Raw genomic sequence first — 144,179 nt, forward strand, 5'->3', positions numbered from 1 at the left:
TTTGAGGTTGCTTTAGTTGGGAGTTTGTCTGGAGAATATCTGGACACTCCAGACCTCCTCATTTAATTCAGATCATGTGACTGTGTGTCCTTTCTACTCTGCCAGCCCCAACCTACTCCCTCTGTCTGTATAAATATAGACCAGGTGATATAAGTTCAAAAGCAGATTTAGAAAAAAATGTAAATAAAATAGCTTAATATTGGAGCAACAGAACCCAGGACCACTCAGACAGGGACGTGACATTAAAGTGAAGGGGCACTTTCAACTTGATAAGGGAAAGATGAACGCCCCCATAGTACGGTATGAAACACCAGAGAAGGCAATCATTTGGTAAATTGTTTATTACAAGTAAACATACACTTAACACTCCCAATAGAAAAGCCGATATGCATTAATATTTACAGAGACTACAAATTTACATATAGTATTTACAAACAATGCAGGTGGTGATGTTGTGAGACTGGAGCTGGGATCAATCTCATAACCTATAGCACATGCTGAAAGCTAAAACCGCATTATAGTCCAGTTCTTTACATATAGGTTATTTTTTATTATTTTATAAATACAACTATATTTATACACCTTTCTTTTCTTAAAGACCTCTAAATCATAAAAAAATAGTTTTGCATCCAAATCGAGAATCTGATTATCATTTAAAATTCATATCAAAACGCATTTAAAGAAACAGACACTGTTTTGTAATGTATCAGACTTGTTGACCTACGTAGGCTGTGCTTCACAAACAGAAACTTAAAAATAAAAGACAATTAATTATTACAACCAATTGGTAATAGTGACAGGGTCATGGGATGTATATTTGTATCATGTAACAGATGATTCTTAAAAATTTCATGAAAAATGAAGACTGTGGTGAAAGGCAGTGAAATAAGCTACATAATGTTAAAATGCTTCACTATGTCTTACTTGTAATAAAGTCCAGGTAGCGTTTGCCCTTTCTCCGACTCCTGGTACAGCAAAAAGCAAACCGAATGCAAGTCTCTTGGTACTTCCTGTACGGCTCTGGAGACATGATTAAATTCCCTTACAAGTTTGTGTTCGTCGTGAAGCTCTTTGAAACACCGGGTCTAATTCAGATTTAACTCGAGAGTTTTGTACACATTCAACTTGTCAATTGCTGTTAAGGACCCTCTTGGTATGAGTATGAGTTTTCACAGTTATGTTAACCAATGCTTTCTGTTTTTTTGTTTGTTTTTTTAGAATCACTTGGTGTATCATTTTCCTGTTTCAGTCCTGGTGTTAAAAGTTAAAAGCACTTCAAAAGAGCCGTCAGCTCTCTCAGTACGGCTGTAAACCAGAGTTTTAGTAGAGTGATGTAAAGTTACCATTTATACTGTGGCACAGCAACAGTAACAGTGCTCTGTTTAGCTTGGCTTGAGCTAAAGCTTTGTGGATAGATTTTTTTTTTTTTTTTTTAAGAGTAGTGCTCACATTTTCTTTAAAAACGTACCGGTGACATTTAATTTGGGATTAATTCAAGTGTCAAGTCTTCATTGTTCATTGTCACTTAAGAATAACCAAACTCGAAACAACATATAGACATAACTTCATATACTGTTCAAACACACCGAACTTCAAATCAATACTAAAGCTTACCAACTGAATTGCAGTGAAAAAAAAAAACAACTTACATTGTAAAGAGCAAGTACAAAAAATAATAGATTTTTATTTGTATTTTATATATGCTTTACCATACCTCTCTGGGCTTGACAATGCTTATGTATGATTTACTTTTACTATGCTTTATTACACTGCGCTACGCTTTTACGGTAATTTTTTTCTCAGGGTTGACATTTATTTGAGCGTTGTGTAAAGCTGTACATGTTCTCACGTGCTGTGTACGTTCCAGGACAAAGCTACAATGAAGGTTCAGACAAGTGCCTTTGGAGTGGAGCTTGGTTGTGAGTCCAAGCCTTAGGAAGTTTTGGTTTAGGGTAGACGTAAGTCTCATATAAGTGCTCAGGAGTGTTTCCAGAATGTAGGTAAGTTAGTACGATATGAAACATATGGAGCTAAGCTGCTACAATGAAATGTACTGTATATGGATTGAAGAACAGCAGAGGAAATAGAAAACATCACAAAGATACAAGCCCATGTCTGGCAAACACAGCTGAGCCTCTGTAGTTCTGAGCAGACAGACAGGCAGGCAGGCAGGCAGGCAGGCAGGCAGCAATGATGCCCTGTTGGTAATTAGTCCACAACGCTCAGCCCTCTTCTCAGCAGCAGTTCTCAAATCAGGCCTCCGAGGACCACCTTACAAGCCCACGCTTGTGTTTCAACCTCCAGGCCCTTTTATTTGCATTGCAGCTACACAGAATAATTGCCACGTATTACCTAATGTCCAAGATTCTGTGAGTCCTGTCTTTTGTTCACGGGAAAGCAATGTCAATTCAAAATGGGTATTAAGGACCTGGGTGTAACGGTTCATAATTTTGGCAGACCAGACCTGAGAAGCACTGGTGTAAGTTAACTGGTGTAAAAATGTTGCAAAAAGATTTGTACTTTTTTTCTAGTGGCACGGGACAGACACCACTGATTGGGAGTGGCACGCTTCAATGATCTGGGAGGCAGACGAGATAGACTTGCTCTCTGGTGCATCACCCGGGTTTTCCGAGCTTGTGAAGGTGACCAGCGCCTGGGTGGAGTCACAAGACTGCTTCTCTGCATCCTCCGAGTTCAAGGAGACCAAGCTGCTCTGCTTGGACTTCTTTAACAGCCGCGTCTGCTTTAGCAAGATGCTGAGGTCCTCCTTGAAGTGCGGGTTGAACAACATGTAAAGCAAGGGGTTCAGGCAGGCCGGAAGCGGGACAATGACCAGGAGGATGGACTTGATCACTTCGGGGCTGATGAAGGACAGATTGAGCAGGGAGGAGAAGGACAGGAAGGCGACGGGGAAGTAGAGGATGCAGTTTGCGAAGAGCAGCCAGGCGACGTGCTTGATCATGGAGCAGTCCCAGAAGTTGTCCAGCTCACCCTTCTCCAGGTTGCAGTACAGCCTGGTGTAGGTGACGGTCATCACGAAATAGCAGAGCGAGTTGAGCAGAACCAGGGCCACCATGAAGCCCAGGCTGGACGGCTCCCCGAAAGGCAAAGGCAGACACAGGGAGGAGATCCCGTATTCGCCCACGTGGAGCAGGGGCAGGACAGTGATGGCCAACGCCAGGATGAAGCAGAACACGGAAACGATCTTGACATTGGTCTTGGTGGACTTGGACTCCAGTCTTTTGGTGCACTTTATGGACAGGCCACGCTCCAGAGCAGCGGTCGTCAGTAAGAAGATGCACGTCTCAGAGCTGAAGACTGACATGAACCCTGTGATCCTGCAGCCAATTCCGCTTTCCCACCACGCCCCGTATTTGGCAAAGCTGCCGAAGGTTAAGGTATCGACGACAGCCAGGACGCCACTTGAAAACCCCATGAGGCTGTTGACAACTGCAAGCAGCCCTATGAGGTGCTTAGCTGGCGATATGTAGGTTGGTGAAACAAAGACAGTTACAGCCACCAGACCATTGCATACAAGTGACAGCACCACTATAATCCACACTCCGGTGCGAATTAGCCAGCTGCCAAACAGGTGATCACATGGCCGGAATGGACCTGGAATACAAAAAACAGCACAAGCGTTTTACAGCATCTCCTTATGGAACAAGCCATTTACACAGAACTGCTTACATTTCTAAACACGTAGATTGTTTTTGCTCGACAATGACGTATAAGTAGAGCTGCTTTGACTATTCTCATGCAAATGATATGATATAGCATATTTTCTGCTAAGATGGGAGGACACATAACTGGTGCTAGGGAGCTTACATTACCTGGTGCTGGGGTGCACTGGACAGAGTGGAGAGCTTTTGGGTCTTCTTCAAAGTCAAGAAGGAAGTCCTCAAAGTCATGATCTTCTGGAAACAAAAGCAATGTGTTTTACTAATTACATTTGCACCGGCGCCCAGGGTCAAAACCTGAAGGGACAGCTTCTTTTACCGTCTTTTTTTTCCTGCTCTTTTCTCATTTAGGCTTTTCAAAGCAATGAACTTTGAGTACGGCTCCCACATGGATTTTGTCTTCAGTCGAAGCCACACATTCCGAAATGTTTTATTACTATTATTACTATAACTGTATCTGTGATTATGGCAATTCAATACAAGTGAAGGCCTTTATTATCACTCTTGTCTGTTACAGGGAAGTATTTTAGACTATTCAAATAGTGAGCAAGAAAACACCTTGACTGAGCAGAATGCCGCTGTCCTTCTTGACAAAGTGGTCAGTGCTGCGGTTCTCGTCTTTGTCCCAAGGATTGGACAGTTTGTTGTGGTTTTCACAGGACACGAATGCACAGCACTGGAAAGCGTACGGCATCTCCATAACCCTGTGAAGTGAAAAAAAAAACACAAGAGAAATTAACAGAGGTGCGAATTCGATTGTGATCAGTGAGAAATTTACATGTTTACACAGCAGTAAAGACTATGGGGCCTCTTTATACACTTTATCTTTTAACATTTCTCTAAATTGTTCTGTCTATTATTTATTTTATGGTTTTTTTTATCTGTAAAGCATTTTGAGGCAATTTATCACGAAAGGTGATATATAAGAAATAATATATAATAATAATAACTTTAATTTTATATAGCGCCTTTCATAGTGGACCACCATCACAAAGCTCTTAACAGAGGTAGGCTGTGAACTGTGCATTATATGCAGAGTCACTTACAATAGGACATTGATTTAACATCTCATCCGCAAGATGGAGCACAAGGAGGTTAAGTGACTTGCTCAGGGTCACACAGTGAGTCAGTCAGTGGCAGAGGTGGGATTTGAACCGGTGACCTTCTGGTTACAAACCATGGACTTTAACCACTGGACCACACTGCCTCCCTATATTGATAGTTAATTGGCATCTTTTTACAACACACTGCAAAGGAAATTATCCAGGTGCTTAATCTGATTGGAAACCGATAAGCAACGTCAAAAATCTGTTACTTGTAATACTTTTTAATTTTACAAATAAATGAAAGAAAAAAATAGCGTTGTAAGCCATTACCTCAGTTTTGGAAAGTTTTCAGCAGATAATAGCTCCTGGAGGTCTGCGTTGCCTGCTAATTTAAGGTGTGTTAATCCGTGCAGTCCAGTGACAGGGAGAGAGGAGAGGAGGTTAGATGAGAGATCCCTGTAGAAGTGGAATGACAGTGATCACAGATTAGTGGTGTGTTCAGTATTCACAGAGCAACAAACTCAAGCCATCGCTAGGAAGTACTAGCGATACTTACAGCTTGATTAAAGAAGGCAGATGGGAGAATGCATTGGGATGAACCACACATAACTTGTTCCAAGCCAGGTCACTGTGAATAAATATAAAAATAGAAATGCAGACTAATCTTAGGTGTACTTTACTGTACCAATTGTTCAGTCAGAAAACTCATGTGATAGATTATTTATTAAAACATAGACTAAACAAAACAACTACATTATACATATTTTACATTACATTCTATGACCTTTACCCTGGCCCATAAATTAGTTCACAGATAAGTGGAGAGGCTGACTGTAGGAGAGCCATGGGCAGGGGGACAGGATAGCTGCCCTTCCCTGTTAGAAGAAGCCAAAAAGCAGGTGGAGGCTGACGCACAGCAGAGATGTAATGGATTGAGGTAAAATATAAATCCAATCATTAAGCATATTGTTTATTGAAGGACAAATGAGATACTAGCCATTTGATTGATGATCTGATCTGGTATTGGAAGCGCTTTATGTTTATGTGAGTTCCCTGCTTGAACCACCACTTTGCTTAATTACTGAAATATTCGGTAGTCTGTGGTAATAATAGGGATCTATTATAATGTTGTAACAACAACAAGAACAATGTAGTAATATGTCACAATGGGGTCAATTTGAATGATCCAATCAGAAAAGGATATTAATGCATACACTAAAATCCCTGATTTTGCAGTATTTTTATTAATTAATCCTACTGGTGCTTCCCACAGGAGTGCCACTGACCCACATTTTAACATTACTACATACAATGAAGGTACTGTGAAATTAGATATTTTATTGTATCTATTAATATCTGCCTCTGAGACCATTAAAATAGATCCCATGATTGCGGGACACAGTCCTTGAGTTTCTAAATATAAGATTATTTTCAGAAATAATTTTTTCAGATATGCATTAATAAAATGATCTTTATCCTGACCTAAGTAAATCTAAATGATTTCAACCAGAAAATAGCAAGCTGTTATTGTACAGTACCTCCTAATCCTGAGACTGTTGTTTCCCTAGTATTTTGGCAGTGCTATAATATACAATAACATTTGTTCATATGGGAACTCTTAACTGTCAAGGCTAGAAATGTGTGCAATTCTTTTTTGCTTCGTAAATGTGCTGTTATTTGTTTTATTGTTAGTGTGTAGTCCTGAATAAGCGTGCCCTGGCAGCGGCCAGCAGGACATTTTTTGCGAGCGAGATGTGTCTCTCAGTATGCTTTCCGGTGCAAATAAATAATACATATTAACTCTTAACCTCTGGTACGTTTTAGTTCTGGTCACAGTCATACCGCAAAAATAGAGTGAAACAACAACAGCATGACAATTGCTCCTCTAAACTTCCACATCATAGAAACAATAATATATTATGTTCAATAGAATAAAGTGTATTGCTAGTGATTACACATGCCAGAGTAAAACAAGCAGTGTATATACAGATCCATGCAGGCCACCTTTCCCTTAAATGCACAGATGGAGATCTCTACAGTATGTAGCATATAAACTGTTATCATCATGTAACTAAAAAGGATCCGATTTGATTGTTTCCTGAGATTTGAAAACGTTGCGATTCGGGTCTCAGGTTTTTAGATTTGTTTAGGTTTTGTTTTCTCTATCGTTGCTGCCAAATCATGCCCTGACGTATCTTCCACAGTAATCCTCTTCATTTCACATATGAAGCTACAATTAAACTTTGAATGGCCCTGGTTCCCTATTTGTAGCCTCTCGTATATGTACCATATTGGATTGCAAGCACATGCATGCTTCCACTTGTATTTCATAGGCTACATTTCATTTCCTTAATAAACCATGTCTTAAATCAGTCCTTAAAGTTTTGTGAACGGGGCACCACTTTTTTTATTATGATTAGAAGAAATACAGATGTTTTTAATTTATGTTAGGTTTAAAATATGAACCACACCATCCATGTCAAGAGTTTATCAAGAAGACTGACAAGTGCAGGCACAGGGCACAATTAGTTTCACTTTATTGAGCTTGCTTATGTTCATGCATTTCAGAAAGGGTTACGTACATGCAGTAAAGTGAGCGGATGTGGACTTAGATTCATTTTGATTCAATTAACACCTCATTGACCCAAATTATATTGCTACATATCTAATCTGTTTAGACAAAGACACAGATGACCTCAAGAACGAAACGGAGGTTCTGGGATGGAGAGACTGCCCTTTTACGTACATTACCAACAGGGCATTGTAGCCACTGAGAGAGTCCAGCGAAGAGTAACCAGACTAATCCCATGGCCTAAAGGAATACGCTGTAAACAGGGTGGAACTGAATTCATTTAGTCTTGAACAAACGTATAGCTGAGGATAGAAGACACTTCTTTACAGAGTAGCAAGGGTAAGGAATGGGTTAACTAGCCATGTTGTTGATGCTGAATGATTGCGATCCACAAGTGTTGAGTAGGAATTGGACGAGCACTGATGGGCCGAATGGCCTCCTCCTGTTTGTACATTTTCTTAGGCGCTTATTGTACTTGGCATCTCTGCCCTGTTATGCAGATGCATGGTTTATTCTTGGACATTATAAGGCAGTTTTACTGTCGGAAGTATTCCGGCACATCCTGCAGTTTACAGTTAGCAAGTGGTACTTACAGCGATCTCAGAGCAGTCAGGTGCTGAAACGTGCTGGCTTGGATTTCTTGGATTTCGTTGTGGTGCAGGTCACTGGAAACCAAAACAAAGTAGCAAATAAAGTCACGGTTTTGGATATGTTTTTTTTTTTTACACAATAAACAAAAAGAAGTACATTTTTCAACTTGTGAAAGTGATAAAAGCATATAGCATATATATATATATTTATATTTATTTTTCTTTCTTTTTTAACTTACATTTTCTGGAGCCTTTCACAACCATTAAAAGTGGGCAAGTCCTGTATCAGGTTGTAAGACAGATCTCTGCAGAGAAGAGAGGAGAGATTGGTTTGTTAGTTGATCTTGTCTTTCTGGTCGTCTTCAATTAAAAAGAATGATACGCAAACACAAAAAAAACACAGGACATTTTAGCATTCACTTGCAGTATAGACTGAGCCATGCATCATGGTTTGTTGTGTTTTTTTTATTTTTATGACTGGTGTGCATTGCAGGTCCAAAACCTCTGGACTGTTTCACCTATTCAGATCTATTAAAAGAAGTGGCAGTGGAAGACTTATTCCAGTATGTTGCATGTGTCTTGCTATCCCCCATACTGTTACCCCAGAAAGAATTCCGTCCTGGTGTGTATTTGAATTCAACAGCAGTGGATCCAGCACCTGCACAATCTTAAGGTGCACCATGTTTTGTTTGGCTTATTTACAATGCAAAGTTTGTGTAGCCACCTGTATGTGTTCAAAACAGAATTGACGAGGCAGTAACATGGAAGCAAGAATGAAGAGGCCCATTCAAAAGGGGTATAAGAGACATATAACCCGTCAGAGGGGAGCATTAGCCTCGCCCCAGGAATGGGTCAACTTTTGAATGGTAGTGCGTTCAGTTTAATATTTTAACTGATGTGTGTTACAGGGCAGCAGTGTGGAGTAGTGGTTAGGGCTCTGGACTCCTGACCGGAGGGTTGTGGGTTCAATCCCCAGTGGGGGACACTGCTGTTGTACCCTTGAGCAAGGTACTTTACCTAGATTGCTCCAGTAAAAACACAACTGTATAAATGAGTAATTGTATGTAAAAATAATGTGATATCTGTATAATGTGAAATAATGTATAATGTGATATCTCGTAACAATTGTAAGTCGCCCTGGATAAGGGCGTCTGCTAAGAAATAAATAATAATAATTCAATTGAATGACCTATTACTATGTCAAGTTTATTAATATCTGGCTTGGTGGATACTTTTTGTTGTTGTTTTTATTAATGAAAAAGATTAAAAACATCTATTTGGCCAAAAAAAAAATAATTAAACAATCTGAATAACTAAAACAATTTTTATTCATGGTGGTCTGCAATGTTGACGAAATGTTGTGTACCTATATTAATAAATATGGCTCCAAGGAATTGCCATGCTTAAAGTTCTTGGCACAACTAAATAACTCTTACTTTTACTTGGCTTTGAGCACATCAGCTTTTGGTAGTGTTGGGCCCAACTGGCTAAGTATTTCCTTCCTTGGTTTTGTTATGCTTGTTATGGACATTGCACAGGAGATGTTTTTGTAAGGAAACTTTAAGTGCCCAAAGCAGGATGCCCTACAATGCTGACAATTAAAAGAGCCATTAGCCTGTTACTGCAGGGTAAAGAAAAGACGTTGCAATGGTAGGAAATAGTCCCACGATATGACTTACAGAACTTGAAGGTTCGGTAACTGCTCACACATCTCTGCGGGAAGAGAGGTTATCCGCGCCCCGGTCAGGGTTCTGATGAAATTCAAATAAGAGTGTTATGTCATGAACATGGGTCCTTGATAGTTTCAAAAAGCCACATGAATCAGACTTTAGTGGCCGAGAACTTACAGGCTCTCCAGACTCTTGGTCCCTGTGAGGTCAGGAAACTCAGTGATTTCTGTGGCTCCATTTAGTGACCTGAAGTTACAAAAACAAAAGCGGGAGACGGAGGCAGTTAGCAAGCAGGATGTGCAACATGGAGCCAATAATTGAGGCTCTGATTAATATTAAAAGAAGGGTGGAAATAAACGCTGAAAGGAAGTGGACAAGGATCTTACAGTGTTCTCAGTTCAGGTAAGTGCTGGAAAGCAGATTTTCCAACAAACTGGATGGGATTGTCGTAGAAAAATCTGTCAATAAAGAAGAGTTAAATAAATTATTTACGAGTAGCTACGTTTAAAATGCAGGGTCTGGCGCATGTGCGGTTGGCTAGTTTGTGTAAAATACAGCATCTAATGAAGATTGTTCAAGTACTACGTATCTCTGTTTCAGTACAGTAGTTCATATGTAATGAAGTCCAGTATTCAGATGAGTAATATAAAGTCTGCCGGCTGTTCTGCTAATAGAACCAGGTCCTACTGGCACAGAAACCAGTTTAAGTCTCTGTACTCAGTGATCTCAGTCATTACCTCTATATAATGATTAGGAAGCTGGTGTGCTTTTCCAGAGGTTCCTTACATACAGTGGAAGAGTATAAGCAACTTGTAGCTCCTCATATGAATAAACATATGAATATAGATCGATTGTTCAAGCAGGCATTCATAAATAGCCATAAATGTAACAAGCTTTCATATTTGAAGTGTGATTGACGCAAAAACATTTACTGATACCAAAAAAAACGAAACAAACTATAAAAAAGAAAACATTTATCCATTTATGTCACAGATGAGTTGTGTTACCGATTATAAACACCCATATCTTTATATCATCTACACGTCTGGGCAACTCTTTAAGGGTCCAAATAATGTCATGTCATGGAAATGCATAAGCGTGTTTCTTATTCAATTACTTTTTTAAAATGTAAAATGCCCAATTATTTTACCCCTGTCTTTATCACAAATTCAGAATGTCCAATGACACTGCCCCACCACCCAGGAGTGCGCGGGTCAGTGGGCGTCCTCCAATCCCATGGCCTCTTTTCACCCAGGAGCTCGAGAGCAGATGTGGGAGAACAACTGACTTCTGGAGGAGCTCACCAGGCACCTGGCCAGTAGGGTTTGCTGTAGCACGGTGAGGAGAAACAGTCCATGTTGATTCTGCCTCACCAATCCACAGGAGTGCCAGTTAATGTGGTATTCCCCATGGAATCCACAGCAAAGACTATGCAACTGCCAGGACATTTATAACAGGAAATCCAATCACTTTGGAACTTACATTGTTATGAGAGAAGGGTTTTCCATAAAAGCTCTTTCTGGGATCGACTTGATGTTGTTGCTATGAAAACCACTAAAAACAAACAAACAAACAAAAAAAAACAACATTAAAACACAAAGTTATTACTTTTCATATTTAGGAATGCAATTGTTTAGGTTTTTGTTTTTAAATATGCTGGAGTAATGGTTTCATTAATATTGTAAATACGTACAGTTCTTTAAGATTTATCAAGGCTTTGATGGCAGTTGGAAATTCATCCAGATTATTGTAGTTTAAATCCCTGTGGGAAATGAAAACTGGAATTAATGATAGGGTTGGAAAAAGAATACCAGAACATTGCATTACAGAGTGTATACATGGGCAATGCTGGAGAACATTAAGCTGTGCCATAGATTATTCTGTGGTTTTGTTCACAAAAACACAATCAGTTCTACCTGTCTGCTACATCTTAACATTGTACTTCTCTATAAAAAGACATTTTTAGCTGTGGTAAACTGCATACACCTTTCTTTCCTAACAACATTGGCCATTTTCCCCTTTCGATCAGCGTCATAAATTACCCAGAATGCAATGTGGTGTTTTGGCTAGGTTAGACCAGTCTAAAGTAAGACACCTTTATGCAACAGGCTTAGCCATATGTCTTTAGCAAGACTGACTTAAAGAGTAAGTAGCGGGGTTCTGAAAACGATAGCATTACACATCCCCACATGTTACTACAACTGTTTAAATAACGTACCTGTCATTTTCTTTTCATTGTTAACATCCTGATAAGTTTGTACACTTATAACTGTAAAGACTGTTTCAAAGCTTTTTTCACAATGGCGCTATTTAAACAGTTGTATCAACACGTGGGGACATGTAACGCTATATATTTAGGAACTCCGCTCTTACTCTTTAACGTTACACATAGTCTCAAATGTTGGCTTATCTTTATGCAACATTCTTATTATGAACAGGAAAGGCGTAATGACAGACAATGGTGAGAGACCTTTCTCTGTACCGATACCATGAACGGGCAAGAGCATACAGTATTAGTCAACATGCTTGTTGGCAAGCCAACTGAAATTGATATAAATGAACGGGCTTCCTTTATACAAAATACTTTCTGAATGAAGCTGCACAGTATATAGTAAGCTTGCCTGTATTTGTACCTTTTCTTCCTTCTCTCAGAATAAACAACAAAGTGCTTCCCACAAGCGACTTCCTGTTAGTACATATCTAGCCTGCCTGCCTTTGATTAGCTAGGATATGGGTTGTCAGGATTTAGTTCCCATACTAGACCTCTGTTTCCCTGCTTAGTGCGATATCCTTGAGCTCAGGTCTTTAGAACGCTGAGGGAAGATCTGATTGCCGTGCTTCACTTCCTGCAGTAAACAGACGATGTTCTGAGAACCTCATCACACTGAGGGAACCCATATTTCTCGACAGCAGCCCAAACAGAAAACAACCTTTTCCTTTCTCATAAAGAAGCAGCAAATGGAAAAATAGGAATGTTGTAATCTGGGACCAACCTTGAATTGCAACATTAAAAAATAAATAAATAACATTAAATCAAAATTCTGTGCACAACGTATTTTATGATGGAGTTAACATGGCTTGTTTTTTCAGTGTTTTCAGTTGATTTTTCTGTACTTCTATCAATAGAAAGTCATCTTTCAGGTCCTTGCATGCTTTCAATTACAAGCAGTGATCCTTTTCTGGGGCACAGGTGGCCCTGTATTATAGCCACATTAGTGTGGCTACTCTGTTTGACCAGACGCATTAGTAAACTTCCACAGCGTCAACACAGTGGAGCAGGCTTGCAAGGATTGTGAAAATATCATGAAATGAAAATGATTTCAATGTGGTGCTCGACTGGCATGCAAATCCTAACGAAAGGGGCGCTTGCAGGTATCATCAGTCCAACACTTCAAACTATTTATATATATATATATATATATATATATATATATATATAATCTGTTTATGTTTAAATTCACCTGTAACTACGAAAAATAATATAAACTGTAGTACCAAAAAAAAAGAACAAAAAATGTCTTTCCTGTTTTACTATAAACTGTTTGCTTGAAATATTTGTTTAATTTATTACAGTATGTGCTTGGACACATTTACTCTGTGTGTAACTGAAACCCACAGAAAAAAAAAGTTGGCAAATGTGATCTCCCATGTTGGCATCTGAATACTTGGTACGGTTATGCAATATCAGAATTAGCTGTACTATTGTTGAGGTTCACTTTGTTTCAGTCATCACCCCTGTGACTTACGTAGAGCTCTCCAAATCAAGTCTGTGTATCATTAATCTGTCCCTGCGTAAGACACCGTCGCCTCCCTAGTGGACATAAGAAGTACCACATGTGTTTTTCTAAGCACGTCTTGCTGGTGGGCTTCTTCCACCAACTACCCGAGGGCCAGTGTTGAAGGAGACAGGTTAGACATGGCTGTGAGAGCACTATTGAGCCCACAGTCGGGTTTTAAACCAGCATGTGGTGACTGAAAAGGAATTTGATACAATATATATATATATATATATATATATATATATATATATATATATATATATATTTGGTGTATTATGGGTTTGGCATCTAACGATCCAGTGGTGTACTTACACAACAAACCAAAAAAAAAAAACAAGTGACATAAAAACAAATAGATATTTTCAACAGCATGTTGGCAATATGCAAACTCCTTCAGGACTAGAATCAGAGCACCTTTGCAGTTCTGCTACAACTAAGCATTTCTGTTTTTGCTGTCTTTTGGGTGCATTGGAAACAATTTTGTTTATACTTTCTGCATTTTAATGAAAACATTTAAAGTGAAAGAAGTCAGAGGTCAACTCACAAAGTCTCAAGGCTGTGGAGCCCATCAAAGCATTTCTTTCCCAGGGAGTGAATTCTATTGTTATGGAGATGTCTGCAGGGAAACATTGATGGCACGGTCAGGAAAGAACAATGCACCCAGCAGGCTTAAACAAACTTTTCTCATTGGCTGAGCCCAAAGACCTTGTGCCTTGCTCCGTGAAAGAAAAGGCACCCTCATTACATGCAAGTCATGCCAACTGTACAGTAAATGAAAGTTAAAAGCTTTCAGCTTCAAAGCATGTGTCCTTTTCTTGTCTGCGGTCTGATTCTGGGATTGCAATAGCAATACAAATCTACCATGGATTTGAAATGGAGAGGGGGGTTCTAGATCCAAGCCCAGCACAGATAAGAAAAAGCTGTTTGGCCACTTGAGCAACCCAGACCCCTGCTTTTTAATTAATATCAGGCTTAAATTAAACAGGGTATATATTTTTATATATAATCACACTGGCATTGAATATTAACAAAGGGTACAACGTGCAAAGCCACTTTATTTACCATTGAAAATGGCACAGCATTATATAGATATAGAAATATCTCTCTTAAAATCCATTTTCTAACCTCTAATGAGCTTTATTAACATTATTACTGTGCAGAGAAATATTTGGTTCTTTTAAAAGTTTTTTTCTTTTTTTTGTTTTACATTAATTCAGGCAATGCAAACATTTCAAATACAATGCTATATATGACCTGGTGCACCCTGGTTTGTGTACAATGAGATCACATGTTCTGTACAGCAGCTAGAACACTGGGGTCACTTTGAACATTAAGGTAGCAGTAGCAACTTTGCATCTTTTCAACCTTGTCTGCCTATTCCCAGTTTAAGTAAAACATACTAGAAAAGGACCAAAGAACCAAAATATTTTAAACAGACGACCACTGATAATATTGCAAATGCTAATAAGATAATATAACTAATGCTAATAAGATGTAAGGAAATGGATTGCAAAACCGTGGCGCTGCCAAAGGTCTAAACATTCGGAAGCTCCAGGTTTTAAATGCTGCCCCAAGGCAGTAGTGGTGTCAGTTAGAGGAAGGATGTTTATTCGCACACCAGACACACACATATTTAGCCTGGTGCTACAAAACAGAGAGGAACATCTCATTTCTTTGCACAGGCCAGCTGTTATTAGCTTTATCCCAGTTAAACTACAAAACAACAACAGCCTAATCAGCCATACTTACAAGACAACCAGACTGGAAAGGTTTGCAAACGCATCGTCAGGTATGCGTGTTATTTTATTCAGGGCTAACGTCATGGCCTGCAGGGAGGACAGGCTGCTGAGACCCTGCACTGGGACCTCCGTCAGGGAGTTGTCATCCAGCCAGAGGTGACGCAGGGAGCTCAAGCCAGAGAAGCTGTTGTGCGGCACGCTGTAGATGTGGTTGGCATCCAAACGCCTAGCAGACAAGAACACGCAAGAAAGAACACACCTTTACCGCTTGCAATTAAAACGTGTACTTGCTAGCATTTATTTAAAAATAAATAATAATAATAATAATAATAATAATAAAAATAATAATAATAATAACATAATTGCTTTAGGCTTTAAAATCCCAGTTCTCCCTTTCACTGCAATGACATTCTTTTGGTTGCTTGCTGTTTTTTTGTAACGTAGACTCTCCATAATCTGCAGCAGTGTGGAGTAGTGGTTAGGGCTCTTGACCGGAGGGTTGTGGGTTCAATCCCCAGTGGGGGACACTGCTGTTGTACCCTTGAGCAAGGTACTTTACCTAGATTGCTCCAGTAAGAACCCAACTGTATAAATGTATAAATAATTGTATGTAAAATAATGTGATATCTGTATAATGTGAAATAATGTATAATGTGATATCTTGTAACAATTGTAAGTCGCCCTGGATAAGGGCGTCTGCTAAGAAATAATCTGAACCAGTTGGGAAACAGACCTTGTTCAGACTAGTGGTTTCATCTGATTGTCATCTGGTTTGGCAGCTTTACTGGTTTTAGTCGAATTGCAGCTACTATAGCTGACTTATTTAGTTATGTATTTAGTCATTCTTTAACCAGGAGTAAACCCTTGAGACCGAGGCCTCATTTACAAGGGTGTCCTGGCAAGATGACCAGCAACAGCAGTGATTTCACATCCCTAAAAACAACCTCACTCTAAAAACAATATCATACCTTTATTCTGGGATTGAAACATTTGCACTTTTATAGTTCTTGGAACCTTCTCATTAAAGATCATGTAATAGTCATTATTCTACATCTAGCTGATACATTTGGGTTATTTATTTGTCCAGACTACTCCATTCCATAGGGGGCAATGTGACTAAATGCTGATCAGCCAGCACAGGACCTCCAAGGCACTTGATAAGCAAGTGTAAGACTAGATAGTAAACTGTACTTGGGTATATTAACCTGTAACATCGAGCCTAGGTAACCTGTCAACAGGCCTATTACAGTTTTACACACAAACAGTGCCCAGTGGTGGACCTGCCTTCTACAATTCAGCAACATCCACTTTAAAGAAGCCAGTCTCTGGCAGTGATGGGTTTGAGGGGGGCATTCTCATACAAATCTGGCTGCTTTGTTCATTAGGCCATCCATTTTTTTAATTGCTCAGGAGAGGCATGTAAAAATAAAGTATAATCACAATAAATGCAGCTCTTAACACAATTTCTACTTTGAATAAAGCATTAAAAACAAACAAAGAAAGAAAAGCATGTCAACATTTCTAATCTGGCTTATAATGGGTTTTCAAAATACCTTTTCAAATGTAAACTTTTTTTAAGAAAAAAATGAAAGGGCTTTTTAACTCGAGTTGCTTCTAATGGGTTCTCATTGGTATAGACTGAAAACTACTTTGTATTAGCAATACTCTAATCTCCAGGGATAACTATAGTGAATGAATATCTGAGAATACCCATGAGGGTTATGTAATACAGATGGAATAGGTTACTATAGGTTACTACTGGTGCTGCCATAAAAAGTAAACCAATAATGTTGTATTTCCTAATTGCATTGTTAGTTATTAAGAGCATATATAATGAGGCCTGTTTCACATGTTGCAGGATTGCGTCATATTATTATTTGGGCATTACGACATAACATAAATCATCTCCTACTTAACTGCAAGTCAATATAACATAGATGATCTCAGAGGTAATATATTTTTAAAATATGACCCTGTTAAGTAAATAATTGGTTGGTTATTGTTGCCACACCAGGGAGGGTATCCTGTAACCTTCATGAGCATTTACAGACCTTAATACTTTTGAAATGACTTTCAGTTTGACACCTTTACTGTCAAGTACTTCATGGAGTTTTTGCAAGCCCAGAGGACCCGCTAAAACCTTAACAATCAAAATGTTATCTTTACACGAGTAAATCAAACAACAACAGATTTGAAAGCCATTTCAATCTGCTGTGTTTTATTACTTGCACTCTGGAAGTTTGTATATCGGCAAATAAAAATAAAAATTGAAAACAGATTCAATTGGCAGTGTTGAAATCAAATGCTAATAACATATTTTAACAAACAAAAAAGTAAATTATATATATATATATATATATATATATATATATATATATATATATATATATATATATATATATATAATATATTTTTTTTTTTTTTTTTTCAGGATTTCAGGAATTCAAATTCATCTAAATAAAAAAGGCAAGCTGAAGTCCTGGCAGGTTTTCATTTTTTTTATTTGTACACAGACACCAAACTTGATGGTCAGAATTGCAGTGTTTGTACAATTGAGTTCAGACTATAAAAGAATAGCCACATTCATCAATTTAAATCAAAATGCTACAGACTTGCACGGGTGGGAGGGTGGGAGCTGGCAGAATGTAGTGCAAAATATACAAACGTATCGGAGCTCCTCTCTCAGGGTTACTTGTACGAGTTCCACAGGTGCTAAAACAAGAGCAGCCCTTGTTCAGACAGACCAGGCCCCACAAGCTGATTTCTCAGAAGGCTCAGGTCAGCTCGGTGGAGCCAACCCAAGCCAGCGTCTGCAGCTCGGTCAGAAATTGCAGGCCTATCGGTGCAGACAGACCCGAAGACCGTAAGCTAACATTCAAACATTTTTTTTCGGATGTATATCAATAGTGGAAGCCTTTGGGACTGAAGAACACCCTTGTAAGAGTTCTCATTGACAGCCTACAGTAAAGCATGGAGGGATTTTATTTGCTGATCGTTTGGGAGCAAGATTGTTATCTGCTAAAAAAAAAAAAAATCCCCCTAGCCTAGAAATGCTGCTGAAGTTGAGTCTCAAAGGAGCAGAACAGCACCTCTCAAGATGACACAGCTACTGGACGTCACAAGGAGTGGAACAGATGGAGCCACACTGTATTCATGGAAGGCATGCTATTGCTTTAGCTTCATTGTTACCAGTAAAACAATGATTTGGTATGCATGGATTTCTTTAATATAGTTTATCTTTATATATGATGCAGTTTGTAGGTACAAGGGTTCTATATTCATCATGTTTTGCTATATTTTGCTAGGCTTTTGACATGGTGTACCACAAGGAGCATGTAGGGGAAAACTCAGTACATATGCATGTTTGTTACAGGGGGTTATGAAGTTGCTAGGTTGGGAATTGCTGGGTTAATTTAGTGCTAATGTTCAGTGCAGTTATCCACTTATAGTCCTGGCAGTTTCTTTAACTGTGTCGGCGATGGTGTTAAGAGCCCTTCACCCCACACCACAGACAACACTACCTCTTACTACACGTTCCAAGATAAAGTGAGAACGATTGACCTCGTAAAGTACTGAAGGAAGGTTACAGGGATTACATTGTCGAAGCGCCCCTCAAGGTTCACATGGTCTGTGTGTTAACTGACAAGAAAGGAACTGGAGCTGCCTGGTCCATTTCAAAACCAGTCAAGGTTCTGTCAACAAACAAGCAAAGCTGGATATGGTTAGACAAACTATCTCAAGGCTGTCCGAATCCCAAAAGAATAATATTAAAAAAGGGTGTTTTATTTAAACAATATAATAATGTGTTTCGTGGAAACTGTTGTTTCAGTTGTTAAACAGGAACAGAAATGACAGCATATTACAGGAATGGCGTGAGATAAAGTGTATTTAACTTTCGCCCAGACTTGGGCTATTTTGATAGTTGTTTTAAATACAGCATATTCTAACTGGTACTCACGAATCACATTATTGTGTATTTAAATAGACTGCAATTATTGTGCCAAGCATGTACTAATTTATTTTTTTATATGCGGATATATAAAGTGTTGTCATCTTACCCAGTGCCAAAACCACTTAACTGCGCACACAAGTATTAAATAGGCTTGCTAGGGCACAAGTGATTCGTTATAAACGGCTGCATATATTGTGATTACTTAGTAGTCTGCCAAGAAAGTGTTTTTTGAAGTAATATAATTTATTTATTGTTGGAACACATACAGTATATTATTATGATGAAATGAATACTTTTAAAAATATATCATGAAGTGTTGTTAATCATCATTTATTACTGTTTCAGCATTCCTGGATATCTGGCATTTTTTTTCTAAGTAAGTTTTTTCAGGGTTATATTATGCATTTACCATAGCTCACCCTGGTTTATTAATATGCTTTGCCATACCTCGCTATTCTTTACAATGCTTACCTATACTTTACCATGCTTTCACTATGCTTAAAGTTTATTACACTTTGCTATGCTTTTACGATGGGAATCTTTTGTTCGGGATGGGTAAAAAGTGAGTGCCCTTTGCTGAGTTTCAGACCATCTGCACTGCCTCTCCACAAGCTTTTCATTGTGGTGTCTGTTATCACTGCTCACTCCTACAGAAGTCGTTCAGTGCGTTGCTATATTTAAGGAAAGTCACCAAGCCCCTCCCCCTGACAATATCGTAGTCCCAGCTAATTAGATAACAAGCAGTTGCACATTGCTTCAGTGTTCTTTGTGCAGGTGCATTTTGGTTCTAGAGTGTGCATTCTGGTTCTAGAGTGCGCTTTCGGACATTCCTAACCAGTGTCTCTTTTTGGAGGGAATTTATTTGGACTTTTTCATTCTACACCTAGGATATTACTACAAAAGCATAAAGTTTCAAAATGCACAAGTAGATGTCTCACCATCTCCCAAAAATAACTTAACAGCTTCAGAAAGTTTACTTAGTTATTTATTTGTAACTTTTCCTGTCGTAATAATATAATATATGGGTTATAGGTTATTTCCCGGGGTATTTAACTGGCTTTTATAGGCGACAAGACATTCTAGGAAAAGTATTTGTATTCATGTTTTGCAGGTTTACAGACACACAAGACCAGCAATAACCTAATGTTTACCAAAGTTACTAAAGATAAACATAGATAAATGTCTATTATAACTAAACAGAACTGAAAATGCTTTTTACTGACAGTATGTGAAATATTAAAAAACAATGCCTAATTATTATTTATATCAATAGGGATTGTGGGTACGCTTGTTATACCTTTTTTCTGTTTGTTTTTTAAGGCTATCACTTCCAGGGAGGTCTGCGCATTCTTCACCAGCATGGTAGTAATTTCTGTAATTTCTTGTGTTGACATTTGCTGTAGGGACATAGCTTTTTGACACAGGTTTCTGGCAGAAACACAGCTTCTCTGTTTGCTGGTGAGTGTCGATCTCCGACCTAACATGTGAACCGCTGTGTGGTATTTATAAACAGAGCTGCACATTGTTTATCAGGGGTTATGGTTTTGCTGTGTCTAACATTGCCAGAGATGCATTTCTAATCCGATTGTTTTTCATCAAGCACAAGACGTTTTTTCATTGGAATTCCACAGTTATATCAGAGCCAGAAAGAATCATGAAGACAAGTACGTTTTCAATAGAGCTCTACAAATATGGAAATAGTATTTCCAGTTTTGAATGGACAATTGTATTTCAAGCAGTGTTGCAGCTGTAGGAAATTTTGATACAGGTAGGCTACATATACTTTTAGGTGACTACTCTTTTAAAACATGAAAAATAATCTGTAGAAAACAGTATCCCCTTAAAGAAAATATAAATTAGTGAAGAGACCTCATACTGTACAGTGAAGTACAGCGCGTGCATAATTTACAGTCACCGTGGCCTGAATAAACCTAATTTAAATAACAGGACTTATTAAAAAAAAAAAAAAAAAAAGTTATTCCTTATTGTCAGTGGGAGATGGGAATGTGTGGATTACTGTTGCCTGCTAATTACCAAGAAGGTTTATTTAATGTAAGCAGCTGTATAATTATTTGACACTTAACCAAGCAAAAGAGCTTATCCTGCAGTAATCTACTTACTCTCCCAGTTGAACCGCTCTGACTCTCACGCTGCAGTCGCCGCTTTACCCACAAAATAAGGTACCTGCCGGTCTGAGTCACACCTGGTCAGAAAGCTGGATAAAACAGCAGGGCAATTCCCAGCTATTGTGTCCCCCTGAATAATTGTGTTCATTTAGTTCAGATGTGAGAAAGCCTTTAAACCCCTTAGACTATCTGTGCTCTCCCCATTTGTCATAATGGTTTGGAAACACAACAGGAAGCTACAGAGCAGTATTATTAAAGATCATTTGGAAAGAACAAAAGGCATCCTCGACACCCTCAATCCAATAACCCTGCTTTCAGCAGATAGTACCTCTAGTGTACTCCCCCAGGGATCTTTCATCTGCTCTGTCTATTTTACAGCTGTTTCGCTCTCCCCATTCACCACTGCCACTCTTGTGTTTTAATGGTCACTGGATACCACTTGCTTACTTGGACAACAGAACCCCGAGTCTTTCTCTTCCTGCGCTTTGTACAGAGGGAAGCATTTAGGTAACAAAGGCACCATAAGAGAAGCTGTCATGTTATTTAGGAAGCCCTGTACAACATGCATCAGAACCTGGAACTGCAACAATGGGCTGTCTGTTCACTTGGCCTATCTTTGGGCAGAATGCTTATGGAATAATGTGATCTTAGTCAGATATTCTGCATGCTTTTGAAAAAAAAAGGAGACAGAAAACAAAGGATAGTTTGCAGCTTAGCTTTCCTGAAAGGTAGGCTGTATAGAATTCCCTTATCTCCTTTTTTTAGTTATCAAAGGTAAGCTTTCTTTCTATCCAAGTCGATTTAGACTCACTCTGCTACCTCCCCCCAGCTTTACCCCTCACTTCATATGATAATTAAAAGACAGAGCTGCTTTCAGCCGATCCAGACTGATAAATTACAAAGAGCGAGTGCGGAAATGAGACTGATGGCCTCTCGGTTCTCAGTGATGGCTTTTAGAGAGAGATACTGCCTGTCAGATTGCTCGTTTCTTTGTGGAGCGAGCTGAAAAGGTCTGGTTCTCTGATTTAGCAGGAGCATCTTACTGTAGGGTACTCACAGAGACTGGAGATTACGGAGGTTCTGGAGTGCTTCGCTAGGGACCTGTCTTAACTGATTGTTCTGTAGCATTCTGTATAGAAAACAAAAACATTGAAGACAAAGGGTCAATTAGGAATCAGCAGAAAAGAAGTGCCAAAGCAAACAGTCGTCATTATGTGAACTGAAACTGCCTTACACAGGATAGAAACCATTAGTACACAGTGTAAGGTATGAACCTTTTCAAAACTGGGGAACAACGGGTCAATATTGGTATGGCACTTGAAAGGGGTGTGTGTACAATTGTATATACGGTTTATCTCTTTTGAAAAGTTAATTAATAATACTAACTTGCCAGGTGCCACACAGCTACATGATAAGAAGAAAGAAAAGTTAAACAATAACACCCTTAATGAGAAGTTTTCATTATGTCAACCCCAAAGTGCATAACTCTATAAAGGTTGCATTGTAAAAGTAACCCGTTTTCCCTCAACAGCCACAACTTGTACATGTTTCACGTCCCTTACTTATGGTGGAGCCCTTCAGTGTGTGCAGTTTCAAAGGTTACAATAAAACTTTTAATTGAAAACAAAAAGTTACACATTCTGGTAGTAAAGCGTATTCATCCATTTTTTTATTTTTTTGGTAAAATATGTCATAATTCTTTTGCCGTTATTTCTTTTAAACTGTGAACAGCAGAACTGTGGCTTCATAATCATGCCTATATTCCAAGAACACCAGAGTGTAACCATTAACATGTCCCCCAGCGCACTCTGCCCTTAGATGACATCGGCACCGATTTATGTAAATACCACAATGTTTAATTTTTAATAAATCAGCAGGATGTGAAGACTGAAACAGAAAATTATACTCTCTCTCTCTCTCTCTCTCTCTCTCTCTCGCTCGCTCTCTCTCTCGCTCGCTCTCTCATTTTTGCTCAAGATAACTAACTTCCCAGCATTTCGGTATGTTTAACATACTTTTGTCAAGGGAAAGTGTGTTTGAAAACAAACAGTGGAGGTACATGTAGGCTTTTGAAGTCATGGTAACTACACTATTTCTATTTAAATCTTTTAATGTGTTTGTGATGTAATTTACTGCATAGTTAATGACATAATTATCTACTGTTCCTTTCTATTTAAACCTTCAGGCATCATGGTATGGGGTCTATTTATCCATTTATTTTCCTTTATTCTTCTGTATTGTACATTATCTAATAGCATTTCTTCTAAAACTACAAATTGTAGGTCATTCGTGTTATGTTTAATTTTCTGTAAAGTGTTGAAGCTATGTGTAATATTTTGTTTTCAATGGAAGTACTGCAGATGTTATCAGTTTTTTTAGTTTGTTTTATTCATTGCCAGTAAAAAAAAAAAAAAAGATACTTTTTACTCAAAACAGATCGTTGTTAAGCCATGCTGAGATGACTGACAAATGTGGTGGACCCATAATCCCTTCATCATAAAAATAAAAGATATACGGCAGCCTTCGGATTTCACATTAAATTATTTTTGGTAAAGCTATGAGAGGTCAACGCAGACACAAGGTTTGGCATGATGTATTACTATATATTTTATATATATATTTTGGTCTAGTACAGTGTTGAATTGATCTTATAGTACATTGACCCAGGTTCAACTAAAAACAAAGTCGTCGTAAAAAAAGAACACTTTCACAGGAAATTTCGGTTTATAAAACCTGCTTTTTCTTTAACATTTTTTTTTACGTCACCAACAGATTTATTTATTTTTATGAGGGTCCCACTGAAAAGCCAGATGTCGCAGCGCAAGTGGTAATAAATTCAAACATACCTCTAGTCTTAGCATGTGTATTAACTATTAAAGTTTATTGGTAGAGAGGACTGTAAAGGATTACAAGCTGCTCTTGATATCAAAGGCTTTTCTTATTATTAAAAGAGGTAGGAACCGTAACAGAGCCATTCCTGAAGGCTTTTCATATAAATCGCACTTCTACCCGATGTTAGCAGGCCATTTAATCTGATTCTGAAGTGCCTCCCTAATGCTTCACACTGCACCACAGACGACCTTGTGCTAGAGCTCACTGTGCACATGCAAGTTGCAAGGCTGCTGCAGCTGAGGGAATGCATTGACACCGTAATTACTGACTGCTGTTATTCTGTCACTTGATAAGTAGGAAGAGAAACGCCTACACCACAGATGCAATAATGGGTTGATGTTGTGATGTCTAATAATGCCAGCTCTGACTCACCTGCTTGCTTGAGCATCGGATCAGTTAACCTCAGTGGAGAAACAGAACCCGATTTCAGTGTCCTACCCTGCCTCCTTTCTGCTTGTTACACTGCTGTCTATCTCCTCCCATACCCCTGGAGGCACTTGAGCTACCTAAGGGAAACTTGTGCCGGTCTCAAACATGCTTTCCAACACAGCTCGGATATAAGAAGTTGATCACTTCCATGTTGATTGTAAATTTGCTGTTTTACATAAAAACTGCTTATTTTTGTCAATCGTATCGTAACCTTAGTGCTGTTTAATAGTAAACAAAACCTGAAACGAATGAATTTTAAAGAAACCACCCTGTGGATACACTTACAGTATATGCAAGGGCCACAGTGACTGATCCGGCCCCATACATAATCTCCCAATGCAATACAATAAGTCTGTGCTGTCCACTTTGCAATTTGGTTGCTATGTCACGTTAAAAAAAAAAAAAAAAAACACCCTACCCACTAAATATGTTTGATCCTGAAAGTTAAATGTTGTAAATATTGAAAATGTACTCTAGAATTCTGGGATTTATCAGTGTTCCTCAGGCAACACAATCTATACAGAAGCTCTCACGAGCCAGTCTTTGGCATGGAGTACTCAGTGCCTAACTTTAACAGAAGTGCTTCAACTGTGAATGTCTTAATTCTGACTGCATAAAGAGCCTGTGCTAGGCTTAACACCTCCCTAAATGCCAAGATGATGGCATTTCTGGCCAAGCAGCAGTCTGTTATTATTAATAAAGATGTGATTTCACTCTCTGGGGAGACTGGCAGGGATGGGATATGTTTTGATGCCACGGATTTACTCAAAATAACAAATAAATATGAAACAGACCAGCCTAAGAATTTCCCAGTCCGATTCCTTTTGAATTTTATTTTGACCTTTTATGAATTTTCACTTTCTTTCTTGATCTGCAAGGAAATCCCTTACTTTTATCAAGCAGTATTCGCCCCAAGTCAAGACTTCCTCCCTAATATGATACAGCCCAGGACGTGATAGCCTCGGCGTTGCCTTTTCTAATGGAACCCCATCGACCCAGCCCTCCCACACCCCCAGTGTGTTGCTGAATGGAAATGGGAGATCTATTAAAAAACTCAGGCTTTACTTACAGCACTTTAAGATTGAAAAGGCCAGACAAGGCTCCCTTGGGGATGTGTGTCAAGTCATTTCCTGCAAGACGCCTGTAGGGGAGGAGAAAAAAACAAAGGGAATACATTTCTCGTCATGTGGTTTTAATTTTGCAGGGAAGATAGGCAATAGAGATATAGCCTAACAATAGGTGCCAGAATATGAATTTAAAAAATATATATATTTCCTCTCTCTTCTTCTCTTCTACAGAAAATACATCACCAAGGAAGTAAATCATGTTTAGACAGAGAGTTTTGATATTTTCTATTGTATTGAAGTAAAACATGTATGCACAGAGAGTTTTGATATTTTCTATTCTTGTATTTAATATTCTACAAGGTAACTCATCTTTGTTTTTCCTTTGCAGAAAATATGATTATTTGTTGACAAAATAATTTACGATTGGATTAATACAATCGCTCTTATACTGACTTCCGTGTTTACAAAAAGTAAACAGCATTCTGAAGAATTAAATACAGCCATGAAAAATGCAAACAGGAAATCTGAGTTTCCCATATGGATATTTACATTTGTTTGTGTTTTCTATAAGCTAAATAGATTACATTAAAACACAAGTGGGTGTCCTTTGGTTAAAAAATGTCAAAGAAAGAAAAATTTAAAAAATATATTATTTATTTCTCAGCAGCTGCCCTTATCCAGGGTGATTTACAATTGTTACAAGATATCACATAATACAGATATCACATTTTTTACATACAATTACCCATTTATACAGTTGGGTTTTTACTGGAGCAATCTAGGTAAAGTACCTTGCTCAAGGGTACAACTACAGTGTCCCCCACCGGGGATTGAACCCACAACCCTCCGGTCAAAAGTCCAGAGTCCTAACCACTCCACACTGCTGCCATGGTTTTATTTTCCATTATTTTTAGCTTGGTTAAAAGTGGATCTGCATTTAGCAGACACGTACAGTACTGCATATAGTAGATGCACAGAATGCTTTACTCAGCTCACCAGCAAAAAAACACTCTTCCAATGGTTTCTTTTTTACCGGGTCAGAATGCCTTTAAACTAAAAGCATTCACAGGTTTATTTTGGTATCATGATACATGTCGACACCTAATCCTAGGACAACAAATATTGGAGTTTTGTTATTTATGTATTTTTACAGAAAATAAACTGCCAGACGTGCTTACAGATAATTTGACAGAGTAGAAGACAGGGGGCTGCCAGCAATATATTTTTTTAAAGGAAAATAGAAACTAAAACAAATGCCTTTCTCAAATGAAACACCTTGTTTTTCTAAGATTACAAAAAAAATGTGTCCCAGTGTGAGCTGCAGTAGCTGTTGAAGATGAGGCCTGTATGCAGCCAGGGGACCCTGGATTTGAATCCCAGCCGAGTCACACATTCCATGGCAAAACATCACACCTATAAAACTGGGCATTAGCAGGACCGGTCAAATGCAGAAAAACAAACAAATATTTTGATAGGAACCTGTTAAATATTAGGAGGCTGTGTGGTCCAGCGCTTAAAGAAGCAGCCTTGTAACCACAAGGTCCCTTGTTCAAATCCCAGCTCAAACACTGACTCACTGTGTGACCCTGAGCAAGTCACTTAACCTCCTTGTGCTCCGTCTTTCGGGTGAGATGTTGTGTGACTCTGCAGCTGATGCATAATTCACACAACCTAGTCTCATAGCCTGTAAAATGCTTTGTGAAGGTGGTCCACTATGCAAGGCACTATATAAAAATTATTAAGTATTAAAACTCATCAGTGTTGATTCAAGACTACGAGCAGGAATGGATTTGTTTTGTCACAGGCTCATTATAAACTCCTGTGTATAAAAAACATGTACGCCACAAAACTGCTTAAGTGGTAACGCTGATGTTTGTGTTTGCTGCAATGCCTTTCTCATGGGGTGTATCAGTACAGGCTGTGGCCAGGGTGCACAATATAGACCATGACTAACAGATGGCTTCCTTTTTTAAGTTGGCTAGCTATATTTTCTGCATTTAGTTTAATATTGATTAGCTTTGTAAGGGTTTTGTTTTGAAAATAGTCTTTTTTTATATAAGAGTATTTAACCATGTGTAAATACAGTGTAATAACAGAAGACGACCAACTGCCACCTTTTTCATTTTGTAATTCAGCATGTTGTTACATTGTAACTATGTTCATATTTGTAATTACTGTCTTATGACAGAGAACGTTTTGTCATCACAATCAAACCAAGTAGCCGGAGCTATGGCCCTGATTTAATATTACAATTTAAACCAAACTCCTGTTACTAACATTGTACATCATTGTAAATCTGTATTACTGGACAATTAAGAGGGAATACAACCGAGGATTAAACAATAGTCCTTTAGAAATAGATAATACAACAGTAGAAACTGAGATATCAAAACTATGAAAGCCATGTGGCAGAATTAGGTTACTACAAGGTAAATGTTGTTCTATCGGTTTTACATAAGAACCTAAGAACATATTCAGTGTCTTCAGACTGTGGAGAACAGCCCTTAGGTTTGTGGCACAGTAATGCAGAATAACGTCTCAAAAAAGCTATCCCTAAGACTGAGATCCAGGAAAATGCCATTTTCACATTACACGTTTATGTCTTCTGGCAAAAAGTTACATGTGGCACTGCAGTGTGTAATAGCACCTCTCACGGTCTAGTAAACGTTTGAAAGATCGAATAACAAACAAAAAAAACACATTTGGTAAACACCAAGCGCTGAAATGTAAAAATAAAGGTGTTAAATCTAACTCTGCCTGAGGGAACGTTTCTTTGCTCTGCTGCCACTAGTTTGACAAGTTTACTCTTGAATTACATCTCTTTCTTTATTTGCTTTCATTGAAGTGGTTACAACCACATAGCGTAACATAAAAAAGATCAAATAGATTACCGTAAGCTTTGCAAAACTGACGCTTCTGTTCCAATATTTTTTGTGTTAAGTTGCACTGTGCTTTAAAAAAATGAGAAAAAACCAACCCTCTCAAACATGTCATTAACTTTATTTAATTTAACAAACAAAGCATTCCTTTAAACAGTCCTTTACGTTTTCTTATGAGGGCCAATAGTGTCTATTGCTCTGCACTGTATCAGAAAGCATGGATAAAGCATCGTGCCACACAAGCTCATTTATTGTTGGTCTCAGAAGCAGAATAAACGTTAGTGGTAATTGGGATCTGATCAGGATCCAGTCAACGTGTAAAATGTCAGGAAACAAAAAGCCAAAGGCTGCAGTACATTTAAAACAGTATAAAACCAGCAGCTGGCAGAACATAAGAACATAAGAACATAAGAAAGTTTACAAACGAGAGGAGGTCATTCAGCCCATCAAGCAGCTTCTTGAAGGATCCCAGGGTGTCAGCTTCAACAACATTACTGGGGAGTTTGTTCCAGACCCTCACAACACTAGATAGGCTATTAGTTCTTATAAGGCAGTGCTTCTGCCACAGGAAACTTAAAGGCGACTCTGCCTTCTGTTTCTCCGAGCTGAGGAAATGCACAGTGCCATTAAATCATGTAATTAGTCGTGTTACTATAGAGACAACTGCTGCCCACTTTGACAAGAACTGCTTGAAAACTGTTCCATATGGTCCCATGTGTTCCTTTAAATGTAACACCTGAAATGTTTAATATTGTAGGCTGTAAAAGTCAGTGTTCGGACTCCATGCTAAGAACCCTGTAAAATAACTTTAAAAATAATACATTACCACGCTGACCTCCTGCTGAAGTTTTTATCCTTTAAAAAAAAATAATAACAGCACCGACTATTTTAACAAGCCAAACATCACGCATGAGTTAAAGTAAAAGAGCAATCAGGTAGATGTCAATATCAGTAAGAAAGACTTCCCTGTCCTATTGCTGTTTTGAAAACTGCCCTGCTAGAGCTGACCTAGACAGGTATATTATTAGTAGTAGGCTTGGAAAGCAGAAGGCTCTCAATGACTTCAAGGGGCATGATAGTGCAAAGGGCTCGTTAGTACCACTCGTGACAAATGGAATATGATACTCCTCTGTTAGCTGGGCAGTGATGCCAACACATACTGTATAACCCATATTTTAGATTGAAAGGCTGGATGTTTTGTCTGTCTGTAACCTCTGATATGCCAGACTGTCTGCAAGCCTGCATTGCAATTCTGAGCTGTTTGTGTCACATTTGTGTATTCCATTAAACAAAAAAGTGAGAGGCAAACTTGGGAGCAAAAGCATAGCACTCCTGTTCCAATTACTGTACTCTTGACTGCAGAGTAAGTTGTCTGTCTGTCAGTAGATACAGATGGAAATGCATTCACTGCAAAGCTGTTCGGATGTTAATAAGCTGGAACGAGCTACAGATGGGACATGTTGGAAATGACTAATTTCCCTATAAAACACTTTCTAGAGATTAGGATTGAAGGAGTTGCTTGTTCCTACACTTCCTTGCATTATCAAAGGGACCTGTCTTTTCTCTGCTCTGGAACAATTAACAATGTGCCACAGGCCCGGTGGTGTCTGCTCCACAACAAAGTCTCATAAGCAGAACCTACAAATTAAAGATAACAATGCACCCCTTGAGGACAGTCTGGGACGATCCCAGGCTGCATACGCTGCTCCTGAACGTGTCACTTGTTGGACAAGAAGTCCATGTGAAGTTAAAATAGAAACCCCTTTTACAGTCGCACACATTTTTGTGTAAATGAGCTGTCTATTACATTATTTATAAATTTTTAATCTCTGACATTTATTCATTAATATATAAAAACTACATCTTCCTGTTGCACGTCATGACGGAAATACATGACTTGAAAAAAAACAGTGCCATCCTGGTGGTCCATGGTGGCCCTACCACCTATTGACAGTGTTGTGGCAGGCGTAGGCACCACACGCTTATAGCTTTGTCACGGTGCATACAATTGAACTGCACTTTTTTAAAGCTGAAATCTAATTTTCAAGGACAGGGTGTTATTTGAAACTGTGCGAGGCCAAAATGATTCTTACAACCTCCTAATCAGTGTAGAACAAAGCTTCTGGGTCCCCTGCTGTACTTCATTCCAGTTTGGGACAAAATCACCTGCCTTTGGTTCATGAACAATGGGGCCTGAAGTTAAAAAGAAAGAGCCTGAATGCAATGTTTCTTTGTCTGTTACAACACATTTTAAAAGGAAACCGGATATGTCAAGAAAAACTGCCAGCTTTTGTATCTTTGGCTGTGTGGCTGGGTGCTCCGCCCCGTGCTTATTTTGTGCTTTATGTTTTATATGGTGTGTTACTGTTGGTGTGTATGTATTGGTGCACAGAGTATAATGTGGGCGATGTAGGACGAGTGATTTAAAATGTATATGTGTATTTAGGCACAGGGATTGCACAATCACTTCACGTGCAGATACGATGTGTAATAGTATGTGGGCACGGGGATTGCACAAATTAAATCACATGCCGGGGTTCAAGTGAATGATTAATTAGCAATTGAATCCCGGCACAGATGTATATATAGAGGCACGACTCACTCACTCAGGTTTGAGTGTTCAGCGTGGAGAGAACGGGAGAGAAAGTTGGGAGTAAGCTTTAAAAACAAATAATTACAATTGCTATTCGTGCTGGTCTTACACCAGCACGATACTTGTTTTATTTAGTATTTCTCCAGTGTTCGTTTTGTGTGCAGTATTGTGTTTTGTTTGTTAACCCTTCTGATATACAATAAATCAGCGCAACAGCGCATTCACTCAACATTCTGTGTCCATTTCTTCCTGGCCTGACGTCACCACACGAGCCACCATGTCACATAGATGTCACATAGATGTTCTGTTAGTAAACCAGGGCCAAACCCTCATGTAATTGGTGCCTTCCTGAACTGATCTTGGCTTATGCAAAAATGCATCAGATTGTTAACCAAATGATAATCAGTGCAATGCAATGCACCACCGTGGTAATTCTTTATTTCAGATTTGATGGTAGCACGATGGTAATGATAGGCAATTTTGATTGCTTTATACCATTGTTTTTCAGCAGCTACAGAAGTAGCACTTTCGTATTTTGACAACAGTAACCAAAACAATACACATTGGAAACCAACTGCAGTGCAATTTTATCATATCATTCTGTCAAATCAAATTTACTCAATAAGAGTCCAACCCACTGCTCACACATATACTATGCTCATAATCTCAAACTACATTCAGCTATGTAAAAACAAATGTGTATAAAGGCCACAGTATACTGGATTATACAAACAATTCAATCAGTAAAGTCAGTAGGAGACTGAGAGTCAGTGATAAAGGTTTGGAGAAGATGGTTAACAATGGTTCAAATTCAAGGCAGCTACAGCTTGCTAAATAGAATCTCAAAGCAAATGTTAGAAAAAAAACAGAGGGAGCAGTTTCCAATGTATGTCATCCTAAAGCCAGAGTCTAAGAATGTGCTGCACATGCTGTACAGTATGTACCAAGTGTCATCCCAAGTTAGTGCAGGGGCATCTCCAATGCATACAGTGCTTGTTGTCAATCAAGGGAAAACAAAACAAAAACAGAAATCAGTTGATCATTTGATTTGACATTTTGAATACACAAGCCAGAAATCATTTATATGGCCCTACTCCAGGCTCAAAGCCGATACTTCCCTTACATTTTGAATCATGTATAGGGACTTCAGGTCAATTCAGAAGTATTTAGAAGTAGGGAGGCCCACAGTTACAGTAAAGCTGTCAAATATCATCTTATGTAGATATTCAGCGGTGTGCCAAATCTTGATAACTTCTAAGTGCCAATGGAACTGTGACTAAGCATCGAGTTTATTTTTTATTTTTGTTCCTGAGGCTGGTTCGTTAGCTTTGGAATGTGTGTCTGAAACATTTCCCCTGCTTTGTGAAGTGTGCCTGTGTGCTGCGCATAGCCTCAACAATAGCCGACGTTGAAAAGCAAATGTGCAGCGCTTGAGATTACAAAGTAGTTGTGCTTTTGAAAATGTGGATTCAATTGATGCTGCTTCTGCTGCTAGCGTTTTTTTGTTGCTTTCAATTATAGAATGCACAGCGTATTTAAATAAAATAAGATCCAGCATTCCAAAATGTAATATCCTGCGTTTTGTTAAAAAAATTCCCACAAAGCACTACAGCCCTTAAAAAAAAAAAAAAGGAGTCTAATTTATAATGTTTAAAATATGTTTGGCACAGCCCCTGTCTTGTTAACCCTTGCCCTGTAGTAGCTCAGTAATTATTTTCTCCTGTGCCAAGTGCCAGCCTGACAGCCTTCCGGCTCTGTTATATCTGGTTCCCACACAACTATGCGGTATAAAAATAGGAATGTGATGGGTCTTGTTTTGTTTTTCCCCATGCCCACCATTCTCCCCCTGTCCCATCAGGCACAGCAGCAATACTTACAGCTCTTCTAGGAAGTGGAGGTTAAAAAGGGCACTCGTGGGCAGTTGGGTGATGTTGTTCATGCTGAGATCACTACGGGAGAACAGAGAGAGTGTTAATATGACATGCCACAACTGCTCTATCCAGCTGTTCATTCCACAAATTGTGAAGTAATACTTCCTGGTAAAAAAAGAAGACACAGCCTTCACCCTCCAACACTGAACACTGGCTGAATGACTCTCTCTGAAATGATATTCCTCCCCTTCACCCTTCAACACTAAACACTGGCTGAATGACTCTCTCTGAAATGATATTCCTCCCCTTCACCCTTCAACACTAAACACTGGCTGAATGACTCTCTCTCTGAAATGATATTCCACCCCTTCACCCTCCAACACTGAACACTGGCTGAATGACTCTCTCTCTGAAATGATATTCCACCCCTTCACCCTCCAACACTGAACACTGGCTGAATGACTCTCTCTCTGAAATGATATTCCACCCCTTCACCCTCCAACACTGAACACTGGCTGAATGACTCTCTCTGAAATGATATTCCACCCCTTCACCCTCCAACACTGAACATTGGCTGAATGACTCTCTCTCTGAAATGATATTCCCCCCCTTCACCCTCCAACACTGAACACTGGCTGAATGACTCTCTCTGAAATGATATTCCCCCCCCCTTCGTCCTCCAACACTGAACACTGGCTGAATGACTCTCTCTGAAATGATATTCCACCCCTTCACCCTCCAACACTGAACACTGGCTGAATGATTCTGTCTCTGAAATGATATTCCACCCCTTCACACTCCAACACTGAACACTGGCTGAATGACTCTCTCTCTGAAATGATATTCCACCCCTTTAACAATGTTTTTCTGAAGTCGGGCTGGTGTGTGGTGAAGGTGGGCTGGTGTTAAGCTCAGAGACTGCACTAGATGTTCAAACACACAGCGTGCACTGAAGCACCTGGCCCTCACTTGAAGGGTTTCTGCTGAGCAGCCGCAGGGCAGGAGACAGCGTTATTCTGCAGCAACACGACAAAGGATTGGCAGCCCTACTCACGCTCCCTGAGCCCTCCACTTAACAAATGGACTGAATGACTGACTGACTGACTGATTTCTTATATTTATTTTATATTTATATTTATTTTATTTATATTTATTTTTGTTGAGAAGTCTCCCTGCAATTGTCAAGGCTCACTGTGTACACACATGCGGTATTCCTGTGCAATTAAAAGTATACAGCTATGGCCAAACATTTAGCATCACGTAGAATAAATATATATATATATATATATATATATATATATATATATATATATATATATATATATATATATATATATATAATATATACTGTATATATACATAACTCAGATATTTTATTTTACATCATGTAATCAAATTAACTACAGAAATGATATCGCAAAAGTCTACTGGAAGCCATAATAGTAGTACAGTATTTCATGTTAGATTTCAAAATGTCAATTTATTTTACTTTTTGGCTGTTTTTCATTAAGTATATGGAAAACTACAATTTGGTATGTAATTCAATATATGTATATGCACACATAACAAAGCAGTTTTTGTACAGCAGGATAATATAACAGATGTATTCAACAATAAACATTTAAGGGCCATGCTTCATCCATAACTATAAAACCACAATGTGGCAAACTGAAATGCAGCATCTCATTTCCAAAACAGTATTGTCCTGCTTCTGTCTGATTAACTAGATGGGTTGGTGAATGCATGTGGTGGTCAACTGTTCAACCAAGTCTGGAGCTAGCATGTGACTGGAGCTCAGCATTTCCTGAGGTTTTGTTTTAATTATTTGAACGGCGTCAGATTCAAATACCGCTGTCCTTAAACTCGTAAGCTTGTTTTGATTGTACTTATTGATGCCAATAAGGGGGTCAACAAACCGCCCTTTAAAGAAAACCACCAGCAGAATTGACATTGAGATGTAGGGTGGCAGGATCAGGATCTGTGCAGATATTCAAATAGCCCCCCACCCCACACTCGAATCAGTCTGGAATGCTATGCTTACAGCCCCAGCACTGGTAGACTGGTGCAGTCCGTCTGTACCAAAGCCGCCCCATTCCAGAAAGCACATTTTTTAAAAGGTAGTAATCATATTGCGTGTAAAATCTATTTTTAACCAAAACATTTAATAGAAAAACCAGAGTGAAATTACAACTTTTACAACTGCAAACTGAAGGCTTTACGGTTTAACAAGACAAAAAAGAGCATGTTATTTTCCCTGAACAGCATTAAATAGGAGAAATGAGCCACAAAACAAGCACGTAACTGAATACGAGGACGGACAGAGCGGACTTCCTGGTGGGGTTCCACTTGTAATTCCTGGCTCAGGAAACCACCAAGTAGCCCAGTGCAAAGAGGAATCTAATCAAATACTGTGTGAGGCTACATTTAAGGTGATTAGATTTAATGGGAGTTTGCAGCAATTTCACAGTTCCTGTGCCTTTCCCATGGGCCCAATGCATCATTGTAATTTCTCCTGGAAAATGGATTAGCAAAAGCCATGAAAACTGACACATCACACCCAAAGCTATCCTCAAAAAGACTACACCCTTGTATTCGCTGCAGTCACCAAGTTTACAGTTCCCGTACACCAGAGAAAGGAGGAGATAAAGAAGGAAAAAAAGATACGATCCCACATCTTAAACAACGAACAAAACAAAGAGCTTGTTATATACTAGCTAATTTTTTGGCCTAAAGTTGAACTGATAAATATCAATATTGCCTACTTGCTTGGGGGTTGAGGGAATAGTTTACATGTGCATGGAGACTTAATGTCTGGACAATATAGAATGGGTATTGTAAAAAAATAAAAACAAAACAGGAAGAGAATAAAAGTAGATGTCTGCTGTGTCCTAGATCCACAATCCTAAATTTAAAGAGTTTGGAGAAGATCTGTTTGATTCCAAGAATGTGCACCTAAGGTCCATTCAAGGGTGTGCTGAAAGATACTCTCTGTGAAATGATATTTTGGTAGGGACTAGTTATGGTTTACTGGGCTGCGTTCACAGTGCATTAGTGTAAAGGTAATTACATTGCAGGCCTATGCTTCTACTATACTTGGTTTGTTAATGCTTAACGAAAGCAACCAGCCCCAGCATCTGGAGGAGAAGTACTGTATACAGTCGTCTCTGCGTATGGGAAGACCTCCTAAGAGAACACTTCACCAAAGGGAACACCCTTGTGGTGAAACAGATTTTTCCCCCATTGTAAATGCTCCGGCTAAAGGAACAGGAACTTTTCTTAAAAGAACACCTTCTTGGCATCACTAGCGATTCATTCACAATGGATACAGTACTGATTTGTAACCCGATAACTCATCATCATCAAATTTAAATTAAAATGCTTTAGAAAACAGGTTGAAAACCCCGTCTAGGACAGGTTTTATTACTGGGGAACTCAGACTCACACACACAGTGTGTCTCAATAACCCATTTTATTCTAGATTGGGGCTGATTGTGATCTCCAGTGGCAACAGTGCTGTGCCATGATTTCACTACGCTTTACTTTCCATTACTATCCATTCCACAGTACAGTTTTACAGGGTTGCATAGAAGTGTGAAAACAAAATTTTCAGGTGCCTGCTCAAACACCAGCCTTGTCACTCCTATACAAAATGTGGTGGCACTTTTACTGTGGTAGCAAGTGTCTGTAATTCCAATGTAACTAACACATGATTTCCTACTGATTTCAAATGAAATTCCTGAGGAATTCAAAAGTCACAAGCATGCGTTCATGACATACTTTTCATGACTTTCCTGAATATTTCCCTTAATCATGAACAGACACTTATTTTAAAGTGTTACCCAAAATTCATACTTGCTGTATGAGATCACAGTCAGCCACAACAAAAGAGAAAGTGTTATAATAGCCTGTTATTGGGTCACTGTGCAGTCTAATGTGTAAAAGTGCCTCCTATTTTCTGTTCTGAACACCCTTTATCTAATCTCCATGTGTGACCCCTGGTCCTTGTTTCTTTTTTCAGGTCGAAAAAGTCCCTTGGGTCGACATTGTTGGTCAGTCCTGCATTGTTCTGAGACACAACAAGAAGTGGCTTTACTTTAATTCCAGTAAAACCAGTTCAGATCCATTAGATAATAACAGGGTTGCAAGGTGTTACTGGGTTTAAAAAACAGGCCACGTCAAAATCGAAATTGTTTTCCTACATCCTCACATTATTATTTTGCGGAAAATTTCTCTGTCACACCAACTTCCCGTCTTGTGATTCTGTACAGTACATTCTGTGAAATAACTGCCTCGTAAAACCTTGAGAAAACCTCAATCTCAGTTTTAACATGCAATAGAGACTGTGTCGTTTTTTACTTTATGGGCAACAGAATATTTACCCAAATTAAAAGGTTGTGCTAATGACAGTTCTCATGAGAACAAGTACAAAACAAACAGCCCCAGGACAAAGAGTGAACATAAACAGAGTCAGAAGCAGTCATTAGACCCTCTGTTCACTTCAAACATAGCCGTCAAGACAAAAAGGCAAAACAAGATCTTAACAGCAGTCCCCAGGTGTACTGATCCTAAAGCTGTGTGCCACTTTCTAAACATTATTAACAGAGATATTTATACCAGTGAGTGAGAATACACTGAAGAGAAACTCCAAAACAGGAACTAGACCATTTCACTGATCAGCCGCAGAACAAAAGCTATGATAATGTATATCTATCTATCTAACTATCTGTCTATCTATCTGTATTTTCCACGTGTAGGTGTGAGTGTGTGTAGGTGTGTGGGTGTGTGTGTGTGTGTGTGTGTGTGTGTGTATGGGCAGGTATTACTATCAATGTGCGGACAAAATTTGAGAAAATTGTCCCCACAAAGATAGCAACTCCTGAAAAAATGATGTTGTGTCGACGTCCCCACTTTGTAAAACACCTTTAAGAACTAAATATGTCTTAAAAAAAAAAAAATTAAAAGTGTCAAAATATTTAGTTTGTTGTCGACTTTCACCTTGTGTGGAGTTTTGTCTGATTGGAGTTAGAAATAGTAAATAGAAAATATAGTGAAAGTCAATGAGAAGTCCCCATAAATATAGGAATGCAAACATGTGTGTGTGCGTGCGTGCGCATGTGTGCGTGTGTGTGTGGGGTGGGGGGGGGTGCGCATGTGTGTGTGTCTGGGGGGTGTGTGCACGCGTGTATGTGTGTGGGGGGGGTGCGCACGTGTGTGTGGGGTGGGGGGATGCGTGTGTGCACACGTGTGTGTGTGTGTGTGTAAATCCAGCTACAGTAAGAGGAAGGCATTTCATTTTCCCTGCACCCAGTCTTGTTTTTTGTTGAAACGTGTAGCAGGCAGTGTTCTGTGCTGCACTGCTGTTAGAGTGCAGTTTAAAGCGCTGTAACCAGGAATGCAGAGGAGCCCAGCGCTTAGTGGTTAAGATGCTCACTTGAGGTCTCTGGTCCTCATCCGGCAACAAGGCCCATGGATCTTTTCCTGCATCTGTTCAGTAAACCATATGAGGACTACAGGTTAGACTACTGTAATAGCTTGGTTCAGAGCAAAACAAATAGTCAGTTCAGAATAGATTACACATACTGTCTTATTGCTTCTATTATAAGAGACAATTGGGAACTGAAGTAGTCTAAACTGGGAGCATTGCTGACAAATTTCTCCCGGAGAGTGTGGCTCTCTGGTGCCAGGGAGCTTGAACACCTTCTGTTTTCAAATATGTGCATCGGGCTGAGGTTCAGGTGCAAGTGATCAAATGAGGAAGGCATGATCGACACGGAATATAAACACTTCTTTGTCTCTATACATAGTGCCGTGTTTATGAGCAGCGCAATAAATGTTTGAATATGCAGCTGTAAGCAATGTTCAAGGGCACTGAGAAAGAGAAAGTAGCCTAAATTCACCCTAGGCTTTCAAGTCTACATGGTTTGTGCCCATTATCCCTAATCTATACAGCTCAATGTAATGGTGTGCCTGTTCGTATCCAGGTGTTTTAGGTGTTAAGGGCTCCAATACATTTAAAGTGATGGCATTTGAATAACAGCTGTGATAGAAGAGGTTAGCTCTAAAGCATGTGGAGTAAATGCAGTATTTCACTCAAATTATATAAATAATATAAAATAAAATAAAAACCCAACAAAACAGAACAAAATATATTCTGTACAGTACTTTGTATACCAGAAAAAAACATGTATAGGGTGTAAGTAAGTTTGCACCATGTCTAAAAGAAAAAAGATTAAGAAAAAAAAAAATTGTTGCAGTAAACAATGACTGAAGCTTAGCAATTATTGCAATTAACAGAAATAGCCAACCGTAGGCATAAACAAGAAACATGATTTTGCTTGGGGGTTGTTTGTTGGTGAATAGAGCCTAAACATTGCAGCGCGCACACACACACACACACACACACACACACACACACACACACACAAAACAAAAGGTGTATTCCAAGCTGTATTGCCAACCACGAGAAGCTCTGGCAAGTTAGTCAAGAAAGCCGTGCATGGCTGGTTGGTCGCTTCAGAAACAATCTTGGCATTCAGTTTAGTCAATGCTCCGGCAGAGGGAGTAGGACAAACAATTAGGGGTGAGAAATAAAAAGATCAAAAGATCAGATGAAACACATAGAGCAGGCATACTGCCAAACCAGGCGAGCGAGCGAGCAAGCAAGCAAGCGATCTGCATTCTCTCCTAGTCTGGAGGTTATGGTTAACCACTGAGCTTCTGAGAGGTGTTAGTTTAGCAAAACAATTGCTGTTGATTTCTGATTTATAAAAAAAAAAAATTCTACTGCTGCTGTACCAACGAAGAGAGATTATTTTTTGAGAACTGCACTGGCGGTTTCAAACATGACAAAACAAAACAAGGTGTCAGTCATTGATCATATATTAACATGTAACAGGCACCTCATACAGTACTAGTGCAATACTGCACAAGTGTCAAATGGCAGTAGTGAACCGAACAAAAGTTAGCAGAGATTGCTTGCACAGGTAGTATGAAATGCCAAAAGCAATCATCTCTCAATAGATAACATTTCGTTAAGCAGGGTTAATGGACCAACCTTTATGTCTACACATGAGAACGCTTATTTTTTACATCCAAAAGGCAACTTTTTACACATTGTTCTTTCTAATTTTCCAAACCACTATAGAAGCCGCAAACAACAAATGCAGGCCTGAGGTGCATGTGTATTTTAATCAGAAAGCTCCCGCTGGTTTAAGAAAAAAAAGAAAAAAAGGCAAAGCATTATAATAAAAATGATGCTGGGCTGTTAGCAGCCTCTGAGAAATCTGAGCATCTTCAGCTCTTTCAAAACAAAAAAAGATATCCGTTTAATTAAAGTACTGCTGCAGCTAAAAACGGTATCAACATAAAAAAAAAAAAACCCTGTATTTATTACAGACTATAACTTTGTTTTTCTATGGTCTGCATTAAAAAAATGTATATATACTCCACACTTTGCAGATTGTGAGGCATTGTTTGTTTTTTCAATGCATTTCATATTAATTATAGATCAAAACAGAGAGATTAGGCTTGAGCCCTCTTGCCTTATTTCCTAAGATCATCTGTCTTTACTTTGAAAGGAACACCAACCAAATCTTCAGCATCTGCACACCCCAGAGGCAACTCAATCTTTCATTACAAGCATTAAAGCATTCACATAAAGAGGTTTTTTTTCTCCTGTGCAATGTCTATTTTTATCAAGACACATTCTTTTGGATAAGCAATCACCAGTGGGTTTTTTTTGTTGATTTTTGAAGAAATTCACAAAAAAAGATCAAGTAAGTTTGGTAGGCACAGATCACTCAGTATATAGGTGAAGAAAAGTCTGTGATATAACTAGTGGTTGCATTTACTGTACAGTATGGATGCCACCACTCCTCATCAGTGAAACTACATTTACGTTTCCTTGATTTAAAAAATGGGTTTAAGTTTTAAGGATTGGGTTAATTGAATCTTTTTAATGCATTTACATCTTTGCACAACGACTGAAGCCCCTACAGTCATTAAAAAATACAATCTTTTCATAAAGCAAAACAAATATTTTGAAGCAGACAAAGTACTGCACTCAGCTGCTCTCTGCACAGTATTTCACGTGTTCATAACAAATACAGCTATGGGGTTGAGCATGTGGGCATTGATAGTCTGCATAACAATAAGTTCCATAGGTTGAAAGTAAGGGAAGAGTCTTTTGTGTCATGAAATGTACTTCTTGTCGAAAATATTTGTTTGGGGGCGGGGAACCCCTTTTTGAAAATGTTTTTTAACTAGGGGATCCCAACTGAAAACTATGGACAAGACAAATCACAATAGTATGAAAGAAAAATGAAAAGCAGTTTGTGAACTATTAGTCTGCTTGTACTCCTGAAAGGTCAAATGAGTGATAGTTTTGTTGCAGTTCTCCACAGTGAAATGTCCGCCGTACAGTAAATCCCACAGTATGGTTCAAAACTTAATTTGGAGAAACACAATACACTGCCAGATCTGAGCACTCAATTCTGAGAACAGAAAAAAAATAACAGACATAAAAAGCATGATCAGCAGAGCCAAAAAAATAATACAGTGCATGCTGTCTCAAGGTTAGATGAAACCCCTTCCCCCTCCAAAGACTAAAACAACTGTGTTCCACTGTCTACATTTCTGTAATGGACAGTATAGATGAACAGAGCACTTGATGCTGTATGCATGAGGGTATAGACCCTAACTGTCTCCCACATTCCACAATAAGTGATAATCACTGATTGGCTTCCAAAACAATGGTTGGCTGGCAAAGGGCAATGGAATGTGGACGCCTATGTTAATTCTGAGTGTCTCTTTACTGACCATCTATATGTGGGTGTAGTAAAACATTATTTAAACATATCTCTGTATCCTTCACTAGATTGTCCCCTCTTCTTATATGGGTTTTGATAAGAGAATCGCCCCACTGGTGCAGTGTTATCCGCACACTGCTCCTTATTTGAAACACATAAACACAAATCAAAACTGGAGTTTTATAATGTTAAGAGAATGTTTTTTTGTTTTTTTTAACGCACTTAGAAACTTGCAATCGTAATGCTTTTCAATAGGGTTCTGGACCTGGGTTGTGTCTGACTCTAAGTCAAGTTTCAGGTTATTATGATGAATGTCAGTGGTAAAGGATTTGACCCACATAGGAACTTGCGATCCAACTGCTTTTCAAACACTTTGGACCTTCGTTGTATCTGAAGCAATTTTCTCCACATTTCTCAAAAGCTCTGCTACAGAAACTTTCTGATAAAAACTTCTTTCTACAAAAAAAGACAGCTGCTCATAATTTTAAAACAGCTGTAAAAACACCATTTAATTAACTACTACCTAGGAATTTAGAAATTAAACTTTAGTTTGATGTATAAAAAAAATAGTCCCCTTGGCTAAAAATACAGTAGAACAATTTTACCAAAAAAACAAATGAATTAATTTAAAATCAAAGCAAAACAAAACACAACTGCCCTGTTTCCAGTTCCCATATTTAATGTCTATTAGCAGAGAGCCTAATGATGGACTACCTGCAAGTACAGAGAGTTTTTTTCTTTTTTCTTGAAACAGTTGTATTCAGTTCTCAGGGCTTCTGAACAAAAGCAGATTGGCACATTCTGTTGCATTCAAGCTCTTTAGAAAAGGGGGCCTTACCCTGCCTTTTTCTATAGCCACGCGCTTCACAGTCCCAGCTTCTGAAGAGACCAGAAAAAAAGAAAAACAGGGGCTACCGCGGAGACCTTTCAAACTACTCCCCCTGCCATTGTCGGAGGATTTCCCTTGAAATCTCTTTCAATGGCATATTGAAGGCTTTTGAAAGATTAAATGACATTTGTCAGCCGCCAGTAAATCTTTAAAACTGTTTCAGGCAAACAGCCTCGACTCCAAGGCAGCAGCGGCATTTCCCATTAATCTGTAAGGAAGGCTGCGCTGAGGTTTTTTTTTTCAGATTCTTGATAATGCCTGGATTAAAAGGACCATTCAGTGGAGAAAGCTTTAGCATTCACCTTGTGTACACAGTCATTTCACCAGCGGTATTCATGGGCTGTTATTTCAGCTCCGACATTTGTGCTCTAAACAAGACAAGTTGCCACAAAAGCTTGGCTAAGACATTCTCCAGTGAATTACTTGAAACCCGGGTCCTCTCTTTGTCGTGCCTTGTTGTTTGCTTCCAATGCAATCCACTTTAAATCAGGTGTTTGCTTTGACGTCTTTACAATTTCTGCTACCAACTTAAAAGGGAGAGCGAGAGAGAGAGAGAAAAAAAGGTACATTTTGCTTCTGTCAATTAAAATGCCTGGCGAAAGAACAAACAAAAAAATCGCTGGTAGCGCTGGGCATCAGTGTGCCGACAAATTAGCACGTCTCCTGATGTCCTCACATGACGGATTTTTTAAGACTGAATTTTTTTTTTCTTTATTTGCGATTTCACTTTTATCTTTACCAATATATTTGCACACTTTACATGTGCTTTTACAGGTTTCAATGTCCCTTAATGTATCTATGAACCCTTTATGTTTACTGTGGACTAAAATGTCAGCCAAATTTGCATCTTGTAAAAGCTACAATTGGTGCTATCGGAAATATTTTTTTCATTTTTTCTTAATTATGAAGTACATATATAAATGCTTGAAATATTGGGTAATAATTTAGAATATGTAATTATTAATAGTACTCTATTAACCCTCTCTTCCCTTTTCTTATAATCAAGTAGTTCATTCCTATCGAGTTTGTCAACTTTTCTCAATTCTCTCTCAATAATTTGTTCTTTATATCCTCTTTTCTTAAGATTTATTTTTAATTCCTTTCTCTGGTTTTTTGTAGTGATTTTCATCAGAACAGATTCTTTTTATCCTTATACCCAGCACTTTAGGAATAGCTCTTTTAGTATAGATAGGATGTGCAGATGACACATGTAGGTACTGATGCATATCAGTGGGTTTCGAGTAAAGATCTGTTTTAATAGATCCTTCATCAAGTTTAACCAAGGCGTCTAAGAATTCAATTTCAGATTTTGTCCAGATTAAATCCACTGAAATATTAGGGTGGATATAATTTGCTAATTTATTAAACTGTACAAGAGATTCTTCTCCATGTGTCCATATTCCAAATATGCCATCCACATATCTTCTGTATTCTAATGGTTTCTTGTCTAGTTTACTCAATAACATTTCCTCCCATTTGCCCATATACGTGGTTGCAAAATGCATACCTAATATTGAGCCTATTGCTGTGCAATCATTCTGTTTGTAACTTCTATTTCCAAATGTAAAATAACTATAAAATAACATGAATATTTTTTTCCGTTTTTGTTCTTATCTACTCTATTTTCCAATATGCTTCTAAAATGTCATGTCTGGGAACACTGGGGTACAGGGATTTTACATCCATGCAAAATAAAATGGTATTCTGTGGAAGTTTAACTTCTATATTATTAATCCTTTTCAGAAAATGTGCTGTGTCTTTAATATAGCTAGGTAAGCTTTCAACATGTGCCTGCAGCTGCCTTTCAGCTATTTCCTCAATAACATATGTTGGGTTATCAATTGTGCTAACAATCATTCGCATTGAGTGTTTTTCTTTGTGCATTTTTGGTTTACCTCTAACCAGACCTGTTCTTGGATTTTTGGAAGCATGTAATTTTTGTATTCTTTCGATACAAACCCATTTTTATATAATCTATTTGCCAAAATTCTCACTTCTTTTATTATGCTGTTATTATTGTTCATGTTCACTTCTTTATATGTATTTATATTTTGCAATTCATTCATTCCTTACTGCTTTTATATAATCATCTTTGTTCATCACTACAACCCCAGAGCCTTTATCTGCTGGTCTTCCTTTAGCGCTGCTTCTTCATTCGTCTTTCCCATTCTTTTAATTCTGTTACTAACTTATCCTTATTTATGTATCTTCTTGCCAGAACAAACTTGAGCCCCTGGCATAGTAATGATTTCTGTGAGGCTGTTAATGTTTTATCAGATAAATTAAATACTGTGTTCATGACCCTTAGTCATCTTCTCTTTGTTTGTTTTAACTTTGATATTCTTACTTGTGTACACCTGATTGTTAGTTACTTCATTACTAATATTATTTGATCCTTTTCCAAAATCCCTATTCCACATTCTTTTCTTTTTGTGTGTATGTATTTGTTTTTTGCATGATTCTGATTCCTTGCAGTTATCATATTTGATATGTACAGTGGCTGTCAAAGATATTCACCCCCCTTGGACTTTTCCACATTTTATTGTGTTACAACATGGAATCAAAATGGATTTAATTAGGAGTTTTTGCCACTGATCAACACAAAAAAAGTCCATAATGTCAAAGTGAAAAATAAAATCTACAAATTGTTCTAAATTAATTACAAATATAAAACAGAAAATATTTGATTGCATAAGTATTCACCCCCTTTGCTATGACACACCTAAATAAGCTCTGGTGCAACCAATTGTCTTTAGAAGTCACATAATTAGTTGAATGGAGTCCACCTGTGTGCAATTAAGGTGTTTCACATGATTTCAGGTTAAATACACCTGTCTCTGGGAGGTCCCACAGTTGGTTAGTACATTTCCTAACAAAAACTACATCATGAAGATGAAGGAACATTCAAAGCAAATCCGGAATAAGGGTCTTCAAAAGCACCAATCAGGGGTAGGATATAAAAACATTTCCAAAGCACTGAATATCCCCCGGAGCACAGTAAAGTCTATTATTAAGAAATGGAGAGAATATGGCACAACTGTGAATCTGTCTAGAACAGGCCGTCCTCAAAAACGGAGTATCCGGGCGAGAAGGGCACTAGTCAGGGAGGCCAACAAGAGGCCTATGGCAACTCTAAAGGAGTTACAGTCTTCCACGGCAACAATAGCCCGGGTGCTTCACAAAACTGGCCTTTATGGGAGAGTGGCAAAAAGAAAGCCATTGTTGAAAAAACCTCACATCAAATATCGGCCAGAGTTTGCCAAAAGGCATTTTGATCTCTGATGAGACCAAAATAGAGCTTGCGCTATGTTTGGTGCAAGCCTAACACCGCACATCATCCTGAGAACACCATCCCTACCGTGAAGCATGGTGGTGGCAGCATGATGCGATGGGGGTGCTTCTCTGTGTCAGGGCCTGGAAAGCTTGTGAAGATAGAGGGCAAAATGGATGCAGCAAAGTACAGAGAAATCCTGGAGGAAAACCTGCTGAAGTCTGCAAGAGACCTGGGACCATGAAGACCAAGGAGCTTTCAAAACAACTCCAGGGTAAAGTTGTGGAAAGGCACAGATCAGGTGAGGGGTATAAAAAGATTTCAAAGGCACTGAACATCCCTTGGAGCACAGTCAAGTCGATCGTTAAGAAGTGGAAGGTATACGGCACCACCCAGAATCTGCTTAGAGCAGGCCGTCCTCCCAAACTGAGCAGCCTGGTAAGAAGGGCATTAGTCAGAGAAGCCAGCAAAAGGCCAATGACAACTCTGAAAGACCTACAGCGTTCCATGGCTGAGATGGGAGAAACTGTCCATGTGTCAACAATAGCTCAGGTACCACAAATCTGGCCTGTATGGAAGAGTGGCAAGAAGGAAGCCATTTCTGAAAAAAGCCCATGTAAAATCCTTCTTGGAATTTGCAAAAAGGCATGTGTGAGACTCTGAAAAGATGTGGCAAAAGATTCTGTGGTCTGATGAAACAAAAATTGAACTATTTGGTAAATGCAAAGCGTTATGTCTGGCGCAAACCCAACACAGCACATCACCCAGGTAACACCATCCCTACTGTGAAGCATGGTGGTGGCAGCATCATGCAATGGGGATGCTTTTAATCGGCAGGGACTGAGAAGCTTGTCAGGGTAGAGGGCAAAATGGATGGAGCTAAATACAGGCAAATCCTTGAGGAAAACCTGCTTCAGTCTGCAAAAGACCTAAGACTGGGATGGAGAATCATCTTCCAGCAGGACAATGACCCCAAACATACAGCCAAAGCCACACTGGAGTGGCTTAAAAACAAAAAGGTCAATGTCCTGGAGTGGTCCAGTCAAAGCCCAGACCTCAATCCAATTGAGAATATGTGGAAAGAGTTGAAAATTGCTGTTCACCAAAGGTCCCCATCCAACTTGATGGAGCTTGAGCAATTTTGCAAAGAAGAATGGGCAAAAATTGCAGTGTCTAGATGTGCAAAGCTGGTAGAGACTTATCCAAATAGACTCATGGCTGTAATTGCTGCCAAAGGTGCCTCTACCAAATATTGACTCAAGGGGGTGAATACTTATGCAATCAATTATTTTCTGTTTTGTATTTGTAATTAATTCAGAACAATTTGTAGATTTTATTTTTCATTTTGACATTATGGACTTTTTTTGTATTGATCAGTGGCAAAAACTCCTAAATAAATCCATTTTGATTCCATGTTGTAACACAATAAAATGTGGAAAAGTCCAAGAGGGGTGAATACTTTTGAGAGCCACTGTATTTATTGCTATTAGATTTAAGTATAATTAATTTAAAATGATTTTTTTTATATAACAGATTACTTGGCTCTCCATTACATGAAACTGAAGTTTCTGTTCCTTCATATTTAAAGCATTCCTGGCCTACAACATTTAAGTAAACATGTATAGGTCTATTTATAATATCTACAGCAGCAACAGCTTCTGCCTCTGTAGCCCAGGTCTGTATGCCACCACTGCTTCATTTCATTTTCTCCATGTGTTCTTTATAATCCTCATCAAGGTAACATTTGTATCTATGTTAATTTCTGCTCAAGTATTGGAGGGGACAGGGTAAATACACATTCTTTTGATCTGTCGATCCTGCCATTGTAAAGGGCTAGTGTAAGTGCCCTAGGTGAAGGAATGTTTGTGCAGGTGTCTAAGTGTGAGAGCAGACCCCCGATATGTAAACAAAGCTTCACAGTCTAAACAAGCCCTGTTCACTTTAATTAGCTCGTCCACTCCAGCGTAAGTGCACTGGAGGAGGTGAAGTTCCAGTGGACTCGCTCAAGCTCATTTGGGATAAATGCCAATCATTACAAGCAACAGATTTAAGCACACTAGACCAGAGTAATGTACTGTTAGGTAAAGGTATGTTAGTGTGCAGGTGATGCTAATAAAGTTACTGTGTGACAGCTTGTAACACTTTGAGCATCTGGTGGCCTGCTGTGCAACATGGTTCTGTCTATACAAAGTGCCCCGACTACAGCTTTTTGTATCCAGCTTTGCCACCCATGAATGGGAACATTGCATTGATCATGCAGTAACTATATATATATATATAGTTTTTCCTGCTAATCAATTTATTCTGATATCAAATAACTGTTTATTTTATATACCTGTATAATAAAAAGGAAATAATCCCTCAGAAGATCTGTAATACAATATATTTTATAATATATACAATTTAAGAATAATTTACTGGGGACATGCAGACATGGATGGATAATCTGCTATCCAATGTGGTACTGCTTCTAGCCACGTTCTATTGCGTACACAAACAAGCAAGTAAAGAGGTCAGGCAATGGCCAAGCTGGGAATGAAGCTGGAGATATCCTGGCTCTTGGGCTGTTGCTCTAAGCTCCATACCAAACTGCCTGTATATGTGTATATATGGATGTCATCATCCTGTCATCATTCTGGTGATTTATGAGCACGGCTGTGTGAGCTGTTGTCCGAAAATGTCCTCTAGCTGTGAACTTAATGACAGTGTGGCACTTACGCGTGTATTTATTGAATTCTAAACCAGGGGCTGGGATGTTGCACAGCAGATTCCAGTTCGCATTCTCCCTGTGGCAGCAGGCAGGCAACTTCTGCTAGGAACAAAATCTACTGTTTGAGCAGTCAGTCAACTAACTCGACTTACAGCCCATCAGAGTTACACTCTACGAGGAGGATCTACATCAGGTCATCAGATCTTTACAGAAAACCCTTTTTTCAGTTATTTCTGAAGGTAGACATTAGGCCAAGATGCTACAGCATTGTTTGTTTTCCTGAGCTCTTCCACAACCTTGCCAGTTAATTCCAGTCCATGCAATTGCTCAACAATGTGTCAGGGAATTGTACCCTACTGGCACTGGTTTAGAAAGATTTCAATCGACTGCTTCCTGAGTGGGAGCAACATATTATTTTCATATGACTCATACCTCATTTTCATCAGGCTGCTTCCTGGACGTAAGCGTACTGAGTGAACTGTGGGGGTCAAAAACCATAACAAGCTTCTTTTAACGCCTCTCGGTACATCTCTAACGCACAAGGGTTCTGTTTTGGTGTTCTGAGGTGCTAAGTCACCCCAAGGAATGTTCACAGAAAAATAACAGAATAGATAACCAGATGTTTTGCTATATCTAATGCACACTTTTCCTCAAATCATCCTGTTTCTTGCAATGGAAGCTGTTCCCAAAACTGAGACGAAATTAGGAAGTGCAGCTACTTTAGCATAAAATCGTGCGGTCGAGACCTGCGTACACTGAGTGGCAAAAAAATGTGGGTAGAGCATTGATCAAGTGGAAATGGTGGAGTCTTGTCCAGTGTTTCTAGGATTTGGGACTCTGTTACTACTTGTTGCACAAACCTGCTGGCTCGACCGCAGTTGAAGACCTGCTTGCGACCGCAGTTGTGCTTTTCTTTTTCAAGCGTTGCCATTCCAGGAACACCCGAGAGACTGTCTCCATGGACACGTTAGTCAATGTAACCACTGTGCTGAGGGACGAGGCTTTGCACTGGCACTCACTGTCATGTCCCTTGTGAAGTCATTGAGCCATCTCCTTTGCTCTAATTGTTGCTGAACAGCAGTACACACTTGTTTAGCCCGGCAGTGCATTATCATCAGAATAAGCATTGGTTTGCTCCACCATTGAAGTTTGCTCCGATTTTCTAGCTGCAACACAAGTCTACTCGCTGCCCTTACTGGTTTGGGTGCTAATTAATTACACCACTTGGTTTACCGTCGCTGTCCTGGCTGCTCTATGAAGATGACTAAAAAAACAAATCTACATCAAACAGAGCAGTGGAAAGTTCCATTTCTGTGTGATACAACTGCTATTTATCTGTCTCCACTGTGGAGGATGCTGGTTATGAGTACTGTTTTGTTTCACACTAGTTTCATGTCAGCCAGCTATAAATGGTTGTCATTGAATGAAGGGCACAGGGGCGCTGGAGTTTCATAATCTGGCCCCCGTCTCATTTAATCTGAACCCACGCTATAGTTCAATGTGCTCTGGATTCTCTGAGAAAGGATCCGCCTGACCCTCATGAAGACCCAACCCCCCTCCCCCCCAAACCGGGACGGGACCTCATTCCCATTTAACCATTTGCCTTGCATGAATTTCAGGAATCCCTACTATTTCCTATGGATATCCTAAGGATTTCTTAAGGCGGTCCGAGGTGGAAAAAAAGTTAAGGCTTCTTTGCCTCGTTTTTCAGATACAGCTTAGTTTAGTTTATTGAGATATCTATACAGGGCTGCCAGACTTAACAAAGCACTGTTAATTTATTTTGAATATATTTTAATCACAGATGTGCCAATTTTAATGACCTAGAGAGCAAGTTGTAACCAGTTAGGACAGTGCCTCTTTACAATGCATATTTGATTGTATTTGTATGATGTTAAATTCCTCGCTGTACTGTACGCAGGGCAATGTGTCAACGTTTCACAACATTATGAAACCCAATAGAACTACAGCATCCCAACATATTTTCTGATACTTTCTTTAGTATCACTTCAGTATGTATTAAATATCAATATTTCTAGCCAACATTTAAAAGAATTGATCTCATCTGTTAGGTGTCAGCATACAAGAGCTGAATCTCCCTGTCAGCATACAAGAGCTGACTCTCCCTTTTTTTTGTCTTAGTGCATAGTACATTTTGTATCAGCTCTCTAACCCATTTGAAAGCAACAATACAAGTTTTTAACTGAGCTCCAAGCCATTCTTACGCATTGCTTCCCCATCCTATACCCCATTTAAGCAACATGAAAGCATTACTTTGCAAACTACTTTTGTCCAGCCTATAAGAACATGAGTTTATCTTCCACATCAAAGCAAATTAGGCAGACCAGAATGCAACAGTAAAATCACCATACTTTCTATTCAGCTCCCCTTTCAGTAAGAAACAGGGCCTGTGTCAAATATGTAGGTATTTCCCACGGCCGGGCTAGACTTTGTTTCCAACAGACGCTGCAGCTAGGACAATGGTTCTTATACAGACACCAGAGTTCTTTAGTTCAGCCATTGTGCAGGAACAGGACTGGTAACATTTGATGAAACATCTTGATTTACATATTTTCCCTAATTGCATTTTTTTTTTTTTTTTTATGTGAGTAAGTTTTATCGGAGCAAAGTTAAATGCCTTCTTTATTCTGTTACCAAGGGCAGAGCAGGCCAGGCTAACTACAGCAACTACCCAGATGAATGGCGCTGTAAAGAGGGGTAAAGGGAGGCACAGAGGCACAGATTTATTCTGATCTCAGTCCCATTCGAACACTCAGTGAGGTGATGGGGGTGACAGGGGACTAGCACAACGATAAATCCCTCACTTCTGTCATCCATGCTTTAAAGTGCAAATGCTGTTTTCCAATTAATATGTTGTTTAGTCATTACCGAGCACAAAGGGTCATGGCGGTTTCAATGCGGCACAGAGGTCTGTGCAGCTTAACAATATTATCAATAACATGAGCAGTCAAAGGGCATGGTATCTTGGGAGAAATGTGTTGTCACTTGACCCAACATTTTTCTTTCAAACTTCTTCATAGAGGTAAACTCTTGCTGTGTCAACAACACAAAGACTGACGTAATTCTCTTGTTCTTGGTCTGAATCCACACACTCTTTTTTCACATAGTTGCGTTGTTTTCTTATATGTACTCTGGCATGTTTGTTTTTTAATCAGATTTCATGCTCTGTGTTCATTATGTCCTTGTTTAAAAACAAACATTATAAATAAACAAATATAGTACATATTATTATTAACCAAAAAAGATTAATTTCCAATGAAAAGAAAGAAATGTTCACTTGGGTTTTAAGGAATGTTGTTTTTTAAGCCCATTTAAATTTTGCTAAATAAAATTTTCAGTTTAAAAAAAAAAGATTATTCTTAATTTTCAAAGAAATGTATAACCTGAGAGAATGTTTAAAAAAAAAGCATTCCTTTAAACAAACCTTAAAGATTTGTGAATAAGTCCCAATATCCTATCCCACATAGCCTATATATTTTAATAATATATAAAATTAAAAAAATTAAAAAACTTTCACCAAATTCCACTTACATTTAAAAATGTTATCGGATTTGTGTTGCTTGCCTATTTAGACTCAATTATGACAAATTACCAGTAAATCTTACACTCAGGTAAAGCTCCACTGTGAAGCTGCCCATTTGAAAATAAAATGGTTGCCTTCTTTCACTTTAGCGGGGAATACAAAACATCTATTGAGCGCTCCTTTTATTATCACTGGCAATGCCCAGCTGACTTTCAACAACCCAATAGAGTGGAACAACAACAAAGCTGCAACATTGCAGGCCACTTCTGTTCGTTCCCCCCATCAGACCAATGCAGTTATTCAGGAGAGAATGCAGCCTTGCCAGCTTTCTTTTCATTAATTATACATTGCCCACTGCAGCTCCAACAAGAAAATAAATCCACTAGAAAGACAGAAATGTGGTTTGTCACACCAGTGTTCAGCAGCTCCACGTTATGGGTTTTAAATCTCTCTGATCCGAGGTCTATACAGGAATGATGGGGGACAAGCCCGTAGAGAAAGCCCCTTTTTCTCCCTTTCGAAAGGCTTGTCTAATATTGGTTTTTCAGACTAGCTGTAAAAGATATCCAATAAGGACATAAATAAGTCATACTGACAAAAAAAAACAGAAGAGTTTAGTACTATTTGTGATTTTCTTCTAAACTTTCTTTCAAAGGAATAGTAATCTTTTGCAGCCATTAGCAAAATATCTAAAACCGCACCTTTAGATGATTACAATCTGGCAAGTGCTCGTGTTCACCATGCAGACAGACAGACGGAAGGACACAGTCAGCGCATGTTTTGAATGAGGGCCCGAAATAAGAGCTGTGTTTTTGATTTAAAGCAGTAATACTAAAACAAACAGAGTAAATCCAATGACAAACATTTCTACATCTTTCTCAATGACTGCAATCAATACCATGTGTCGTTGCATTCCTTTCTAGTTATTCCACTATTTGTTTTTTTAATTCTGGATGGTTTTAAGGTTTAAGTAACGATGGAGGAAGCAAAGCAAAGATATTCTCCTTGCTGGATTAATTCATTAAAAAAACCTTTTAAAATACATTCTTTTTTTTCCTCTTATCTAATAATGTGACAGTGAGGACCCAGTCGCTGGTTCAGCTGCACTGTTGCTTTGGCAAACAGGAAGTCCTGATTGGCTGTGGGGGGGGGGGGGGAGCTTATGCCTATTTAAGAAGCAGTGCCAATGTTTGAGGCGACTGCAGCACTATGGCTACACAGATGGGTGCTGAGAGAAAGCTATGGAAGGCCATCCATGTCAAAAAACGCGTTATTTAGCACGCGTTTCAAATATTTAGTACATTACAACCAATCAGAATACATAAAATACTATGCATTCTAAATAATAGCGAGAGATTTTCTTCTACGGTGCAAATATATATTTGCTGAGTGCTGCCGACTTCTTGAGACAGACAGTGTTGACAGTGACACGGTTTAGTTTGTATTAACAATGTACACATTGTTTTTTGGTTTTTTTTCTAATTATAGTTATGTCAGTTTTATACAAAAAATATTGAGTTACCATAGCTAATATTAGATTCAATGTTAGATCTTTCAACACTTGTTTAAAATTACATGTTAGTAACAGTGGGGTTACCACTGGATTAAAGTGCTATAGTTTTAAAGTATTACCGATATTTTTAAGCAAAATACTAAGTTATATGATACACAACCATTAGTGTTTACCTCACTGTTGCTAAACATTGTAACAATAGCACGCATCAGGATCTGTGGATATGACACACATTCCATTATGGGTAGCATATGACTTTGGGCTACAAACTTATTTTAATTTCTGGCAAGCTTGCCCAGAATGCACTTTCTTAAAGGCATAGTCAAGGCATTATTGCAAATGATCATTTGCTCTCAAGGGTTTGACTTGATTAAACAAAAGGAATGATTGATTGTATTTCAGGTGAATGTTTAGTAATTAAGCACATAAAACACAATTTTAAAAAGTTACAATTGCAAAGAGTGTAGCTGCTGTTTGTTACAATGGAGAACAACATCAGAGGTGATTGTGATGTCACAACTTATTGGGCGGGTTTTGGGCAGGTTTTCAGGAAGAAGTCGGCAGGTTTTTGTAAAAGTAGTTGGCAACCCAATATTTAAAACATGTACTAAATAATGCATTTCTGACCCGGATGGCCTTCCATAGAAAGCCTCTGTGTTCATGTACACTGAGGAGGAGAGCGTCTGTACCAGAGGAGAGAACTACTGCACAAAACCCTTCCACTCGAAGACGGTGCTCATGAAGGCATTGCCCAGCCAAGGCCTTCAGGAAAAGGCCGGAGTCACCGGGACTCGGTTAGTTTAGGGGATTTGATCCTAACAGCAGTACAGTGAGGGTTCTCCAGTCAAACTTAAAAGCTCAAAATAAAGTGTAGATTGGAATGCTGGGAATCAGTCAAGCTTGCTGGCTTTCCCAGCGAGAGGCTTTGCTGGTGGATGTACAAATCGTGCCAGAAATCCACTAATCCTGCCAAAGGAAGGCAGAAGGAAGCTTGGATTGTTGATTTAGGGTTAATGAATTGACTTGACTTCGAAGACAACCTGCAGAGAAAACAAATGAAGACGCTTCTGGTAGATCTCAGTGCCTCAAATGAAACATAATTAATGGATCTGCTCGGGCACAAAGGGGACTGAACACAGTCACCTGAACATTTGAAGTTCAGTTTTTCAGCCCGTTTCTAGAAGGCATGAAAGAGCCATGTGGCTTGCTCAAGATTTTAAGAGCAAGCTATTTCTATATAAATAATTTATGTTTTATGATACAATCAAATATTTCGTAGTGTAATGGAGGACTGCAGACAAAACAACACTTAACAGTTGAACGTCTATCCTCTACAGTATACAGAGATATGTTTGCTGTGTTAACAGTAACACTAGATTTGAATAGTTACTGTAGATTAACTATGATGTACTGTACAAACACTAGCTTCTAAGACCCCAAAACTCTCTTCTTCAGGACGAAGTGGAAACTACAGAAGCTTATTAGTGACGTCTATATATATATATATATATATATATATATATATATATATATATATATATATATTGCATTATTACGAGATAATATTGCATTATTTCACAATAATTATTGCATTATTAGGAAACAGTTTTCCTCGGCGATAAAGATGTCACAGTGATTCAGAAGTGAAGCGCAGCTGGACAGTGAGAAGCTGTGAAGTATCTCTATTACAGCTTCCTAAATGTTTTTGCAATGGTGCCAGTCTTCCTGGTTGCAACATGCTGCAACATGCAGGTTCCCTACAGCACAGCAGTCATAACATGTATTTTAAACCTTCACAGCTTTTCATATGCAGGCCAGGTGTCCAAGTAGAAACCAGTAAAAGGAGCAGTTTCTTTTAGATTTTAAAGTTATTGTATAAGGATGATTTTTTTTTTTTTTTTAAGATTTAAAAGAAACGATGTAATGCTGCAGTTCTTACTGTGGCACAGCAGGGGGGAGTAGTGCTCTGCTTCTTTTACAATGCGTTACCCAACGTGACGGGTGGGCAAGGCGTTTAAACTGTACAAGAGGGATACGCGACCAGAGTCCACTGAATTGGGGGTGGAAATCGCCAGCGAGGTCTGTGCTCCAGAATGGCCATTGTATGAGTTTGAAATCAGCTGTCGATATGGAAGCAATATACTGCGTGTGTGTGTAATATATATATATATATATATATATACAGACGTGCTCAAATTTGTTGGTACCCTTACAGCTCATTGAAATAATGCTTCATTCCTCCTGAAAAGTGATGAAATTAAAAGCTATTTTATCATGTATACTTGCATGCCTTTGGTATGTGTGGCGGAGTGTCCCGCCCCTATTTATTATTATTTGTATTTTTGTTTGCGGCGCGGGTAAAAGCGCCGCGTCTTTTATTATTATTTAAAAACCCCGTGAGGATGCATGGCTGATCAGCTACTGATTATTTAAATAGCTGACAGTCATGCATCCTTACCAAACGCGTGCAGACTCTGGCCGGGGGATAATAAGATAATTACCAACTAGTTAAATCCCTCGGCCAGAGTATATAAACCAGCAGCTCTCTGCACTCGGGGTTGGGGTGTTGGAGTAGAGAGTACGGGGAGCAGAGAGAAGGAATAACATTTAAAAAACAATTGCTAATACGTGCTGGATTATCCAGCACGGCACTTACTTGTTTGTTTATTTATTCGTTTGGCCCTCGTGCCCTTTTGTTTGTATTTTGTTTAAATATTTTGTTTGTTTGTTATTAAATACGCTGAGTGCTTTTGCACTCGGTTTCACCCGCCCATCCACTGTTTTGGAGTCAGTTACTTCCTGGTCCGTGACGTCATCCACCACACCACTGCGAGCCAGACTGCCACATATGGTGTCCTGCGTGGGACAAAACAAACGCCTCCAATAGCCGGACCAGGAAAGAAAAGCTCGTTTTTTTTGTTCGTTTTTTTTTCAAAGTGTTTTTTGTGTGTTTTTTGGGGGAAAAAAAAAAAAAAAAAAAAATATGGGAAGAAGCGGACGGAGGAAGCAGCAGCTACAGCAGCGTGGGGCTGGTCGCAGGTCCCACTGTAGCTCAACCATGCTGGACGTCTGCCCCACCTGCTTGAAAGGTGAGGAGTGGTGCTTCGCTGTTGGGGAGGTGGGTCACATAGCACCCGACCAACCCCCTCCATGGCAGGAGAAAGAGGAGCCAGAGCGTCCAGTGAGGGAGGACCTGCATCCTCCAAAGAGGACGAATGCACTCTCCTCTGAGGGAGTCTGGGACTGGCTGGTGGAGCCGGGGAGGGATTATGAGGAAGCCCTCCCTGCAGTGATCAACCTCCTGGGGGCAAGAGATGGGGAGCGCTGGGAGGCCTGGGAACAGCAACACCACCCAGCATCCCTCCCAGACATCGCAGCCATGGTGCTCAACTACCTGGCTGCGGATATGGGAGAGACCCTGCTGCTGCCATCTCCAGCACCAAAGGGAGAGGAGCCATCGCTACCGTCTCCACCAGCAGAGGGAGAGGAGCCATCGCTACCGTCTCCACCAGCAGAGGGAGAGGAGCCATCGCTGCCGTCTCCAGCGCCAGAGGGAGAGGAGCCATCGCTGCCGTCTCCAGCGCCAGAGGGAGAGGAGCCATCGCTGCCGTCTCCAGCGCCAGAGGGAGAGGAGCCATCGCTGCCGTCTCCAGCGCCAGAGGGAGAGGAGCCATCGCTGTCGTCTCCAGCGCCAGAGGGAGAGGAGCCATGGCTGCCGTCTCTAGCATTAGAGGGTGAGGAGCCCTCGCCACTGTCTCCACCACCAGGAGCAGAGCAGCAGGAGCTGCCTCTGTCTCCACCACCGTCAGGAGCAGAGCAGCAGGAGCTGCCTCTGTCTCCACCACCACCAGGAGCAGAGCAGCAGGAGCTGCTTCTGTCTCCACCATCACCAGGAGCAGTGCAGCAAGAGCTGCCTCTGCCTCCGCCACCTCCACCAGCAGAGGGAGAATGCCTGCTGGTTTCGCCTCCACAGCCTGAGGAGGAGGAGCCCGAACGTCCTACGCCCGAGTGGGAGGAGCCCGAACGTCCTACGCCCGAGTGGGAGGAGCCCGAACGTCCTACGCCCGAGTGGGAGGAGCCCGAACATCCTACGCCCGAGTGGGAGGAGCCCGAACGTCCTACGCCCGAGTGGGAGGAGCCCGAACGTCCTACGCCCGAGTGGGAGGAGCCCGAACGTCCTACGCCCGAGTGGGGGGAGCCCGAACGTCCTACGCCCGAGTGGGGGGAGCCCGAACGTCCTACGCCCAAGAGGGGGGAGTCGGTGCGTCCACAGCCCAAGAGGGAGGAGTCGGTGCGTCCACAGCCCAAGAGGGAGGAGTCGGTGCGTCCACAGCCCAAAGAGGGGGGAGTCGGTGCGTCCATAGCCCAAGAGGGGGAAGTCTGCGCTTCCACAGCCTTAGGACCCAAGCTGCCAGCAGAGGGAGAATGCCTGCTGTCCCCATCTCCGCCAGTAGAGGGTGAGTTCCTGCTGGTTCTGCCTCCACCGCCGTGGGAGGACGACGTGTTGCTCCCGCCTCCGCCAGCAGAGGGTGAGTTCCTGCTGGTGCCACTTCCACCCCCGTGGGAGGACTATGTGTTGCTCCCGCCTCCGCCAGCAGAGGGAATATGCCTGCTGGTTCCGCCTCCCTCGCCACCACCAGCAGAGGGAGCATGCCTGCTGGTTTCCCCACTGCAGCCTGAAGGGGAGGAAGCCCTGCGGCCTTGGCAGCCTGAAGGGGAGGAAGCCCTGCGGCCTTGGCAGCCTGAAGGGGAGGAAGCCCTGCGGCCTTGGCAGCCTGAAGGGGAGGAAGCCCTGCGGCCTTGGCAGCCTGAAGGGGAGGAAGCCCTGCCGCCTTGGCCGCCAGAAGCGGAGGAGCCCCTGCCGCCTTGGCTGCCAGAAGAGGAGGAGCCCCTGCCGCCTTTACCAGCAAGAGGAGAGGAGCAGGAGCTGCCTCCACCACCACCACCACCATTGGGAGAAGTGGAGCTCCTGCTGTTGCCTTCATGGCTAGGGGCTCCCCTCCCACCATCGCCATTGCCTGGGGATGGCTGTTCTGCATCGCCTGGGGCTGCCTTTTGTTCTCCACAGGACACAGGGTACGAGGGAGAAGTGGAGCTCCCGCTGCCGCCTCCATGGCCAGGGGCTCCCCTCCCGAGTTCGCCTCCCGAGGGTCCACTGCGGCTGCCGTCGCCTTCCGAGGGTCCGCTGCGGCTGATGTCGCCTTCCGAGGGTCCGCTGCTGCTGCCGTCGCCTTCCGAGGGTCCGCTGCTGCTGCCGTCGCCTTCCGAGGGTCCGCTGCTGCTGCCGTCGCCTTCCGAGGGTCCGCTGCTGCTGCCGTCGCCTGGGGTCGCCAGGGATCCTGCTTCGCCTGGGGTCGTCGAGGGTCCGGCTTCGCCTAGGGTCGCCGGGGATCCTGCTTTGCCTGGGGTCGCCAGGGATCCTGCTTCGCCTGGGGTCGTTCGAGGGTCCGGCTTCACCTGGGGTCGCCAGGGATCCTGCTTCGCCTGGGGTCGCTACACGATGGCCGGAGCTCCATGAAAGGGAGCTGCCAGAAATGAAGAAAGGGGGGGAGGTCAGGAGACCAGCTCCCCCAGCCGCACTTTCGCGGCTGGAGATCATGTGGTCGGAGCCCCACGGAGGGGAACTGCCGGCCATGAAGAAGGGGGGAGAGGTCAGGAGACCAGCTCCCCCAGCCGCACTTTCGCGGCAGGATAGAGTGTGGCGGGAGCCCCGGAAGAGGGAGCTGCCGGCCACGAAGAATGGGGGGGTGCCAGAGATTCCACCATGGCCACCCCCCAGAAGTAACTTGCTTCCCCCTCTTCCGGGACTTTAAGACTGAGGGGGGAGGTGGCCGTTGGGGCCATGTGTGCTGCGCACAAGGGGGGGCATGTGTGGCGGAGTGTCCCGCCCCTATTTATTATTATTTGTATTTTTGTTTGCGGCGCGGGTAAAAGCGCCGCGTCTTTTATTATTATTTAAAAACCCCGTGAGGATGCATGGCTGATCAGCTACTGATTATTTAAATAGCTGACAGTCATGCATCCTTACCAAACGCGTGCAGACTCTGGCCGGGGGATAATAAGATAATTACCAACTAGTTAAATCCCTCGGCCAGAGTATATAAACCAGCAGCTCTCTGCACTCGGGGTTGGGGTGTTGGAGTAGAGAGTACGGGGAGCGGAGAGAAGGAATAACATTTAAAAAACAATTGCTAATACGTGTTGGATTATCCAGCACGGCACTTACTTGTTTGTTTATTTATTCGTTTGGCCCTCGTGCCCTTTTGTTTGTATTTTGTTTAAATCTTTTGTTTGTTTATTATTAAATACGCTGAGTGCTTTTGCACTCGGTTTCACCCGCCCATCCACTGTTTTGGAGTCAGTTACTTCCTGGTCCGTGACGTCATCCACCACACCACTGCGAGCCAGACTGCCACAGTATGTCATAGAATAAAGCAAAGAAGCTGTGAAAAGAGATGAATTATTGCTTATTCTACAAAGATATTCTAAAATGGCCTGGACACATTTGTTGGTACCCCTTAGAAAAGATAATAAATAATTGGATTATAGTGATATTTCAAATTAATTAGTTTCTTTAATTAGTATCACACATGTCTCCAATCTTGTAATCAGTCATTCAGCCTATTTAAATGGAGAAAAGTAGTCACTGTGCTGTTTGGTATCATTGTGTGCACCACAATGAACATGGACCAGAGAAAGCAAAGGAGAGAGGAGATCAGAAAGAAAATAATAGACAAGCATGGTAAAGGTAAAGGCTACAAGACCATCTCCAAGCAGCTTGATGTTCCTGTGACAACAGTTGCAAATATTATTAAGAAGTTTAAGGTCCATGGAACGGTAGCCAACCTCACGGGGCGTGGCCGCAAGAGGAAAATCGACCCCAGATTGAACAGAAAGATAGTTCGAATGGTAGAAAATGAACCAAGGATAACTGCCAAAGAGATACAAGCTGAACTCCAAGGTGAAGGTACGTCAGTTTCTGATCACACCATCCGTCGCTTTTTGAGTGAAAGTGGGCTCCATGGAAGAAGACCCAGGAGGACTCCACTTTTGAAAGAAAAACATAAAAAAGCCAGACTGGAATTTGCTAAAATGCATATTGACAAGCCACAATCCTTCTGGGAGAATGTCCTTTGGACAGATGAGTCAAAACTGGAGCTTTTTGGCAAGTCACATCAGCTCTATGTTCACAGACGAAAAAATGAAGCTTTCAAAGAAAAGAACACCATACCTACAGTGAAACATGGAGGAGGCTCGGTTATGTTTTGGGGCTGCTTTGCTGCGCCTGGCACAGGGTGCCTTAAATCTGTGCAGGGCACAATGGAATCTCAAGACTATCAAGGCATTCTGGAGCGAAACGTACTGCCCAGTGTCAGAAAGCTCTGTCTCAGTCGCAGGTCATGGGTCCTCCAACAGGATAATGACCCAAAACACACAGCTTAAAGCACCCAAGAATGGATAAGAACAAAACATTGGACTATTCTGAAGTGGCCTTCTATGAGTCCTGATCTGAATCCTATCGAACATCTATGGAAAGAGCTGAAACTTGCAGTCTGGAGAAGGCACCCATCAAACCTGAGACAGCTGGAGCAGTTTGCTCAGGAAGAGTGGGCCAAACTACCTGTTAACAGGTGCAGAAGTCTCATTGAGAGCTACAGAAAACGTTTGATTGCAGTGATTGCCTCTAAAGGTTGTGCAACAAAATATTAGGTTAGCGGTCCCATCATTTTTGTCCATGCCATTTTCATTTGTTTTCTTATTTACAATATTATTTTGAATAAAAAATCAAAAGCAAAGTCTGATTTCTATTAAATATGGAATAAACAATGGTGGATGCCAATTACTTTTGTCAGTTTCAAGTTATTTCAGAGAAAATTGTGCATTCTTCGTTTTTTGTGGAGGGGTACCAACAAATTTGAGCACGTCTGTGTATATATATATATATATATATATATATATATATATATATATATATATATATATATATATATATAACTGCAGTGTACAAAAATTAAAACACTGAGAAGAATGAAAAATATTTATTTTGATGTACACAAAAGGTTTAAATGATTAAATAATTAAATAAATTATAAATTATAATAAATACTTGATGAATACATTATTTTGTAATCATTTAAACATTTTGTGTACAACCAAAAATAACACTTTTAAAGTGTGTATGTGTATATATATACCGTGTGTCAGTCTGTTAACCTTAAAATGCATGTTACTCATTCATTTTGTAAAAGCTGATGAGCCTTAACCTTCTGAATTTTAGTTCTCTCCTGGTCAGTGCTGAAATCTGCCATGATAATGTGATCTGATCTTCCAGACAGCCAATAGTCCAACAGCTAGGTGTCAGTCAGTAGAGAATATTTACTTTGAATTGTGCTCATCCGCTTTTAGATTGATTTCACATAAATTAAAACCTGTATGTTCATTTAAATTTTAGGAGGTACAGCACTACAGCACACCCCAAGAGTTAAAGCTGCTGTCACACCCAGCCAACACTTCCAGGTTTGTTTTCCTTTTAAATCTGTACTCTGCATTTTTACAGTTTAGGATTCCTTCACACACACAGTTTAAAAAAAAGAAATGCTGGAGGGAGCAGATTAGTTTAAAAAAGATCTGAGCTCGCCTAAACTATGCAGCTTGAGAACACGGCATTGGTGAAATAAATCCATCAGCAAGCTGTTTAATACTCCTTCATTAACTGATTAAAAAGACTCCACCGGCGGTTCAGATCAATTGATCTACCTGCCTGAGCTCCCACCACATTAAAGCATTTCCGTGCACCTCTTTTAGAAACCTGCTTTGCCATAACATAGGTTCTCCTGCCTGCTTTAAGGAAGATTCACCAGGGCAGGCTTTAAATGCGAGGAGTACTAGACAGGTTTCAGACTTCAAAGTGTTAGCTTGCCTTGCTGCTGCTATTATGCTGGGCTGTACTGGCTTTAGCATACGACTCACAATACAATGCAAAGGGAATCTTTTCTGTTACCACTTGCACTGTCTGCTTGCTTGAACCACTCCCTACGTAGTAACATTGAAGTGAACATAATCTTAAAGTATTATTTTTTTTTTTTTTTTAAAGAGAGGTTCAATTCCTATACTTACCCAAATCGATCATAATGCTGTATATATGTACAGGTGTGTATACATATCTATATATAGGAACATAAGATCATTGTTGGAGGAGGCAGCCCTTCCACGCTTGTCCAGCTCCTCTTAGCTGACTGATCTCAAAACTGTCAAGTCGGGTCTTAAAGGGTCCCAATAGAGAAGTGTCACCTAGCCTCTGTCCTGAGTATATCTCAATATCCTAACTTATTCCTGTGTCCTCTGGTCCTGGTTTCTGTGCTGTGTCTAAAGTAATAGCAGGATGTGATGCACTGAATAAGGACAGTATACATTATTTCACCAGTTTATTTGGTATTAATATTATAACTTTTTTTATGTTTTATGTTTAGTCCATGAGTGAATGTGTGATTTTCTGAGCTCTGCAGTCCCCCAGAATCCCCTTGAAACAAGATATCCTCCAGGGTACATAAAAGGGGAAGTAATTTGAAACATTATATATTGTGTTTTAGGACAAGGCAATTCAGAAACATGAACAAAGGTAACCCTAATTTAACCACATGCCCCTGGCCATCACACCTTATACACTGTAAACAAAATTCCCTGAGCTTTGTCTCGTAATTCTTCATCTCTGTAATGACAGCGTGCTCTGTTTACAGGCAAACGGTAAGCTCTTATCATTTTCTCATCTCTGGTTTTAAAACACTGTTGATTCTTCTAATGTCTGTTCAGAGACTCCAGCAAAGTATCATATGTTGTTCCCAGTGTGGCAACCAGAACAGAGTGTGACCTCTGAAAGAATTATCTAAAAGAATGAAGATGAAGCTAAGATAATAGGTCTTTCTGTGGCATAGTACCAAGGTAAACTGCTTCGGTCAAGCTGCCTCATTGCAGTACTGAACTGTTTAATGAAGTACGCCTCTTGTAGGAGACATTTCTAGAAAGCTTGAGAGATTTACAGATAAATCAGCACCAAAAAAAAGAACTAGAGTAAGCGAGAACTTTAAAATGCAAGGCTTAATGGATTGTTAGTGGTGTGGACCTTGAATGACATGCAATTGAGCAAAGTGAATGCAAAAAACAAAAAAACCTTTGCAGCAGATGCAGGGAAATAAGTGAAAACTTTGCTCACGATAAAGGCTCTGAATCCAGCTAAAGTCTCCATTCACACAGGAGACTGCTAAAGCACTCGGCTAAACTGTACAGATCTTTGTAGACCAGGTAAAACTATGCTGTAGCCATGAATAGGATTAAACATGAAGCAGACAAAGTTTAAAAGCAGTGGTCGCAGCTGGCATCCAAAGTGCTCTGTTCAATTCATGCACGCGTTCTCTGCTGGAAGCAGACTGAACTGGGGAGGCCAATTGTCCCAAGTTCTGCAGATAATGAACCAGATTGTACATGTCTTGGACCTATGCTCTCTCTCTATATTGTCCCTGCACATGGCCTTATGGTTTCCCTGTCAATCTGCCTGTCAAACAGACAGAAGAAACAGCACACAAAGCATCAATTACCATATTCATTTTTATTATTTCCCTTTCTTATTCAAAATCCCCCTTCATGAAAGTGTTCTCTATCGTTTCAGACTTACGTTTGTAAGCGCTGTGATTAACAATGTCACGGTTATTTAAAAAAAAAATAATAATAATTGGTCAGAACATTTTAGGTTAGATTCTTAACTACTGTATGTATTTTTTTTTACTCTACAATTGTCATAAGCTATTTTATTCTGAAAGGAAAAACACAAATTGCAATTCTTAAATGAACATGAAACAACTTAGGGTTACTTACACACCCCAGTCATTAAATGTGCAAGTTGTTTATTTACATTTTGCTAACTTCACTTGATTCCTTTCTGAAAACAAAAACATGCTAATGATGATATTGAGTAAGGAGTTTTGAGAACCCAGCCCTTTATCTTAAATTTATCCAACTATAATCAGAAATGTTTTGAACAGTTTATCACAGCAAAATAATGTTAAACTAATCAAATACCATTTGTAATGTAACCGTAGCTTTCAGAACAAAATGCGTGAAAGGTTAACTTCAAATCACACTGAAGACAATGCAAATACTGTAGACACATTCACTCCCTGCAAACCCATACTAGATTAAAAGAAACTGGACCGCATACTGTATCAGATCAGGAGCCAATTATTTTAATACAGAAAATAGTATATCACCAAATGGTGTCTGGAATCACAGAGTCTGTGGGTATTTCCAGGGCAGGAGGGCTGTGAATCCTGACTGTGAAACATTTGCACTGGGGAATGGAATCTGAAAAATCCCATTTGTGGCACAAACTTCACCACTCTGAAATGATACAGTACATTAAACAACTTGGTTGAAAAACAGGCCTTTGTTCAAGTGAGGTCATTTCACAGACATTTAATTTATCTAAAACATTTCACAGATTGATTGCTGTGAAATCCTTCCAGCAGCTGATGACAGGCCTCTCAGCACTGCAGAGCACAGTACTTCATTACTAGTGTGTCTGTAAAGCAGGTGACTCCAGCCATACCTCCTTTTCCACCACATGTTGGGGAGGGGGAGGGGCTTTCATCTTCAACTGTTTCATTAACACAAAACAAAATAGATTTCAATGGAAACACTCCCAGAGCCCGGGCTATTTAACAGAGGCTAGCATACTGTCACTCTCAATCGAGCGCCAATCAGTTGCCAAGTTCATCTCAGACATTGGTAGATATTTCGATTTTTAGTCTGACGCTACATTTTTAGGCATTCTGTTACATTTTCATGGCAGAACAGAAACATAATTACAGGTTGTTTACAAGTACTAGTGTACAGTCAGCCTTAACCTTTTTACTCTCTCTGAACGCATTCCTTATTGTGTTAACAGCTGAAACGATATTTAGCCAATACTGCAATGTGCAAAATTTCTACATACGTTGATTACTAGATTCAAATGTTGTAGAATACAAACGTAAGCACACAGAAAGCGCGCGTTTACATTGTTAAAAGTAGCGAAACTGTTTAAAACTTAGGCATGCTGAATACAACGGTCTTATTTCCTTTAGCTACGTGTAATCTGTACAGTTCCTCTGTGATTGAAAAATCTAACTTTTGCTCCTCCTTGCAACTCTTGCGTCTAAATTATTGTTTTTATGTAACATTAACATCAGGTATATTCTCAGAAATAATTAATCAAACCGCATTAGAGTAAATATCGCTGTTTTGCAATGTAGCTGTTACAATACAAATATTGTAAAACAAATACATACACACACACATACACACACACACACATACATACATATAGAAGAGCAGTGTACTATTATCTGTTCTACGAATTCTGCAAAAGTTGGTCGGGTGACAGCGATACTGTACTTGTATTCAATTATATGGTGCTTGATAGCTTCATCATTCCATAACGGGTACTGACTGTCCCTCGTGGCGATCTTATCATGTGAGCGTAGCCAATGATTACATAAAACACATGTATATTTTACCACCGTTTAATTACACAACAGCTCGCTCTGCAAAACACGGATTTTGTTTTGTTCTCTTTTTTTCCCCTCACAATTACACAGCAAACAGGTTATATGTTCTGTTGCTAGAGAAGTTTGGTCCCGTGTGCGTGTGCGTGCGTGTGAGTGTGTGTGCGTGTGCGTGTTAGTACTATTGCATTGGCTTTAGCAGCGGCGCCCTCAATTATACTCAATGTACTGAAATGAAGGTTAAAAAAAAATAATTAAAAAGTTTTCACAAATGCAAAAACTTTGCCATCCAGGTGAAACAACAGAGATGAATGTATGCATTAGACGGCATACTTTACTGTAGTGTATAGAGGGAGACTAAATCGTGACATGGGGGTTCTGGTAATGTTGCTGCAATATCAAAGCACATCAGTCTGCTGTAATTATTTTGTTTGTTTGTTTTTTGTTTTTTGTTTTTGTTCTAAAATAAAATACCTGTACTGCATTAGCATTGCTAAAGAACACATGGCATGCAGCCATTCTGCACGTGGAGGCAGGTAAAACTTCACACATAAGCTTTGAAAAAATAAATAAACTTCTACATCTCAGCAGTATAAAGTTAAGTCTCTATTAGTTGCATCTCCTTTACACACACGCTGTGCACAAAACAAGATACGGTAAGAGAATACAGCAACCCGCTACGGACAGGGTACACTTACAGGTACGATGTGAAGACGCTCAGGTTTGCGGGCAGAGCCGTGAGCCCAAGGTCCGAGCAGTCAACTCGGAGGAGCATGCCATCCTCCTCGCAGTGACAAATGGACGGGCAGTCTCTCTGCGGCTTCCCGGCTTCGGTCCCCCCTCCAGCAGCTACTAGCAGCAGCAACAGTGTCACCAAAATGCAGTCGGGGAGAGGAGGATGCAACATCTCTGCAGTTTCAGGGAGAAACGACTGTAGCGAGCCTCTTGTGTAACGGAGCGGCGGCAGCTCTCACTAGCAGTGGGACGCTCTCATTCCTGGGCAGCTCGAAGCAGTGTCTCTTGTGACTGTCTGTGCAGCATTCCCTTCTCTCACAGCTTTAAACAGTCCTCCTGAACACCGCGCTCTGTGACGTCACTCGCTGCCATTCAAAGACTCGGGTTATGTGGGGCGAAAGAGCGCGCGGATCGGTCCCACAGTTGTCTAATAGTAGTAACCGCAGAGGCTGCTGGAGCGTCGCGTATACCAGAGCAGTTATTACATGTGTCGGACCAGGACCGCAGAACCCACACACAAAAGTCATGTTGTCATCAAAACTACATTGCTTGAACTTGAAATAGTACGAGACAGCAGGAGATTGAGACTGACAAAAACAAAACTACCAACATGGTGTGAATTTTTTAACCTTTTATATATATATATATATATATATATATATATATATATATATATATATATATATATATATATATATAAAGAAGTGTCAAATGTACTGGGGGCTGCCTTTTTTGGTACTGTCCCATTTGAATACTGACACAGACACCCAAGAGATACAGTAGCAATTGACAGGCACAGTATACGGAATATTTTCTTTTCTCATCCATTTCAACCCACAAAATAATGAATCCGAATTATACCTGCTTGCTTACACAGTTCAGGAGACGCGTTTAAATAGTTAGCTGGTTTGATGTGCGAACACGCTGGGTGTATATATATATATATATATATATATATATATATATATATATATATATATATATATATATATATATATATCTCCTTGTAAAAGCTAAATTGAGCATACCCTTATAAAAGGATATCAAAGTGCACTAAACCAGAACATCTAACGCACAGTGAAATCATAGCAAAGCACAGATACAGTACATAACACCGAAAAGCATAGTCTAGATTCATGGTATAAACATGCAAAAAAACTAATTTTTTATAGGGGAAGGTTTGTTTTTTTTAAGTCCATTTAATCTCTTAAAAAACACACACATTTAAACTTTGTAGCCCTGCGTGTGCTTCTCTATTATATGTGATTTACTTGATGGTACTCAGTCTCTGTAAAGACAAATCCCAATGAATTAACGACCCCCCCTTCCCACCCCCCCACACACACACTGTATTCACTAAGGGTGGGCCACTGTTATATTCTGTACCTTGTCAAATGATTATACAATAGAACTGAACTCGACATTAAAACTGATTGATAAGACCGACACCCTCATTAAAGATCAATATAGGTACGATACAGAACCGAGTAAACATCAGAGCTGACAAAGGGTTCTATTCATGGACTAAAGCTTTGTGGACAGGGTGCGCACTACATGCAATACATAACGTGTCACCTGAAACCGTTTAGACTTCTTTTTTAAATGAGATGCAGGTGTGTTTGCAGGGCTGGCAATAGATCTTGCAGTGCATATATTGAGCACTTTTTAATAGATATTTATAAAGCACTCAAATGAGTGCGAGGAATCTTAGCGCAGTCTGTCGCTACTCACGGGATCTAATTTAATAAGACAGAATCGTATTGTTTGTTTATTTATAAAGATACATTTATTTGTTTAAGTTGTAGTGTTTTGTAGACAATTTACTGTAGGGATGTTAATAGTTTACACGTTTAAAAGTTATCCAAACATTAAATATTTAGAATTGTGTCTAAATGTTTCAACATTAGAAGAAATATACAGATGAAATATAGATGGTGGCTGGTTATAGTAAGAAGGACACACTGTGAGGTCATTTTTCTAATATCTAGTATTCATAATATATTCTAGATACTCTAGTGGTATTCGTGCATGTAAACATTTCTTTCTTTCTTTAGTCCGTTCTTTATTCATTTTTTTCAGTCAAGGGTGTCTGAAACATTCCTTCATTCGTTCAATAAACATACACCCTGAGCTGAACCGAGCGAGAAACAATTGCAGGTTTGTTTTAACTGTAGGAATAACAGAGCCTTAAAAACAGGCAGAGAAACACTTGCCCTTATTTCAGCAGGGAGGTTGTCCTTATTAAAGTTGACACTATTTGTTATGTTTTTCTTTTGCATTTTTGCCATGCTCTTCCCATGCATTTTCCATCGTTTACCCTGGTTTACCATGTTTTACCATCGTTTACCCTGATTTGCCATGTTTTACCATCGTTTACACTGGTTTGTCATGTTTTACCATCGTTTACCCTGATTTGCCATGTTTTACCATCGTTTACACTGGTTTGTCATGTTTTACCATCGTTTACACTGGTTTGTCATGTTTTACCATCGTTTACCCTGGTTTACCATGTTTTACCATCGTTTACCCTGGTTTGTCATGTTTTACCATCGTTTACCCTTGTTTGTCATGTTTTACCATCGTTTACCCTGATTTGCCATGTTTTACCATCGTTTACACTGGTTTGTCATGTTTTACCATCGTTTACACTGGTTTGTCATGTTTTACCATCGTTTACCCTGGTTTACCATGTTTTACCATCGTTTACCCTGGTTTGTCATGTTTTACCATCGTTTACCCTTGTTTGTCATGTTTTACCATCGTTTACCCTGGTTTGTCATGTTTTACCATCGTTTACCCTGGTTTGTCATGTTTTACCATCGTTTACACTGGTTTGTCATGTTTTACCATCGTTTACCCTGATTTGCCATGTTTTACCATCGTTTACACTGGTTTGTCATGTTTTACCATCGTTTACCCTGGTTTGTCATGTTTTACCATCGTTTACCCTGATTTGCCATGTTTTACCATCGTTTACCCTGATTTGCCATGTTTTACCATCGTTTACCCTGGTTTGTCATGTTTTACCATCGTTTACCCTGGTTTACCATGTTTTACCATCGTTTACCCTGAGTTGCCATGTTTTACCATCGTTTACCCTGGTTTGTCATGTTTTACCATTGTTTACCCTGGTTTGTCATGTTTTACCATCGTTTACCCTGGTTTACCATGTTTTACCATCGTTTACCCTGATTTGCCATGTTTTACCATCGTTTACACTGGTTTGTCATGTTTTACCATCGTTTACACTGGTTTGTCATGTTTTACCATCGTTTACCCTGGTTTGTCATGTTTTACCATCGTTTACCCTGGTTTACCATGTTTTACCATCGTTTACCCTGATTTGCCATGTTTTACCATCGTTTACACTGGTTTGTCATGTTTTACCATCGTTTACACTGGTTTGTCATGTTTTACCATCGTTTACACTGGTTTGTCATGTTTTACCATCGTTTACCCTGATTTGCCATGTTTTACCATCGTTTACCCTGGTTTGTCATGTTTTACCATCGTTTACACTGGTTTGTCATGTTTTACCATCGTTTACCCTGATTTGCCATGTTTTACCATTGTTGCTTTACAATGCTTACCTATTGTATGCTTTACGATGCTTTCACTGTGCTTATTACATTTTGCTATACTTTTACGACTGGGTTACGTTTCTAAGGGTTATTACAACACATGTAGTTGTTTATTTTAAGCTCTTGTGGAGTGCTTTTTGTTATGGGTCACCTGTGGTTACCAACATTCCAATTATGTTAAATTTGGATGGCACGTTCAAATGTAGACTTGATCAGTTTAAGCTTACATTTTAAACACTTCGGATATTAAATGGTATCTGACACCACTGCATGTAACTTTGCTCCACGGCCCCTGCAGTTGCATGGTATGTTACTTAAATGAGCCGTCACGGTATTGAGGTCTGGAGCAAATTCTGAAGGCAGATTGCATGCAGGCATTACTTGACTATAGAGAATTGGTTTGTTTGATGCGTGTTGGATTAGAATAGAGAACATCTTCTAAAGCAATGCGGATGAATGGGACCCGTCCAGAAGTATGAGAATGCCTGTGTGAAGCCTCTTGCCTTGTTAACTCAAATAACCAGACAGCTTGTATTGTGCATCTTTCAAGAAAAAAGAGATTTTCCAGCTCGATGACTTGTTCCCCCACCCCCTATTTTATAGTTCCTGAGAGCATGTTATTTCATTTGTTCCAAGTGTTTTGTCTCTTCCGTGTTAAATAGCTGCTTGATTGCTGCGGATTGACGAGTGACTGAATGACGGGTAGCAGGTGCTACAATAGCCTGCACTGAAGAGACACAAAGCAATGTGTTTCCACTCAGGTGTGCGTCTCCTCTCCGTGTCCTCAATGGCTGTGGTTTGTTTATTTTGCGGGTGATGAGTTGAATGATACTGATGGATATTTGAGTTGGGAAAGAACTGGGCAAGGGAACTCCAACTCACTAAACACAATTCATCCATAGCTTCAAACACTCCATCATAAATTCTAAGGTAAATCTTATTTTTTAAAAACAAACGTTTTTGTGCCAGTGCCTTCATCTCCTTGAATCGCTTTGAAACGTGCATGGCTTTATGACTTGACAACGTGAAATGTGAGGTTGCTCCCAGAATGAAATACCCTCCCAGGCAAATCTAATAAACTACTCGTAAAAGAGCCATTGTCTTCAAATGCCATGTTTCTCTTTCTGTTTCCATTAGTGGTTCTGAGTTTGAGTTGCTCCCATATTCCTCTGACCTTACCTGGGCTTCTAGAGCTATTCTCATTCCATTTAAATCACGTGACTGTTACCTTTCAGCTCTGGAGTCAAAGCATTTAGGATTCTCCAGACAGACAAGCTTAAGCCAGATGAAGTAAGATTTAGAGACACATAATAATAGGCTTGGAGCAACACACCCCAGAACCAATATAGCATTAACTTGGTGTCAGAGTGGGATTAATGGGCAATGCATGCCCCACCCCCGAGTCTTTTTTGTCGTTTGTCATTCATACGAAATAGATAATGGTCTGTGCTACCAGTCATCTCAAGAGATGGCTTGTTCATAAAAAGCATTGGCATATATCCAAATAGTGGACAATTTCTATTTTTTATTATAGGTATAACAAGATAACAGTTCTGTTTATGAAGTTAGTATTAAGGCTTACCCCAAAACAATTAGAAAAAACACTCACATTGATCATAAAGAACACTTCAGCATTCAAGCGTCATTCACTTTTCTGCTATTTTATCACATGTCTGCAAAGGGAAAAATAACAACATTATTTATAAACATTATTAAGTGAACTGTAGACTTCAGCTCAAGTGAAAGGTTCTGGTGAATTAGCATTGCAGCAATATATTACTCACATCTATTTTAAGGCACTCAGCATTACCTTAAAGACAAAAGATTAAAACTAACAGACCATGGTTTATTTCGATGACGATTTACTTAGACACCATAAAATTCAAATGAATAGTTTCTGAGAAAAGTATGCTAAATTATGTATGCTATTCTAAATTATTGTTATTATTATTATTATTATTATTATTATTATTATTATTATTATTATAACAGTTTAGGGGGATATTATAAACCATATGGCTCTTACTGGAGTATTTTTTTATATATATATTTTTTTAATTTAACACAATAGCGCTATATACAACATCAATATGAAATGTAATTTGTTTCGTTTGTTAAAATGAAATTTCAATTATAGTTTCACACATCCATAGCTGTGGGCTACCAGTTGTCCGGCTGCTCTCTAAATTTCCCACCCAAATCTGTCCGTTTCTTCCCTGGTGCTGACTTTCTGGCTCCCCACATGTTTCCATAAAGAAAGTAAACACCAAGCGAATTCCATGTTATCGTTTTCAGTATTATAGTATTTTTAAGGTAAAGTAAACACCAAGCGAATTCCATGTTATCGTTTTCAGTATTATAGTATTTTTAAGGTAAAGTAAACACCAAGCGAATTCCATGTTATCGTCTTCAGTATTATAGTATTTTTAAGGTAAAGTGATAGCGGTCAAAGAATGCTGGGTTTGTTTTATAATAGTAATATTGCAAACCAAGGTGGTAATTTTCCAGCAAGTTAATGATTATGTAGATTAATGTTTAAAAGCTCTTTAAATGTCTCCTTGGCCTCTATTACCATCCTCTGGGTGGTTATTAACTGGCAAGTGAAGGAATAAATGTTGTATTGAAACTCTGGGACAGCCCTCTGACTCCCACCATGGCACATTCCAAATTCACCAGTAACCCGTCAAATATACACCTCAGAACTTTCACTAATGCTTTACTTTGAGTGGCATTTAATTGATAAGAAACTACCTATTTATTGAAGCTCAGTTAATAAATAGCCAATGGACATGTGCTAGAGAAATGTAATCATATGAAAATAACGGTATTATTCAAAAACTTGCTATGTTTACATAGCAATTTGTTATGTCTAAATATGTTATGCACTAGAAAACTAACAATATAAGAACATAAGAACATTTACAAAAGTGAGGTAGCCATACGGCTCATGGTTGTTTGTCCGGTTCCTAGTAGTCCTATTTAATCTCAAAGCTTTGTTAAGTCGGATGCCAATGATTCAGCATCCACAGCATGGCAAGTGAGCCCATTCTGTCTAAAAGAAGTGTCTCCTAGCCTCTGTCCTTCAGTAAGACTGTCTCACCGTAATTCCCAAGTGTGTCCCCGGGTCCTGGTTTCTGTGCTGTGTTTACAGGGCTGGTTAGGGTTAACTTTGTCAGCTCCTTTTAAGATTCTAACGACTTCAGCAGAGTCAAATTCAATTCAAATTCTTCACAGCTCATTCTTTTAAGCCCTGAGATTAGTTTGGTTGCTCATTGTTGGACTCTCCCAGAAGCCACTAATCACGGGACACTCCCAAAATATATGCAGGTAGGTACCAGTTGCTACAGAAGTGATGCTCTCATCTGGAAATGCCTATATAGGGTAGCGTATGCTGAAGCCTCAAATGGATCAATTGATTAGCTAGATTTTTGGTATTGTCCCTCACCACTACCCAATCAGGACTTCCACCCATCTTATCTAATTCTCAGTGCCAAGGAGTGGTAATGAAGGGGCCAATATCAAGACAAAGAAAGCGACTGTAAAGATATGTCTTTATTTTCAATGTACTGCCTACAAAAAGGGTTGGGTGCGTCAAACAGATACACATGTGCTGTTACCTAACTCCTGTTGATTTAATCAGCCTCGTGGGTAGAGAATGATGCTGGTAGATGTGGGTAACTGAGTGCTACTGCAGCCTTTATTCTGATGTAGATTAAGCTCCTGAACAAAGTTAATATACAATTAGAAACAAAATTGATGTGCACAAGGCCAATGCCTGAATCTTCAAAGATACCGAAATCCGAGCTAAAGCATAAACCCTGAACAGCAGGATCTTTCTTGGCTGATGTCTTCATATCTGCACTGTGAAACGAGTCAGCTTATCTGATCAACAGTTCATACCAGTCTTGAAATTTGTTTGAAATGATCTTGCAATTAAAAACATGCTCAAATAGTTAATAGGTTACGGTTAACTCTCAACTGTTGCATGGGCTCCTTCCAGTAATTATTTCATTTATTTAAAAGTAAAGTCTCACTGAGTTGTTCAAACATATATCTCAAAAAGCTTTTTTTCACAAACAAACTTTGAGAATCCCAACAGGAAGAAACAGCTAAAAAGAAACTCTATTCTGGGAAAGTCTATTTTGGGATCAGTCAAACCACATTATTGAGAGTTTTAAACTAATAAAAACAATATTATCAAACTATTTGTAGTGATGTATTTTTTCCCTTTTTAGCTGATAAGCAGATGGGAAATGGATTAACTGGTGACTCATAACACCGTGTAACAATTTTTTTTTTTTTTTTTTTGGTTCCTGGGTAGTAAGTGTTATTTCCTAATTGCTTATGCCTCAAAAGTATAGAAAATGGCTATTATTCCCCACAAACTTTGCTTTTGTGACCAGGACAGTGATATTTTGAAATTTACCTATTTTCCAGAACATTCCAGATAGATTCAGTGCTGAGTAAACTTGGAGTAACTTCTAGAACTTTCTAGAACTTTCCAGTAATATATATAGTAGTATAAATACAGGGGCCTTAAGCACACCAGTTCAGTTTAGTTTCAGCTGCCTAAGTGGATACATATCATTTTTCTGAGATGGCATCAAGGTCATAGGAGACTTCAAAATGGTGGCATTCCTGATGGGTCTCCAAGGCGGTTTTACCAAGTTTCCCTGCTATTTTTGCCTTTGGGACAGCAGGGACACCAAGGCACCCTACCACAGGCGGGACTGGCCACAGCGGACCGAGTTCTCTGTGGGGAGGAACAACGTCAAGTGGGAGCCACTGGTGGACCCCCGGAAGGTGCTGATGCCACCACTGCACATCAAATTGGGCCTTGTGAAACAATTTGTCAGAGCTCTAGATAAGGAGTCGGCAGCCTTCAAGTACCTTCAAGACTTCTTCCCTAAGCTGTCTGAGGCAAAGGTCAAAACCGGTGTCTTCGTCGGACCACAGATAAAGAAGATCCTGGAGTGCAATGAATTCCCCAAGAAGCTCACTAGTAAGGAGAACGCGGCTTGGAACAGCTTTGTTGCAGTGGTTCGGGGCTTCCTGGGCAATCACAAGGCCGAAAACTATGTGGAGCTGGTTGAGACTTTGGTGAAGAACTACGGCACAATGGGCTATAGGATGTCCCTCAAAGTCCATATCCTTGATGCTCATCTTGATAAATTCAAGGAGAACATGGGAGCGTACTCGGAGGAGCAAGGCGAGCGCTTCCACCAGGATATACTGGACTTTGAACTCTGACTTTATGTGAACGAAAAGACACAAATTCGCCCATTTTCTCAGTGGAAATAGGTAAATTTCAAAATATCACTGTCCTGGTCACAAAAGCAAAGTTTGTGGGGAATAATAGCCATTTTCTATACTTTTTAGGCATAAGCAATTAGGAAATAACACTTACTACCCAGGAACAAAAATTGTGTTACATAGTGTAATTTGTGGAATAATTGTTTGTGGAAGACTGTAGGAAGTACAATGTTGTCATTATTGCAGTTTCCCCTGTGTAAGTAATTGGTTGTCGTTATCTCCAAGTAATACATGTAGCATTAATGGGTGAAATACAGGGAAGCATTTTTATTACAAGTGTATGAGTAGCAAAGCTATGTTTTGAAATGCTCATGTCAAGAGATTTTATAAAATATGTAGAGTCAATGGATTTTATTGTGCCTTATTAACTGACAATGATGAGAGCGGAAATCTTCCATCGCAGAACGTATTCCAATTAAACGCTGTTTAAACTATTATCTCTGTGGCTCTGAAGACACGTTTCAGAGTCAAGCCACGCAGCTTAGTATTTATTTGCTTTACATTGTAATGCTTATTGCTGCAAACCTTTGGGTTTACAGTGTGAATAGTCATTAGTGGGGAGGTTAAAAAAGAACGTAATAAACAGATTTCACCCAGTCGGGTTCATTTAAGTTCACATCACTCAGGTTTTATTACATCCAGACAACAATTTATAAACCATGTTTGGCTTCAATATGCCAATCCCAGCCAACAACTTTGAAGAGGACACACTGACAGACACTGTTCTGTAAATAAATCACTTTTTTATTACATTTTACTGTGGAAATGGATATATGGGTGTGATATCATCCATAACTTTAAACGCTCACTCATAAAATCCAAGCATTATTGAGATAAAGTTATTACTGCCAGTGTCTGACGGGAAGAAGTTCAGAGAGAGAAATGTATATTAGTCTTCTTGGCCTGTATTAATAGCATTTTTCTTGATTCCATGTGCCTTGTCTTTTTTAGATTTGCCCCACAATTCTTCTACTGCCTTAGTTAATCAGAAACCCAGGGATGGAAATAAGACGCATAGTAGTTACACCCATTTCAGGCTTTACTACAAGCTTAATTAGCACCAAGTGTGGCAAGGTCAAAACCTGTGGCTATTTGTTAATTAAGACTGTGCATTAGCACAATTTAACTTGCAGCTTTCTGTGTCTGAGTCTCTGTCTCTGCTATTACCATCTGGGCTGGGAGGCTACCACGCCACAATAGGTAACAAGCTCAGGTGTGTCTTAAGCCCCTTTCACACTGGCACTCCTACCCGGGTCCTGGCTAATCCCAGTAGTGTGAAACCACGTACCTAGGTCAGACCCGGGTTAACCCGGGTCCAAGTGACCCACCTCAGGATGTGGGTTGACACGCTTTGACCCGGGTTGAGCGAGACAAAATGCTTGACGGCCGTTCATGAGCCGATGCAATAACAAACAGCCACGCCTGCGTGAAAGTTTCACTTCTGCAAGGAACATTTCTGTTTGTTCTGTTTAGCCATATTTTGGTTGTTTGAGACACACCATGAGCCAGATTGCAGCAGGGATGAAGAAACATTTGCTCTAATCAACATCAGAGAAATCCAGAGAAGCTTGGATGGAAGCGTCTGTAACAAGCTGCATTCAGGGCATTGATACTCGTATTGTTTACTTGTGTCTGTCACCCAGGTCATGATGTAGATCGTGCCAGTGTGAAAGGGGCTTTATTAAATTCCAGGAGTGGATCAAACTGCTATGCAATGGCAGTCTTATTTCCATTCCAGGAATCAATAAATAAAGCATACAAACCCATATACTGTACATTCCTAAGAAATAAAAGTTATTGAAGTATAAAGTTACCATTGTAATGGAAAAATATAACATGGTTGGCTGGAATAAGAAACAGTGGTTGTGTTTTAAATGAAGCACTTGTTAGCAGTTAAATACAATGTTATGTTTTAATTTACTAAAAATCAATGTTTGTGTTTGATTCTTAAACATTTAGCTTTAGAGGTGTAGGGGCACTTTGATCTTGAGGTTGAATTGACTAATCATGCAAGCTAGATTCAATTGTTTAAAACCTTAGCTAATCCATTAATCAAACTGTAAAATGTAATTCATTGTATACATTTAAAAAAACTACAGGATAGCGACACCATAACTGCTGTTAAGACTCAGGACTGTGCTTGTAGAGCAGCTCCTTTCAGCTCCTTCCTATGAACTATAGTGTTACTCTGTTATCATTGACTCCTTCAGCTGGCACTGAAATATTTGAAAGATAGGCTGAATCGCTATGTAGAAGAAAACAATGTGTGGGGCAAGTTTATATAAACAAATGTGTAGCTGTTAGAGGTTCAAATAAAAAGATGACAAAGACTTGAAACATTAAGAGCAGATCAGAGAGAGGGCACTCAGTCCTGTCTAGCTGTAACCAGTCATGCCAAGGAATCCTCAATCGACTTTGAACTGATAACGACCCGCTCAACAGTCAGCTGTGATTGAATTTGTTTTAATAGTTTTCAAAAAAAAAAGCAGTAAATATCTTTAAAAGTGCCTTTAAACAAAGTTACTGTCATTTGAATGAAATAGCTGACTTAAAAATAGGTATCTAATATTTGCTGAAACATTTTACCTGATCTAGTTTATAAACAATTTACTTAAAGATAAACTAACCATTAACAAAAAATGTTTAATCAACACAAAGTGTAAAGTGTGACCCTTCTAAATATACATAAATAAAAGTCCTTGACAAATGCACTAGACCAAACCTCTGCTCCATGTACAGTATTAGGTTATCTGTCCACAGTTCTTTGGTTCAATGCCTCATCTTTTGTCAGTGTCCGTTGTCTGTCTCTAATGAAGGGGTACCCCGAAGGCATCTGTCTTTGATCCGGTTTTGCTCTATTTATACACCTGTGACCTTTCCTTCTCTCTTGAGTCAGTGGCTGGACTCTTTGTGGGTTGATGCGACACTGACATTTATGGATCCAACACTCCTATTAATAATGCCATTAGCCATGCGCTGATCAAAGAGACAGTGCCTGCATGTAAAGGTCTGACTCTTGACACCACTCAGGCTGTGCCAGTGGGGACATGTTCTAATCTGAATCAGATCAGCATCCAGCCTGACAGGACAAACTTCCTTCCTTGGCAAACTTAAAATAGTTTTAGGGAATTCAAATCCTGGGCCGATTTTCTTAAGGGATACTTGACTTGATAATCTCATATTTGTAACCACAGCTGAGTGTGACGAGGCAGGTTCATCATTTTACGATGCTTCACATCCTTGTGAGGCGGAGTAGAACCCAGCTCTTTATTAGACAGCCTCATTACTCTTGAACTGCCGTCTTGTCAATCCAGGCACATGAGGAAATGAGAGATCCCTGTTTTAATCAATGAGAGATCCCTCTGTTTTATTATTATTTATTTCTTAGCAGACACCCTTATCCAGGGTGACTTACAATTGCTAGAAGATATCACATTATTTTTACATACAATTACATTATTTTTTATATATTTTTTACACATTATTTTTACATACAATTACATTATTTTTTATATATTTTTTACACATTATTTTTACATACAATTACCCATTTATACAGTTGGGTTTTTACTGGCTTGCTCAAGGGTACAGCAGCAGTATCCACCATCTGGGATTGAACCAACGACCCTCCAGGCAAGAGTCCAGAGCCCTAACCACTTTTAATCAATGAGCGAGCCCTCTGTTTTAATCAATGAGATCCCTGTTTTAATCAATGAGATCCCTGTTTTAATTCATTTCTTGGTGGTCACATGCTGCTAAAACCTTTGTTGAATCAAAAACTACTTCAGACATACAATTACACAATTTGTTTAATAAGAACACAGAATAAATAAGGGTTATGATTACCAAGGAATTACCAAGACCTGGTCATTTAAAGTGTATAAGATACTTACTGATGTACAGTTTCATCTGAATTGTTCATAAATTTGTGGCATTAGTAAAAAGTGGAGCGAGAGTATACACTTTCTACAAGGGAGAGTGTTATAAGCACAGGAATGATCACATGAATAACCCAACAATTCCAGATTCTATTAACAGAATCAAAATGGGTTTACATTATTATTATTATTATTATTATTATTATTATTATTATTATTATTATTATTATTATTAATAATAATAATAATAATAATAATAATAATAATAATAATAATAATAATAATAATAAAGTAAAAAGGGGAAAGGTTGGTTTTATTATTATTATTATTATTATAAATACAAGTAAATGGTGATACTTTGTGTGTATCTTTTATTGTTATAAGAGATGTCATCTCATGCAGTTATAATATTGAGCACCTTACGCACAATGTATTATAAATCATAAAAAACTTTTCAGTTAATATGAAACATGCACAAAGTTATTGTATGATCTTTGCTTGAGATGACATCTATAAGGAGCATAAGATGGAATTCTGACACAAACTTAACAGTCCGTGATTTATAATTTTAAAAACAAGAAACAGCACAACACAGTAAACAACTGCTCTTACTGTGCCTGAAACTCGGGTGTTTCAAACTAGTCATATGAAAGTGTCTTGATCTATTTTTGATCTGTTCTTAGACTAGTATCATTTTATATCTTTAATCTCGCAGACTGGTTGACACACAGCACAGATGAATGAAAGGTAGTTGAAACCAATCATTTCTGTGGCTTTGTGTCTTTACTATCCAGAACGCTGTGTTCATTCCGCATCCTTTAAATTTCAACCTTTTTATGTTTTGAAAAAACCGCAATCTCAAAGGAGTTTCAGTTCGTCAGTGTTTACAGGACCCGCTAATCTTTACACATTGTGTGGGATCTTTAATCAGACTAAGAGATGAGTCACACGCTTCTTGTGAACATGCTGATTAAACGATGTGTGTCCTGAAGACTAAACAGAATCTATCCCGTATCACTTGTTTGTGGTTACTCTGCGCACGCTGTACTGTCACTGAGACGCTGTGAATTACTGCCCTCTACAGGTAAGATGTGCCACCTACAAGGCTGAGTCGTACTGATTTTCCTGTAAAGAAATGAAAGGGCTCAATTCACATTTCTTTTGATACATTTTGATACATTTTACATAAATAGAGCAAATTATGATGAACCCTTTCAGTCCTGGCCTTATTTTAGGATCGTATGTTAACATATGCCGTCGGAAATCACGTTTAAACCTCACAGGATTGTAGGTCCCAGTCTGAGGTAGTTAAAAAAAAATCCTGTTCTCATGTAACAGAGTTTATTCTTCAGCGCGGCCCTGCCACACCTGGGGCTAATTAAGCTTGTGGGACTGAAAGGGTTAGACAGTCGTTAGCACATTATTTGAGTATTAGAATGTATATAATATAATATAATATATATAAAGAACTGCTTTTCTATTGATGAAACTTGCTAAGAACGTACATTTTTATATGTGTATACAGTGGATATAGTTCGTGGGGGTCTAATGTGTTACCTATAGCTCCAATTTTGAATTTCTAGCGTGGTGGGGCTATTTCTAGCTTCCTACCGTGCCAACACACCCAGCCATACTTCGAAATTGCATGTGTGGAGCAAATCTGCTTGGAGAAGCTGTGGTTTGACAAGAAGCTTATGCCGTTTTTTTCTGGTAAGAAGAGTTCCCACAAAGTTTTAATGACTGAGGCTAGACATGCTATAGAGTGTAAGTGCCAGTGTCCACTGACACTCAAGTCGCCACAGTCTCTAAAATAATTAAAACCCGCAAAATAATGAGCCGACAGCGTGATACAATAAGCAGCACTTGTACTAAGCCTTTCAGGACATTCTGGGGTGTGGCCGAGAATTTTCATTTTCCGTTCATGATTTAAGCCTTGATTTGTCTGTGAAGTACAGCTGTGTTGTCATCTTGGACTTTCTGGAAAAGAAAGGTAATTGGGACAATGGCACAGGCTACACTCATGAGGGCATATTGCAGGCAGTTTCCATGAGAGTTTCCCCTCACTACTCTGCTAGTGGACCTCCAATCTGACCTGAGCATCTTACCTGAGCTGCTGTCCACACAGTACAGCACTGTGTTAACCACCTGGTTTATCTGAGAACTGTTTTAAAAACCATACATGTAAAAGGATCTTAATAGGCAATCTCTGTAAATAAACCTAATACATGTAGACTGGCAGTGGTAAGCAGCACGGTTTTACACCGGATTGGCCAGGAATGTATATACTGAATATATAGAGGAGACTAAATGATTGTTCGTGGTATACATTTTTTTATTTGCCAGAGGAGGAAGTCCCAGTAAATCTTTTATGTTTATGTAAGGACACCCTCCTAAAGTGAATAAAACTTGTATACCATCAACAATCATTCAGTATCTTAAGTAGAACAAGAAAATGTACCCCGCACTAGATGTTCAATGTGACGCTGTGGGATCACATTATTTTCATTTTGAAACATTTTTAATGTACATTATATAGAATCGACATCCTGGCTAAAAGGAAATGGAGGCTGTGTGGTCCAGTGGTTAAAGAAAAGAGTTTGTAACCAGGAGGTCCCCAGTTCAAATCCTACCTCAGCCACTGACTCATTGTGTGACCCTGAGCAAGTCACTTAACCTCCTTGTGCTCCGTCTTTCGGGTGAGACGTAATTGTAAGTGACTCTGCAGCTGATGCATAGTTCACACACCCTAGTCTCTGTAACTCGCCTTGGATAAAGGTGTCTGCTAAATAAACAAATAATAATAAATGATAGTTTGTGGATATATATATATATATATATATATATATATATATATATATATATATATATATATTATTGTAAGTCTTCACATTTCCTTCAGACAGATGAGGAGGATTTTAACAGAAGCAGAACAAATTCAGGACAGGATATTGCCCTTTATCACATTTCCCCAAATACCGACAGCTTACCTCATCACAGTGCAGAAATTCATAACCTTTACTTTATTTTATCAGCATCAGCTCTCAATCACAAACATCTGACAGCTGACAAAACCCATGCAGGAAAATGCCAGCAAGTGCTATTTTTTTGGTTCCCAGTAAAAAACACTGGTAGTTGGTTTACTGGTTTACAGAAAGCCATTACAGATTGATATTTTACCATTGCTTGTAAAACCAAACAATACCAGCAATGGCAAGACAATGGATTTGGAACTAATCATACATGCTACAGTCACACACTGGTCATGCTACTGGTAGGTAAACATGTGAACCTGTAATTGTGGTACTATTCTACCAACGGCAGCCTCATCCCATGGTAGCTGCCCTTGTGCTACCATTACAGGGTTGGAAATTCGTCCTGGCTGTGTGAAGTCGCTGTTTTCACTGGGGACTCCACAAGGAGCACTGCAATGGCTCTGCCTCTCCCACGATTTAAGGAAGTCAAAGTCAATAGGGACTGTTTCTCCTCGCCATGCCACAGCAGACCCCTACTGGTCAGGCATCCGGTGAGCTTGAATTGGACAACTCCAATTGGCTTGGCGGTGGGATCGGAGGACAAGCCACGGACCTTCAGTTCTCCTGAGCTGTTGTGGGAATTGCTTTACTGATTATCCGAGGAGGGTGCTTGCATTTTTTGGAGCTGGCATGTCGTGATCAGTTTATGGGTAGAAGTGCTCTCGATGCTCCTTGGAAGCAGGTGGTTAAAACGTTGCACCTGAAGCTGCTGATGTGCCCGGAGCATCACTCATCAGACCAAGCAACAGCCTGTGCTATCATTACCTCTTAGGACAGCACCATTGCATTGCCATTGATGTGTCAATGTCTGCATTGCCATTGAAGATTATTGGGTAAGGACTAGATTTATTTTACAATGAAGTAACCAGTGCTGGCCATTATCTAAAACATTTGTAAACATCTACAATTTCACAGAAGATGCCTCTTTTTGGTTTGTGTTAAACAATATATTACTGAGTCTTCTTGGATTTGCATTATTTGCGAGTTAGGCAAGAATGTGATTGATGATAATTGAGTTTGGTTTCTTTTTTTAAAATTTACTTATTCAAACATAAACAGTACATCAAGACCATTGACCTTAAATACTTGATTGCAGTGCGTTTGATCTCTGGGTTTAAAACATGTAGAATCGTACATATCTTTGTTATTCAGGCAGAGCCTTTCAAAATATTATCTTACATAAGGGAAATATTCTTGTAACATAAAATAAATGAATTCCAGATGCCAAGCAATAATTGAACGATTTATATGGTGTTGAATTACTGAATTGCTTTGGGAGCAGCTCCAGCATATAGGATGTCATTATGAGCCTTGCTTAACTGATGGCTTAGTCTCTTAGACATCATGGAGGAAATGAAAGGCTGTCTTTTTTAATATAGTTTTAATGACGCTCATGTTATTCCACTCTTCTGACCTTGCAATATCCTACATTGTTTAAATCAATCCGCGGAATGACAGTTGCCAATGTTTTATTTATATATGGGTACCAGAGCGGTCCAAGTATATTCTTGACGAGTTGTCTCCCCGCCCCAAAACAGTGGACAGATCAACAGCTGCTCAGAAAGCTACAGTTTTACACAATGCAATTCCCTTGAGTGTGTTTGTTGCATAGTACCTTGTGCACACATTAGTTCTGATACCAGAAGGTACGTGCATTTAAATTAGGGCTGTCACTCAATTCAAATTTTTGATTGCTTAATTTATGGGCATTAGTTGATTAACTGGTAGATTAATTGGTAGATTAATCCATTCATGTTTTTAATAAAGGTAACAATCTTATGGCGGCTGTCCTGCATAGCAATGCTGATTGATTAACATGCCGTCGTAGTCAGAAATCAGAAAAGTAATTCCTCATAATTACCTCTATCTGAGGAATTGGTGCCTCCATCATGCCCCCTGAAAGCCAGTTCTTGCTTGCCAAGATAAACAACACAATCAATCAAGCGTTTAAGAACCTCACAATGATTTTTTTCTTACTTGCTAATTGTAATGTATTGTATCCAACACTTCTGCTCATCCAGTTGAACATCAATCCGGGATTGTCCAAAAGGTTTCAGTGTTACAGTGGCTCACAAGTGGCTTTGGGAATGCTCATGTTTATGTGCTCACTTCATTAGACATCCTAGATTGCTGTAGACAGTACTGTTCCACATCGCCTTTTCTGTACTGAACAAAAGACAGTTCCAGTAGTATTATTTTTTTAATTGACAGCTATCGGTAAGCCACTGATACCTTTAATAATTTTAATTTTGGAAGTGGGGAGTATATCCCTTCTCTTCATGTGTCTGTAACTCCCTTTTTTTTAACAAACCTTTCTGATAAAGTTCTTCTTGAAAATTGATTCATAACCAAATTGATTACGATGTCTCCATTGTCTGATGACATTTTTCAATTTGTAAAAAGTCATTTTAAATATTACTTTGAATATAATATTTCTTGATATAATTTTCAATAACGGCCTCTATAATAAGAAATATCCCGAAATTCAGCTAGTCTTACATCGCTTACCCTGGAATATTTATGTCTCGCCTCTGCTCACTAATGATTGGACAGCTGCAAAACCAGGTCAGATCTTTGACATTCCCATTGGCTAATACCCAAACTTTCAACTGAAATGGAGAATCTTCAGGTTTATGTCCTGCCTTTGCTCACTCATGATTGGAAACGTGCATGACAAGGGGCAGATCTTTGACTCTCCCATTGGTTAAACTTACTCAAGACCTTCAGCCGAGGCACAGAATACCTTCAACTGTTTATGTCCCGCCTACGCTCAATTAATCTGACTAAATTGGCATTTGAGCTGCAGAGTATTTAAGAGTATCTAAAGGACTGTTACTGTACATCACGGTCGGCTAATATATTGTAAATTGTTTAGGGGGGGGGGGGGTGTAACTTGCTGTGTTGCGTTTAGCTTTGAAATTAAACCATGTGGTTAAAAGCTCATGTTGCCATTTAAAATCAAAAGGTTCAGTTGTGAACAGCCTATATATAACCTGGTACTGTATAAAGACATGCACCACCACTCTGCTGAGTCTGCCTGGCTCTTCCACAGCAGTTGTTCTGTGTCAGAGTGCTAAATAGTTTTCAGCTTCGAGACAGAATTGTACCCATGGACTCCCTGGGCATTTTAACACCCTGCAACATGGCATGCATTTGCTCTAAATATCCCTGTTGTTAAACGTACAACCCTGCTCAGATTAAATATACCATTGGCGCCTTTTATAGAAGAGCTGTAGTATTAACCCTTCTGTGGATACATTATAACGCAGGTCAATAACATAATGGCTATTTTAAAAAAAAGGCTTTATATCCTCAATCTCTGTAAACAGTAATAGTATAATAATATTAACAAGCACATGGTTACCATAATGACTCCATGTACACTAGGATCATTTGGGACCAGGCCTTTCAACTTGCACCACAATGCATTCTGGTAAGTGTAGTCCTGCTGTGAAAGGTACCTGAGACAGGTTAAACGTACCAGAATGCATTGCGATGTGAGTTGAAAAGCCTGAGCTGTCCCACTGTCCTAGTGTACATGGAGTCAGCAACATGTTAGGCTTACTCTTTTGAAGTTTATTCTGATAAAAGCACAATTTAGCAAAGCATAGTGAAAGCATGGCAAAACACCTTAAAGCATGACAAATCAACCCTGGGGATAGGAGATGCCAGATAAATATAGATTTAAAGGGTGATGCTATTTAGACCTGCTGGTTTTAAGATCATTAAAATAGGCACCTGAAAGACAGCACACTGTTTATTTGTGGAGTGAGATACTAGCAAAACTAAAAACAAAATCTCAATCTGGATTTACTGTACCAAGCCTTACCAAGTTTTTGCTCCAGTTCAGAGTTTACACTTTTCTATATAAGAGATGTTTGTGTTTGAAAAGCTTGAACATCTGTCCCTGTTGCTGTATTATTTCAATCTGCCAGTATTGCATGAGAATTCACCGCTATCACTATTTTACTTTTATACCAGACTTATAATTATCTTGCAAAACAGTTCCATGTGCTGTTTAAGTATTTAAATATTTACAACATCTCAATATGCTTTATTAAATCCAGAAACAGTGCTAACCGCTGTCTGAAACCTTGATCCTAACTCTAACCCTAACCTCGTCCAAACCCTAACCATAACCCTAACCTTAAACCCTAACCTTAAACTAGATGCATACAACCCCCAGCACACTGTGGCTGAGGCAATCAGTTCATGTAGTGTGTTTACCTTTCTATTCAGAACATCACCTCTAGGGGTCAGGATTGTCATATAAAGAAAATTGCTCTTTCCTCCTCACCACCAATCACATAATAATTTTGTTTAAGACTGAAATTCCCCCCAGAGTTGCTAGCAAGATCCATAATAAAATGTCATTGTGGATTTATTTGTTTTATGAAGCCTTACCCAGCGTTCGCTTATATATATATATATATATATATATATATATATATATATATATATATATATATATATATATATAAAGGAAAATGCTGATGCCCTGTTACTGTATTAATTCAATCTGCCAGTATTGCATGATAATTCCCTTCCTGGGTAAGGGCGTCTGCTAAGAAATAAATAATAATAATAATAATAATAATAATAATAATAATAATAATAATAATAATAATAATAATAATAATAATAATAATATGGAGGCTTTCCAGGGAAGCTGAGCTTTGGACAGGAAACCCCACTGACCTGATTATTTGATTGACAGGAGAGTCCTGCAACCATCACCAAAAGCCAAGCAGACATCAGACTACCTTCAATCAGTAGCAGCTACCAATAATGTTGAAGCCAGGTCATTTAAACCCACCTACCTTTGTAGTCAGGGCTTGATTTGTCTCCTCCCCCCAAACCCTGCCTGTGCCTCTGTGCCACTGTACAACCGAGTCCTCACGGTGCGGTTAAGAGCCCGGGTTGTTTTTCCACATCAGAGCAAAGCCATGCTACTGACGTCACACGCAACAAAAGACAGTTGTTATTAATTATTTGTTATTAATTAATCCAGCTAAAGCTAAAAGTTGCGCAAACAAATGGTGTTAAAAACTTAATTTACCAAAGGTACAGCTGTCTCTTGTATTGCTATATTTTGTAAATATATTTAGGACTGTCTTTATAATAACACATTTAATTGATTATATCAACTTACTAAAGTTCAATTAGTTCTGTTGAAGGGGGAAAATGAAAGTTCTAAAGTTCTAAAAATATGATTTGCCAAAGACATCCCATTTAACCCTATGCTGCCTACAGGGAATGACCATATTCGGTCATAAATATGAACACTTTCTGTTTAAACGCTTGTAGTTTTGGAACCTTAAATCAGAAATTAAAACCCAATACACCTACAGAAAGGCATTAAGTAGATCTTTCCATTGATGTAACTTATGGTATATTGTAGCTGCAGTTTTCCAAGAAATCAGAATTGAAATATCTTGAACAATTGCAGAGCTAGATAAGCTTTTACAATGCATAGTATTTAACAAAAATCAACCTCCGAAATGGCAAAGGCAGACTAGGGTTAAAACTTGGCAAAAAGTGAGACTGGAAACACTATTGCCCTGTTTGAGATACAATTATACTTCAGTATAAAAATAAAGAAACAACACACAAGTTACCAAGTAAAATTTTATTTTTTATTTGAAAAAAAAAAAAAAGTAGATTACAAATAAAACTCCAAATGGCAAATGTAAAATAATAAATAACGTTTTTAAAAATTGCCAATTTCAACCTCTTTCCAAGTTTCATATAAAAAAACTTGCAGTATATTGTATCTTCACAATTTGTCAAGGATTTCAAATCTGAAATCAGAATTTTAATATCTTGTACAGTTGCAGAGCTAGATAAGGTTTTGCAATGCATAGTATTTTACAAAAATCAACCTCCGAAATGGCAAAGGCAGACTAGGGTTAAAACTTGGCAAAAAGTGAGACTGGAAACACTGTTGCCCTGTTTGAGATACAATTATACTTCAGTAAAAAAATAAAGAAACACCACACAAGTTATCAAGTAAAATGTTTATTTTTTTATTTGAAAAAAAAAAAAAAAGTATATTACAAATAAAACTTTGAAATTAAGAATTTTATTTGGGAGGGAGGGAGACAAAAAAAAACCTTCCATATTGTGCTGTATTTATTTATTTTCAAAACTACCCTGCAGTTGAAGTGCTGGGCTGGGGCTCCTCCAGATCACTCTCCTCCTCATCCTCCTGCAGCAGCTCTTCATCAAGGAGGTCCTCCTCCATGGTGTACATGCCCTCAATCTCTTCCTCAGTCAGGGCCCTCCTCCTCTTCAGTGACTGAACCAGATGCTAGAGCCGATTGTCTCCATCCATTTTCTGGCTTACACACACCCACATAAAACATCAAAATAAATAACACATAATAATAATAATAATAATAATAATAATAATAATAATAATAATAATAATAATAATAATAATAATGAAGAAGAAGAAGAAGAAGAAGAAGAAGAAGAAGAAGAAGAAGATTCTCCTCCATCCTTTTTCACACACATAAAGTAAACTAATAATAATGGCTCTTCATACACACACACAAAGTAAAAGTAAACTAGTAATAAAATACATGGCTAAATAATAACAATAACTACAGGTAAATGTCTTTCTTCTTTACATAGGCTACATACACAACGTAAAAATAAAAACGAAACCAATAATAAAAAAAACGAGATATATTCCTCATTCTTTTACACATCGAATAAAAAAATAAGTTAAGAAAATAATAGATGCATAGCTAAATAATAATAATGAATCAACTAGAAAAAGTAAAACACAGACGTACACAAACACCTAACAGTGATATGCCGTTTAGATGATATGTAGATTAGCACTCTTGGGATTGTAAATCTGTACACGCAGTCACAATGGCGCCGGCAGAGACTCGTCCTTGTCATCAAAATATTATATGTCCCGCCCACCCTAGCCCTAAACCAATGGTATCATGACAAGCCCCGTAGTCATGGCTATGACCCCACACTTAAAAAAAACAAAATTGCTGGTTGGACGGCTGAGATATGACGTGTTTGTCATCGTAACAAAAGTTACGAAATTACAGCGCGTCGGCAGCTAAGGGTTAAGGATAGTTGTTGTTTTTTCTAGTTGTTTTTGGTTTGGTTGCTTAAAAAAAGAAGCCACCCAAACGCAACGAGAGCCATAGTTGTATGTACGGTACAGCTGTACCAGGTCCGGCGTTATGGGCGGGTCTTAGGGGGCCTGGCCCGTCCAGTTTCAGGTTTTAAATGAACTCAGTACCGTCAGCTTCCAGTTCTAGCGGTAGATTCCCGCTGGAATGACTCAGCACCTACTGTCAATCAAATCCAAAATCAATCCGCGCAAGTGCTGGCTTTTTCTTTTTGACTGCTGTATTTTTAAGCGTAGTTCACATCTATTGGACAGTAAATACTAAACAAACACAATTGGTCCAAATTAATTTTATTATCCACCAAAACCAGCCAATCAATACTTTGCATCGACGAAAGCAACCAATCCTGTATCTGCAACTGCCGAGAGCCAATCACAGACTGCCAGCTTGACTGGCGCACAGGCACGGCATCTTTCAACAACAAAGCGAGACGCGGACAGTTCAGTAATATTGATCCATTCATATTATTATTATTATTATTATTATTTATTTCTTAGCAGACGCCCTTATCCAGGGCGACTTACAATCGTAAGCAAATACATTTCAAGTGTTACAATACAAGTAATACGATAAGAGCAAGAAATACAATAACTTTTATTACATAACTTATATGTAGATTCAGGAGAGAGAGGTTATGGCTGAAACTTGGTGAGTTAGGAGGCATTTTATTATTATTATTATTATTATTTATTCCTTAGCAGACGCCCTTATCCAGGGCGACTTACAATTGTTACAAGATATCACATTATTTTTACATACAATCACATTATTTTTTACACATTATTTTTACATACAATTACCCATTTATACAGTTGGGTTTTTACTGGAGCAATCTAGGTAAAGTACCTTGCTCAAGGGTACAGCAGCAGTGTCCCCCACCTGGGATTGAACCCACGACCCTCCGGTCAAGAGTCCAGAGCCCTAACCACTACGCCACACTGCTGCCCTATATATTTTAGAGTGGTATGTAATAAAGTTCAGACTCCATCGTACACGGACTGTCCAGTAATTGCTCCGTTCATTCCTTAGGCAATGTCCAGATTATAAATAGGGGTTTAAAACCCTAAAAAGTTAATAAAACATTTAAATCGATGTCCTAATTAAAAATGGTATAATAATGTTCTAATAGAGATAGTGCCCTCTCGATGATGGCTCTACCGTGTGATAGTTGACCTTGACTTCTGTTAGTGCCCTCGCTTTCGACGGGACACCTAACTCCCGTCGCGGTCAACTTGACACGTAGAGCCATTGTCGACGGGCAATATCGCTTAAATAAAAAAATCTATGAGAAATCATTAAACAAATCAAATCAAAGTAAAGCAAAGCACAGTAATAATACTAATTTTAAAATGTCTTGCTGCTTCTGTTGTTTGGAACTCTCTCCCAGCTTTGGTGCGTGACGCTCCCACCGTCGCTCGCTTTAAATCAGCTCTCAAGACCCACCTGTTCTCTCCTGCTTTCCATGCTCTTTAAGCCTAATAGCTGCTATTAGCTGCCGTGTTGCTGCTACTATTTCATGTAGTATGTTTCTTCATGTATTATGCTCTTTCCACTGTATTGAATGTATTATGCTTTTTTTCCCTGTATATCATGTATTATGCATTTCTCTGTATTTAAAGTATTATGGATTTATTGTTGTTACTGCATCTTGTAAAGCGCTTTGTGATGGTGGTCCGCTATGAAAGGCGCTATATAAAATAAAGTTTGATTGATTGATTGATTGAATGATTGATTGATTGATTGGAAACCCCTTCGTAGGGCCTACATGTCGGATTGTTTACAAGAGTGTCTGCTTTTTATGTTTAGTATTGAATAGTCAGTTGAAAGTAAGCATTGTATGTACATTCATTACTTTACAGTATTCATTTGCAAGCTGTCACTGCGCGGTGTATTCTGCATGCAGAATCCTGCAATAGTTTTTTTACACACAGTTTATTATAGTAGCGTAAGTGCAGTCTTTTTAGTGCATGATGTACATGGGAAAAACAAATACCCTACGGAATGCGGTACAAGTTAGTAAAGTTTTTTTTTTGTTTTTTTGTTTTTTTTTTAAAAAAAGAACTGGTTCTTTTTTCGTTTTTTAGCTTTTGAATATAGGCTAGGGAAAACAAACAAGGAGCCAGTTTGTTTTTCCTTGTTCGTTTTTGAGCTTTTGAGTAACCAAAAACGAAAAATGAACCAGTAGACTTTTCAATAATAATAATAAAAAAATACTGTTAACATGAAGTAATGCTTTTTTTGTGGTTATTTGCAAATCCAAATTGAATTTAAAACAACAGTATTATGACACGTATCCCTAAATTGTGTTTCAAAGCGTCAATTGTCTGCTTTTGTCAGGCGATATATATATATATATATATATATATATATATATATATATATATATATATATATATATATATATATATATATTTAATTAACGTTACATGCAAAATAATTAAATAACTAATCCAGTCGTCTTTAGAGCATGGTTAAACTTGTTCTGTAGTATTCTTAGTTCTGTAGTTCTTTAATATCAACTTTCCAGAACTTGTACTTATATTAGGGGAGCTCTAAAATAAGTCTGGATGGATTGGTAGGTAGGATGTTTCTATGGTCCCTGCTTCTGCGATACAGTATCACCAATGGTCTGCCCTGTTTACTGAATGTTGTGAAAGTATACATCGCCTGGTTTTCAAACAGGGTATTTGTAACACGTGTTGAGGACCTAAAAATGCTAGCACTCTTTAGTGAATAAAGGCTTGCATATCAAATACCTGCCTCGCGGTATTTTTTATTTAATGTGCATACATTCCATTATTAATTATATTTAAATGACTAGTACTTTTTCCACGCATTGTTTACCACACGTTGGGTTACTTTTCGCTGCTTGGTGAATACAGCAGGTGTACAAAGCACGCATAGAGGCTTGCTGCGTGGTAAACACGTTACCGCTGTTTAGTGCATGAGGCCCTAAGCGTGTTATGGTTTTGTGTATGCGTAACAATGGCGGAGGAATAGTCGGTGTAGCCGGGGCAACTGCACAGCGGCCCACGCACTCAGAGAGCCCAAGAAGAGTCCGCAAGTTTGGAAAAGAAACTTAAATTATAATATCCTTCACATTTATATTTGCAGATGTTACCTTTATATTCATATCATTGTAGCTACCAGTGCCAGTAATTACATTTGTATTCTTCCTTGTTTCATCAGGTACTGCTATATTCTTAATGAATTATGTTTTCCAAAAAATGATTGACTTAAAATGAGCTTCCTAAATTTGTTTTTCGTCCCTCGTAACTGTCTTTGCATGGAGGCTGGTGTGAGGCACTGTTTTATGTTTCAGTGGCGTCTCTGTTTCGAACGCCGCGGCCACTTGTACTTTAGCCTAGTGGTCTCTCAATATTGCAAAACAGTTTCCGACCGTCTTCATTGAAGGTTTTGGGGTACTGTTTAGCAGTCTTGCAGTTATATTCTGTGTGCACAATTCATCCTGTAGTTTAGGCGGAAGCTGTTAACGGGTGCTGCAGGGTACCAAAATAAACTAAAGCAAATTAAAATGCCTGTATTTCTGATTGAAAAAAATATGATTTTTTGTGAGATAAAATTTCTGTGAATTTCTGCGGAATCCTTGAAGGGACTGGTGATTAAACTTGCTAGCTTTTGATTAAAAAGAGTGTATTATAAGTAAAAATGCACACAAAATGCAATTGAAGTAGGTGAGTAGAAAAGCTTTTTATTACATGTTGTATACTGGTCCATGCATGCTAACAGTCTGAGAATAAAATAGTGTTAAATATTGAAAACTTGATTTGGCATGTTTTATGTTTATAAAAGTATTACACAAAGGTCAGACCCACAATAAGCTCTTGCACCGGGGCCCATCTTTCTCTTCCTCTGCCACTGATGCAGTAATGCTATATTTTTTGCAGCTTGTCCTGACTACATGTGTGATGATTTTCTGTGGATGCATAATGGAATTTTTTCTGCAGCATAGAAGCAGCTCACCCATTTTGTCCAGCAAGAGAAGCTAAATGGTTTCACGGGAGGAATAATATTGTAAGACAAGCCTAATGTGCTGCAGAGTGCTTGTTAATAATGCAGGAAATTCATCACGGCATTCATGTTTTGTTAAGCTGACCATACCGTTAAAAGCAAATAAATTCAATTGTGCAGGATGCCATAAAACAAGATCATGCTGTCCTAGATGAATATGCTGGACTCTTGTCTTGAACAGTGCAGTGTAACAGAGAAACTAAAATGTGTGTGTGTGTGTGTGTGTGTGCGCCAAATGCTATGCAGATCATTTGTGCATTATGGTTCTAATGTTATAAATATTACCTGCAACCTAAACTTCCTCATTTTTATGTTAATAATTAATGTGCATGTCCTTAGCATTAGGGTATCTTGGATATTTTATATTAAAACGGTTATATACAGTGTATACAGGATAGATAGATAGATAGATAGATAGATAGATAGATAGATAGATAGATAGATAGATAGATAGATAGATATACATACATACACTTTTTATTTATTGAGTCTCAAATACGGCTGAATAGTACAGCCCTACACTTTGGCAGTGCTAATCTCACTAGAATTAACATTTGAATCTCAACAAATAATAGTGGTACCTTCAAGTGCTTCATTTGCACCAGCACCAGCAAACAGAGTTTATTCATGTATGAGAAAGCCTAAGAGAGGAAGCTTCATTTCATTTGCACCAGCACCAGCAAACAGAGTTTATTCATAATTCACAAATAAATACATGAATAAAAAAATAACGGTATCCCTATAATATCTCTAAAAATGTTATTGAGACATAATATATCACAAAAGTTACAGAAGTCAGTCTCTAAATAATAAAGCAAATAAGTAAACATTTTAATTGTTTCTATAACAACACACACACATATATATACAGTATATATATATATATATATATATATATATATATATATATATATATATATATATATATATATATATATGCAATTAAAATAACAGAATATATTCAACAAAGTGGTAAAAACACAGCCTTCAGTCCTCTGGGTATTTCATTTTAAATGGTGACACCTAAAATTCTCTGAAATTCTCATATTTTTGTACAGTACAAAATACATTTCAAACTAGAGACCCCGTGTGATGTGTTTGCTTGTTTCAGCAATAGGCAGGTTATAGTGTGGAATTTGAGAATGGTTTCTCTTTGTGGTGTAGTTGTTTTATACCCCCAACCCACTGGATTTAGTAAACTGAACTAGAAGTCACGGGTGTTACTCAGCCGTAGCGACACACCTAGTTTTGTGGAAATTCAAGACGCAGGCAGCACACTGGAACATTTCCTGAGAAGCAAGCGGACGAACAGTGTTGAGCTCTTGTCTTGTACGGGGAAACTGTGAACATGGCTGGAGTTAGCGGCTGCATGAAGTACTCGATGTTTTTCTTCAACTTCTTGTTCTGGGTAAGAAAATTGAATAATTTATTAGGCTAATAATATCACTACTGCAACAGGTTCAATCTTCAATGTGCTACCTATACCAAATGCAAGCCATTTATTTACGAATGTATTTATTCTTAACTACACACGCATTTTACAGTAATTACAACCGAGACCTATTCACAATGATTTTTTTAAAAGAACCTGTGTAGAGAAGGACGTATTCACTAAATAATAATAGCAATCAATGCCTGTTTAAAATACAGTACAGAACCATTTTTTTACAGTGTTCACACACCCTAGTATCTGTAAGTCGCCTTGGATAAAGGCGTCTGCTAAATAAACAAATAATAATAATAACTCAGTAACTAATTCAAAATATGTTTTTTTTTTTAAATTAAGCAGAAAATTGAGGTAAGTGCTGGTTAGCTGATGGTCAGATATGAGTTGGAAATTAGAACAAATATTGACTGTCCTCTACGGAGTAGCCAGCAGGTGTGTAACTCCCAGAGAGTTGCAAGCACGGTACAGGAGTGTGCACGATAAACAACTCGCTTCAGCACTTCACTGTAAAGAGATTTTTAATAACGTTCACGCTACAGGAGTGTGCACGATAAACAGCTCCCTTCAGAACTTCACTGTAAAGAGATTTTTAATAACGTTCACGCTACAGGAGTGTGCACGATAAACAGCTCCCTTCAGAACTTCACTGTAAAGAGATTTTTAATAACGTTCACGCTACAGGAGTGTGCACGATAAACAGCTCCCTTCAGAACTTCACTGTAAAGAGATTTTTAATAACGTTCACGCTACAGGAGTGTGCACGATAAAGAGCTCCCTTCAGAACTTCACAAGAGATTTTTAATAACGTTCACGCTACAGGAGTGTGCACGATAAAGAGCTCCCTTCAGAACTTCACAAGAGATTTTTAATAACGTTCTTTTTGAGGAGGGCTATCATGTGTAACTTAAAACATCCTTATCATTATGGCAGTGGTGTAGGTGTAGGCACCCCACGCATACAGCTCATGTGCAATACATGTATTAACTGATCTCCACAGGTAGATTTAACAAGCAACAATGCCACGGCACCATATGGCTATGACAAGAATGACACCGAAGGATTGTGCGTTCACCATAGCATCTCTATAGAACTGTTATAAATCACACGCATGTCTTTGAAGTCAAGCGAAGGATTGTATTAGAGTATGCACAGGGTTGAGCCATGCATGTCGATGTCAGCTAAGGGTACAACTGAAGGATTGTATTGCCTTGTGTACAGGATTGAGAGAGAAAACAAAGTGCTGTAAAAAATACACTGAGATACCCACAATACTCAGAGAGCATGATTGGAATGGACTGCTTTATTTTATAAACCTATATTCACAAACTCCTGACACCTGGATGACTAAGCTATGACAGGCTAACCCTGGGAGACCAGTGGTCTGGTTCTGGTGTACAATCCTTAATCTGCATTTGCTAGAAGTACTACACGCTGTTGTTGTAGGTCTTTGTACCGTATTCGTCACTGTAGCAGCCCCTGTAATAATCTCGATTGGAGGCAAGGCAAGTGTGTGTCACTAACAGAGCATGCCTTGTTTGCTCTTAATGGATAACTTCACAGATAAAAAGCCTGCACTCCTAACCTCCCCTATTGAAAAACAATGAAGCCTTCAAACATCATGTTGCTCTCTTAGCAAACAAAGGGTTTCTGGGTATTCTTCAGCACAGATTGACATTGATATGGGTTGTTAATGGGATCTGTCCTTTTGTCCTGTTCGTCCCCTTCCTGTCTCTTGCTCCACTAAACACCCAGCAGTCAGAGGATGCTGCCTGACCCATCGGGAGCGAGAGTCAGATTTGTTGTATGTTATGTGTCTAAACTTTGCTCTCTCTCTCTCACTTTTACGTCACCCAGCAGTCGGAGGATGCTGCCTGAGCCAACAAGAAGGGAAAACTCTTCGTCTGTATGCTACCCTATCTCATCCTGCTATCAGTATCTAACCTCAGTGTTACGAAGCACCATTCCCAAACTCCATTCCTCAGTCTCGCCATCCCTCTCAAACTTGTCTCACTCTTAAACTCTCAAATCTCACCCCCTATCAAGCCTCGTAAGCAACCGGAGAAATCCTCTCAACTTGTCTCACTCTCAATATCTCACTCACAATTTCACCTCCTCTCAAGCCCTCGTAGGCAACCAGTGAATATAAAATTATGATTGCAACATGTGTGTTTTTCCTCAGGGGATGTCATATTCATAGTGTTGTTTTTTTCCGCATGGGATGTCATATTCACAGTGGTGTTGTTTTTTACTCCTTCAGCTATGTGGATGTTTCATACTTGGAGTTTCGATTTGGCTCCGTGTGAGCAAAGATGTCCAGCATGTAAGTTAATAATACATTTTCCACTGGTGTTATGGGAATGCAATAGCATGTGACCACACCACATTAGTTGTTACACCTCTCTCATTTGAGGTGATTCTCATGGCATAGCCATGAATCTTAGTGATAGGTATACTCTTCTAAAAGTTTACCATAGTTAACCGTGGTTTTCCATGTTTATTAATATGGTTTACCACACCATACCTTTTCTTTACTGTGCTTACCTATGCTTTACTATGTGTTCACTGTGCTTTATTACACTTTGCTATGCTTTGACTATGGTAGACTTTTTTTAAGGGTACACCAGGTATCTTTCACTTTTGTAAACAAACAAGTACTGCTTTAAAAAGCAACAACCTCTAACCCTCTCTAAAAAAAAGCTATCATGACCTGCAAACTTGACTTAATTAATCAAAAGGATATTTTTAAAAATGCAGTCCTTTACAGAACATTCTAGTCCTCAGAGTTCTGTGAATAGGGCCCAATGGTACAAAACTATTAAGAAATGACTTGGGTGTATGAAAGAGAAATGAAAACTCGGGGCCCAGTTCTGAACAAGCGGTTGCAAGTGTGGGTTGCAGATGTTTTCTGATTTTGTTAACGGAACAAAAGTAAATCTAGATCCTGATGTTCAAAGATTTTATATGCCCTATGTTAATTCGTCTTTCTTGGTTGGTTCTCAGACCGTACAAGCAGACATCCCTGCCGTCAACCTTATGATTGCCATTGGGGCCATCATAATGGGGCTTGGGTTTTTCGGCTGCTGTGGTGCAATCCGAGAGAGCAGGTGTCTGCTTCTTCTGGTACGTGTGGCGCTGTTTACGTCAGCTTTAATGCCTTTTGTGAATCTCCCTCAACCGAAGGGAGGGTTGGGAATGCAGATGTGCTTTCAATATGCCTGCCATGCCATTTATCAGTTTTAGAAACCCATTTAAAACATGCAAAAATAATACCAAAAAATGTACAAAGAAAAATGAACCCCCTGACAGCCTTTCTGTGTTCTTGTTGCTGGCTGCAGTTTTTCATCGGATTGCTCCTCATCTTTATCCTCCTGGTCACTGCAGGAATCCTGGGAGTTGTGTACAGATCGAAGGTACAGTATGGATCATTTCTTTAAAATGAGGATTTCTTTTTTTAACATGCTTGGAAAGCTGTGAGTCTCCTCAGAGCTGGTAAACTAGCACTTGTAGGGGTTTCCTGTAAAACAGAATATGTGATTCAAAAATTATTATTAATAATTAGTCATTTAGCAAACGCTTTTATCCAAAGCGACTTACCGAGACTAGGGGGGTGAACTATGCATCAACAACTGCTGCTGCAGTCTCTTACAATAGGACCTTGGTTTTACGTCTGATCCGAAGGACGGAGCACAAGGAGGTTAAGTGACTTGCTCTGGGTCACACACATTGAGTCAGTGGCTGAACTGGGATTTGAACCAGGAACCTCCTGATATCAAGCCTTTTTCTTTAACCACAGGACCACCAAGCCTAAATATAATATGGATGAAAAGAATGTGTTTCCATTCGGGCGTACAGTATGGGCAGCACTGCTCTAGACTTCGTTGCCAGGCTCGGGTGACATAGGAATATAACAACACCTACTGTTATATTAATTGGGAGGGTTCCCCTGCTAGTCCCTGTTTGTGTTCTCTGTTCGTGTTCGTGCTGAGCATGGGGATTGTGTGATTGGGTTGGGATCACATACGTCAAGAGAGTTGGAGAGCTAGATGGGTTACATAAATAAATAAATACATAAATAAATAAATAGGAAGGAGTGGTTTACTCAAATGTTGTGCCCATTTGCCAATCATTAGGGACAGTTAGCTGCCCTCCATCTGTTTAGGATTTCTGTTTTACCTCACCAGGGGAATGGAGGACAACAAACAGTGTGTGCGTGTTCTTGCATGCAGACAAACAGTGTGTGCGTGTTCTTGCATGCAGACAAACAGTGTGTGCGTGTTCTTGCATGCAGACAAACAGTGTGTGCGTGTTCTTACATGCAGAACCCCATGACAAGCAGTGCCCCTGCTCACTTCATTATCTTTTATTATTGCACTGTCGTCATACGCTTGCCTGGTAGTGGCAAGCATGTAGGTTACCGATGGTTGCTGTGCTTGTGATGGCGGTGAGTATTATTGTGGGGCCAGTCTGGGTTGTGCTGAAGAAAATATAAAAATCTGTAACAAAAAGAAAATCACTCACAAACTTTGGCTTCCTTTCCTGCGCAGGCTGAAGGGGTGCTTACAGACACTCTTCAAAAGTACATTCCCATTGAATCACAGCCAGCTGAGTTCAAGACGGACATTGAAAACCTGCAAACTCAGGTAAACTATTTATTTTTTGTTGCATAATGTTTGTATCAGGTTCTATAAGGTATAATAAGCATACTGTATTCTACTGTATTCTTAACTGTGCAACAAATTCTTGGAGTACAATACTGTATATAGTCTTAATATCTCACCAATAGCCAAACAAAAATAGATTATTATTATTATTATTATTATTATTATTATTATTATTATTATTATTATAATACACTTATAAAATTCAATGACAAACGTTTCGACTACTATTCTGAAGACTTTTTCTCAAAATGTTTGTTCCTGAATTGCTAACTTTGTCTTAGCTGCCAGATCAAACTTTTCAGATGCTCCTGTATCGAGTTCTTGTATAGATCCAACAAGATGGGCAAACAGACGGACATTTGTCAAATATATTCACTGGGACAAATAATGTGTCTGCAAGTGCAATGGTATTATGGAATAAGGTCATTTTAAAAGGTGTTTAAAAAAACTTGCTTTCTCTCTTTAGGGCAAGTGTTGTGGACTGATCAAAGGTGCCCAGGACTGGGGAGGTGTGCCTCCAGCCTCCTGCAATTGCAGTGATGATCCTGCTTCAGACTGTACGATCTATAATGGCAGAAAAGTGTACAAACAGGTCAGAACACAAATAACACCAGCAGTACCAGCAATAACAGGGCATTGCTTAGCAGTTTCACTCATTCCAGGTTTTACTACACGCTTGATTAGACCCAACTTAACAAGCTCAGGTGTGTCTTATTAAACTCATAGCAAAACCAAGAATGGGTCAAACTGCTGTACAATGGGAGTCTTATTTCCATCCCTGAATATATATTGCCAGGGTTACAAAGCATTCCGTTTTTGTAAAAGCAGTAAAGGTCCCTCCAGTGTTTGACACGTGAGTCGTTCCATACAGCATGATCTGGTGCGCTGCTGTAACCCGTCCTGTGTCTTGCAGTTTGTCCTGCATATTGAAATACGAGCAAAATATGAGTCATTACAACATGCTGCTATTGCAATATTTTTTCTTTCTGTTGAAGAATTAGGAGTTAAAGACTGGAGGAAACTCTTTCCAAATTAGGCCCATTGTGTCTTGATGTAGCCTCAACTTAAAATAATGTGTCTGTAACCCCTCTTCCTTTATTACATCATTAATACTGCATCCTGGTTAAATCTAACTGATATAACAAGGACCATACTGTGTGTTTAGCTAATACACATCCAGGACACGGCATGAAATAACTGTGTTTGTCCTTTACAGCCTTGCCTGCAGTTCCTGACTGATATGATGGCTAAACACGCTGGGATTATTCTCGGAGTGGCCTTCGGGCTGGCAGTTGTCATGGTATGAATTTCTTTCAGTTCATTTGTTAAGTTCACTGCAGGCTGACCGGTCCTCCTGCTGAGACTGTTGAGAGATCTAGCATCGAATACCTTTTTCAGATTTTATGCTGCTCAGTGATTTCTTTTGTATTTTTATTTTTGTGGTTCTCATTTTGGAATCTCGCCCGTGTTCGTTCATTCGCTCGACAGAATCACCAGGGTGAATTGCGCTGTTCCAGATGATGCTTAGTACATGCAAAGCTTGATCTAGTAATTCTCTGAAGTGTGTAATTTAAGTTTAAACATACTTTTGTTCCCATGCATTGTACTTGTTATGTAAACAGAATACTCTGTTGTTAATGCGCTCCCTAGGCTGGCCGTGTACACCCTGTTGTAATCGTTCCACCCTCTTTCATGGAATAACCACAGCACACTATGAACGTTGGGGGTGTATCTGACATGATATTCTGAGGACAGCCCAGCCACTGTGCTCATTGTGTTCAGCTTTCTGTCCAGGGCAGAATGTGCATTGCATTTGTTGCTTCACTCCTCCTTTTGTCTCTTTTTCAGCTCTTTGGTTTGGGCTTCTCGATGTCACTCTACTGCCAGATTGGCAGAAAATGAGAAGATGCCAGACCGCATTCTAATTTTTTTCTCAGCAATGGCTCTTGGCTTCTCGCTCACGCAGAAAATGAACAAGAATGATTACAGAGCATTATTTTTTTAATGTAAGCATTTAAATCTAAAAACGTATTTAACAATGTAATGACTTATGCTGTGCCATTAACCCAAATGGCGTAAATGCTGTATTTGTTGGCTGTGTATTACTAGTGGAGGTCAATATTTGATTAAATACTTTTTTTAACTTCTGGTATAAAGGGAATTGTGTTGCTTTTACCAAACACTGTTTTAATAGCTTATATTTACATTTGTATTGCCAAATATGTTCTGAACGCCTGCATATTAAAGGTAGCTGATGTTTTAGTGTATGCTGGTTGGGGGTGTGTGTGTTTTTACCATGTGAACATGTCATATCTGAGTAGCTGATTATTACAGGATCATACTGTATGTATGGGTGTGTACTGCTTTTATAGAGTGGAGGCAATGTGGGTAATGATTAGTTAACACTGATCCAAGCTATTGAAAATATCAGGATTTGAGGATTATATAAAGCATGGTTGTGTCATTGCATACATACATACATACCTCACACTTACTGTATATTGTTCATCACATTTAGGGAACCTCTTATCCAGCTGTAATGTAATCTGGTAGAACATTCATCCCCACAAGTCATTTACAGTATAAGTATCTGAGGATATAAGGAGGTGCTGTACCTGCCTATCTGTTCCTACGTACTGTGTGTTACTCTTACAGAGGATACATGTCATTGTGATCTACTGTTTTCCTGATGCTGTTAGCTCTAATTTTGTAATTACAGCTGTGCCAGGTATGTATGGTGCTATTATAATGCCAGCTACGGACGGTATCTGTGGTTATGACTCAAGCGTGTAAAGGCTATCTTAAAAAGAGCCAGGTACTGACAGCACAGCAAACATTGGCAAGCACTTATATCGTATCTTATCAAAGTAATCTTCATTGTATTTCTTGGGAATAAGAGTGTGCCTGTCTCACACAGGAAGTCTCTCCCACTATTTCAATATAAACTGGAATATGGACTTTACTGCTTAGCAACTATCTGTTCTATCATTTTTTGTCATTAATATGGTTCTTTGTTTCTGCCATTTGTTTTTGAGGAGTGGCACTGTACTAAAGCAATCACCTATGAAATGTTTGCATTTGGTTTGTACAATTATTTTGAGCCGTTGCAATGAATAACTTGATGATTCATTGAAACATTGTTAACTCTGTGCCAATAGTGCAAAGCATTTGTTGCGTTAGGTGGATTTTTAATTTTTTTTTTGTCTATGTAACTCTAAATAAATACTGAAAAACAAAGCGCACTGCTCATAACGGGTAAAGCTAGTATAAAAGGTGCATTTACCATCAGTTATCATGGTTTGCTATGGTTTTTTAATAAGCTTTACCTTACCTCTATGGGCTTTACAGTTTTTGTTTTAGCTGTACCATGCTTACATTGTGATATGCTTTTACTGTGGTAAACTTTTAGAACGGCCTCACATTGCTTCCCAAAGTACAGCATCTACTGCTGTCTGATTGGCTCCCTCTTGTTTTCTGACATTCTATGCATCCAGTTACATTGACTCAGCAGAGGTGAAAGGTGACTGATCATGTGGTCTGTTTCTGTGAACTGATACCATTTTGTCACATCAGTGCAGGGCCCAGCTGAGATGCGCGCCGTCACTTCTATACAGGTTAATGAAGGAGAATCTGAAATGCGCAAAGTAAAGCTGTTATAAATAGGGTGATCTGGTGACCCTAGCATATTGAGAGTGTAAGCATGTACATCTTATGCACTAGTGTATGTTACAATAAGGAAATAAGACTTGCAGACAACAAGCAACTATAGGCTGTGTTTACATTGCTTTCTGTCCTTTATGCAGCGTTATTGATTGTGTAAGAGTTCATAGAATTAGATGACAAAAAATAGAATTATCCATTTATCTGGTGCCTGTGTTTCTGAGCTGAGCGACAGTGTACTTTTGGTTGAACAGACAGATGAGTGATTCTCTGTAAATGAATGAAGTGATAATGTAAAAGGCAACATGCGGATCACACATTGATTTTTAGAAGGGATATTCTTTTTCATTGAATTGTCCTAACCAGCAGTACGATGAGCAGGATTCTTCACAAATCTATGTCATGATAATTATTATTATTAGTAGTAGCAGTAGCAGCAGTAGCAGTAGCAGTAGCAACAGCAGTAGCAGTAGCAGTAGCAGCAGCAGTAACAGTAGTAATAGTAGTAGTAGCAGTAGCAGTCATAGTAGTAGCCACAGTAGTAGTAGCCGCAGTACTAGTAGCAGTACCAGTCGTAGTAGCAGTAGCAGTAGTAGTAGCAGTAGTAGTAGTAGCAGCAGTAGCGGTAGTAGGAGCAGCAGCAGCAGTAGTAGTAGAAGCAGTAGTAGTAGTAGCAGCAGTAGCAGTAGCAGCTGCAGTAGCGGTAGTAGCAGTAGTAGTAGCAACAGCAGTAGCAGTGGCAGTAGCAGTAGCAGTAGTAGCAGCAGTAAAAGTAGCTACTAAAATGACAGTTTGGCCATGCTAGTAAAACATTATTTAAAGATATCTGTAAATCAATTTGAGATAATTCTATTTCATTTTTAGATATCTTTTTTTTTTATAATGCTTTTATTGATTTTTCAGGAAGTACAAAAGATGAATTTATGAAAGCATTAAATTGTTTTACAATAAGCAGAAAACAATATATCAGGGTGGGGAGAAAGTAAAACAACCTTTAAAATATATATATATATATATATATATATATATATATATATATATATATATATATATATATATATATATATCACAGAAATAATAATAATAATAACCTGTTATAGGGAGAATGCTGCATGTCCTAAATCATTAGACCTCTATATCACCCTTATTTTTAAAGTGAGTTATAAAAGTTTGCCAGGCAGTGAAAAATTTATCAATTGAACCTTGCAAGGTGTATCTCACTTTCTCAAGTTTTAGAAAATGCAGAACATCCCAGGTCCAATGGGTAAAAGAGGGTGGGGCAGCTTGCTTCTAGTTTAGTAACGTGAGACGTCTGGCATGTAAGGTAACAAATGCCAAGGAGTCTGCTTCAACCTTTTTGAGCAAGATACCATTGGGAATCACACCAAATCATGCAGTAAGGGGAGTAGGTTCAATAGACATCTGGTTAATTTGCAAGAAGCTCTTAAAAATTGAGACCCAGAAAGGAGCCAACTTAGGACAAGACCAGAACATGTGAATGAGAGTGGCTGGAGCCTGTTTGCATCTTTCACAGGTAAGACCAGAGCATGTGAATGAGAGTGGCAGGAGCCTGTTTGCATCTTTCACAGGTAAGACCAGAACATGTGAATGAGAGTGGCTGGAGCCTGTTTGCATCTTTCACAGGTAAGACCAAAACATGTGAATGAGAGTGGCTGGAGCCTGTTTGCATCTTTCACAGGTAAGACCAGAACATGTGAATGAGAGTGGCTGGAGCCTGTTTGCATCTTTCACAGGTAAGACCAAAACATGTGAATGAGAGTGGCTGGAGCCTGTTTGCATCTTTCACAGGTAAGACCAGAACATGTGAATGAGAGTGGCTGGAGCCTGTTTGCATCTTTCACAGGTAAGACCAGAACATGTGAATGAGAGTGGCTGGAGCCTGTTTGCATCTTTCACAGGTAAGACCAGAACATGTGAATGAGAGTGGCTGGAGCCTGTTTGCATCTTTCACAGGTAAGACCAGAACATGTGAATGAGAGTGGCTGGAGCCTGTTTGCATCTTTCACGGGTAAGACCAGAACATGTGAATGACAGTGGCTGGAGCCTGTTTGCATCTTTCACAGGTAAGACCAGAACATGTGAATGAGAGTGGCTGGAGCCTGTTTGCATCTTTCACAGGTAAGACCAGAACATGTGAATGAGAGTGGCTGGAGCCTGTTTGCATCTTTCACAGGTAAGACCAAAACATGTGAATGAGAGTGGCTGGAGCCTGTTTGCATCTTTCACAGGTAAGACCAGAACATGTGAATGACAGTGGCTGGAGCCTGTTTGCATCTTTCACAGGTAAGACCAGAACATGTGAATGAGAGTGGCTGGAGCCTGTTTGCATCTTTCACAGGTAAGACCAGAACATGTGAATGAGAGTGGCTGGAGCCTGTTTGCATCTTTCACAGGTAAGACCAGAACATGTGAATGAGAGTGGCTGGAGCCTGTTTGCATCTTTCACAGGTAAGACCAGAACATGTGAATGAGAGTGGCTGGAGCCTGTTTGCATCTTTCACGGGTAAGACCAGAACATGTGAATGACAGTGGCTGGAGCCTGTTTGCATCTTTCACAGGTAAGACCAGAACATGTGAATGAGAGTGGCTGGAGCCTGTTTGCATCTTTCACAGGTAAGACCAGAACATGTGAATGAGAGTGGCTGGAGCCTGTTTGCATCTTTCACAGGTAAGACCAAAACATGTGAATGAGAGTGGCTGGAGCCTGTTTGCATCTTTCACAGGTAAGACCAGAACATGTGAATGACAGTGGCTGGAGCCTGTTTGCATCTTTCACAGGTAAGACCAGAACATGTGAATGAGAGTGGCTGGAGCCTGTTTGCATCTTTCACAGGTAAGACCAGAACATGTGAATGAGAGTGGCTGGAGCCTGTTTGCATCTTTCACAGGTAAGACCAGAACATGTGAATGAGAGTGGCTGGAGCCTGTTTGCATCTTTCACAGGTAAGACCATAACATGTGAATGACAGTGGCTGGAGCCTGTTTGCATCTTTCACAGGTTGGGTTAATGTCTGGGAAGATCTTGGCTAGTCTGGCTTTGCACATATGTATGAGGTGAAGCATTTTAAATTGTAAGAGTCTGTGTCTGGCACAGATAGAGGAAGAGTGTACCCATAACAGAATGCTATTCCATTCATCTGGGAATGTAACATCAAGATCTTGCTCCCACTTTTCAGTGTATCTAATGAGGGACTATGTAGAGTGGAGATAATGTTGTATATTAAGGATATTGCTCCTTTGCAGATGGGATTTAATTTCAGTATACTATCAATAGGGGATGCAGGTGGTAGCTGTCATTTTTAGATACCTTAAATTGAAATTAAGATATCTTCAATTTCAGTGAAACCCTTCTCAAAATACGTTTTAAATGTCTTTCACTTATCACATAATTGACAGACGTGAAGTACAAATAATATCTTTATATTTTAGCCCGAGATCAATGTAAAACCAGTGTCTTACTGATTGTTCTATATTGTTAAAGGATCATTTTAACCAAGCACACTATACAGTATGCTGAAAATATTGAAAAAGATGTATTCTTTATATACACTGTAAGTAAAAAGTTTGCTGCACTGTGCTTTACTTTTCTTTCTACATACTTGCTTTTGTCTGAAACATCCTGAAATAAATGATTTTTAAAACCTAATTTAACCCTTTTTAACACCTATTTATTTATTGTATTTATTTTATTGACCTCAGTTGGCTGTGATGGAAACATTCGGATTGCTTCAGTTTGTTTTTGATTCTGGAAATACCCAACAACCCTGCATTGTGCAACCAACAAAAAAAAAACATCACACGCTTACAGAGAAAACCAGATTAACCAAAGCTGCATCATTAGATTTTAGCGCAGTGGTCCCACGGGTGGGGGTTGGGAAAACACTTGTGTGTCACAGAAATATTTAAACCCACAGAATGTATCTGATAATAACACAATACAATATATTTTGCTCATTCATAATCAAACAATCAAGTCAAATGTTATTTATATAGTACCTTTCATGCAAAGCATTGTACAAAAGGAAGTCAAAGTAGAATTTCTATGGAGAAACAGAGTAAAAAAAAACAAGATAAAAAATAAAAAGAACAGTTTGATATAATGCAGTGTTAAAAATAAAACTGTGAAGAAAGTAAACAGAAAGAAGTGTTCACATTCTTGATTTAGATGCTTCTGTTAGTTTCTTAGTAGATGTTCTATATTTTTCAATAGAGGGGGGACATCAAACAAGAGTCACTTTTTAAAGTAGAAAAAAATGCGAACCACTGATAAAGGTCATGCCACATGTAGCAGACAGTACCAGTAACTGGGTGGGGATGTGATTTACCTCAATGCACGTACATGCTGGACGGTATTCACAAAGCATTTACTACAGTGCTAAATTTGCACAATCCAAATGAAACTGCAAACAGGACAGGGCTAGCCAGAAATTACAGAAGGAGTTATTTATTAAAGGCTTTTTAAACATTAACGTTATGTTTTCTTTTTTGAATAAAAATAAATAAATCAATTAAAAAAACAGACATTACCTTTGCTTGGTGATTAAATGCTCTGCGAATGCGGTCCTTTGTTTTTATCAAATGATTAGCTCAGTATCAGAAATACACAGAATTAGCGTTAATTAATTAAAAACAAAGAACCAAAAGATTCTCAGCCCAGAAAAAAGAGAAGTGTGACAGTAGCAATCCAATCTGAAGCCTAGTGCTGTTCACCTAATACTGCTCAATTGAATAGACTACTGTGGACATATATTGTTCAAGCCTGAATAGATTCAATTCTTTTAGCCTGTCTGCATACGACATTCCTTTTAAACCTGGGATAATTCTGGTTGCTCTTCTTTGCACTCTTTCTACAGCAGCAATATCCTTTTTGTAACGAGGTGACCAGAACTGAACACAATATTCTAGATGAGGTCTTACTAATGCATTGTAAAGTTTTAACATTACTTCCCTTGATTTAAATTAAAAACTTTTCACTGTATATCTGAGCACTTTGTTGGTCTTTTTTATAGCTTCCCCACATTGTCTAGATGAAGACATTTGTGAGTCAACATAAACTCCTAGGTCTTTTTCATAGTTTCCTTCTTTAATTTCAGTACCTCCCATATGATATTTATAATGCACATTTTTATTGCCTGCGTGCAGTACCTTACACATTTCTCTATTAAATGTCATTTATGTTGTTTGACACTTTACGTCATGTTATGTTGGCTTCTCCACCCGTTTCCCTTTATCTGCCTTATTGGGCACTGACTAATTGGATTACTGATCAATGTACGCACCTGCATATAAATAGGTCGTGTTTTAAAAGCCGGGACAGCCATCCTGGGGTTTGTGTTTGTCTGTGCAGGAATAGGAGCGTGAAACGGGCATGTAAATAGAGCATCCCGACTGGCTGATAAGGCAGTGTTGAATAATGCACGAGAGCGGCTTGAGTTTTTTTAGCCGGTCGGTAGCCGACAGGAATTTAGGAAGTGAAACAGAATAGTCTCTCTCTCTCTCTCGCTCTCGCTCTCGCTCTCGCTCTCGTTTTTGTTTTTTTTGCGATATTGTTTCTGCTGTTTTCAGTAAAGGTATAATATAACTTGTTCGCTGCCTTATCGCACTGAACTGGCGCAGTCGCTCTACAGTCTGTAATATTTGCGAATTAAAGGCTGGTGTTTCCTGTTTGTGTACGCTACCGTGACCGGGTGGTGGGTCAAGAACCTCGTATGTATTTTAATATACCCTCCTGTTTTCAATCTTGTATTTTTATAGTCCTAAGGATAATACCGTTCCCACGTTTTCCATATACATGTATAGACTACTATAATTATATTAAACTTTTAGATAGGACGCATATTTTATTTAAATACCCCCTGTACCCAAAATTACTATGAATTGAATAACCTGCGTCAGTACCGCCGACTTTTTTTCCTCAATCAGAACTGTCATGACTTTTTCCATGTAAACGACGTCAGTAATAAATATCTCAGGCTTCAACACAGGAAACTTGTACAATATATACTGTACAGGGGAGTGTATTAAACACGAGCGATTTCCTTCATTGCAAAGCTTGGCTCAGCAGGCGTCTTAGGAATTTTGAATCTATGCTGTAGAACCAGAACATTGCCTGAGTAGAGATTTAAAAAGACCATGTTTGCAGGTCATTTTGAAAAGACTGAATTGACTGGTTCCTTCTTGTATTGGTGCTACATCTGTTGTGTAGTTTTGATAAGTTGACATATTGAGAACTGATCCAACCACAGACTGTCCCTCATAAAGTTATAGTAAAAGCACAGCTAAGTGTAATACAGCAACAGCATGACACCAAGTCCATTACACATTAAACTCAGCAATGCAAATAATCATCTGAGAGGACTATTCAATTACCAGTCAAAAAAAAAAAAAAAAACATAAGCTGTTGTTAATCACACATTGCTCTGAACCTCTTAACAGTAAACCTAATAACAGTAAGCATTACTACAGAACGGCAGCTTCACCAGATCACAGTTCACAGTTCAACTCAGTATTGAGACTTACATTTCTTGTACTAGCCTACAGATGCCTTGACCAGACTGCACCCAGCTACCTCCAGACCCTCATCTCTCCCTACACCCCCACTCGACCTCTCCGCTCCGCCTGCACTAGAAGACTAGCTCTACCTCCGCTACTCTCCCCTGTCTCCAGAGCCTGCTCCTTCTCCACCCTTGCTCCGCAGTGGTGGAATGACCTTCCTACAGATGTCAGGACTGCCCAGTCCCTGACCACATTCCGGTGCCTCCTTAAGACTCACCTCTTCAAACAGTACCTGTAGAACTCCTCTGTTTGTATCCTGGGACACTATCACCCTTCATGTAAATGTGCTTTATTCTGCTCTTATCTGCCCCCTATTTTACTGCATTTAATTCTGTACTTCAGAATACTGTAATCTGCCAAGTGTTTAACCTGTAGTACTTTGTATTTTATCACATCCTGATGTAACTATCACTATTTAATCATATCCTGATGTAACTATCACTATTATCTGCTGTATTATTGAATTGTGGTTTGTCACACTGAAAAAAAGTTATTGTATTTCTTGCTCTTATTGTATTACTTGTATTGTAACACTTGAAATGTTTTTGCTTATGATTGTAAGTCGCCCTGGATAAGGGCGTCTGCTAAGAAATAAATAATAATAATAATAATAATAATAATACATTATAATACAAGTCAGAACTAGGGCAAAGGTACAGGCCCTTATTAGAACAGTATCATCAGTCACACTACATTTAACAGTAGTAACGACAACAGTAGCATATGTTACAAAAGCATAGCAAAGTGTAATAAAGCACAGTAAAAGCATGGTAAAAGCATGGTAAAGTGTAATAAAGCATGGTAAAAGCATGGTAAAGTGTAATAAAGTACGGTAAAAGCATGGTAAAGTGTAATAAAGTACGGTAAAAGCATGGTAAAGTGTAATAAAGCACGGTAAAAGCATGGTAAAGTGTAATAAAGTACGGTAAAAGCATGGTAAAGTGTAATAAAGCACGGTAAAAGCATGGTAAAGTGTAATAAAGCACGGTAAAAGCATGGTAAAGTGTAATAAAGCACGGTAAAAGCATGGTAAAGTGTAATAAAGCACGGGAAAAGCATAGTAAAGCGTGAGCAAGCGTGTAAAGCAGAGAGATGCATGGTGGAGCATATTAAAAAAGCAATTAATAATAATAATAATGCATAGTTACAATGTACTTAATATGTACATCTGTTTTGCAAAGTGTTTTAAAAATATGCAAAATATTTTAAGTAGCTTCACAAATTTTGGGGTAACACTTTATATTAAGTGCTGCTTATTAATGTTTTATAAATGTAGAATAGATGATTAATAGCATTATAGATGGTTTATAACCATGCAATAACCAAAAATGGAATTACATTTAAACATCCCAGAGTACAATAAGTGGCTAAAACTGCTCCTTTATAAAAATGTAATTCCATCTATGGCTGTTGCATGGTTATAAACCATATACAATACTTTATTAACACGTTATAACACCGTTATTATGCATCTGATATACAGTTATAAAACATTTGTACAACATTAATAAGCAGCACCTTAATATAAAATGTTACCAATTTTTGTATGCATTACATTACAGTCTGAAAAACACTGAAAAAGTCAGGAAAGGAAAGACACTGATGTGGGGGTGTAACAGGGCGAGGTGCCCTGTACATTGTTTTGTTTATTTATTTTTAGAACAGGGTCCCCCTCCGCCCCTGTGTTATTTTGTATTATTATTATTATTATTATTATTATTATTATTATTATTATTGTCGTTATGAGTTAGTTGTATTTATATGACAGCGAAGCGCCGGTTGTTTTGTTGTATTTATTTAAAAATGTATTTACGGCGTGGCAGTGTTTTGTTTTAAAAAAACCTTGTGGAAATGCGTGACTGTCAGCTGGCGATTATTGAATTAGCTGGCAGTTACGCATAGTAATGCTACCTGTGCAGACTGTGGCCGAGGGGTAATGAGAGAATTGCCAACTAGTTAAACCCCTCGGCCACGGCATAAAAAGCCTGCAGCTCTCCATGTTCCGTGTGGGGGGTGTACGAGAGGAGCATAGAGAGCGAGGAGAGAGAGAAAGAGAAAAACGAAACTTAAAAAATAACATAGGAACAGTGAAGGCAATCTACCCAGCCTGACCTGTGTTTTATTTATTTTGTGTTCGAAATGTGTTTTTTGTTTACCCTTTTATTTTGCTCTGTGAGCACAGTTTCTTTTTGTTAAAAATATTGTATTTATTTTTTTGTATTTAAATAAAAACGGCAAACGCCACCTTAAACTGCAGTACTTCCCTGGTGTCAGTTTTCCTTCCTGCTTCTGGCCTGACGTCAGACCACTCGTCCAGTCTGTCACGGGGGATTTCAGCTTCAGGGACTTTCCTTTTTTCATTTGGATAACTTATGCTGTTTACTTCAGTAGAGGCGTGTTACAACCTGTTTTTTTTTTAATAAAGTCATAAACATGACTGTTTGCTTGTGATTTGTGTGTGAATGTGTATTTCTGTTGGTTTGTTATTTACTAGAAAGATTGCTCACATTTTTAGTTTATTAACTGATTACTATTAGCTTGATTACACAATAAGAAATATTATTTTTAAAGGGTTACTTAATATATTGTAGCGGTGGGGCGGATATCAAAGACTGATGTGGACTGGAGGGGGGGAGAGGGAGCGAGGGATAAACACATAGTTAGATGTCTTGTATTGTGTAGTGTATTAGTGAGGTATGATTGGTGTGTGGGTGCCGACTGTGTACAGCTGGGATTGGGTGGGAGTAGGCCATAGTTAGTTGGGGATTGGGGTGCAAGCATGCTAGTTAGGGGAAACTTTAGTTGGCCAATGACTGAGTCCGGTTGGGCTATATTAGGACGAACACTGCAGCTGCTCAGGTTGAGTTTTTTAGGGGTTCATAAAAGAGCAATAAACAGCACTTTTAAGTGTCTTTCATCCGCAAGCTTTGTCTGCCTTATTATTTTACCGACGCCACTGAACCAATCTCCCGCTTGGAACGCACAGCACACTCAGCGCTACAGTATAGTAACCTACCTGTATCTATTACAAACACATTTCAGACTAAAACTGATCAGCAAACATCAGATCCCTGTTTGTCAGCTCCTAGTAAATCATTCAGTATGAGTGAAAAAATTAGGTTTTAAATTTAAATTAAAATGTATTATTTTCTAAACCAGGGCCCAGGCTCATTTCTGTATCTGTTGCCTTATTACCACCCCCAGGTGAATGTTACAACTTAGTCCTGGTAGGTGTAACAAAGCACATTTTTACTAGACCTATTTTATTAAAAGTCTGGTATACACCATCGTGACAACTGACACATTCAAGTGGTTAGTCTCTGCCAACAAACTCAAAGATGAGATGTATTGCACAATTCACTGAGAGAGGGGGTTTCCAGTAATACAGGATATGCGTGATGCAAAGCATATTCTTGGCCTCGGTACAGACATCTGTTTTTATTATTATGATTTACTGCAAGTACTGCCCACTAAATGGATTTGGTTAAATCCACTTTGTCTTATTGAGAAGAAAACGTATCACAGTCCTAGAAGCTTCACACAGTCAACTGCTGCTCTTCTTGTTTTGCATTATCACCAAGAAAATGGCAAAAGTCAGCACCTTTTTGAAATATTTACTGATCATTTTCAACTTTGTGTTTGGGGTAAGTTATTGTTAACCTTACACTGTGGGTATTCTGCTAGTCTATATATATATTACTTGTTAGGTCTTCTGCGGAATCTAGTTTTTCATTTCAGACTGGTTTATTAAAGGGGAATGTGTTGTTGTGGTTGTGGTTGTTGTCGTTAATGGTTGGTACAGTATTGTTAGCAATTAGCAACTAATAATTTAAAAGTGTTTCAATTTGTTTTTAACTTTACAAACCTTGTGTGTGGTCACATTTAGAAAGTTAATTCATATAGCAACAATTCTGCACTTTTACAAAGACCGTCCAAAACTGTAGTCCAAACACAGGTGCGTTAAGCTAAAAATATAAAAGTCTAAAGCAAAGCAGAACTATATTTAATATTATTCACACTCACATGTGCAAAAAAAATGAATAAAGTGCTCAAAAGTGCTAAAATGCAAACGTTTCAACAGCCCCCACTGCTGTCATCAGTGCATAATGTCTACCATTTATATAGTCTCAAATCCTTCATATTAACAATCCACATATGAATCCAATTGGTAATGAAACTGGCAACGGCAATCAGATCATTATGACAAACACATTATGTATTAGAACTCAATATATTGATTTCATTCGACTTTTTTAACATTTTTTTTTAAAATTAGCATTTAAAAAAAAACATTTTTATAAAGCCATATTATCAGTTTTAGATCTTAGTATCCAAAAAATATTTATCAATTGATGGACAATGGACCCAATTGTTAATTGGGCAAACAGCAGCAATCAGATCATTAAGGCAAGTCAGTTACATTTCAAAGCATAATACAGATTAGTATTTTTTTTTTTTTTTTTTTAAAGTCAAGACATTTATCAGCAGCAGTCAATCTTTTACATAGACCCAAGTCCATAGCAGTATATGTGAAATGCTAAAAAAATATATGTATGGCAAAGACATAAATAAATAAGCCTTGAATTACAAATACAAAATAAGTTAAGTTATTGCATAGTAAATTCATTTAATTAATTACAAACACTTTAATGAAGACATTGGTTTCATGCAAATCCCCAGTTAATAAATGAAATTTTTGCACATGTATAAATGCAGTGTGTATACCTCACAACTCCATATATTATCTGTCGCTAGACAAGAATACATTTAAAGAAAGCATGACAGACCCAAATCCTCATTCATCCCCTTAGGAAATAATGTATCTAATGTAAATATCCAAAAGACTTCTCTCTGTAATATTTTAGTTTCCCAATCTCCACCTCGATGGAGTAAAATTCTTTCTAAACCCAAAAACTTTTAATCAGAAAGAGAATGTTGTGCCTCTTTAAAATGCCGAAAAACAGAAGACAGTATCTTGTCATCGGACAGAGCTTTTTGATAATCAAAAGCTTCATTGGTAGAGCAAATACATCTTAAACGCACAAACTGGCTATAAGGTAGACCTTTTTCAGCACGACAGGATGGAAACTGTTAGCATGTAATAGGCTGTTCTCTTTGTGTCCTTTCTATATAAAATGGAACCTGAAATACCAGCCTTAATAAAAATCATTGTGTCTAAAAAACTAACTTGTAGGGCATCCATGATGTTTAAATGAAATACTACCTCTCCAGCCATTAATGTACATAATAAAATTGTTCAATTCATTTTCTGTACCATTCCATATAACAAAAAGGTCATCAATATAACGCTGCCAAAATATTAAATTCTGTGTAAAAGCATTATTGTTCCAAATATGGAGGTCCTCTAAATAGCCCAGGTAAAGATTTGCATAGTCTTGTGCCATCGTTGCACCCATAGCAGTACCTTGAATTTGCCAATAGAATTGATCTTCAAAGAGAAAATATTTTTTTAGTTAATACTAGTTCTGCAAAGTTAAGAAGTAATTCAGTTGGAGAATCTGAAACATTCTGACGCCGGATTATCGTTTGTCAGATATTTTAGTTCACTATCAGACATAATACATCCTTTATCTGCATCCTTCAAAACAATATCAATTTCTCTTTTGAATTTGGAAGTAGGGTCACTAGCCAGTAGTTTATAAAAGGTTGTATCAGATAACCGGCTTCTTTATTGTACTTTATTTAGGGCATAACTACCAAGCCACCTCCCTTATCCGATGGCTTGATAACTATGTCTCTGTCCATAAAGAGCTTCTTAAGAGCCTGATGTTTCACATTGCTTAGATTTGATTTGAAACGCCATGTTTCTATGTACAAATAAGAGTGTAAGCTTTTGCCATGCTCTACTACACTTTGATATGCTTTTAACATGTGTGCCTTGGTGGGATCTACGTGAGTCCGTTATTATGTGTTTTTTACCTCTTGTCCATCCTATATTATTAGATAAAACCTTTATACACATAACACATATTTATTTAACTTTAATGTTTAACTTTAAACAATATGCTGCTGTCTGTGTGCTCTTCGTATCTTACTGATAACAAAACTGGATTGTCGTTCAACTCCTGAAATTAAATTCTGGTAAGACAGGTATTGCTGACAGTCTGCTGGCAATGATCCATGTGTTATTTTGACAGGTATTCATGCCCGTGTTAATACAGTCAGATCATCTTTATTTTCAGCTGCAGTAGGCTTGGTTCTGTTCTGTATGGTTTAATGATGTGACGTTCAAATCCTGACCGACGCCTTGGTCCTCAATAGCTCAGTTTACTTATGCGTGCCCTGTCTTCAATAGAAAAGTCTGCTTCTACTATCCATCAGTTCTTGTTATGAAGGAATCGCTTTCTGGTTAAGTGGTGTAGTCGGCTAATTCACTCGTCTTTCATTCCTTTCAGTTCTGGGTTCCTAGAATTAAGTCTGGCTTAGGTCACCATTCAATTGACATTAGTTTGAGAGTCTGACTCTTAACTAAAGCCCCCCTCACACCAGATGAGCAGTGAACAAAACTAAGAAGACAAGCACATTTCCTTGGCACACCAAAAGCGATAAAAATAAACTCCTTGCCCACGTCCGTTCACCCACTGTGAAGAGGGCTCAAGCAGATAGTCCTGACAGAACCACCACCAGTTATTTCACAGTAGGAAGCTTTGCTTGAGAGAGTCCCAGGACTGAATGGAAGTTTGGGGGTCAGGTCAGGATTAAGGGACACTTGCTTAGAGAGGTGAAGCTAGCTGGGTACATGACTGCATCCATTGCTACTGCACTATACAGTGTAACCCGGTTAATGTCCCCTCGGTTAATATCCCAACCCGCTTATTATCACATTTCTTTTAAACCACTTGCCACTCACCATAGGTTTCTATGTTAAACTATTTTAATATCACTAGGAACCCCGCTTATTATCCCCTCAACACCCACCAGGCAACATTGCATGACTTTTTAAAATAAGGACAATTCGTTTTTCAACCGATGTTCTCTTTTCACGATCAAAAAATTTAAGGTGGATCTGTTGTACTGTTTTATATGGTAAAGTACACTATGTTGCAGCATTACCAAGCCAACCACACACATTGGTTTTAAATGTGTTTAACGTAAGTATAGGCTAATCATTTTCAATAGCAACAGCTAGCTAAGAAATTGAAAGAAACAGTAACTAACATTAACGTTAAATACAGTAACTGTAGCTGGCTATGTTGTTCCTGATTTTATTAGATTGTACACATAGCGTTGTTTGAGTTGTTAGCCACAGTTATTACAGTGGCTCTCAAAAGTATTCACCCCCCTTGGACTTTTCCACATTTTATTGTGTTACAACATGGAATCAAAATGGATTTAATTAGGAGTTTTTGCCACTGATCAACACAAAAAAAGTCCATAATGTCAAATTGAAAAATAAAATCTACAAATTGTTCTAAATTAATTACAAATACAAAACAGAAAATAATTGATTGCATAAGTATTCACCCCCTTGAGTCAATATTTGGTAGAGGTACCTTTGACAGCAATTATAGCCATGAGTCTATTTGGATAAGTCTCTACCAGCTTTGCACAATTTTTGTCCATTCTTCTTTGCAAAATTGCTCAAGCTCCATCAAGTTGGATGGGGACTTTTGGTGAACAGCAATTTTCAAATCTTTCCACATATTCTCAATTGGATTGAGGTCCGGGCTTTGACTGGGCCACTCCAGGACATTGACCTTTTTGTAGCGCTTAGCATTGAGGCCAAAAAGCTCTATTTTGGTCTCATCAGACCATAGAATCTTTTTCCACTTAGAGTCTCCCACATGCCTTCTGGCAAACTCTAGCCAAGATTTAATGTGAGTTTTTTTCAACAATGGCTTTCTTTTTGCCACTCTCCCATAAAGGTCAGTTTTGTGAAGCACCCGGGCTATTGTTGCCGTGGAAGATTGTAACTCCTTTAGAGTTGCCATAGGCCTCTTGGTGGCCTCCCTGACTAGTGCCCTTCTTGCCCGGATACTCAGTTTTTGAGGATGGCCTGTTCTAGACAGATTCACAGTTGTGCCATATTCTCTCCATTTCTTAATAATGGACTTTACTGTGCTCTGGGGGATATTCAATGCCTTGGAAATGTTCTTATATCCTACCCCTGATTTGTGCTTTTGAAGAACCTTATTCAAGATTTGCTTTGAATGTTCCTTCGTCTTCATGATGTAGTTTTTGTTAGGAAATGTACTAACCAACTGTGGGACCTCCCAGAGACAGGTGTATTTAACCTGAAATCATGTGAAACACCTTAATTGCATACAGGTGGACTCCATTCAACTAATTATGTGACTTCTAAAGACAATTGGTTGCACCAGAGCTTATTTAGGTGTGTCATTGCAAAGGGGGTGAATACTTATGCAATCAATTATTTTCTGTTTTATATCTGTAATTAATTTAGAACAATTTGTAGATTTTATTTTTCACTTTGACATTATGGACTTTGTTGTGTTGATCAGTGGCAAAAACTCCTAATTAAATCCATTTTGATTCCATGTTGTAACACAATAAAATGTGGAAAAGTCCAAGGGGGGTGAATACTTTTGAGAGCCACTGTATGTTACGTTACAGCAATAAACTTAAGCTTATGGTGCGGTAAGTGTAATTTCTGCTATTGTTTAATTAAAGTAAACATTCTTTAGAAAAACCTATTTGATGTTACAGTACTGTAATATTAGTACAATATTGCAATACAAGACATACAGATATGGATTATATTCAGTTTTCTTTGTTTATATGTAAAACGGTTGAATATGGAGTGCTTAAATGTCCCTTACTTTCTACTGCGCGGTGGCGCCATAGGATAACATGAGACCCTGTTTATATCCCAACCCGCATAATATCCGCAAATAACTCTGCACGGTAATGGGGATATTAAGCGGGTTACACTGTATTCACAAACTGTTTCCATTCCCATTACAATGTGTGTGGCTGTGTTTGGAACTATTCATCTTTAATGGATGTTGATATTGTGTGTTTCAGGTTGCTGGAGGTGTCATATTTATCTTAGGGATACTTGCCAAGAGATACTACGTAGGTGAGGTAAGAAATCAAGACGATCAGCTCAACTGGCCATGACTTCCCGATAACTATGCAAAATGTACAGAGAAGGGTGTGTCGTGTTTAAATTAGGGATGGTACTTCCTACTTTCTGTTAGGCCATCAAACAAATTAACCAAACTTCACCTAACTTACCATTGAGGACAATTCTTGTAATAAAATGATGTACTGTCGGAAGAAAAAACAGTGCTTAAACCCAGCGTGACAGAGTGACACAGTGCTAACTGTGCAGCCCACAGAATCTGGGGACCTTGGTTCAAATCCAGGTGTTCTGTAACACAGACCTTACTGCAGAGCTATCATAGCAAGTCCTGCATGACCAGGCTTCACGTCAGAATTATATTTTACCAGATTATTCGGCCAACACATGGAAGCAGGGACAGATGCCGGCCATGCTTTGTTTCTGTAAATTGCCCATCTTGTGATTTTAGATGTTCGATATCTGTCAATGCGTGTGTAATTTACATAATATAGATGTCTTAGGTAAAATTTGTCAATGGCAAGATTTATGATTCTCTTGTAAAGAAGAACAAGTCTTGTACCTCAGGGAGCAGAGATAAGTTACTTATCCATTGCGCTACTGACATTAGTCAGAAATCACCATATTGTGTTACTATACAGCACATCAGCACAGTTCACTCATTGAGGCAATTGGGCATCGGGTGTCTAACCATGGTTCTGATTTGTTTTTGCAGCCAGGGGGGGACACACTGAATTATGCCAAGGATGTTGCCATTGCCATTGGGGGAGTCACCATGGCAATTACATTTTGTGGAGTGTATGGTGCCAAGAAGGAGAACAAGTGTATGCTGGGTCTGGTACGTAGGGTATTTTAGCTGTGATTTTGTTTTTCTTTCATTAATATTACCCTTGATTGTCAATAGATTGATTTTAAGGTTCCACCTGATCTAAGAAGGATTTTTGTGTCTTAACAAAAGTTAAAGGTCAAATTTAAACTGTAAATAGTTACAGTACCTAAATCAAGGTCAAGCGTTTGGTTAACCCTAACTATAGCCTACTCACTTGTGTGAACATCTACTAAAATGTAGTATATGTGCTGTATATAGTGTAATATATTCTAGGCATGGTCCTAGAGTGCCTTTCTTCACCAGGTTTAACAGGTATGATGATATAGTTCACTGCTTTTGGGCCAGGATGGAGGTTTAATTAAGAACACAATAGGAACAATGACCTGGTCAGGAAGGGCTAGTGTTGCTATTTATATATAGTGTTTGCTCAAAACAGCCAACTTCCCAACGTTTATACCTTTGTCAAGGGAAAGTATGTTGGATAACAAGTACTGGAGGTACAGTACTTATAGGCTTTTGATGCCATGGTAACTACACTCACTTATTTCTATTTAAATCTATTTAATATCAGAAGCCTATATAAGTACCTCCACTGTTGGGAATTGACTCTGGTTAGTAAATGGACTTTACTAATACAAAGGAAAGCGCCCCTCATCAAGTGTGTCAGTAGGATCCCATGTATAGTATACTGTGAAATCAATTGCTTTATTGATCACTGATTAGATGGAAAATACAGTTTAAAAAAGCAATTTGCGTGATTTATTTTTATTTATTTTAGGTATACACTAGGAAGTAACCCTTGATAGCTTGCTATATATATATATATATAATATGTGTGTGTGTGTGTGTGTGTTTCTGCAGTTTTTCACTGGACTATTAATCTGCTTAATTGTCCTGCTCATCGTTGCTGTACCTGTGGCCATGTTCAAATCAGAGGTATGGAACCATCTTCTTCATGTTTTTCACTCATTTGAAAATGTAAGTATGACATGCAGATAGTCGAATGGACATACAGACAGTCTGCATATACACACTGAATATAGGTAAGGTTGCAATTTGCAAATTGAAGAATAACATAAACTGCATAAAATAAAGTGTTCCCTGTTATTGCTTTTTAGTTTTATAATGCATTTTTTAAGTGTTTTTCTTGTTTTGATCTGTTTAAGGGATTTGAGACGATTGAAACAGTCTTTAGAAATCACATTCCTCTGGATGAAAAGGGCGGCGCGTTGCTAGACTCTTTGTCTTGGGATAGCTTGCAGAAGGTAATCACTCTTTTTATAAGCATTGTCTGCCTCCTGTTGTTGTGTTGAAGATGTGTTCGTTATTTTTGTTTTTGTTTTATTCACCCTTTAATTCAGGATATATTCTGTAGATATTTCAATGCAATGCTGTAAAAGTTGTTTGATCCTGGATTCTAATCACTGCCTCTGCTGTACTGTAGGTCACATGCACAGTGAAACTGAGCTGCTGTACAGCACAAGGAGTGCCAGGAAACAGCAGCAATGGGTCCTATCCGCATATTTGAAATTGTATAAAATACAAACCATGAAACACAAGATCTTGGATAAAAGTACAGCTATTGTTCACCACGCTATAAAACGAACTAATTCTGCTTCATAAAGTCGAAAGAAACCTGCTGTATAATGTTACGTTAACATATTTAATTGCATACCACCTTGTAGTTTTCCATATATTTCACAAAAAACTGACAGAAATAGAAAAATGTGACCTTTCGAAATGTAACATGAAATACTGCATTACTATTATGGCTTCCGGTAGACTTTTGCAATATCGTTCTGTAGCTTCTTTGATTACATGATGTTAAATAAAAGATCTAAATGTGGGTCGACACGCTTTTGACCCGGGTCGAGCAAAACAAAATGCATGATGGGTGTTCTTAAGCAGACGAATAACAAACAGCCACACCTGCATGAAGGTTTCACTTCTGCAAGGAACATTTCTGTTTAGCCACATTTTTGTTGATTGAGACACACCATGAGCCAGATTGCAACAGGGATGAAGAAACATTTGGGCCGATGATTCAATCCAAAGAGGCTTGGAGGGAAGTGTCAATAACAAGCTGCTTCTGGTGTTGTGCCAGATAGTGTCATCGGAAGAATAGTGTCTCAAATTTTGTAGTCAGAATACATGCGCAGTCATGCGAATTCATCTGCACATGCCTAGAATATTTTATCTTCCATCTTTGACAAAAACTTTCAGTTTGAATTAGTACATGAACTGGTTTTAGAAAACACTACAAAAAATGTTTAACCGAGAGTAAATGTAATAATTGTTGCATAAATTAACAAAGAAGTTTAAGAAGATATGCTGACAAATCCTCTTTGGAAGGTAGCAAAGTACAGTATTGAAAACTTTGTTACAGAACCCATTAGTCTGCAGTCTTTGTTTTTCTTTACCCACCAGATCTAGTCTTAATGAAAGGTTATGCTTATCATGTTTCATAAATAGAGAATTGGTAATACTTATTAGAATAATCATATTCTGTATATGATCTGCTCGTAAACGTACTGCTAATGAGTGTCTGCTGGGCTATTGGTTGTCACAGGTAACAATACTGTAGTAAAGTTCATAATCCAGTTATAATACAAACAAACTAAAAGTAGTTATTTAAAATTATCCCAGTGTACGAAAATTAAAAAATCTTAAACAAAAAAAAAAACCAGGGTTTAAAAAACCCAACGTTTGATCAAAAGCAATACTGAATAGACATCGTGGATTGGGAACCCTTTTAATTAATTAATTAATTAATTAATTAATTAATTAATTAATTAATTAATTAATTGATTAACCATCGAATGCAGTTCTGCAAATTATTAATTAATATCATTGAAATAACACAAACATTAAGTTATTAGATCTTATTAGATTAATTGAATGCAAGTTGTCACTTATAAAGCAGCCTAGTTTTGTCTTTTACAGCAGAGTCCCTGACGATGATCGGAGCTTCCGACCAAACATTGGAAGAGGTTTTAAATGTTGTTTTTAGGATTTTTATATATATATATATATGAGGGCTGCTCTGATTAATAGATTAATCGAACCGATTCATCAACGTAAGAGTTGATCGCAGATTGATTTTGTTAACATTTAATTGTGCAGTTCTATTTTTGCATAGAAATTAAAATCAACCAATATACGATCTTCATTTTCTCCTCGGCAGTCTAATCATAAGTGAGCGGAGCTGGGACATAAACAGTTCAAGGTCTTTAGTAAGTTTAATCAATGGGAGAGTCAAATATCTGCCCTTTGCTATACAGGTGTCCAATCATGAGTGAGCAGAGGCGGGACATAATTGGGAGTTTAACCAACGGGAAAGTCGAAGATCTGCCCTGATTTTACAGCTGTCCAATCATTAGTGAGCAGAGGTGGGACATAAATATGTTAGGGTAGGGTGTAAGCATAGCTAAATGTCACGCGATATTGCTTATTATAGAGACAGTTATTGAGAATTATATTAAGAACTTGGAAGTAATATTTCAAATTGCTTTTTGCAAAATAAAAAAGTCATAAGGCAAAGGAAACATTGTAGTCGATTTGGTTATGAATCAATTTTCAAGAACTTTCTCAGAAAAGATTGAGGTACAGTATACCAGAAATACCTGAACAGATGAAAGCACTTTTCAATAGAGGAATTCTGTGGCATGACTTTCTCTGATCTCTGACTCGACAGCATGTTAAGCAGTCACTTGTTAAAAGAGGAATTCTGTGGCATGACTTTCTCTGATCTCTGACTCGACAGCATGTTAAGCAGTCACTTGTTAAAAGAGGAATTCTGTGGCATGACTTTCTCTGATCTCTGACTCGACAGCATGTTAAGCAGTCACTTGTTAAAAGAGGAATTCTGTGGCATGACTTTCTCTGATCTCTGACTCGACAGCATGTTAAGCAGTCACTTGTTAAAAGAGGAATTCTGTGGCATGACTTTCTCTGATCTCTGACTCGACAGCATGTTAAGCAGTCACTTGTTAAAAGAGGAATTCTGTGGCATGACTTTCTCTGATCTCTGACTCGACAGCATGTTAAGCATCACTTGTTAAAAGAGGAATTCTGTGGCATGACTTTCTCTGATCTCTGACTCAACAGCATGTTAAGCAGTCACTTGTTAAAAGAGGAATTCTGTGGCATGACTTTCTCTGATCTCTGACTCGACAGCATGTTAAGCAGTCACTTGTTAAAAGAGGAATTCTGTGGCATGACTTTCTCTGATCTCTGACTCGACAGCATGTTAAGCAGTCACTTGTTAAAAGAGGAATTCTGTGGCATGACTTTCTCTGATCTCTGACTCGACAGCATGTTAAGCAGTCACTTGTTAATTGAGGAATTCTGTGGCATGACTTTCTCTGATCTCTGACTCGACAGCATGTTAAGCATCACTTGTTAAAAGAGGAATTCTGTGGCATGACTTTCTCTGATCTCTGACTCGACAGCATGTTAAGCATCACTTGTTAAAAGAGGAATTCTGTGGCACGACTTTCTCTGATCTCTGACTCGACAGCATGTTAAGCAGTCACTTGTTAAAAGAGGAATTCTGTGGCATGACTTTCTCTGATCTCTGACTCGACAGCATGTTAAGCAGTCACTTGTTAAAAGAGGAATTCTGTGGCATGACTTTCTCTGATCTCTGACTCGACAGCATGTTAAGCAGTCACTTGTTAAAAGAGGAATTCTGTGGCATGACTTTCTCTGATCTCTGACTCGACAGCATGTTAAGCAGTCACTTGTTAAAAGAGGAATTCTGTGGCATGACTTTCTCTGATCTCTGACTCGACAGCATGTTAAGCAGTCACTTGTTAAAAGAGGAATTCTGTGGCATGACTTTCTCTGATCTCTGACTCGACAGCATGTTAAGCAGTCACTTGTTAATAGAGGAATTCTGTGGCATGACTTTCTCTGATCTCTGACTCGACAGCATGTTAAGCATCACTTGTCAATAGCCACAGTATTAGCGGGTACCTGTAACACGATTCTGAACGGCTTAATCTCTTCTGTGCCTCAGGTTCTGCTAGATGCAGAAGTACAAGGAACCCAAGTACAACCGATGTTATGTGAAAATGAGTTCCATTTACTAAAATAAAAATAATAATATTACTATTACTATACAGGACAGCCGCTATAATATCGTTACATACATACATACATACATACATACATACATACATACATACATACATACATACAGTGTAACCCGGTTAATGACCCCTCGGTTAATATCCCAGCCCGCTTATTGTCACGTTTTTTTTTTTAAACCAATTGCCACTCACCATACGTTTCTATGTTAAATGAACTATTTTAATATCACCATGAACCCCGCTTATTATCCCCTCAACACCCATCAGGCAACATTGCATGACTTTTTAAAACAATACGTTTTTCAACCGATGTTCTTTTTTCACAATCAAAACATTTCAGGTAGGATCTGTTGTACAGATCTGTTGTATATGGTAAAGTACACTATGTTGCAGCGTTACCAAGCCAACCACACACATTGGTTTTAAATGTGTTTAACGTTAGTATAGGCTAATCATTTTCACTAGCAACAGCTAGCTAAGAAATTGAAAGAATCAGTAACTAACGTTAACGTTAAATACAGTAACTGTAGCTGGCTTTGTTGTTTCTGGTTTTATTAGATTGTACACATAGCGTTGTTTGAGTTGTTAGCCACAGTAATTATGTTACATTACAGCAATAAGCTTATGGTGCGGTAAGTGTTTTAGTGGACTGGTTTCCCCCTGCACTGATATAATGTCAGCTAGCTAATTAAAGTATGCAGCAATTGTTCGCGTTTGTTTGAGCTATCTAGACAAATAATTAATTTCTGCTATTGTTTAATTAAAGTAAACATTCTTTAGAAAAACCTGTTTGATGTTACAGTACTGTAATATTAGTACAATATTGCAATAAAAGACGTACAGACATGGATTATATTCAGTTTTCAAGTGTATTTATATGGCACTGAAATACATGTTTTAAATGTTAGTGAACATGAGAAACACGAAATACCCAAACATAGAACTGTTCACTTCATGCTTGTGTAAAACAAACAAAAAAGGTAGGCTTAAATAGTACTACACAACGATGTGCTAGGATTGTCCTTACAATGAGTAAAGCAAACATGAAAAATGTGTTGTACTTACAATCAATTCTAAAGAACACACTTTTAAAATAAGAAATTGTCCAACGTTGTTTGCTTTTACAATGTGCCAGCTCCAGCTGTAAATCCATCTCAATTTTTCATAGCCAGTTTCAAAGCCACGATTGTGCCTCAGTGCACCAAAAATACGCAGTTGCGACGTCAGTGTGTTATAAAAGCTGCATGAAGTATGCACATAAATCATGGAAGTGTGCTCTGTATCACTGGCAACTAGTAACAAAGTTGTCAATAAACGGCGTGCAGTTGCTAATATCAGAATTCTGTTAACATTAAAGTCTATGGGACGGGATTGGTTCCTGGGAAAATGTTGTTAATAACCGAACGTTGTCTTTATCAGGGTTTCTAGTAACCGGTATCTATATAGATTCTCCTTCTGGTTCTAATCTCAACTTCTAAGGCATTCTGTAGGATGTAGTCCCGTTACTCACTTGGACTACATTTTTGTCCCCATGCTATATATATTGACATAGCTGTTATCGATTGCTGTTAAAATCAGTTTCCTTTAGTTTTACTATAGAACATAAGAACATAAGAGCAGCAGTATCCTTTTTGTAGCGAGGTGACCAGAACTGAAGACAATATTCTAGATTAGGTCTTACTAATGCATTGTAAAGTTTTAACATTACTTCCCTTGATTTAAATTCAACACTTTTCACAATATACAACACTTTTTTAAGTTTTAATATTTCTATTATTTCTAAAATGAGCACTATTCGCCACATTAAGCATTGGCCACATTGCTTGGTGAACAGACTCCTACTGAGATAAACCCACACACGATATTAATAAATGTCTTTATTCAACAGGGTGGTGAGTGCTGTGGACTAGTCAATGGTTATGCAGACTGGGGAAGGGAAATCCCAGACTCATGCAACTGTGTGGCCTTCAGCTCTTCAGACTGTGTTGAGGTGCAGGTGTGTACAGCAGTAATACAAACACATTTTCTTTAGACATATATTTGTGTAAAATCATTTTAGTTCCCAACTTTAAAGTCGTTGGGGGAATTCTGACACATTTTACTCCTGCTTGAAAAGGAGTAAATGTTCTTGTTAAAAAAAAAGACAAACTTAAATCACGAGAGTGCACCACTCTGTTCCACTTGCCCAAAATCCAGCACTCTACGTCAGCTAGATAAGCCACTGCATGCTGTATGTGTATCTGCACATGCTCCAAGCGACCCCTTGCCAGCCCTGTGTTACTTGATGTTCTGTTCTCGATTTGTACAATGATCTGGTGTGTTAATTACAGCACACCCAGGAGAAGCCTTACTGGAGTGGTTCCCCGTTGTAGCCTTGTCGGTGATGTGCCACTGGAGATCATGTGCTAAAGGGGCTTTCTTCAGTTCACTCTTGCCATGTGTGTAATGTTGATGTGAAGGCCAGGGTGGTTGACTTGGAGTTGTCAGTTCTTATGTGTGTGCTCACCACGAGTGTCTTAACACAAGCCGGGCTCGTCTGCATTCATAGCTTTAGAGCTTTTAACTTCATCTCAGAATCCGTAACGGCAGTGTACCATACAATACTGCCCGTTACATCTGCATCTGTTTTCTTTGATTTGAAAGCTTCTTTGCTTTCTTCCAGGAAAAGAGGTCCCAGTTGACAAATTATGACCTTCCCAGAAAGGTGTACAAACAGGTAAGTCTGGTAATTAGTCCTTTTCCATCTGCTACGTTCATTCACACCATTTCACACGGACAGCAAATGCGACCCTGCACAGTCAGCTACTGTAATGATGAACATTTTTGATAACATGACCCTGCTGTGATACCGTATGTACAGATGTATTTATTTATTTTTCTGGTGCTCTCTGTCTTCTGGCTGCTGATCCTGTCTCACTTAAGCAAAAAGACTGCCCCTCATAATCTGAAATATATACGCACCTAGACCAGGGCCTAGAGTACACAACGCTGCCATCTTGTGGCAAGAAAGTGTACCTAACAAATAGTTTAGGATAATACCATCACAATTATTTTATACCCTTATTTGTGTAACAGCAAACTCGCAGTTAATATTGATTTTGCTAGATTTTAGTAAAATAAATAATATGACACTTCATTCTTTTTATTTTTTATTTTTTTTGCAGCCTTGTATGTACGTGGTGTTTGAAATATTGGAGAGTGCTTTAAAAATCGTATTTGGATTCACCTTGGGATTTGCAGTCATTGCGGTAAGAATGAATACTGGTTCAGAACTGTAATATACCATGTTTTATATAACGCCCTTCACGCCACGGCATCCCAGGGTCAAAAGCAAAACAGAAGAGCTCATGTGTACAATACACTCCAGCTACAACCACTTATATAAAACCACATTCACCACAGTATGTTTCCAATGTAGCTGAGCTAACCTTACCAAACGTGTGACTATATGATTGTGAATTACGACATCCGCTTCCTTTACAATAGACACATCTAGCGCTGTGAATAAGAATGAAACAGACAGACTTTACATCGTGCTGTGTGCTGTCAACTGTATGGCTGAATTTCACAGGAGAACTGTACAGTCTGATTGGGCCATTTGCAATTTTGTTTTATATTCAATATTGCCACATCAAGAAGTTAGACTTCATTTTCGAGTTTTGGACAAATCATTTGAAAATACGCGTGGGTGTGCTGACAGGTACACAACACCGACAGCAAATGCAATATGGGAGAGCCATGCACATTTAAGAGATTACTCTGTAAAAAGCGATTTTGTGTAAATGCAAATATTGATCTGCTGTTGAATTCTGTTTGGAATGGAAGGAGGAATCTGAAGACAAATGGACGAGCGGGGTTGAAGGCTTCTGGTGTGTGAAACACCACATTCGTCGTTCACGTTTAAAACCCCACATTTGACAGCCAAATTCAGATAATTAAGCTCTCAGAATCGTGAGATTCTGTCGTTGGATTTGAAGATCTAGTAAAAAAAAAAAAAAAAAAAAAAAAAGTTGCTCAACGCTAGAATTTAACACATGTTTTAAATATTGTACTTGAAGGTATGCTTACTGCTAATATGGGGAATGACTTGGGAAGTCAAAGCTGTAGGACGGATCTCCCTGGTCTTTCTTCAAAAAGCATACATTGTCAATACCTTAAAAGGTATAGACAATGTCGACCCAGGGGACTTTTTCGATCTGAAAAAAGAAACAAGGACCAGGAGTCACAAATGGAGATTAGATAAAGGGGCATTCAGAACAGAAAATAGGAGGCACTTTTTTACACAGAGAATTGTGAGGGTCTGGAACCAACTCCCCAGTAATGTTGTTGAAGCTGACACCCTGGGATCCTTCAAGAAGCTGCTTGATGAGATTCTGGGATGAATAAGCTTCTAACAACCAAACGAGCAAGATGAGCCGAATGGCCTCCTCTCGTTTGTAAATGTTCTTATGTTCTTATGTTTTGACTTGAATAGGAAGGGTCATACTGAAATACATGGCCATTTTCACAACTGTCTTCTACGTTGCTGTGTTTTCATTAACTATTGCTTTGTCTCTTTTTCAGTTGATTGGTATGATCCTGTCAATGACACTGTGCTGCCAGGTCAGAAAGAAAAGCATCCAAAGTAATGGAAGTCTACCACCACAATACTCTGAGATTAGTAAAAACGCAGCATACTACTAGCGTTGCCTATTGCTGTATTCATGGATCATCAGAATACGTGGAATTGAAATAATGTACTGTTTCATGCTTTAATAATGTTGCTTCATGCTTTCTCGTTAGCTTGTTGGGTAATGGTTTAAAAGTCACATTGCTATAGGACACATAGAAACAATTACAAAAGCAATACAGATGACTTTTCAATGCAACCATTTATAAGAGACAGTTTGAATGTTTAAGTGCCTGCTTGTGAGTTTGCTGTGCTTGTTGCTGTGCTTGATTTCCAGTGTCTGAGAGGTCCTGTCTCTATATCAGGACCACCTGAACTGTCACTTTGTGAAATACTATCATGTGCAAGTATAGTGTGACCTATAAATACCTTTATTATTAGTATTATTTGTATTATTAGAATTATTTCTTTCTTAGCAGATACCCTTATCCAGGGCGACTTACAATTGTTACAAGTTATCACAGTACAAAGTATTGCATTATAAAATATCCCATTACAGGTTATCACATAATAAAATATGAGAAAACAGAATATCATACAGATAAGAGCAAAAATAAATTCAAGTACGAGCAAAATAAAGCATACAGTAACTTATAAGCAAGAGTGAATTTGACTAAGAGCACTTAGTGCCATATAGTCCAGCATGGTCGTGAGTCGTGAGGTTTATAGATGCTGTCTGAACAGGTGTGTCTTGAGGAGGTGCCGGACAGGGTATGGATGGGGAAGGAGGCGAGGTACTGAAGAGTTTACCTTTATACACATAGGGAAAACAAAAAGCACATGTGCCCTGTTTTCCCATTCCAATAACATCTCCCTGCGTTAGCCTATGAAGTGTGTTCCCTTAGACTAGAGTTTAAGATACTTTATAGCTTATCTGCCATCTGGTCTGCAGAAGCCGTGCATGTACAGGTCAAGACTCCATGCTATCGCACAGTATAAAAAAACAAGTTTAACAACTGAACGCTGGATAAAAGATGAAAGAAAGGTACACAATGCAGACTGTTGCGTTTGGCTTGGTTTTGAAGACAGAAATAAACCTGTAGGTGAAGCAATGTACACTGAAGCTTGAGCACTGATATTCTTCAAATCCACATTGAGGAGTGCAACAGCAAAAACGAAGTCCCTCTGGAGCGCGAGCGCGCTGTGCCGAGACCTCAAGACCAGACTGTTACATTATTAAAAGCGCCTAAAAGTGTTTTCAAATGGGAGCGGTGGTGTAATAGCTAGCAGGATTGCAGGTCACCTGACCCAGGAGAGATCTTGGGGTGGATGTAAATGATTTCAGCACTGTATTGGTACAATATCTAAATCTTATTCAAGCTCTTAACTTATTACTGTATTATTATTATTATTATTATTATTATTATTATTATTATTATTATTATTATTATTATTATTATTATTAATAATAATAATAATAATAATAATTCAAACACTTTGTACCAGTGTCAAATTCTTTCACAGATGTTAAAGACTAAAGAGACAGCAAACTCCTGCCAGGTATATATTTAACAAATAAAGACCACAAGCTGCATGACATCATTTCATATGAAAGCAGATTCTATTTAAACAGCACCATTTGGATGCACAGCGCTCAGTGGTCAAACGTGCTGTAATCAGCCCATTAAACTCACATACTATAGAGCACTGATTGATCAGAATTTGATAAATGGGTTTGAGTCTGTCCTAGGGGGCCTGTAAAATAAATCTTATCTGAATCCTTTTTAGAAGCAAACAGCACCGACATAAACCCAGGTGGCATTTGGGACACACTTTACAGTATCAAGGTAGTACATTACAGTATATCAAGGTATTTTTTTCCCAGTATTGATTCTATTGACCCAAGGAAATGTAGTGCATTAAGGGAAGAGATGCAGTGTAATCACGGTCGTGAGGTTTAAGTGGATCGTTCATTTTTAATCTAATGGAGAGTAATTTAATGTGAGCTGTAACTTACTGCACTCTTAAACTATTAGGCTCAGAAAAGACAAGCTTGGAAAAAAAACAAGGGGTTATTTTAAATGAGGATCTGGTGTTAAATATTTCAAATAGAAGCTAATTCATGTGCCTGTATTATTCCTTATACAAGTTTCCCATAGCAAAAAGCATAGCAAAGTGTAACAAAGTATAGTGAAAGCATGGTAAAGCATTGTAGAACCCAGAGAGGTATGGTAAAGCAGGGACTGGCATGTAATAATACAGCAGGTTTGTCTTTCAGGGTGGCAACACTTCATGCTGGGTGGGAGCTGCAGCTGAAAGTAGGTCAGAAACATCTTGCCTACCAGCCAGGAAAGAGTGGAATGGCTGTGAAATCCATTAGTTATTGTTCTATCAGTTCTATTTATGCTTCCAAACCTTTACAAATCCATTCATTGTGTTTTAATGGTTCCATTAAATTCTGAGTGCAGCTGTTCCTGGGACTACCTGAAAGCTGGGCTGATCCACTCGTTAAGTGTGTTGTGTCTTACTCATTAGTCTGTTTATTTAAAGCTGTACTGCCCCACAGTTACAGCAGGTTCACATTATACATTCACATTCACATTGGAGTGCATTATATTCCTTATCTTTTTTAAATCTGCTTGTCAGCCAGAGTACAGTGCCATCTGCAATTTAGTCCTCCAACTTTATTAAACAATCAAATATGTGGTTTTCATACTTACTTGATAAATAACTCCATATATTCATGTATATCAATGCAAATAGGCCAAGCAATAAAGTGGTTTCTGATGCTTTGCAGTGCTGTAAGGTTTATGAATTACGGTAAACATGGAATTAATTACTTTGTTACACTATAAGGATGAAGCAGACCATGTTTCAAATCTCAACAATGTTTACCACTTATTAGTTCCAAATACCAAACATTACATTCCACATTGAATGTTGTTGTTTAGATACAATACGTGCCACTTGTATTAACAGAAATAGGTAATTGATCAGATTACCACAACCTCTGGAGAGAGCCTTCAGATTATACACCGGTGGTCCACGATGATCCTGGAGGTATTGGGAGCTTCTCTGTCTGTGTCGCCTCTATGCCTGATATCTATAGGCTCAGAGACTATGTGACTACAGTTTGTTTCTGTTATCTTACTAATTATAATAGACATTAGTTATTCAGCTGTTATGCATTCAGGTGCAACCAACCCCTAACTACTCTCTTATACAAGGCTACTGTGGTTAATGTTAGACTGTAGCTCTCCTTTCCCATACATTCCTGTGCATGCCTTATCAGTCAATCATTCTAAGCCTAAGCCACGTGGAGTTGCCTTAGCAACTCTACTCATATCAATGTCACCTTCAGCAAACTGGTTTAATATTACCAACACATTTTCCTTCATATGATTACCAACACATATTCACTCCGCAGTGGTGTGTTCAGGCAGGGGGTATCCTCACAAGTATGAAAGTTTGATTGAGACGTGCAATAAAACAGGGAAATAGAGCATAATAAATGGTGCCGCTGTATTTAATGATTGAATCTGCCCTCTAAGTCTCTCTGTGAATTGAAATAAGGTTTGCACCTGTTGCAGTAGAAGCTTGCATCGGGAACAAAACAGAAATATGGTATTTTAACAAAAAATGAACTGTTCAATAAAGAGGTCAGTATTTTTACATTAATGTTTAGCTGCATAAAGTAACCGGTATAAGGTATTTATTTGTGGCTATTGTGTCTATTGGCATCATAGGAAGATGAGTGAACCAATGCTAATAGCTACTCTGAGCTGCAACCTTTCAGACACTCCTTTTAGAGGCAGCACCATAAATCACAGCAGGAATTGAATCTGATGATAACACAGGGGAATGCATATACAACAACTGATTCCAATGAAATCCAATCGTTTCTTTAATGGCAGGTAATCATTGCGCAGAAGCTCAAAGTAATATATTCAATGAAAGTGTGATGTGACTAATGGGGTCAGAGTTAGGTGGTACTTTGCAAATACAGATTGTGTGTGCATATGTTGAAGCTGTGGATACAGGAGGAACTCCCTGTTAAAAATATCTACTTGCTCCTTTCAGATAGGCATGCTACTGTACATGGTGCCCTATTGGAAATAGAACATTATTATTATTATTATTATTATTATTATTATTATTATTATTATTATTATACAGGGATGGAAATGCGATTCCTGTTGCATAGCAGTTTGATCCTGTCCAGGTTTTATTACGAGACAGCACTACCAGTTTGTTCATAGGGGGCGCTGTGGCCTGTGCATATTGACTGCCCATAGATCTCAGAACTTCCAGACAGTGCAGGACTTTGTTCCAACCGCATTAATTATTAGATTGAACCAATTAAACCACAGTTTATTTCTTACATCTCTTAATCAATTAATTGTACCCTATTAAACCTGCGAAGGAACCACTCCCCAGTTCACGCAGTTTGAGCCGCGCTGTGGAGAGGTTTCACTGCTGTACGTGCGCAGTTTGAGCCGCGCTGTGGAGAGGTTTCACTGCTGCTAAGTGAGCAGTTTTCCCACAGCAGCAACAGTGCAGAGAGGCCAATGGGACCCTCGCTCTGTTAACGCACTATATTTAGGTAATGGGACCATCGCTCTGTTAACGCACTATATTTAGGCTATAGGTATTTAATCAATCTCCTGTAATTGCTGTGTTCTGCATCAGCATCCGATAGTTCCAGAGTTTTCATGAAAACGCAACGGTTTCATTCAAATCAAACAATTCTATTAAGCCCAATTTGTGAGCTGTAAATTATGCATGGGTCGACACTTTATTCAGTCAGCCGTGACCTATCGGGGCAATTAGTGGAATACATGGATTTTTGTAATCAAGTAACTTAATGAAAAGCATTAACATAACCATATAGTACACAAAGCCTTAAGCCAACCGTTATGATATACAATGAATTAAGGGTGTGTATATCTATCTATCTATCTATCTATCTATCTATCTATCTATCTATCTATCTATATATATATATATATATATATATATATATATATATATATATATATATATATATAAACAGTGCCATGTTACCAGTGCAGGACGGGGAGCAATGTGAGCAGTTTTATTTATTGATAAGATATTCTACATGCGATTTGAGTTGTGTGTGTATCTTTCAACAGGAGCGCTACCCCATATTAATTATGCAACAGCACTGCCTATCCTCGGTGACTCTCAGTCATATACGAGCTGCGCCAGCATCACCCAGACACAGTAAATTGTTATGATTGATGCAAGACAGAATCGCCATTGCACAACTAAAATCGCTGGATTCTCTATAGGGTGTCTGGAATTATAATCGCATTGGCAGCTGCACAAATAAAAGAACAAGAAGAAAACGCGACCCATTCTGAAATTCGCTCTTATTGCAAATGTTTAAGGACGCATCATCCACACACTGACCACGGGCATCATGCAAGGGAGACGCGGCTTCATGGTGGTTGTGTGTGTGCTGTTACGGCTGAAGATTGCAGGTAAGGGATACATTCATTTGGGGAAGGTGAAAACGGCTCTGCATTTTGTGACTGATGGCGACCTTAAAACGATTTCCGGGTGTTTTGGTTTTGATCTCAGGGAATGGTTTGCTCTCTATAAAAAACAAGTGCTCGTCCGATATTATTAATATTATAAAATGGCAGATGGTGAATGTATATATTCGTCTAGGCGTTTATGTTTAGGTAAGGATCATTCGTGCATCAAGTGTTTTATGTACGTTCTTGTTTTTATTTATCTATTCGTTGAATTAAGTAATAAAGCATTGTTTTAAAAAACGAAAGTAGCAATAATTAATCCACCCCAACAGCCACTAGATAATCACTTACCACAATATTGTAGCAATCTTGTAACCAGTTCTAGGCTCCAGGGTACATTCCAGTAGATTTGTAGTTGAAAATCCTGGCTTCTATGGAATTTCTCATCTCCAGGATTACCGCAATTACAAGAAACAAATCATATGTATTCTTCATTTCTATGATTGCCCATCATCCATGGGAGATAAATACAATCTTTAACATCCACTTATGTTGAGGTTACATGCAAACAAAAGCCAGTAACTCAATGGTAGTTTGAACCACACATGTTGAAGCATCATATTCTGAATGATCTTGTAGAACCATATACAAGGTGACTGACAGTAGGTGTTCGGTTGGCAGGTGTTTCCATATCCAAGACTACACAAAGTCCTGATGCCTTGAAGCTTTGACTGCATGGGCTCTTTGGAAGAATAGATGCTTATTTCCATCCCCTAACATTCCTGTATGAATTAGATACACAGGTGTAAACACTATGCAGACAAGTCACATTAAGTTAGCGCGGTCCTAGTTACCCATGGTGTCCCTACACCCTATTGATCGTATGAGGCTGGCCTTCTGTATGCTGCACAGTCTGTGCTTCTTTATGGAGTGCTACACGCAACAATGTTTGTGCACAGCTTAATACTCATAAGTATGCAGTGAGACCATGGATGTGACTGGTGGGGTTTATGTAGTTCAGGAAACTATCTGTTCAATGGCTCAGGTATTGCAAGCCTGGTCCCGCATGCTGAATAGAGTTAACAGTGGCACGTACTGCAGGTTCTAAAGGAATGCTATCACTAGATTCTACAGTGGCATTGACTCAGCTGCTGTCCTGTTTTCTTTACTGGGTGTTCAGGTTTGTCGTTCATGTTGTATAACCTTTGAAAGTGCACTTATGAAGCAGGTTTTAGGAAACTCCTCTTAGATGCAGTATCTTGTTTACAGAAACATACTGATGCTAACAGTAACAGGCTGCAGAGATTGCTTCCAGATAATGCTGTATGAAAACACTGTATAACAGAGACAGCAGAACAAGGTATTCTGACCTAAATTAAAACTCAGTGATCCAGACTTATTTAGCTTTCTCCACACTGTAAGCCCTGAAGAAATACTGTATGGAATGACAGCTGATTGTCTCCTTTTCTGGCATGTTCTGATGCCATACTGAAACTAGCAATCAAAGTGTTCATTTTAAGGAGGAAGGAATAAAAAAGGTCACTTTTACCCAGTTACTTTCTCATGCTGATTCTATTGCTATTACCATAACACCTGAATAGAGCTCATTCAATGAAACGTTTTGACTTGAAGTCTTTTTCAATGTCTTCAATGTTAACATGAGGTTTGGTTCACATACTTATATCTATGGGTGATGTGGTCTCCACCCCCAAGTGATAATGTGTGAAGGATTTCTTAATGGTGCCAGATCCTTCAAAACTGAACACATGACGGGAGTGAGTGCACATCACACCAGAATGTGAATCACAACTCATTCCAACACTGAAGACATTGAAAAAAAAGAACAGTTCAAGTCAAAATGCTTTTCAATGTTTTTTTTTTCTTTTTTGTAAAATTGTAAAAAGTAAACCAATCCCAATAATTTCTATTCAATATTTTGATAAAGAATACCAAAAAGAAGAGTGTGTTTAAATGCTGTTCCTTCATTTTAGGCTGCTTTTCTGGAGACCAGGATGACTTCTTGACGATACACCAGCGAAGGTCAGAAAGGCCTCTTGTCTTCTATCCGCCCGCAGAGGAAGGGATTGAGAAGAGTGTGGAGCTGGACGGTCTCGGCGTGCAGAGAAACCTTTTCCATTCCCTTTCACATGCCAGGATCAGCAAACTGCGCCCCGCAATGATTGTCAAATCCACCTTTCCACAAGCATCCCACGACCAGAGCATCAGTCTGCTAGCCAGAATTGATCAAGACCTGGAGATAGAAAACGAACCTGTGTCTGATGAAGACGTGATCATCGTGGTGAGTGTCTCTTTGTTTAAAGTCATTTTTTTCACCTACTTGCAATTTTATGATGTTGATTATTTCTCTTTTCTAACTGCCGAAAGCTGAACAGATTTCCCCATTGCATTCAAATTTTGTGACTAAACTGGCTTTGAATTTGGCTGATCCCTGCTTTCAAGTTACAATTCTCCAGACAAGCATAAAGCAAGTTCAAAGCAAGGTAAAAACAGATATAGAGAGAAATTCTGACAATAACTCAGGGATCAAAATAATTGCATAGCAGTTTGACCCATTCCAGGTTTTACTACAAGCTTGATTAGCCCCAGTGAATAGGTAACAAGCTCATGTGTGTCTTATTAAACTCATCGTAAAGTTATGAATGGATCAAACCGCTATGCAATGCAAGTCTTATCTCCATCCCTGTAACTGAATATTGGGCTATCAGGTCCCAAAACACTGTATGAACATCATAAAAAGACAAGGCTGGGAAATGTATAAATAGAATGACATTTCAAGCTGCTTGCTCTTTAAAATAGGATAGCTGTGTGCACAATCACTGCATTTTCTTGTATGGGATGCTTGTTTGTTTTAGAACACGTGGATTGATTTGAAAATGTGTATATGACTTCATAACGATGGGGGGACAAAGCTTGCACAATTTCAGATTGTTATAATGAAGCATTCCCCCAAAACAACCACCCACTGGCTTTAAACCCCTCTGTGAGCACAATGCTCTGTGAGCACACATTGCTGTCATTCGTCTTGGCAGGCAAACACCCTTCTACTTGATTCTGCTTCTGTTTTGGTGTTTTTTTTTTTTTAAAACTTCTAGCTTGCTATCTATTTTCTGAAAGCATTTCTACGCTCTTATAGTCAGGTCATATGTGTCTTGCTACATTAAAGCATCATATTGAGCTCTCTGGCATCTTCAGTAATCCTCTTGTCTATTGTGTCATCGCTCTGTGCTTCCTCATCTGTTGCCATGCAAAGTACTTCTCCTGTGGCATTGCTGGAGGCCAGTAATCCACTCTTCGATGTCACTCCAGATTTCTGTGCTATGTCCTTTTGAATGTTATCATTTTAAATTGTACACATGTAATCCCTGTGCAAGCCTTTGCTTGGGAGGGCCTTATTAGCACCCACATCAATTTCAGGTAAAAAAAGGGGTTGGTCATAATTTAGCAAAAGTTATTGAGATTTTGAGAATCTGTTTCGGTATCAGTGTTTGTCACACATATATCTTTACATGTAACTAGAGAACTGCTTATTATCAGGATTTGGCCACATGTGAAAGGGCCTGGGAATCTGTATGTATGTGTGTCATGCTTGTACTTACACTTTTACATAGACATTCTTTGGATGCAGACCATAGTGGTCTAATAGATGTATTGATTTTACAGTTGTGTCCAGGTAGACATTTATGTTGCCAACATCATGGTTTCACACTGCTCCTTAGTGTCTGGTATCTTCTTAGCAAACAACACAGCATCACTAGAACATTGTCATGGCAACAGGCTGTTTACAATCCACAGCTTTATCTGCTGCTGAGCTGAATATCCCTGTGCTGTTTTCAAGCTGGAATGTAAGGTAATGCAAGGTTCTGAATTCCCTAAAAGGCTCTAAACCAATAGGATTCCCTTGTGGTTCTTTCAGTCTATTCCAATCCAGTACCTTGTTCCAGCCAGGTTCTAAATGATGTAATTAAACAAAACAATTAAAAACCAGGTTGGAAATGGGCACTGCTCTGCTCAATTGAGTAATTAAGGATTGTGACTGGTCAAGGCCCTGAGCTGGAACAGAATGAAGGAGATACAAGTAAACACCAAACTCCTTGTTTTTCAAAGTACATTTTCAAAATGGAATGTGTGTGTTGGGGTTTTAAAGTAATGCAAGCTTTAGACATTGTGCAGTCAGTGTTTTTTTTTTATTATTTTGGCTTCTTTACTTAATCGCTGTAATTATCCGTCAAGGGTTCTGCTCGGTGTATGTTGGCATCCCTTTATAGCACACCACCAATTGGATTTTTAATTTTTTTTTTAAATAGCCCCTTCTGCCCTTCAGTGTTATGATACTCCTCCTTAGTTTTTGAGAAGATAAACAATAATTATCTTTTTTTCTTCTTTTTTTCTTCTTTTTTACAAACGATAATGAACGGAAACCTAAAATAAAGGTCAGAATTAGTTTTTATTGTTAAAGGGTTATTGATTTTTAGAAGAGGGGATGATGGTTTAGTCTTCAGATTCAGATTCACAGATGGGAATCTTCGTTCTAAACGGCTTCTGGTGAAGCAGCTGGGGTCTGCCTCGGTTCTGTCTACAGCTCTTCAAGAAAATGCAATATTGTTCGCTATGCGATTGTACCCCTGTGCTGTTCATCCTTTCAAAGTCAGAAATGACTAACGCTTTGCATTGAAGCAAATGCTTACCTGGCAGCTTTCCAGAAAAGTCTGCCCCTAAAGGGGGGCCTCTATGCTATAGAAACCATTGTTCTAATACCTGGTATTGATGGCTTGTATTTCTAATCTACTAAGTACTACAGGCACACTGGATTTGATGGCACCCGTTGGATTAAAACCTTTGCCTTAATGTGATCCAGTGTAAAAACATTTCCCCTTCCTCAGTGCCCTTGGGCACTATAAACATTGAGACAGAGCAGTGTATGAATTGTCTGCTCTCCTATATGACAAGACTGCATGAGGATTTCACTCTCCTTGCACCAAAGGCTCAGAGCACAATCTGTATTTCTTAAAATGTAAAAGTGGATGTTAAAGTGGGGTGGATTTTTCACGGATCCTCCGATGAAGGTAACAGATGTTTTTAGACACACACACCACCATGCAGAGTTGAGAGATCGGTCATTGCTTTGGCTTAGAATGACAGAGTGCCCTTGGAGATGATTGATCCAGGCTTTAAATGTACACTGCCGCACCGATCCTGTAACAAGACTGCAGGAAGACCATTGTGCATGGAAGGTGTCTGTCAGTGTGAGCCATCTTTCAACTCTGCCAGTCCATACTATTCTACATATAGTGTATATCTACAGAATAAAAGGAAACAATGTCACCTTATTTAATGAGGAAAGCTGACCAGTCCCAGCACTTAGGATTCGCCAGTCATACTCAAAGCCAGGCAGATTTAGAGTTGCTGCTTTTATATATTACAGAATACATGCCAAGGGATTCAAATGCCTACCACATAAGGCTGACCAGTTAGGCAAGTGTTTGTGCTGCATATTCAGTTTCCTTATTCTTTTCATTATTCTTTTATCCAGAAAAAAGTCTTGCATCTCATTTCCATTTCCATGGTTTAAACCTGCCTTCCGCATGAACCTGAAAAGTACACAGCAATGGAATCGGATACAAACGATCCTATTCTATTTATTATTACATTTTACCATTCCTACAGCTTTAATGGCTTTCCTAAGCCCTTTTTGATCACTAGCCTATTTTTATTTTTAGATTAAACTATGAGAGGGGCACACTGCATTTAGCAGTCACCACTACAGATTTCAGCAATGCAAATTTCTGATGTATTTTGGGTAATTACTGCTTTCAAGCATTTGTACAGAGGTGCCGGTGTGGGTGTGAAGTGTAAGATAATCATGGCTAGAAGACCGAGGTGCTCAGGTGTATTGTGCGGTTCAGCTGTCTAGTACAAAGGGTTCATCCGAGGATCTTCAGCTCCCAGAGTAGAGAGTTCCCCTGCAGTGCGACGATTATAAACACTGCCTTTGAGAAAACTCTCCGAGTCATAATAAATCATCTCCATGAAAATGCAGCCGCTGTTTTCTATGAGACAGACCAATCCTCCTCACTGTCCCCTAAGGGAGCCCTGCTCAGCTGCATATTGACTAATGGAAGCTGAGTGCATTGCAAATTGAAGGTGGATTTGCTGAAGAAGCACAGGGAAGCTGGCGCAAGCCCCAGTATTTACTTGGTGTTCATTAATGTGTATCACTTTCCTGCAATCCTTTGAGAGGATAGCAGAAACAATGAACCATTGTGTTTGTGGAATTCGGGTGTATTTGGAAACACTGAAAGACACCTCCAAAGACAAACGTTTCGACTAGACAGTAAAAAGACTTCTCAATGTTTATTATTCAAAGCTTCTTTTAGTATTTTTATTTTTTGCACTATTGAGTGTTTTACAGTTTTGGTTGGAGTTGCGGTACTTAATTGTGCAGTATATACCCCACAGTAAAGGTAAGAACCATCTGTGCTTACCTTTAATGTGGGGTGAAATGCACAATTCCACAGATAAAACAAAAAAAATAATCAAACTCAATCATACACGTGTTTTAATAACTTCCTGTATAGGTCACATGACCTGCTTGTAGATGGACCAATAGAATAAAGCTGAGCTACAGAACCAGAAGTGAGTCCCTTCCAGGAAGACACTTTTAAATTAGTAGAGCTGCATTTGAATTCTGTGGATGCAAAAATAAATGGGGGAGGTGGTGGGTTGCAAAATGAACATTAGTGCTATGAAAGGTAGGCAGCTTCAAGCCCAGAATCCCTGTGCTCCCAGCAGTCTGCTGCTAATGCTGTGCCCTGCTGCCTCCTGTTTAATCCAGCTAGTGTTGTGTTGATTGCTGTTCCTGCAGCCAGCCACTAGATGTCTCACTTTTCAAACTTTAATCAGGGGAGCAATCCTTTTTCCAGGAAAAGCTCTGTACAGAACTGCTGAGACTGAGCCAGGAATGCCTGTTAGATTGAAAAGCCCTGTACAGAACTGCTGACACTGAATCAGGAATGCCTGTTAGATTGACGCTTCTGCCTTGAATGATTCTTTCTTGGGAATACTTCAAGACAGCCTAATAGATTGCAAAAAAAAAATAATGACATTTTGAAGGGCAGGTGGTTTGAGTTAATAGAAATGTCCTGGAAGAAAGCATCATAGATATTCATTACTGGCATTAACCAGCCCATTATGCTCTCAAATAGCATGCAAAAATGTTTTTAGTATGCATGCATGTGGGGTGAGACTGGCCGACAGTCTTGAACACAGTGTACACAATTGCTTTAAGTCTTACGAAGACTGGTAACTAAGGGTGTTGTAATGGAATTTTTATAACATTGCAATTGCTTAGCTTGCTCAATAGCAAACAAAAAGGTTAAGATAACAAAGCTTGCTCAATAGGAAGCAAATAGGTTTTAAGATATCAATGTAGTTTGTAACGCTAAGTCTAAGTTGAAGCCTGTCCCAAGTCAATAGGACTAGCGGGACATGTTATAAGGAAAATAATGATTTTGTGTGTAATAAATATAAAAAGTATAATTTGTTTTAAACTAAACTGACTGTTCCTTGGAACTCACGGGGGGGGGGGGGGAATTACCCCCCCGAAAGGGGTAGCAACAACCAATCAGAGACTTATTATTAACCTCTCTATTCAGACGAACCAATGAGAATCTAAAGTAAACAAACTTTGTGGGTAACAAGGAGCAACCAGTAAACTAATTTTAGCTGTCATGTCTAGCATGTATTTGTCATATGACTGTTCTATGGTTCTCTGAAATGGAGATAATTTCTTGTCCTATAGACTGACTGTGACCCTATATGGTCTCCATTTCCTTTAAGTCTTATAACCAATCCTTATATGGTTACACTGTCTAATTTCCTTCTTGTATGATGTTCCAGAAAACTATAGAAGCTGCGTTTAAAATTAGCTTGATGTGCGTCTCTGCCTATTGCTAACAGAGTCTGTGTTACTTTGTTGAGCGTGCCAGTTTGCAAACTAAAATAAAAGCTTTTGATTGAACTACAGCGTCTCCTCATTGAGTCAACACGCGGGCTGGGATAAAGGACCTGGAAGGATAACCCCTTACCATACCTAGGTTCAAGGGGAATCTAAAACTTCCATTACAGTGTGCTGATACTTGAGTAGTTACCTTAAAGAAGTATTTGTTTGCAGGCATTAAATAAATCTGTTCATTAATGTGTTGATTAAATGTGTTTAAAAAATATGGAACATTTTGCAACTTTTAATACTATATATATATATATTGTGAAAGAATCGCACTCACCGCGGTTCGTTGCCCCTTTAAAAAACACTGACCCAACACAGAAATTGATTTTTTAAGCACGGTTGCGCAATTTTTAATAAACACAAAAACAAAAATAAACAAAACAAACACCTAGCTCTCTTTGAGCACTAACTAAAACAAAACAGGAACCTAAATTAAACAGGACAGCTAAGCTGTTTACCTGTACAAAAACAAACAGAACAGCACACACAAAACCAAGGCTTCACTCTACCTTTTCTTTTCCCTTAATTTTACGGCTGTACCCACACACCAGCACAGTCGGGCTTCTACCCTCTTCAGCCACTGCCCAGAGCAGACTGACTGCTCTCCTTTTAAACCCTGCACCTGGCTCCAATTTTCAATAGTAGCCAGGTGCAGGTAATGATTAATAATAAAACAATTAAAAACAATTAAACAATTAAAACAAAACCAAAATGTGCCTTCCGCACATGTTTTTCTAGAGGGAGGAATTAACCCCCCTCCCTGCTGTCTCACACATCCCCCCCCATGTCTTTTCAAGACACTGGCCATACAACGGCCACCTCCCTCC

At 38.9% G+C, this 144,179-nt stretch overlaps 4 protein-coding genes across 7 annotated transcripts in view; 3 read left to right on the forward strand and 1 right to left on the reverse strand.

Annotated features, from left to right (window-relative positions):
* Positions 1 to 326: 326 nt before the first annotated feature.
* On the reverse strand, positions 327 to 67,255 carry LOC117414733 (leucine-rich repeat-containing G-protein coupled receptor 5-like). Of its 4 annotated transcripts, none has more exons than XM_034024508.3 (18): positions 66,854 to 67,255; positions 32,892 to 32,963; positions 25,545 to 25,616; positions 22,212 to 22,283; positions 15,087 to 15,302; positions 13,882 to 13,953; positions 11,252 to 11,320; positions 11,041 to 11,112; positions 9,945 to 10,016; positions 9,736 to 9,804; positions 9,568 to 9,639; positions 8,128 to 8,193; positions 7,892 to 7,963; positions 5,283 to 5,354; positions 5,057 to 5,182; positions 4,239 to 4,384; positions 3,834 to 3,914; positions 327 to 3,615 (listed from the first exon to the last, which is right to left on the reverse strand). In XM_034024508.3, the coding sequence occupies exons 1-18, from the start codon at positions 67,060 to 67,062 to the stop codon at positions 2,528 to 2,530; spliced, it is 2,718 nt and encodes a 905-aa protein (XP_033880399.3). In that variant the 5' UTR covers positions 67,063 to 67,255; the 3' UTR covers positions 327 to 2,527. The 4 variants fall into 4 exon arrangements, with proteins under 4 accessions (XP_033880399.3, XP_033880398.3, XP_058883621.1 ...); XM_034024507.3 differs by having other exon boundaries at positions 3,834 to 3,917; positions 66,854 to 67,254; XM_059027638.1 differs by lacking the exon at positions 25,545 to 25,616 and having other exon boundaries at positions 3,834 to 3,917; positions 66,854 to 67,254.
* A 27,872-nt stretch (positions 67,256 to 95,127) lies between these two features.
* On the forward strand, positions 95,128 to 102,261 carry LOC117415249 (tetraspanin-8-like). The gene is made up of 8 exons (XM_034025346.3): positions 95,128 to 95,294; positions 97,591 to 97,653; positions 98,334 to 98,453; positions 98,669 to 98,743; positions 99,878 to 99,973; positions 100,461 to 100,586; positions 101,211 to 101,294; positions 101,843 to 102,261. Exons 1-8 carry the CDS (start codon positions 95,235 to 95,237, stop codon positions 101,894 to 101,896), a joined length of 678 nt encoding a protein of 225 aa, XP_033881237.1. The 5' UTR covers positions 95,128 to 95,234; the 3' UTR covers positions 101,897 to 102,261.
* Positions 102,262 to 113,677: 11,416 nt separating this feature from the next.
* LOC117414524 (tetraspanin-8-like) lies at positions 113,678 to 130,268 on the forward strand. Its single transcript, XM_034024302.3, has 9 exons — positions 113,678 to 113,874; positions 119,237 to 119,296; positions 120,010 to 120,132; positions 120,985 to 121,059; positions 121,290 to 121,388; positions 127,105 to 127,212; positions 127,879 to 127,932; positions 128,381 to 128,464; positions 129,780 to 130,268. The coding sequence occupies exons 1-9, from the start codon at positions 113,815 to 113,817 to the stop codon at positions 129,897 to 129,899; spliced, it is 783 nt and encodes a 260-aa protein (XP_033880193.1). The 5' UTR covers positions 113,678 to 113,814; the 3' UTR covers positions 129,900 to 130,268.
* Positions 130,269 to 134,289: 4,021 nt separating this feature from the next.
* Positions 134,290 to 144,179, forward strand: part of LOC117415951 (receptor-type tyrosine-protein phosphatase R-like) — a 56,006-nt gene continuing 46,116 nt past the window's right edge. Inside the window, exons 1-3 of the mRNA XM_059027639.1 lie at positions 134,290 to 134,428; positions 134,979 to 135,329; positions 137,318 to 137,625. Of these exons, the coding sequence (XP_058883622.1) occupies positions 135,269 to 135,329; positions 137,318 to 137,625 (369 nt within the window). The 5' untranslated portion in view covers positions 134,290 to 134,428; positions 134,979 to 135,268. The remainder of the gene's footprint in view (positions 134,429 to 134,978; positions 135,330 to 137,317; positions 137,626 to 144,179) is intronic.

This window comes from Acipenser ruthenus, chromosome 7 (genome assembly GCF_902713425.1).
Source record: "Acipenser ruthenus chromosome 7, fAciRut3.2 maternal haplotype, whole genome shotgun sequence".
Taxonomy (NCBI): Eukaryota; Metazoa; Chordata; class Actinopteri; order Acipenseriformes; family Acipenseridae; genus Acipenser; species Acipenser ruthenus.

What these genes read in the sequence shown, in the direction of transcription:
- LOC117415249 (XM_034025346.3), top strand. Translation starts at nt 95,235, where the DNA reads ATGGCTGGAGTTAGCGGCTGCATGAAGTACTCGATGTTTTTCTTCAAC. An exon ending in TCTTCAACTTCTTGTTCTGG is followed by an intron (nt 95,295 to 97,590) that starts GTAAGAAAATTG and finishes TTACTCCTTCAG; the next exon opens with CTATGTGGATGTTTCATACT. An exon ending in TTGAAAACCTGCAAACTCAG is followed by an intron (nt 99,974 to 100,460) that starts GTAAACTATTTA and finishes TTCTCTCTTTAG; the next exon opens with GGCAAGTGTTGTGGACTGAT.
- LOC117414524 (XM_034024302.3), top strand. Translation starts at nt 113,815, where the DNA reads ATGGCAAAAGTCAGCACCTTTTTGAAATATTTACTGATCATTTTCAAC. An exon ending in TTTTCAACTTTGTGTTTGGG is followed by an intron (nt 113,875 to 119,236) that starts GTAAGTTATTGT and finishes TGTGTGTTTCAG; the next exon opens with GTTGCTGGAGGTGTCATATT. An exon ending in AGAGATACTACGTAGGTGAG is followed by an intron (nt 119,297 to 120,009) that starts GTAAGAAATCAA and finishes TTGTTTTTGCAG; the next exon opens with CCAGGGGGGGACACACTGAA.
- LOC117414733 (XM_034024507.3), bottom strand. Translation starts at nt 67,062, where the DNA reads ATGTTGCATCCTCCTCTCCCCGACTGCATTTTGGTGACACTGTTGCTG. An exon ending in CTTTTCAATCTTAAAGTGCT is followed by an intron (nt 22,284 to 25,544) that starts GTAAGTAAAGCC and finishes TTTTCTATACAG; the next exon opens with AATGCTACAGAACAATCAGT. An exon ending in CGGCATTCTGCTCAGTCAAG is followed by an intron (nt 3,918 to 4,238) that starts GTGTTTTCTTGC and finishes TTTTGTTTCCAG; the next exon opens with AAGATCATGACTTTGAGGAC.